The sequence below is a fragment of the Coregonus clupeaformis genome, chromosome 36, assembly GCF_020615455.1.
Source record: "Coregonus clupeaformis isolate EN_2021a chromosome 36, ASM2061545v1, whole genome shotgun sequence".
In the NCBI taxonomy this organism is placed as follows: Eukaryota; Metazoa; Chordata; class Actinopteri; order Salmoniformes; family Salmonidae; genus Coregonus; species Coregonus clupeaformis.
In genome coordinates, this window is record NC_059227.1 from 24347754 (window position 1) to 24491932 (window position 144179).

At 44.2% G+C, this 144179-nt stretch overlaps 6 protein-coding genes across 10 annotated transcripts in view; 2 read left to right on the plus strand and 4 right to left on the minus strand.

Annotated features, from left to right (window-relative positions):
* Window positions 1–1249: 1249 nt before the first annotated feature.
* On the minus strand, window positions 1250–22830 carry LOC121552720 (snake venom vascular endothelial growth factor toxin ICPP-like). 3 transcript variants are annotated; one of them, XM_041865734.2, is made up of 7 exons: window positions 22601–22830; window positions 8120–8153; window positions 7783–7979; window positions 3736–3815; window positions 3414–3440; window positions 3183–3245; window positions 1250–2105 (listed from the first exon to the last, which is right to left on the minus strand). In XM_041865734.2, the coding sequence occupies exons 1-7, from the start codon at window positions 22694–22696 to the stop codon at window positions 2084–2086; spliced, it is 519 nt and encodes a 172-aa protein (XP_041721668.2). In that variant the 5' UTR covers window positions 22697–22830; the 3' UTR covers window positions 1250–2083. The 3 variants fall into 3 exon arrangements, with proteins under 3 accessions (XP_041721668.2, XP_041721667.2, XP_041721669.2); XM_041865733.2 differs by having other exon boundaries at window positions 3183–3248; XM_041865735.2 differs by lacking the exon at window positions 1250–2105 and having other exon boundaries at window positions 3118–3245.
* Window positions 22831–27633: 4803 nt separating this feature from the next.
* On the minus strand, window positions 27634–34363 carry LOC121552368 (actin-related protein 10-like). Its single transcript, XM_041865251.1, has 12 exons — window positions 34186–34363; window positions 33636–33708; window positions 33441–33523; window positions 33150–33258; window positions 32682–32857; window positions 32349–32428; window positions 31357–31392; window positions 31050–31129; window positions 30809–30882; window positions 30256–30337; window positions 28917–29118; window positions 27634–28780 (listed from the first exon to the last, which is right to left on the minus strand). Exons 1-12 carry the CDS (start codon window positions 34260–34262, stop codon window positions 28599–28601), a joined length of 1254 nt encoding a protein of 417 aa, XP_041721185.1. The 5' UTR covers window positions 34263–34363; the 3' UTR covers window positions 27634–28598.
* A 985-nt stretch (window positions 34364–35348) lies between these two features.
* On the plus strand, window positions 35349–45257 carry LOC121552902 (armadillo-like helical domain-containing protein 4). Of its 2 annotated transcripts, none has more exons than XM_041865996.1 (8): window positions 35349–35583; window positions 39063–40275; window positions 41367–41756; window positions 42125–42280; window positions 42419–42568; window positions 42744–42775; window positions 43668–43817; window positions 44079–45257. In XM_041865996.1, the coding sequence occupies exons 2-8, from the start codon at window positions 39186–39188 to the stop codon at window positions 44151–44153; spliced, it is 2043 nt and encodes a 680-aa protein (XP_041721930.1). In that variant the 5' UTR covers window positions 35349–35583; window positions 39063–39185; the 3' UTR covers window positions 44154–45257. The 2 variants fall into 2 exon arrangements, with proteins under 2 accessions (XP_041721930.1, XP_041721931.1); XM_041865997.1 differs by having other exon boundaries at window positions 43668–43802.
* A 4496-nt stretch (window positions 45258–49753) lies between these two features.
* On the minus strand, window positions 49754–53840 carry LOC121552903 (N-alpha-acetyltransferase 30-like). The gene is made up of 4 exons (XM_041865999.2): window positions 52795–53840; window positions 51131–51254; window positions 50905–50960; window positions 49754–50229 (listed from the first exon to the last, which is right to left on the minus strand). Exons 1-4 carry the CDS (start codon window positions 53647–53649, stop codon window positions 50092–50094), a joined length of 1173 nt encoding a protein of 390 aa, XP_041721933.1. The 5' UTR covers window positions 53650–53840; the 3' UTR covers window positions 49754–50091.
* A 19482-nt stretch (window positions 53841–73322) lies between these two features.
* Window positions 73323–79177, plus strand: LOC121552430 (homeobox protein OTX2-like). Its single transcript, XM_041865362.2, has 4 exons — window positions 73323–73493; window positions 76490–76587; window positions 77226–77377; window positions 77662–79177. The coding sequence occupies exons 2-4, from the start codon at window positions 76491–76493 to the stop codon at window positions 78277–78279; spliced, it is 867 nt and encodes a 288-aa protein (XP_041721296.1). The 5' UTR covers window positions 73323–73493; window position 76490; the 3' UTR covers window positions 78280–79177.
* A 56631-nt stretch (window positions 79178–135808) lies between these two features.
* The window catches only part of LOC121552931 (E3 ubiquitin-protein ligase pellino homolog 2-like), a 17464-nt gene continuing 9093 nt past the window's right edge, over window positions 135809–144179 (minus strand). The window contains exons 2-7 of one of the 2 annotated variants that reach the window (XM_041866037.1): window positions 140927–141056; window positions 140577–140678; window positions 139452–139649; window positions 138976–139161; window positions 138556–138761; window positions 135809–138297 (exon numbers count right to left, since the gene is read on the minus strand). In XM_041866037.1, coding sequence (XP_041721971.1) covers window positions 137886–138297; window positions 138556–138761; window positions 138976–139161; window positions 139452–139649; window positions 140577–140678; window positions 140927–141056 — 1234 coding nt within the window. In that variant the 3' untranslated portion in view covers window positions 135809–137885. Of the gene's footprint in view, window positions 138316–138555; window positions 138762–138975; window positions 139162–139451; window positions 139650–140576; window positions 140679–140926; window positions 141057–144179 lie in introns of both variants that reach the window. The other variant, XM_041866036.1, reaches the window with a different exon arrangement.

The window sequence follows — 144179 nt, forward strand, 5'->3', positions numbered from 1 at the left end:
CACTGTCTGTAATTTATTTAGATTTCAAGGCACACTTAACCATTATGGCTACCACATCATTCTGCAGTGATACGCCATCCCATCTGGTTTGTACTTAAGTGGGACTATCATTTGTTTTTCAACAGGACAATGACCCAACACACCTGCAGGCAGTGTAAGGGCTATTTTACCAAGAAGGAGAGTGATGGAGTGCTGCATCAGATGACCTGGCCTCCACAATCACCTGAACTCAACCAAATTGAGATGGTTTGGGATGGGTCAGACCGCAGAGTGAAGGAAAAGCAGCCAACAAGTGCTCATCATATGTGGGAACTCCTTCAAGACTGTTGGAAAAGCATTCCAGGTGAAGCTGGTTGAGAGAATGCCAAGAGTGTGCAAAGCTGTCATCAAGGCAAAGGGTGGCTATTTGAAGAAACTCAAATATAAAATATATTTTGATTTCTTGAACACTTTTTTGGTTACTACGTGATTCCATATGTGTTATTTCATAGTTTTGATGTCTTCACTATTATTCTACAATGTAGAAAATAGTAAAAAAATTACGAAAAACCCTTGAATGAGTAGGTGTTCTAAAACTTTTGACCAGTAGCGTAGCCAATTTTGACTTTGTGTTTGTAGTAACGAGTGGAAACCTGGCATTTCGCCTGTATGAGGGAATCCGTGATGTGAGACCGTAGTGTGCTGTTACATTACATAATAGTTAATAATATAATAAGCCATTTAGCAGACGCTTTTATCCAAAGCGACTTACAGTCAGGCGTGCATACATTTTTTTTTTGTGCATGGGTGGTCCCGGGGATCGAACCCAATACCTTAGCGTTACAAGCGCCATGCTCTACCAGCTGAGCTACAGAGGACCACAAGCCTATTTCTAGGCTACACGTTTTCCCTGGTCATGCCATTATGTTATTATCATAACATTATTAACAGTAACATAATCATAACATATAATACAAATGTCATGATTGTAAGCCTACAGACCTTTAACTATAAAACAAACTGGGGAGTCCTTCAGGACACACACACATTCGAAACAACCCATGTGAGGAAAATCTTATATTTTCTCCTTTCCTAGAGACTCAGTCAGACACATCATGACACCCAGTACATTAACACAGTACATTCCCAAGACAAGGATGTCATTCTAACGTAAACAACTCAAAACGTAATTCGCAGATACAATGTCTGATACAGTGATAAATGAGACACACAATCTAATCGTTATCAACTCATTTACGTTTTAATATATTTCATTTTCATATATTATACAGTGGAATCCATATGGATTTGTTATTCTTTTCTGTCTGATGAAAGTTAGAGCCCTAAGCAGTTCTTTCATATTTCCAAATACAACACTGTCACTGTAACCAGCCTAGAGCATAAGCCTACATATTAACACGCTTGAAGAATGTAAATGTGTGTACAGCAGATGATATCCTCTTTTAGGGACTCTCCGGTCCTGTTGTTATCACAGATATAAACATAGGTCTTTATATAACCTCCCATAGGTCCATCCCTCCCTTTGATCATGCACTCTTCAGTTCAGAAAAAAACAAAGTTCTGACCATAATATGATAATCATAGGGAGAGGTGTACTGTGAAGGTGTCTGTTCTCTCCTTTGTTCAGTCCACACCCATTCTGCATCTGTTTCAGTCTTCTTCTTTGTTGTAACATACCAGATTGAAGCTAAATCCATTTATTGGCCCACTGCTTTTCAAGAACACTGCAGGTAAGGTGTGGCTTAATCCCTTGGCAACTGCTTATCTCCTGTCCTGCCATCCCTCTGGCCATCTCCTCTGTGTCCATGAGGTGGCGCTACTGTATCTGCTATTACAGTGGAATATCATCCACGTCAAAGTACTCGCAAGGCTGATTTGGGTATCCAGTATCAGAAAACTAACGTTGTTATTACTCTGGTATAAATTGCAGTTTGGGGTTAGTGTATTTTCATGGACAACGAGTTGAGGCATTTATGTATCTGGGGGGTAAATAAGTAGGTGTCTGGTTTCCCCTATGCATTCTTCATTCCATAGCTGAATGGTGATTGGACAGGACTGGAAAGAAGGGGATCCAAGTATCCAACTAGCTGTGTGGGTGCTGACACCTGCAAAGAAACATGCAGAGTAAATGCTCTCACTCCCACAATTCAAGGTTGCTTTATTGGCATGACATTCAGGCAGTATATATGGCCAAAGCATACAAAACATTTACAATACAAGACATACAGATGGAAAGAAAAACAACAAATGAATGGGAGTGTGTGTTGTCTTCGACAGTGGGGGGTCTGGGTCGCTGCGTAGTTCAGCTCCCACACTCGAACCCACCACCGCGGCGTGAGTATCAGTATTATGTGTAAGCAATTAAGTTTCTCTCTCTTCCTCGCTGTCTCTCTCTGGAAATTTGGCTTGGCACCAAAAACGCACAAACTTTTACAGATGCACAATTGAGAGCATCCTGTCAGGCTGTATCACCGCCTGGTACGGCAACTGCACCGCCCGCAACCGCAGGGCTCTCCAGAGGGTGGTGCAGTCTGTCCAACACATTACCGGGGGCAAACTACCCGCCCTCCAGGACACCTACAGCACCCGATGTCACAGGAAGGCCAAAAAGATCATCAAGGACATCAACCACCCGAGCCACTGCCTGTTCACCCGGCTATCATCCAGAAGGCGAGGTCAGTACAGGTGCATCAAAGGTGGGACCGAGAGACTGAAAAACAGCTTCTATCTCAAGGCCATCAGACTGTTAAACAGCCATCACTAGCACATTAGAGGCTGCTGCCTATAGACAGACTAGAAATCACTGGCCACTTTAAGAAATGGAACACTAGTCCCTTTAATAATGTTTACATATCTTGCATTACTCATCTCATATGTATATACTGTATTATATACTATTCCACTGTATCTTAGTCCATGCCGCTCGGTCATTGCTCGTTCATATACGTATATATTCTTAATTCCATACCTTACTTCGATTTTTGTGTATATGATGTGAAAATGTTAGATATTACTTCTTAGATATTACTGCATTGTCGGAGCTAGAAGCACAAGCATTTCACTACACATGCAATAACATCTGCTAAACATGTGTATGTGACAAATACAATTTGATTTGTGTGCATCTCTGTGTGCGTGTAAGACTTCCCATCACCAGCTGAGAGCAGTCTAGTGACACTTACTTGCCACAGTCTTTGGATCTCTTCTTGTGCTTCCTCCTCCTGGGATGGATCCTGACTCTGGGTCTGCTGAGAAGGAGGGAAAGGAGTGGTGCTTGAGTTAACAAATCCACAGAAACAAACATGTAATTCTTAGGTAGTTACTATGTGATTACCATTTCTGTACTGTAAAATAAAAAAATTGCTACCCAATTACAGATCTGTAACCATAGAAGTAATCATTCATTTACTCACCTCTCATTCAAATGCATCTTCCGGAGTCTAAAAACAAGAGGACAGGTGTTATGAGTCTCATCAGGGTCATTCATATTCATTAGTGCACACCACAGCAAAACGTTTGGGAACGGAAAATGAAAACAACCTTTTCTTATTCGATACGGTCAGGGTAGTCCCTTCCCGTTTCGGCCTGATTGCTTCCGTCTCATTCCCAGTGAATACAACACAGTTTTTAAAGAGAATGTGCCTAGGTGAAAGGGCTGTTTATATTTTGAATGACTTAGATTCAAACTTAAACTTAGATGATTACATGTCAGATGATATTAGGCTTTATTATTACCTGCACTCACAGGTCTGATGCTCCACAAACGTCAGCTCCACATACTGCCCTGTCCTCTCAGTCGGAGTTATCCTCATCAACTGACACACAAACACACATAGGAAAACACAAAACACATGCATTGAGGTGTCCATGCACTCAAAGATGTAGACTGGCATTGGATGTTTTACCGGAACATACATTACCGTTCAAAAGTTTGGGGTCACTTAGAAATGTCCTTGTTTTCGAAAGAAAACTCGTGGGGGCTCCCAGAGGAGTTCTCACGGGAGGAGGAGTGCAGACGACGGAGACCCGAGAGGCAACCCCAAGAACATTTTTTGGGGGGGCACACGGTGTGGACGACAAGGCAGCAGGAGGCCGTTAAAAGGCGGGTCTGCAGGTTAGGAGAGGAGGCCACCATGTTACGGGGGCTATTGGTTCAGAGGGAGCAGGAGTTATTCGGTCAGAGGGAGGCGCTACAGGAGGCTATAAGGGAGAAGGAGAGTGTAGAGGCACGGCGAGAGGAGCTGGTTAGGCAGCAGAAGGAGCGGGGGTTAATAAAGGAAACCAGTCCCGCTCCTCGCACCAAGCAAGTGGTGCATGTCGCCAGTCCGGTCCGGCCCGTTACTGCTTCCCGCACTAAGCCAGTGGTGCGTGTTCCCAGTACGGCCCGACCCGTTCCTGCCCCTCGCACCAAGCCAGTGGTGCGCGTCGCCAGCCCGGTCCGGCCTGTTCCTGCTTCCCGCACTAAGCCAGTGGTGCGTGTTCCCAGTACGGCCCGACCCGTTCCTGCCCCTCGCACCAAGCCAGTGGTGCGCGTCGCCAGCCCGGTCCGGCCTGTTCCTGTCCCTCGCACCAAGCCAGAGGTGCGCGTCGCCAGCACGGTCCGGCCTGTTCCTGTCCCTCGCACCAAGCCAGTGGTGTGCGTCGCCAGCTCGGCCTGGCCTGTTCCTGCCCCTCGCACCAAGCCAGTGGTGCGCGTCGCCAGCCCGGCCCGGCCTGTTCCTGCCCCTCGCACCAAGCCAGTGGTGCGCGTCGCCAGCCCGGCCCGGCCTGTTCCTGCCCCTCGCACCAAGCCAGTGGTGCGCGTCGCCAGCCCGGCCCGGCCTGTTCCTGCCCCTCGCACCAAGCCAGTGGTGCGCGTCACCAGCCCGGCCTGTTCCTGCCCCTCGCACCAAGCCAGTGGTGCGCGTCGCCAGCCCGGCCCGGCCTGTTCCTGCCCCTCGCACCAAGCCAGTGGTGCGCGTCGCCAGCCCGGCCCGGCCTGTTCCTGCCCCTCGCACCAAGCCAGTGGTGCGCGTCACCAGCCCGGCCCGGCCTGTTCCTGCCCCTCGCACCAAGCCAGTGATGCGCGTCACCAGCCCAGCCTGTTCCTGCCCCTCGCACCAAGCCAGTGGTGCGCGTCGCCAGCCCGGCCCGGCCTGTTCCTGCCCCTCGCACCAAGACAGTGGTGCGCGTCGCCAGCCCTGCCCGGCCTGTTCCTGCCCCTCGCACCAAGCCAGTGGTGCGCGTCGCCAGCCCGGCCCGGCCTGTTCCTGCCCCTCGCACCAAGCCAGTGGTGCACGTCGCCAGCCCGACCCGGCCTGTTCCTACCCCTCGCACCACTGGCTTGGTGCACGTCGCCAGCCCGGCCTGGCCCCTCGCACCAAGCCAGTGGTGCGCGTCGCCAGCCCGGCCCGGCCTGTTCCTGCCCCTCGCACCAAGCCAGTAGTAGGTGTGTCCAGTCCGGCACGGCACGGCCCGTGCCTGTTCCACCGGTGCCCAGTTCAGCTCCGGTTAGCTGCTCCACTCCGGAGCCAGAGCAATCCGCTCCACCGGGGTCCAGTCCAGCTCCGGTCAGCGGATCCACTCCGGAGCCAGAGTAGTCCGCTCCACCGGTTCCCAGTTCAGCTCCGGTCAGCTGCTCCACTCCGGAGCCAGAGCAATCCGCTCCACCGGGGTCCAGTCCAGCTCCGGTCAGCGGCTCCACTCCGGAGCCAGAGCAGTTCGCTCCACCGTCGTCGGGTCCAGCTCCAGTCAGCGGCTCCAGTCCAGACCCAGACGTCAGCCCCTCTCCAGGTTCGGGGTCTCCCACACCAGGGTCCAGACAGGGCTTGGTACTTCGTGGGAGGAAGGAGAGGGGAAGCAGCGCGCCGAGGTCCAGACCAGACCAGGGGCACAACAGGGAGGCGGAGAGTAAGTGGTCGTCACGCCCTGAGCCGGATCCGCCTCCGAGGCGGAATGCCCACCGGGCCCCTACCCTGCTATGTTTATGTTGTGCGGTCAGAGTCCGCACCTTTGGGGGGGTACTGTCACGCCCTGACTCTGGGGACTCGTATATGTTGAGTCAGGGTGTGTATGTTCTATGTGGTGTATTTCTAGGTTTAGATCTAGATCGTCTAGATCTATGTTGGCCGGTGTGGTTCCCAATCAGAGGCAGCTGTCGCTCGTTGTCTCTGATTGGGGACCATACTTAGGTAGCCTATTGGCACTAGTGGGTTGTGGGATCTTGTTCCGTGTTAGGTATGTTTGTTTTGTGTACCTTGGACTTCACGTTTCGTTTGTTGTTTTGTCATTGTGTTTATTCTGAAAAATAAACATGTACGCATATCACGCTGCGCCTTGGTCTGACCCGTCGATGAACGATCGTGACAACCGCAGATTTTTTTATGGAATATCTACATAGGCCCATTATCAGCAACCATCAGTCCTGTGTTCCAATGGTACTTTGTGTTTGCTAAAGTTGATCATTTTAAAAGGCTAATTGATCATTAGAAAACCCTTTTGCAATTATGTTAGCACAGCTGAAAACTGTTGTGCTGATTAAAGAAGCAATAAATCTGGCCTTCTTGAGACTAGTTGAGTATCTGGAGCATCAGCAATTGTGGGTTCAATTACAGGCTCAAAATGGCCAGAAACAAGGAACTTTCTTCTGAAACTCGTCAGTCTATTCTTGTTCTGAGAAATGAAGGCTATTCCATGTGAGAAATTGCCAAGAAACTGAAGAGCTCGCACAGCGCTGTGTACTACTCCCTTCACCGAACAGTGCAAACTGGCTCTAACCAGAATAGAAAGAGGAGTGGGAGGCCCCGGTGCACAACTGAGCAAGAGGACAAATACATTAGTGTCTAGTTTGAGAAACAGACACCTCACAGGTCCTCAACTGGCAGCTTCATTAAATAGTACCCGCAAAACACCAGTCTCATTGTCAACAGTGAAGAGGTGACTCAGGGATGCTGACCTTCTAGGCAGAGTTACAAAGAGAAAGCCATATCTCAGACTGGGCAATATAAAGGAAAGATTAAGATGGGCAGTCTGAGGTATGGCTTTTTCTTTGCAACTCTGCCTAGAAGGTCAGCATCCCTGAGTCACCTCTTCACTGTTGACATTGAGACTGGTGTTTTGCGGGTACTATTTAATGAAGCTGCCAGTTGAGGACCTGTTAGGTGCCTGTTTCTCAAACTAGACACTGTTCTGTAAAGGGAGTAGTACACAGCGTTGTACGAGATCTTCAGTTTCTTGGCAATTTCTCACATGGAATAGCCTTCATTTCTCAGAACAAGAATAGACTGACGAGTTTCAGAAGAAAGTTCCTTGTTTCTGGCCATTTTGAGCCTGTAATCGAACCCACAATTGCTGATGCTCCAGATACTCAACTAGTCTCAAGAAGGCCAGTTTTATTGCTTCTTTAATCAGCACAACAGTTTTCAGCTGTGCTAACATAATTGCAAAAGGGTTTTCTAATGATCAATTAGCCTTTTAAAATGATAAACTTGGATTAGCAAACACAACGTGCCATTGGAACACAGAACTGATGGTTGCTGATAAATGGGTCTCTATACGTCTATGTAGATATTCCATTAAAAATCAGCCATTTCCATCTACAATGGTCATTTACAACATTAACAATATCTACACTGTATTTTATCAATTTGATGTTATTTTAATGGACCAAAAAAATTGCTTTTCTTTCAAAAACAATGACATTTCTAAGTGACCCCAAACTTTTGAACGGTAGTGTATCTCTTTAAGGTTGGAAGGGGGTAGTGCAAGGAAATCTGTGGCCTCCTGACACAAAGTGACCTCCACCTGCATGGTGACGTTACGTGAGAGGGTGGGGTGGCACTCCAGGTTCTCGTCTCCACAGCAACCAGCGCATCGCCACAGGGGCACGCAGGCAGGGCTAAAAATATATTCCACCTCTCCAGGATACTCCTGCTCCACCTCCACCAATCGCTCCATCGAACGACACAAACTCCGCCCCAAAACCTCCCGGAACAGTATCACTGCAATGAGAGTTGACCAATGAACTATCACTGAGACTCAGGTTGATTGACAGCTGACCAATGTATTCACTGTCTAAGTAATCTAACAATGTTATATATTAATACAGTTATTTAATTTAAGGAACTAGATATGCACTTACCTCTAGAGTGCATTTCCACTGGGGAGTGAGAAGTCTGGAATAAAAATAAGAAAATAAATGCAATGTTATATTTCAGATAGAAGAAAATGATCACAAGTAGACATCACTGTGAACATAGCCAATAAATAGTGACAGTTGACAGTCAGTCACAGAAACTTTGACTATGAACATATTTATTGGGCTGCTGATGAGCATAATCTTGTGGTAGAAAGATAATACTACAGCTGTGAGCAAGCAAGGGTTCTATTATAGCCTATTTTCAGCTCAACGAATGCAGAGGGGGAAGAATGAAGTCAAACCCAACCAGAATATTTTCACGCAGGGCCTCAGACTACAGACCATAGACTTATAGTACCAGTCAAAAGTGGACACACCTACTCATTCCAGGGGTTTTCTATATTTTTACTATTTTCTACATTGTAAAATAATAGTGAAGACATCAAAACTATGAATTAACACACATGGAATCATGTAGTAACCAAAAAAGTGTTAAACAAATATTTTATATTTGAGATTCTTCAAAGTAGCCACACTTCGCCTTGATAACAGCTTTGCACACTCTTGGTATTCTCTTTTTTTATTTTTATTTTATTTCACCTTTATTTAACCAGGTAAGCCAGTTGAGAATAGGTTCTCATTTACAACTGCGACCTGGCCAAGATAAAGCAAAGTAGTGCAATAAAAACAACACAGAGTTACATATGGGGTAAAAAAAACATAAAGTCAGAAATACAACAGAAAATATATATACAGTGTGTGCAAATGTAGCAAGTTATGGAGGTAAGGCAATAAATAGGCTATAGTGCAGAATAATTACAATAGTATTAACACTGGAATGCTAGATGTGCAAGAGATGATGTGCAAATAGAGATACTGGGGTGCAAAAGAGCAAAATAAATAACAATATAGGGATGAGGTAGTTGGGTGGGCTAATTTCAGATGGGCTGTGTACAGGTGCAGTGATCGGTAAGGTGCTCTGACAACTGATGCTTAAAGTTATTGAGGGAGATAAGAGTCTCCAGCTTCAGAGATTTTTGCAATTCGTTCCAGTCATTGGCAGCAGAGAACTGGAAGGAATGGCGGCCAAAGGAGGTGTTGGCTTTGGGAATGACCAGTGAGATATACCTGCTGGAGCGCAGACTACGGGTGGGTGCTGCTATGGTGACCAATGAGCTAAGATAAGGCGGGGATTTGCCTAGCAGTGATTTATAGATGGCCTGGAGCCAGTGGGTTTGACGACGGACATGTAGTGAGAACCAGCCAACAAGAGCGTACAGGTCACAGTGGTGGGTAGTGTATGGGGCTTTGGAGACAAAACGGATGGCACTGTGATAGACTACATCCAATTTGCTGAGTAGAGTGTTGGAGGCTATTTTGTAAATGACATCGCCGAAGTCAAGGATCGGTAGGATAGTCAGTTTTACGAGGGCATGTTTGGCATCTCAACCAGCTTCATGAGGTAGTCACCTCAAATGCATTTAAATTAACAGATGTGACTTGTTAAAAGTTACATTTGTGGAATTTCTTTCCTTCTTAATGCGTTTGAGTCAATCAGTTGTGTTGTGACAAGGTAGGGGTGGTATACAGAAGATAGCCCTATTTGGTAAAAGACCAAGTCCATATTAGGGCAAGAACAGCTCCAAATAAGCAAAGAGAAATGACAGTGCATCATTACTTTAAGACATGAAGGTCCGTCAATCTGAAAATGTTAAAGAACTTTGAAAGTGTCTTCAAGTGCTTTCGCAAAAACCATCAAGCACTATGATGAAATTGGCTCCCATGAGGACAGCCACAGGAAAGGAAGACCCAGAGTTACCTCTGCTGCAGAGGATAAGTTCATTTCAGTTAACTGTACCTCAGATTGCAGCCCAAATATATGCTTCACAGAGTTCAAGTAACAGACATCTCAACAGCAACTGTTCAGAGGAGACTGCGTGGAACAGGCCTTCATGGTCGAATTGCTGCAAAGAAACCACTACTAAAGGACACTGTTACGAACCCTGTGGTTTTAAAAGTCTAGGGTGGATGGAAAAGAGACACGTAACATAATTCATGCTAATTAGAATATTGCCAACGAACAGTGAGAACAAATTCACCGACAACCAAAAAGCTACCATCAAACATAATTTTTTTATTATAAACACACGGTAAAGGTTTGGGGAAAAGGGGCTGAGCAGGACACAAGGAATGAAACAATGTCAAAATCCCCTAAACTGATCTTGCCTGCCTCAAGAACTGCTAAGCTTACTACTAACTACACAAAAATACAGTAGGTGGTCTGCTCAGATCTAACTAGTGTTTTTAGACTAAGTTTTCCTACGGGTAGTGTATGCCCAAGGGCGACTTGCTAAAAATCCCCTTTTCCCAGGAACAAACAAACATAGTTACCATATGGAGTAAACAGCAAATGAGTGAGTACACAAAAAAACAAGACACCACAGTATCCATACTCACAAACAAAACTCTCAGTCAAAAAACACAACTGACTGGCTTTTAAAACAAGGGAAGGTGTGATGTGATTGGGTAATGAAAACCAGAAACAGGTGGTGCAATCAGGAGAGGTGGCCACTGATTGGTCCACCTCAGCAATCAGCAGATTAACTGATGACTGACAGGTGGGACACACCAACGACCTCCAATCAGGAACAAAAAGGACACCTGTGATTAGGGCAGAAGGAGAGGAAAAACACAAAAACACAAACAGGATACCTGTATCCGTAACAGACACCAATAATAAGAAGAGACTTGCTTGGGCCAAGAAACACGAACAATGGACTTTAGACCTGTGGAAATCTGTCCTTTGGTCTGATGAGTCCAAATGTGAGATTTTTGGTTCCAATCGCTGTGTCTTTGTGAGACACAGAGTAGGTGAACGGATGATCTCTGCATGTGTGGTTCCCACCGTGAAGCATGGAGGAGGAGGTGTGATGTGTGGGGGTTCTTTGCTGGTGACACTGCCTGTGATTTATTTAGAATTCAGGCACACTTAACCAGCATGGCTACCACAGCATTCTGCAGCGATACGCCATCCCATCTGGTTTGCGCTTAGTGGGACTATCAATTGTTTTACAACAGGACAATGACCCAAAACACACCTCCAGGCTGTGTAAGGGCTATTTGACCAAGAAGGAGGGTGATGGAGTGCTGCATCAGATGACCTGGCTTCCACAATCACCCGACCTCAACCCAATTGAGATGGTTTGGGATGAGTTGGACCGCAGAGTGAAGGAAAAGCAGCCAACAGGTGCTCAGCATATGTGGGAACTCCTTCAAGACTGTTGGAAAAGCATTCCTCATGAAGCTGGTTGAGAAAATGCCAAGAGTGTGCAAAGCTGTCATCAAGGCAAAGGGTGGCTACTTCGAAGAATCTCAAATATAAAAAATATTTTGATTTGTTTAACACTTTTTTGGTTACTACATGATTCCATTGGTGTTATTTCATAGTTTTGATGTCTTCACTATTATTCTACAATGTATAAAATAGTAAAAATAAAGAAAAACCCTTGAATGAGTAGGTGTGTCCAAACCTTTGACTGGTACTGTAAATCCAGACTAAAGCAGTGCAGTGGGATACTGTAGGATAGCAGGGGCCTCCCCAGTAGTAGAGAAAGCGAGAGCGAGAGATCTTTCGCCTCAGGCCCAACGTTTTTCTTTCCTTATTTTCACTTACTGATTCCACCCACTCTGGGGCTTTCTGAGTTCCAATGAGAGTTAACAGTTCCAATGAAGCCATGGTTTGGATAAACCCAAAGTTCCTATGAAGAATGATACACCTGCTTTTTTAATAAACTGTTACATTATTTTAATAATCAAGCTTTTTTGTGAACTTGAATCCATGGAAGGATAGACTGGCTGACACCAGCTCATGTTGGTTGCGTCAGCCAGGCTGATGGAAGGAAGCCATGGTTTCAACAAACCTTAGGCCATGTGATGAGAATGTCTGTCTACAGTGTGGCAGAGGAGACACATTTTCCTCGATGTTACAGTGCTGCTGAATAATCTATTTCAGTACCAGCTACGTGTTGTCACTCAGAAGCAACAAGAGGCAGTGATGTGGCAAAACTGCAGCCATCCATCTCTGTCGCCATAGTGACGCCACAAAACCAACCATAACCAACAATACATGACCATTAGTCTCTTCCCACAGACCACTAATGCACAAGTACAAAAAGGCATCCCAGGACGTCTCTACTGTAAGTCTTTGTTTGGACACAGTGAGAGACATGTCTCGGGTCAGGAACTATGAACACAAACAAACACAAATACAAGCCCAGACAGTGGACAGGCAGCTCACAGAGACAATGGGAGAGACACAGTTCTGGAGTTCTCACAGTATTCTGCTAGCCATCCTTGACCTCAAGGGGTCTCTCTTTCCCTCTCTCTCCTCCTCCTCGCTCTATTTCTTCCTGTCCTTCTTTCTCTCTCTCTCTCTCTTCCCATCTCTTTCTCTCTCTCTCCTCGCTCTATTTCTTACTGTCCTTCTTTCTCTCTCTCTCTCTCTCGCTCTCTTCCCATCTCTTTCTCTCTCTCTCTCTCTCTCTGCTTCTCTCTCTCATAAGTTGTATTTTATAAATGTCAGTTTGTATCTCTGGATCCAGTGGTCCCATCTGGGCTGGTTTCAATGGCTCTAATAAATCTCACCATTAGCTCCTATTTAACTGGCCTCCATTACATGTATCCTGTTGACACTAAGAGTTAGTTTCTCTCTATGGGTTTCAGCTGGTTATTTTATCACACACAAACCCCTGTAGTGAGACGGAGGTGGTGGTCAGGTTTTGTAGTGATTTAGGTGGAACAGTGGAAAGTCCCGGGCCCGGTTTACGAGTGTTTTAAAGATTAATCTTTCCTACAACGGCCGAAGATGTAACATGCTTTTTCCAAAACACCACGCAGAGAGAACGGTCGCTAAGTGTGTCGTTGGAGCATGTGTCGACGGTACTGATAGGATCGACAGAAAGGGAGCACTGCTCTCAGATCAGCTTTCTCCATTCAAATCTAAATTCAAAATAAATTGCACACCCTAGAATTTACTCTAAATAATGTTTACGACCACAAATAACCATAACTGTAGCGACCCTGTGTTTATAAATGTGGATATCGACTTTGCCACTTCAGCATGCTTTTATGACACAGTCGATGCCACGTAGGGCTATGGGCCAGAAGGATAAGGGTTTGCCGACCACCACGGACGAGCTCACTCTCCCTGCCTGTTTCGTTGCAATACGATCAGAGCCGGCTGCAGACAATGATCAGCTAGGGGGAAATTAGATTTTCAACATTTTGATGCCATATTTCTAATTATATCAAATATATGCAACAAATGTTCCAACAACAGGTTTATGTGCCAATGCACCACACAACCAATAAACAAAGCATACCGACTTTGAGCTCTTCAGTATCATGTTTTGCGTTTTCAACACTACAATTAATAGACTATGTCAATCTAGACAAACAGAAAATACAACCCTCCCTACCTTGTTTAGTAACAGATGTCTCTTTCCATTCATCAAATGGCTGCTGCACAGTTTGGATTTATTTAATTATTGATTTTATTTGTCATACATAAACTGAACAAAAATATAAACTCAACATGTAAAGTGTTGGTCCCATTTTTCATGAGCTGAAATAAAAGATCCCAGAAATGTTCCATGTTGCGTTTAAATGGCGCCGGAGGGGATGGCTGCCGTTTTACGGGCTCCTAACCAACTGAGCATTGTTTGTAACTTATTTTGTACATGTTGCTGCTACCATCTCTTATGACCGAAAAGAGCTTCTGTACATCAGAACAGCGATTACTCAACTCAAACTGGACGACGATCTTTTCTTTAATGAGTCCGACGCGAAGGATATACTGCTTTCCCGAGACCAGGCCCAAATCCCCATCATTCGCGTGAAGAAAAGACAGAGAAACCGGGGACGGAGGTCGGGGTGCCTTGTGAGAATTCGTCGGCAAGTGGGTAAACCGCCACTACCATCAGTCCTATTAGCCAACGTGCAATCACTGGAAAATAAACAGGATGATCTACGATCAAGACTATCCTACCAACGGGACATTAAAAACTGTAATATCTTATGTTTCACCAAGTCCTGGCTGAACGATGACACGGACAATATAGAGCAGCTACGTCTGGTAAGACGAGGGGCGGGGGTGTGTGTCTATTTGTCAATAACAGCTGGATCTCTAATATTAAAGAAGTCTTGAGGTATTGCTCGCCTGAGGTAAAGTACCTTATGATAAGCTGTAGACCACACTATCTACCGAGAGAGTTCTCATCTATATTAGTCATAGCCGTCTATTTACCACCACAAACTGATGCTGGCACTAGGACCGCACTCAACAAGCTGTATAAGGCCATAAGCAAACAAGAAAATGCTCATCCAGAAGTGGCGCTCCTAGTGGCCGGGGACTTTAATGCAGGCAAATTTAAATCAGTTTTACCTAATTTCTACCAGCATATCACATGTGCAACCAGAGGAAAAAAAACTCTAGACCACCTTTACTCCACCCACAGAGACACATACAAAGCTCTCCCTCGCCCTCCATTTGGCAAATCTGACCATAATTCTATCCTCCTGATTCCTGCTTACAAGCAAAAACTAAAGCAGGAAGTAATAGTGTCTCGCTCAATACGGAAGTGGTCAGATGACGCGGATGCTACGCTAGAGGACTGTTTTGCTAGCACAGTCCCCACAGTGACCGTACGTACATATCCCAACCAGAAGCCATGGATTACAGGCAACATCCGCACCGAGCTAAAGGCTAGAGCTGCCGCTTTCAAGGAGCGGGACACTAATCCGGACGTTTAAAATAAATCCTGCTATGCCCTCTGACGAACCATCAAACAGGCAAAGCGTCAACACAGGACTAAGATTGAATCCTACTACACCGGCTCTGACGCTTGTCGGATGTGGCAGGGCTTGCAAACTATTACAGACTTCAAAAGGAAAACACAGCCGCGAGCTGCCCAGTGATGCAAGCCTACCAGACGAGCTAAATGCCTTTTATGCTCGCTTCGAGGCAAGCAACACTGAAGCATGCATGAGAGCACCAGTTGTTCTGGACGACTGTGTGACCATGCTCTCCGTAGCCGATGTGAGTAAGACTTTTAAACAGATCAACATTCACAAGGCCGCAGGGCCAGACAGATTACCAGAGCATGTACTCAGAGCATGCGTGGACCAACTGGCAATTGTCTTCACTGACATTTTCAACCTCTCCCTGACCGAGTCTGTAATACCTACATGTTTTAAGCAGACCACCATAGTCCCTGTTCCCAAATGACTACCGTCAGTAGCCATGAAGTGCTTTGAAAGGCTGGTCATGGCTCATATCAACACCATCATCCTGGAAACCCTAGACCCACTCCAATTCGCATACCGCCCCAACAGATCCACAGGTGACACAATCTCAATTGCACTCCACACTGCCCTTTCCCACCTGGACAAAAGGAACACCTATGTAAGAATGCTGTTCATCGACTACAGATCAGCATTCAACACCATAGTGCTCACAAAGCTCATCACTAAGCTAAGGATCCTGGGATTAAACACCTCCCTCTGCAACTGGATCCTGGACTTCATGACAGGCCGCCCCCAGGTGGTAAGGGTAGGCAACAACACATCTGCCACGCTGATCCTCAACACGTGGGCCCCTCAGGAGTGCGTGCTTATTCCCCTCCTGTACTCCCTGTTCACCCACGACTGCGTGGCCAAGCACGACTCCAACACCATCATTAAGTTTGCTGACGACACAACAGTGGTAGGTCTGATCACCGACAATGATGAGACAACCTATAGGGAGGAGGTCAGAGACCTGGCAGTGTGGTGCCAGGACAACAACCTCTCCCTCAACGCGAGCAAGACAAAGGAGCTGATCACGGGGCTGTATTGGAGCACGTCAAGAGTTTCAAGTTCCTTGGTGTCCACATCACCAACAAAATATCATGGTCCAAATACACCAAGACAGTTGTGAAGAGGGCACAACAACACCTTTTCCCCCTCAGGAGACTGAAAAGATTTGGCATGGGTCCCCAGATCCTCAAAAAGTTATACAGCTGCACCATCGAGAGCATTCTGACCAGTTGCATCACCACCTGGTATGGCTACTGCTCGGAGGGTAGTGCGTACGGCCCAGTACATCACGGGGGCCAAGCTTCCTGCCATCCAGGACCTATATACTAGGCGGTGTCAGAGGAAGGCCCAAAAAATTGTCAAAGACTCCAGTCACCCAAGTCATAGACTGTTCTCTCTGCTACCGCACAGCAAGCAGTACTGGAGCGCCAAGTCTAGGTCCAAAAGGCTCCTTAACAGCTTCAACCCCCAAGCCATAAGACTGCTGAACAATTAATGAAATGGCCACCCAGACTATTTACATTGACTGCTGCTACTCACTGTTTATTATCTATGCTGAGGAGTATTTCTGTCTGTAATAAATCCCTTTTGTGGGGAAAAACTCATTCTGATTGGTTGTGCCTGGCCCACCAGTGGGTGGAAATAGCTCCCAATTGGGTGGGCCTTTGCCCTCCCAGGCCCGCCCATGGCTGCGCCCCTGCCCAGTCATGTGAAATCCATAGATTAGGGCCTAATTCATTTATTTCAATTGACTGATTTCCATCTATGAACTGTAACTCAGTAAAATCTTTGAAATTGTTGCATGTTGGAAACTAATTCAATATACATTAAAATGACTAAAACCAAATCGAAACTGTGTAGAAATTATAATGGACTTACAGTGAGGGAAAAAAGTATTTGATCCCCTGCTGATTTTGTACGTTTGCCCACTGACAAAGAAATTATCAGTCTATAATTTTAATGGTATGTTTATTTGAACAGTGAGAGACAGAATAACAACAACAAAATCCAGAAAAACGCATGTCAAAAATGTTATAAATTGATTTGCATTTTAGTGAGGGAAATAAGTATTTGACCCCCTCTCAATCAGAAAGATTTCTGGCTCCCAGGTGTCTTTTATACAGGTAACGAGCTGAGATTAGGAGCACACTCTTAAAAGGAGTGCTCCTAATCTTAGTTTGTTACCTGTATAAAAGACACATGTCCACAGAAGCAATCAATCAATCAGATTCCAAACTCTCCACCATGGCCAAGACCAAAGAGCTCTCCAAGGATGTCAGGGACAAGATTGTAGACCTACACAAGGCTGGAATGGGCTACAAGACCATCGCCAAGCAGCTTGATGAGAAGGTGACAACAGTTGGTGCGATTATTCGCAAATGGAAGAAACACAAAATAACTGTAAATCTCCCTCGGCCTGGGGTTCCATGCAAGATCTCACCTCGTGGAGTTGCAATGATCATGAGAACGGTGAGGAATCAGCCCAGAACTACACGGGAGGATCTTGTCAAATATCTCAAGGCAGCTGGGACCATAGTCACCAAGAAAACAATTGGTAACACACTACGCCGTGAAGGACATAAATCCTGCAGCGCCCGCAAGGTCCCCCTGCTCAAGAAAGCACATATACATGCCCGTCTGAAGTTTGCCAATGAACATCTGAATGATTCAGAGGAGAACTGGGTGAAAGTGTTATGGTCAGATGAGACCAAATTCGAGCTCTTTGGCATCAACTCAACTCACCGTGTTTGGAGGAGGAGGAATGCTGCCTATGACCCCAAGAACACCATCCCCAAACATGGAGGTGGAAACATTATGCTTTGGGGGTGTTTTTCTGCTAAGGGGACAGGACAACTTCACCGCATCAAAGGGACGATGGACTGGGCCATGTACCGTCAAATCTTGGGTGAGAACCTCCTTCCCTCAGCCAGGGCATTGAAAATGGGTCGTGGATGGGTATTCCAGCATGACAATGACCCAAAACACACGGCCAAGGCAACAAAGGAGTGGCTCAAGAAGAAGCACATTAAGGTCCTGGAGTGGCCTAGCCAGTCTCCAGACCTTAATCCCATAGAAAATCTGTGGAGGGAGCTGAAGGTTCGAGTTGCCAAACGTCAGCCTCGAAACCTTAATGACTTGGAGAAGATCTGCAAAGAGGAGTGGGACAAAATCCCTCCTGAGATGTGTGCAAACCTGGTGGCCAACTACAAGAAACGTCTGGCCTCTGTGATTGCCAACAAGGGTTTTGCCACCAAGTAATAAGTAATGTTTTGCAGAGGGGTCAAATACTTATTTCCCTCATTAAAATGCAAATCAATTTATAACATTTTTGACATGCGTTTTCTGGATTTTTGTTTTGTTATTCTGTCTCTCACTGTTCAAATAAACCTACCATTAAAATTATAGACTGATCATGTCTTTGTCAGTGGGCAAACGTACAAAATCAGCAGGGGATCAAATACTTTTTTCCCTCACTGTATATTCTTGACAGTCCAGCTCGTTAATAATCACTAGACAGTCAGGGAGAATCGAAAATTTAAAAAACGATGGCTAGAGGACTATTTTTTGCACATTTTGACTGCAAGGAAATATAACACATTTTCATTGCAGCCCTCCAGACCTCAACCAAATGTGGCCCCCAGGGCAAAATGAGTTTGACACCCCTGCTTTAGGGTGTCTATAGCTAGGTTTCCATCCAATTGGTGACAGATTTTCATGCGAATATTCTAAAATCTGAATATGAACAACATGCACATTTTCCCATCAGAGTTGTGTTTCCATTAAATTGGCTAGTTGCGGATAAAAGTCTGTGCGTATACGTAGCGCACAAAAAAAATACTTTTGAGGTTACATTTCCATGTACCGAATAAAAAAATACTAGTAAAATGGGTTTCCATCTAATTTTCAACTCAAGGCCTACTGATTGTTTTGTCACAAAAATGTTGCATAGGTATAGCAAATGTACACACTGGTATTGGCGCGTGTGCTCTAGCCAAAAGTTTGCAGATACAGTGCAGGTATAGTTTACTACATGATGCGATTATTATGGACAAAAGTGTGATATTATTTTTATTTTTCAAATAGCATCCAAGCATTGATCATCATGTCACCAGAATAAGACCCTTGATATTTATTGAAAGGAGCATTAAGCTCATCACCGTGTACTTTCACCACCATGTGAAGTTCATCATAATTTGCTTCATCTGTAGGCTAATAAAATGCATGGTTTCCGGAGTGGGAGGAACACACACCATGTCATCACGCGTGACTCCAAGTTTAATTCAATATGATGGTTGTTATATCGATATTTTCGCATAAAGGCGTTTCTACCGCCATTTCTCGCATAATAACGTTTATCTACACAAAAATATCCCACCATGTCCAGCGATCAAATGATCTGAAGGCATTTATTAAATTGTCCCGAAACTTCCTGTTTCCATCACAGCTGTAATGATTTTATTTTATATTGTGTGACTTTACTCGTATTAAAACTGGATGTAAACGTGCCAAGTCAAGCCATTTTGAGGATGCTGGAATTATATTTTGGATGAACGTGCGCATGCCTACAATACACTTTTGATGTAGCCTAATCAGATTAAAACATTGTGACTGGTTGTGTTTATGCCACATAAATACATTAAAAAAGTTACATGATAAATATTTAGGCTATATTGAAGCGTTAGGTTCTAGGTGCGCGAGGAATAGCTGCTCGGATTGGAGAGGAGGCAGGGCGCGCTTTAAGCTTTCCTGAATAACTGGGCCTGCCAGAAGCATATGTGGCCACATTATTATAGGACGATTTAGGAGAATGATGATCTGCAACAGACAGTGCATCTCAGTATCAGAAGTAAAAATTACAGCCAGACTGGCCAGCTATCCAAATGGAATGAAACATTCAAATCACAGGTCTATTGCGCCATTTTTTTCAAATGGCATTTTCACTGCAGCCTAGAGTATAATTTTGTACTCCCTTGAAAACAATAATGCAATTTTTCATTGCATTGTGGGGTTGTAGGCTGGTAGGATAATTGTATTGTCCCTAAACAGATCAATGGGGGAGCTTTTTGAGCTGCGTGTCTCATGTCTTCACTGTTCTTTCATGCGCGATGATGCACATTGGCCTCGCTGCTGCCTATCAGCTATTCCTATTTGTTATTGTGGATTCATATTGAAAATTGATTAAGCTTCGAATGCTTTTATGTGTGGTATGATTGCTAGTTAACCTATTGCAGATCTGGACAAACGGTCCACCTACCACTACTGTCACTATGAATGGTGGATAGAGGCCAGGATAGGCAGTTAGACTGGTAGACTCTTGACCTGTGGTATAGTAAAAGTTCGAGGCGGAAAAGCGTTGTACAAAAGGTAAGTTACCAAAACACCTTGATACAGGGGAAGTGCATGTAAACAGGAAATTGGGCTAGGATGGAAGAAATAATATAGTAAAACCTGCAAAAGAGAGAATGTAAACCAGGGAAAAAACGCACTAGCCTCCCGTACCCAATGAAAAACCACACAACCCTCCCCAAAGCAAAACAAAAAGTTTGACAACCCTCCCCTATTTTGGCCCGTAGTACACTTCACATACAGGGAGTAGTTCCTCGCTTGAACAGTAGTGTGACAATGACACTGCACACCCTGCTGAGTGCATCGCAGTAATGTGGGTTCCTCATCTCCTCTCCTTTATCTTTACTCATCTGAAAACACTGGTTAGGTGAAAGTATCACCAGTCCTGCTGTTCCACAACGAGACGAGGAGAGGATGCCACTTTAGATTGTTGAGATACATCCCAAGTCTCAATAAGGGTCAGACTTTACTACAGGAAAAGGAAGCACCTGTGTAGTGAGACTATTAACGTTACACCCCTAAGAACCAACCCATGTCCCTCCATCTTTCCCTGCATGCAACATCATACTGCCTTCATTGTGTATGAGAGTTATACTTTACTGCAATAAAGAACACATTTTATGCTCTTATTTAGGACGTCCTCCTATTCCACCGTGTGATCGACGGGTCTCTATCTCTCCTCTGATCCCAGCTCCCTCCACCGAGAGTATCATGATCAGCTTTCACTATCGATCCCCAACACACTCATTATGTCTTACATTCCCTGCTGCAACATTAACTAATTATCACTACATTATTTGGTGCGCCCTGTCCATAGCTACTGTACGTTCGGTGCCACAAACATATTGCACCAAGAGGTGTGTACGTCCCCCACTTTCAGTATGTAGCGTTTAGAAATGTAAACATGATCCATCTTTTTTTGACAGATCTGCTCTGTCCCAGGTGGTCTAGCCAGCAGCTGCAGATGGATATCTGTTCCTGTGACTTCTGCTCCTGTACATATCTGCTCGCATGGCTAATTAGTATCACACTGCCACGATAAACAGCATAAAGCATCCTTGTATAAACTATTAAATCGTTATCAACTTTAAACTACATTTCCCAGAAAACCTAAACAGCCCCATGCAGGTGGTCGCCCCTCAGTGTCTGTTGAATGTGTTGCTAATGCATTTGTAGACTAACTGGTAGAAAAAGTACTCAATTGTCATAAGTCAAAGTTACCCAGTAAAATACTACTTGAGTAAAAGTCTAAAAGTGTCTGGTTTTAAATGTACTTAAGTACAGTGGTAGAAAAAATACTCAATTGTCATACTTGAGTAAAAGTACAAAGTAAAAGTAAATGCTATACATCAAATTCCTTATATTAAGCAAACCAGACGGCACGATTTTCGTATTCTTTTTAATTACGGACAGACAGGGGCACACTCCAACACTCAGACATAATTTACAAACACAATATTTGTGTTTCGTGAGTCCGCCAGATCAGAGGCAGTATGGATGACAAAGCGTTATATTGATAGGTGCCATAATTCTGTCCTGCTTGAGCATTCTAAATGTAACGAGTACTTGTAGGTGTCAGGGAAACTGTATGGAGTAAAAAGTACATTATTTTCTTTAGGAATGTAGTGGAGTGAAAGTAAAAGTTGTCAAAAATATAAATGGTAAAGTAAAGTACAGATACCCCAAAAAACTACTTTTTTAAGTACTTAAGTACTTTATACCACTGCTACTGTAATACCTTGATAGTTATCCCTGATTTCTCTTGAAGCCACTTCAGTATTAGGAGTCAATATACGCTAGGAGAGGATTAACTATATTTTACGATCTCCCTAATGTTGAACTCACTGTAAAAGTGAGGCGTGATGATAAAAGTGAGTTACAGTATTTGAAAAAATAGCTCTAAATGTGACTCTCATTACTTTTTCACGTGAAGTGGTAATGGGAGTCACATTTTGGGGCCGCAGAAGAAATTGGAGATACAGACTTGAAGCAGTTATGAACTTCACCCTTTACAGAGAGTCCAGTTTGGAACATTGCATACAATAAAGTAAAAAAAATAAAACATGTGTTACTTGCTATATTAAAACTAAAAGGATGATTAATAGCCTATCATTATTTCTTTCTGAGTACAGAGGTTTTCAAGGAGGCTGAACCATTGTTTATTAAGAACTAAAGCCGAATGACATCATCACAAAATGACAAAATATATTGACCATTTACACAACACATGTTCGCTGTTGTCCCTTAATAGTGACAGGCTATAAAACAGTCATACTACTTTACCTGAGCAGGTGGCAAGTGGAACATAAGAGTGGCCAAAATCTGCGAGACCCCGACGAGAAAGTGCATCTTGAAGGAAAAAGTTTTCATTTTTGGCATTCAAATTTTTCAACATATATGCTATTTCACAAAATCTGAGTGGCTGTCGGCATTGACAGTCCTCAGTCAAGGTACAGCGATGCGCGTATTATCGACCACTGTAGAAATGACGCGATTGAGAACAGATTGAGCGCCCCTTGGATGACCAACGCTGACGGTGAAGAGCAGTCAGAGGAGGACCGAGTTTTTGTAAGATACTAAATTGCAGCGCTTGGACATAGCCTAATCTAAAGGTGATTAGTGAAATTCAATTAGGTTACTTTTATCAAAGCGTTCCATTGTCCCCACTTATGGCATGTGCATCTAAATGGTTGTCGTTTACCAAAACGAATTGAGATTTTGGATTAACATTTTAACAGACAATTTGAGTAATGTGTTTTACTTATTATGCTTTTGTCTCCTGTTTATTATTTTTTTACTCTTTCACTCTGAATCCCTTTGCATGACGATTAATGAATACAGCAGATGTGTAATTATGAGTGATAGGATATGATACTTAGTGATTTTTGATGAGGGAACGAACATGACAGTTCATTATTGTGACATGTGCAGGAGAGATATGAGTACCGGCCAGTCCTCCCTCATGCTAAAGCCAGATTGATGACCTTCAGCATCTACAAATTCTCATCATCCATTTATTTTCCTAGATAATGAGTGAATTAGGATAATGAACCGGATATTGTGTTTTTTCAAGTGCTCAAAACACTTCATAAGGAAGGAAAGCATCATCATCCAGATCCAATATATGCAGTATTCTCAGAGCAAATTTTTACCACCCAAGTTAGAGTAGGTTAGAGTGAGTTGGTGCTTCTGACCCCATGGCAGCGGCTAGTCTTTACAGTGGGTGAGGGTGAGTAGATTAGAACCCTCCTCTGCAAGTAGACACAAACACACCTTATCTGTCTGGACGTGTGACAGTGATGGTGCGTTTACATGACTACAGGAATGAAGGAGGAGGATCCCTTTCAGACATTCTGCTCATATTTGGAGCGGTGGCATGATAACCTCATCATGTCTGGGGTAAGACCAGACAGGGACCACACTCTGCGGGCCAGTGTACATACACAATTCACTGTGCATGTGCAACTCATAGGCCATGCTACTCACACCTAGAGAGAAAGATTACCTTCCATTGTGGTCCTCTGTAGCTCAATTGGTAGAGCATGGCGCTTGTAACGCCAGGGTAGTGGGTTCGATCTCCGGGACCACCCATACGTAAAAATGTATGCACGCGTGAGTGTAAGTCGCTTTGGATAAAAGCGTCTGCTAAATGGCATATTATTATCTCCATCCATGATAATGGTACAGCTCTGTTATTAGTTACAAGAACAACTCTCACACCCAATGATGATGAATATACCTACTGGGCACAGAAGTCAGTTCAATGTCTATTTTTTATTTACATTTGGTTGAGTTGTCAACTAACGTGAATTCAATGTGAAATCAACAAACAAATTCACCATCACGTTAGATTTAGGTTAAAAGTTGGGTGAAAAAAAAAGAAATTCCCTCACATTGATTAGTTTTTGCAAATCCAATCAGTTTTCCACATTGATTCAACGTCATCACATTGCAATTTTTGGTTGAAATGACGTGGAAACAACATTGATTCAACCTGTTTTTGCACAGTGGGCAGTTACTGGTAGTGGACCTGTGGAATCATCATACATTTCTGTTGTTAAACCAGAGTGATAGACAATGAGCTAAATAGGTAGGTTTGTTTTGAATGTGTGTTTGGAGGAGAGATAACCAGGATAGATGATCCCCTCCCTCCTTTTCTCCCTCCCTTTCTCCCTCCTTTTCTCCCTCCCTCCCTCCCTCCCTCCCTCCCTCCCTCCCTCCCTCCCTCCCTCCCTCCCTCCCTCCCTCCCTCCCTCCCTCCCTCCCTCCCTCCCTCCTTTTCTCTACAGCCCCTCCCTTCCTCCTCCCTCCCTCCTCCCTCATTCCCTCCCCCCTCCCCCCTCCCTTCCTCCTCCCTTCCTCCTCCCTCCCTCCTCCCTCCCTCCTCCCTCATTCCCTCCCCCCTCCCCCCTCCCTCCCTCCTGTTCTCTATCCCTCCCTCCCTCCCGTCTCACACATCTCACTTGTCACTTACTCTGGGGTGTTTTGTGTGTATACAAGAGTGGTAGACACTGTTATCCTTCTGAGTGAAGTATACTGTATACAATGGTTTGCCTCTTTCACCACAGCCCTATAATTAATTGAATTGGGAGAAATCCACAATATGACTGAATAGAACAGTATAGGAGTCAGTCGGTCAGCTTCTTACTCCGGGAGGGTCCAATAGCGAGGTCAAAGTTAACAGCTGTGACTTTCTGTCCCTGGGAACTGAGTTGACGCCCAAGTCCCACTCCCAGCCCAGCCCCAGTGATTTGTGATTCCCCAGTCTCAGAGGAGGGAAACCGGGGAATGGAGACCAGGCTTTTGGGTGGAGGGGTTGGTGGAGTTTTCCCAAGATAGAGCAACAGCAGGTGGGACTAAGGAATTTCAATAAATTCCCTGGTTTTCCCGAAATCCCAGTTGGAGGATTCCTGGAATCAGGAGGGAATAAGCAGGTAACCCGGAACCAGGATTTCTGGAAAAGCAGGGAATTTTGGGAAAGTTTTGCAACCTTAGATGGGACTATTCTACATTTATATGAGTGTCTCCATGGGATACCCATCTCCATATCCCCAGATGTGTACAGAGACATTAAAGAGAGAGAGAGGGGGAGGGAGAGAGAGAGAGACTGAGAGAGAGAGACAGAGAGAGAGAGACAGAGAGAGAGAGAGAGAGAGAGAGAGAGAGAGAGAGAGAGAGAGAGAGAGAGAGAGAGAGAGAGAGAGAAGAAGGCACTCAACAAATTACGACGGATATGTGCCGGGGAATTGTGCACAATCTTTTCCCCAGCACATGTTGTAAATATCTATCTTAATTCATTGAGTGCCTTCTTGTATTATATTCTTGCTAAATAACCCCCCAAAAAAAAAAAACAACATATATATATATATATATATATATATATATACCTGCAAGTAAGCATTTCATTGCACTGTGTACTCCATGTAAAACGTTATGAACACCTGCTATTTCCATGACAGACTGACCAGGTGCATCCAGGTGAAAGCTATGATCCCTTATTGATGTCACTTGTTAAATCCACTTCAATCAGTGTAGATGAATGGGAGGAGACAGGTTAAATAATGATTTTTAAGCCTTGAGACAATTGAGACATGGATTGTGTGCCATTCAGAGAGTGAATGGGCAAGGCAAAATATTTAAGTATCTTTGAATGGGGTATGGTAGTAGGTGCCAGGCGCACCGGTTTATGTCAAGAACTGCAACGCTGCTGGGTTTTTCAAGCTCAACAGTTTCCTGTGTGTATCAAGAATGGTCCACCACCCAAAGGACATCCAGACAACTTGACACAACTGTGGGAAGCTTTGGAGTCAACATGGACCAGCATCCCTGTGGAACGCTTGACGCCTTGTAGAGTCCATGCCCCGACGAATTAAGGTGTTCCTAATGTTTGGTATAGTCAGTGTATATCATGTGTATATGACGAATAAACAAACTTGAACTTGAACTTGAGAATAGAGTTTGCCAAGAAGTGCTTAGTCAGATTTCTCCTAACATGGAGCGGAGGCTCAGGAGAACAGGAGTGTGACCCTTGGGTGGTCTGGGTCAGGAATGTCCTGTTGGGTTCAGTGTCACTAACATATAGTATAGGTGGTCGTGAAGGGTCACAGGGGAGACCCCCACAGAGATAGCTCCGGGGATGACTAAAGAGCGAGAGAGAGACATGTTGTGTGTGTGCGCGTGCGTGTGTGTGTGTGCGTGCGTACACTATTGCTGTGTGTATATCTGCAGAGATTAAGTCAAACTGGTGATTGGACTCTGAGTCTGAGCTGTAGCAGATTTCCCAGAGTCTCTGCCAGTCTTTTGGGTAATGACGCCACATCAGTTCCCAGACAGACACACAGTAGCCACCACCTAAACAGTTTATGATTTATTTGACCTCTGAGGCCAAACAACCACAACCTGACAGACACACACCTTGGTTCCACTATGGCGCCTCCTTGTGGGCGATACATGTTGTACTCAAAACCTGGACATTTTGGTGTTTGAGTTCATTTCCCCCAGACAATATATGGATCCCAATGCCCATATGGGATCTATAATCCACCAGATTGACCAAACCAGATCAGACAGGTTCATTCAGGGTTGATTTAATGATACAGTCAAACACAGGCACATGGACGCCAAAGGGATCTCAGCTATATGATTGCATGTCATTGTGGAACTCGGAGGTGTGTGTGTGTCTGTGTAAACTGATATGAATCCAGGAGGATAGAGGACCTGGAATAAAAAACAGTCACATTGCATGTATTGCACACGATCATACACTATGACTGTGCTATCCTTTATTCATGCCAAATGAATAGATACCCGCACAATGGTCTCAGTGAGTTGGTGCATTATGGTCCCATTGTTTTATTGCGCAACGTTTCGACCCGAAACGATGAAGACCATATCAACATTCTTTTTTTATCTCTCCGTCTTTATGACATAAAAAGAGAAGTCAAAGCCACTTGGTGCTTGCTTGCCAGACTCACTACTGTCACACAGTATTAAAAGTACCCAGCACTTTTATGATGATTACTTTGGCCTGGTGTTCATTACTTTGGAAGTAAAGGGGCTGGGATATACCCCTAAACTATCTTCAAACAATACCCCTGACTGCTGTCTCCTCACATCCTTAAAGAGTGAACATTATTCATGTTCTCCAGTAATGCTTTCTAACAGTGAAGCAAGCTGTGGGAATATCTGTGTGAAACATCACTTGAAGGCTCTGGAGAGTGAGAAAGAAGTCTCATGAAAGACTGAGGGGGCAGAGTGACATACACAGACAAGACAGGAAAGACAACATGAAGGAAAAGGAAACGGGCAACAGCGGGAACGTTTCAGGAATGTTTATTTAAAGCTATTTGAGTTGATGCATTACAGATATGAGCTCTTAGGAGATTGAAACTGATATTATATAATGGTTTACATGGCAAAGAAGAAACAATAAATAAATGGCAAATAAAACACTTAATATTTGCTGAAAAACAATGCCTGGGGGTAGCATTCACAATGACTACATAAAGAGCAACTTGACAAAGCCAAATTTGAATACTGAACTGCAACTGATCTGGTTCACCTACAGTACATTTTCTTACTGACAGTTTTTGAAATACAGCTCCACAGCATGTTTTAATATGAAAAGTGTCCGTTCAGCAAGGAAAACTGAGTCAAATCCACTGAGTCAACAAATGGCCACAAATCTGTTGAAGACCGCCTTGTGTACAAGGATCTGGGCCAGGAACGTCTCTCCCTGACCCCTGAATCCATGGCCACAACACAGTTCTCTCAATTAAAATGCTGACTACTGTATCAGTGAGCTGTAGTTTAGCAATAAGTGAGCAGAGTCTGGATGGCAGTGTGGCATACGTCAGTACGAGTCTTACAGAACAAGAACAGGCACATAAAGACTGACAGAACTAAAACTACAACCCCCATAATCCACAGCCGTCTGGGGGTTGAGATGCTGGCTGCATCTCCATAGTCTAAAGTGACTTTGTGGCCTTGTCTCCTTTGTCGCAGGATTTTGCCATACTGCTCTCACCACCACCAATTCTGTTTAGTACAGATGAGGGGAAGAGCATGAGGACAGGAAGCCACAATAGACTATTGAGACGCACCTATAACATCTGGTAGGTCTGACTTGTTACGTCTGGGATGAGTTTGTTGTGTCTAGTGTGGACTACTTCTGAAATGGCACTTTTTCCCCCAGGACCAGGGCCCAAAGTAGTGCACTATTTAGGGTATAGGATGACATAGCAGATGCAGACTAGGAGTAGACAGTGTCTGATCTGGTGGTTTATTTCTCGGTGGAGAAGGCTCGCTTCATGAGCGGTGGTGGGGTCTTCCCTGCATCATAGACTGATTCTGGGGGCGGGGAGCTGAGACAGCACCAATCTGGGATACGGCCTGTCTGGTTGTAGTAGTCACGGGACACGGAACGACTACCCAGGATGTCCTGCAGTGCTCCAAAGATTGCTCCTACACAGGGAGAGGAAAGCAGGAGACACAGGGTTATTCACAGCTTAGTTACTACTGTATTCCTACATCCATCGGACCCATACAGCTTTACAGTGTATAAGGACAAGGTTGGTTATCAGACTAATCTGTGTCTCACCTCCGAGCCATGCGGTGCAGTTGGGTTTGGCTGGAGGACTGTGCAGCCTGAAGCTCTTGGTGGCCAGGGCGTCGCGGTACTTGGGTTTCTCCACCAGGAGGCGTATCTCAGCCAGGAGCCGGTGCAGGAAGCCAGGCATCATGGCCGTGCCCCCGATGATCACCAGGTTCTCAGACAGAGCCTTACGAGTGTCGATGGGACACTAAGGGGGTTAATCAGATGATAACGTGTGGTTACAAATGTATCAATCAGTCATCTTTTCTCAAATGTACTGTTCACAAACTTAACAGCAAGCTGGACTTCAACTCCCAAGCTGGTTATTAATGTCTATGGGACAGAAATGGGTGTTTAATAAGATTTTTTTTAAACATATGATGAGAAGAAATGTATCAATTGTTTTTCATTTTTCGCCTAAATCAGTTGTGCTTGATAAGTGCTTCACAGCAACATGTGCCAAGCAGAGGCGACAGTGGCAAGGAAAAACTCCTTAGGGCCTGGGTGGGAAGAAACCTAGAGAGGAACCAGACTCTTCTGACTAACCAGGTAGAAGTAGTTCAGCATGCATGCAGTATGGCCGTAATGTATACATGTACTGAACTTACTGCATTAGAGAGGAAAATGGTCATGCACGTTTATAAATGCAGACATAGGCTCACATGGACATGAGCATGATAAACGAGGGCCAGGTTGCTGACTTCACTGCGGCCCTGTTACTCCTGAGCAGGACAGAAGTGCTGGTCTCTCAGGAGAGAAATCTCATTGACATTGTAAACTGTAGAGAAGTGGAGTGGACTGTTAACTAGCTTCATGCACTGCCTGTCACACTAGTCCACTGAGACCAATGAGTGCTTATGTTACTGTGCTTGACAGAGTGAGTGCAGCACAAGCAATAGGCCAGCAGCAAGAGTAATGGAGGCTGCTCTGCCTCTTGAGATTAATGGTCTGTCGTTGGTCTGATCTGGCTCCTCTCATAGGAACCAAGCCGATTTCACCTCAGCGAACCAGAGAGGCTGGAAGTGTTGCTATGGTAATAGGGTTAAAGTAAGTATCTCATACGTTTCGGTGGGAAGCGTTCTTCATCACAAAATGGAAGATGAGGAAGGAAGGAATTATGGAATGGCTGATTTTAATTAGAAGACGCAGATGTCTGATGAAAGGTCGTTGTGACCAAAGCAACATTGTCCAGTAATTACTGATGAAGAGTGTTGCAACTTACGAATTCAGTACCTACATATTTCGGCAGCATCTCATCTCTTGCTGTTTGAGCAGCAAGAAACCATTTTCCTTTCTAAGGCACAGATTAATATATGGTATTTTTCTAGATAAATACAAATGTTACCTTGACCAGAGCGTCAAGCACAAGCGACGCCACACTCTTCTCCTCGTTGTCCTGCTCAAACAGCATCTCCATCACAGAGTCCCTGCAAATCACAACAACCCACAAGTCACTCAGAGTCCCTACAATACATCATCTTAATTGTATTACGATTCCCTACAAAACAGAACCATCACGTCACTCAATAGACCCTGCACTAAAGTGTTTGCAAAAAGACAACCCTTATTTCCTTTAAATTCCAAGGGGAAATTGCAGCGTCTCATTAGCCGCCGTTGAGAAGAGCAGACAGACACTCATGGTGAATGACCTTGCAGAGACAACCCAGATTCAATAATAGAAGGTGACCCAGATATTAAAAGAGGAGACACAGAACCAAATATCTAGGTTTGAAATGTTCTGGACATTAATAAAATGGACAACCCATTTGCTGTGTCTTGTAATTGTATCATTACTTGTATCCAGTTGAGGATATGTTTCATCGTTTTCCACATTGCTAGTGTTAGTAAAGTGTAACAGCTATTCAGGGGGGTGGGGGGACCAGAGGACAAACAGCTACCTGATTGGTCCCTTAATATGCAGAATCTTCTCCCCATCCAATGGGTAATCAACATCAGGGGGTGGTGTTGGACGCTACAAGGGGAAGAACATGGATGTGAGGGTCTCAAATGCACTGGACTATAATACTCACCACACTAACTTTAATGAATGGCATTTATTGGAAGAACACAGCAATAACTACTCTTTGAAATACCGGACACAATCCAAACATAGACATGACATAGTCAAATATCACTGACCTTAGCCGTTCCCTCCAGGTTAAACTTGGCCTCCTGGATCTTCAGGCCTCTCTGTAGGTCACTGACGAAACAGGTCCTGACTGGATAACAAGACAACACAAACAGCATTTGAGGGTCTACGTGAATATACTAGCACCAACATACATGAATCAGGTGAAGATATGTTTGAAAATAAATTTGCTTTAGCTGCCCTTTGTAGCAAAATCCATTTAATTTAACTGCCAAACAGGAATCCCGTCCCAGCATTGTCTATTTTGTCTGTATGAAGGCAATAAAAACAAGTGGTTTCAGTCTCTTTTGAACATACCCTTGATATCCTCTACAACCTCCTCTGGGATGGAGCCTGGGAAAGAAATATAGGATAAAAAGAAAGTGACAGCCTCCCTAAAACACAAACCTCACATAGAGCCCTTCATTTCACGTCAATGCTCCTACTACTGTACTAAATGATTGTCTCATTGCAGTCGAATGGGGCACGCCATGGGGGGGTGCATCTGAGACAAGGAGAGGAAACCACATTCGACTACAGAGGTGCACTCATGAGTTTAGGAAGTATGGAGAACGTGAAGAGAGTGGATTATATCCACTCTTGATAAGTGCAAAGCAGTTCACAAGTCCCAATTTGATATATACTTTTTACATGCTCCAGATATGTTTGCTACAGTTTAATGTATGCATTCATAACAGTCGAGCCAATGCATAGTCTACATCAGTCATTTGACTGTAATACTCCATTCAGTCGTGCCGTGGTTCTGCAGTGGTGAGGTTCAGTAGTGCAGAGAGAGAGGTGGTCTATGCTATGCCTGTTTTAATTATTGATGCCTATCCGAACTGCCTAGCCCTGCGTCAGCTAGCTAGAGAGCTACTGCTGCTCTTCATAATGATTCACTCTCAGAACAGAACAGAACAGAACCCCCAGGATACAGTACAGAAGGAGAGAAAGGAGGCCATGTGTATATATATAATTCAAAAGAGAAGAGTCTCTCCTTCCTTTTACATCACGCTATAACAAGGACTTCTGAATACAAAATGTTGCATGATTGATTCACTCAGAGAGAGATTATAACTTTCTTCCTTTCTTTTACCAATGGAACACCAGCATCATTATGAAACTAATTTAAAAAAATTAATTAACAAGATTGTCAACAACAGCTATTCAAAATGCATGATATAGCCACAGAAAACAAGAGGATCCACGTAGCAAACTAACACCATTTATACAATGACAAAGCACTGCATCAGTTGTGAGGTAAGTTGCTGGTGTTATTGACTAGTATCTTTCTGATGTGGGGGTCTTACCAATGACTGTAGGTAGACTCTGTCCAGTACTGGAGTCTGAGTCTACTGTACACTGTTCCACCAGGAGCCCATCCAACTCCCTGAAGGATAGAACACACACAGCCACTTAGAACAAAGGGGGACAAGTACCTCTGAAAGCACATACCTTGATACACTTGATTCTGTCAAGGCAGGCAAACCAAGAAATTGCGGCTTGAAACACACAGTTCTCAAGAGGTGAACAACAGGTTGTTTCCCTGAAGTTCAGTACGTGAGACAAGCAAAGTAACACACACGCAAACAGCTTTGCATGATTACGCCATCTAAAAAAAAAAACACACGCACACTACTTACTTATGAATGGCCTTTCCACCCAAAGGCAGGGCTTCCCAGGCTGGCAGGATGGGGATGCACTCATACACTGGCAGCACCAATGTCTCTGTGTAGCCACAGTCCATCACCAGGCCTGAGTTGATGCCCAGAGACATGATGGACATGAGGTGGCTGGGGGCAAACAGCACCGAAGGCACCTGGGAAACACAGATGCATCATGGGTAAGAGACAAATCCAAAACATCCATCGCCTGATCTGAAAATAAAAAATTATTTTGTCTTCCACCTACTGTTAGGAGTAAGCAATATGGAGATGGCTCCATCTAGCTTCCCAATTGGCTTAGGGGAGCATTGCATTCACCATTTTGCTTACACCTATCTAGTCAGGGTGGATAGTTTTTTTTTTACCAGGTTCATTACATCAGCAACCACCTGCCTCCAACAAAGTGGTTCTAGACATAATAGAGTGGTCAGTGGTCTCAGACAGTACCTCAAACTGTTTGAAAAAGACCTTGGTGAGAGTTTCTCTGAAGTGGGAGGGGCAGAGGATGGACTCGATGATTACCACTCTCCTGTCACGAGGGTTCACCAGCAGATGTCTGGGCAGGGCAGGAGGGGAGTAGACACAGACATTTATTCTAGACTACACAGTCACTCAATCATCCATGTTATTATGACCTGGGATGCATCTCCAAAATGGCTTCCTCCCCATGGTTACTTTCAGGTTATCACAATTGATGTGTAAGTCATTACACACACTACTATGTCAAAAGAGCCTCACCTGAAGTAGAGCATGTGGATGAACTCCTTGAGGTTGGAGTAGAGCTCCTCTGTGTTGATGTTGTACTGAACTACTTTGATAGACTGTGATAGAAGACACACACCGTCAGAAATGGTTATAGGCGAGGCTGTCCATTTTAATATGGTCTGTCAATAAGTTAAATACCACCAGTCATTTGCTCAGTAACTAACTCACTTGTTGTTGTCCCGGCTTCTGGATCTCGCTGGGAATTATGAACCTGGGCCCCGTCTCTCCAGCAAAGCCACATCTGCATCATCATACAACCATTTAGTTTGATGGGTGAAATCATTGACACTTGTCAGACAGTGTCAATACTCATTGAGCCCACATTCATTGACAAAAGGCCTTAGTGTGTGTCAAGGTACAGTAGACAGACACAGAACACAGAAGCAGAGTTGTCACTGAGGGTCTCATCTGATTCTCATATGATCTGCCACAGGCGCCAGACTGCTGCTGTTCGCCAGATAGCTAACTAACGTTAAACATTGCTAGGTCTTTTTCAGCACAAAGCATATTACTAACACATTTTGGCTAACTAAATAACGTGCTTTAAACAGTGGACAGTCGGTCTATATTTACTTAAATCCATAAAACCTCTGATTGATGTTCATTACTTAGCAGTTATGAATGGCAGTGGCCAATGTTGCTAACAGTAGCTAACATAGTCAGCTAGCTAAAGTTAGCTATGCCAGCTAACAACATAGCTAGCTAGCTAAATACTCACTTTGTGTAGGCTGCTCCTAAATCAATGACTACTGCAGTTTTCTCCCCTCCACTCCCCAAACCTTCAAACAAGGGCATTTTAACGTGTATATGTATTTAATCGTTTCCAATATGGAGAATTTACTAAATATACGACATGCAAGTGCAATGACATTAATTCCTGTTGGGTTGGGCTGTGTCCTTTCAGCTTGAGGAATGACGTCCGTGAAACTCGCCTGATTAAAAATAGTTTGTCCCGCTGTAAATTAATTTATGGGATGATACTTTTATGTTATAAATGAAATCACACAAACATGTATAATACATAAAAAATATACCAGTCTATAGTCATATCCAAATACTTATAAAAGGCCCTTGTACAGCCTATATATCTCTATTTGCACATCATCTTCTGCACATCTATCACTCCAGTGTTAATACTACATTGTAATTATTTTGCACTATGGCCTATTTATTGCCTTACCTCCATAACTTACTACATTTGCACACACTGTATATAGATTTTCTATTGTGTTTTTGACTGTACATTTTGTTTATCCCATATGTAACTCTGTGTTGTTGTTTTTATCGCACTGCTTTGCTTTATCTTGGCCAGGTCGCAGTTGTAAATGAGAACTTGTTCTCAACTGGCCTACCTGGTTAAATAAAGGTGAAATAAAAAAATAAAAAAATAATATATATATGCACTGAGAATATGAACAATCTATAAAGAACATGAAATTCATTGCATAGCCTACCCCTATATTGTCCAAAGTATCTAGAAATGAAAGGATGAAAAGAGAGACATTCTGTGTTTTCTTTATTTGCCGAGGAAGTTATGCCTCGAGTAGAGAGACAGTTGGTCTGAAAATTAGTACGAAATTAGTAAATAAACTTTATTTTAGTCATTTCCTTACATTTGGGCTATTGTTTAGACTTCATATTTATCTTCAAGGAATGTATTAATTGCCATAAGGCAGGTAACGTTCTAAGAGACGTACAACACAGGTTTCAGAACCAAGGAGCTGCCATGAGGATCTACAAATAGAATTTGAAAACATTTTCCGCCACTAAAACAATTGCCTCTTATGCAACGCATTAAGCATGAAATATTACTGAACGTTCTTCATAAATCATATCTCTCCACGCGCTCAATCACAGAGCAGATCGAGGCACTCTGCCAGTTCAGCACCACAGGCGCGCGCATGCACACGCACTCCGAAGCGTACATTGTGTGATGCTGATTAGCACAATAATAAAGGCTATTCCTTCAGCTTGCTTCCGGAACGATATTGGCAACTTATTTATATTATATTGATGATGTTGTAACATACAACCCTTTGTTGAAAGGAAAGGCTGGTGGAAAACATACCGCCCTTTGCAATGAGGTAAACATAATTCCAGTCTACAACTCTGGCAGGTAAGGACCATGCATTATACTGTGTGCATCTTAGCCTGTCATTAGACTTTCATCTTACCTAACCTATTTTTATTTATGTATTTTAAATCAAAAAATGATCTACGGTAATGCTAGAACAATTGATAAGATGAGAAGCACTGTCTCTACTGTAGCCTATGTTGCATAGTCACAAACGCACATATGAATACACGGGTTTAAATGCACTAGAAGACTACTTAGATCTCTTGGCATTGGATATGTACACTAAATTTTCCCTGCGCCGCAGTGGCTTGGCGTGGGTCTGGATGATGATGTTTGTTTACCGGAGGTCTATTAGAATCCTCATAATTGGCTCATAACATGTATTCTGGGTATCAAGCAGCAGGCTGCTCTCTTGACTCTTGTTGAGTGCATTAATTAACATTATTGATTAGCGATGGACCGCTTTGTGGTAAGAGTTAGAAGGTGTGTGTCTGTTTGTGTGTGTGTGTCAGGGTTTGATGTTGATGTTGATGTCTGTGAGATATCTGTCTGACGTCTGACACACGCAGCAACACAGGGAGGCTGATGCAAGCAGGGTGTCTCCCAGGCAACCCAATGGGAACTAAAATAAATAAAAAAATGTCCCTTGCAGATGATCAAAGTATGGCACCACTTACACGTTTTAGTGCAGTGTCCTATTCTCTTCATTACTTCCTATTTGAATGTCTTCTTCCTGTTATTATAATGGTATTACCGTTTTTTTTTCAAACGCTTTGGCGCAATTTTCACAATGCTTAGTACAGCACTCAAAACAGATCATCAAAAAGATAGTTGTTTAAAACTCTAAGCACATTTTGATCAGTGTTTCATCTAGAAATACATGTTAAACATTGTAATACATGGTAATATAAAGTAATTGCCTTTCACAATGCAATACTCACATTACTTTTGATATTATTGTCTTCTCATTTGTTAAAATACATTTTACTATTACTTAATCTGACTACTCTTGATTGATAATTACTTAACCATTTGGTAAACCTATAGATTTTAAACTGGTTTGTCTACACCGGATTTTGAGAACTACATCATGTACATTAACAACACCTGCTCTTTCCATGACATAGACTGACCAGGTGAAACTATGTGAAAGCTATGATCCCTTATTAATGTCACTTGTTAAATCCACTTCAATCAGTGTAGATGAAGGGGAGGAGACAGGTTAAAGAAGGATTTTTAAGCCTTGAGACAATTGAGACATGGATTGTGTATGTGTGCCATTCAGAGGGTGAATGGGCAATACAAAATATTTAAGTGCCTTTGAACAGGGTACGGTAGTAGGTGTCAGGCTCACCGGTTTGTGTCAAGAACTGCAATGCTGCTGGGATTTTCTTTCTGAAGGCATTGTAAGTGCAATACAATACAGTAAAATACAATACATGGTTACAATACAGGTGAAAGATGTATGATTGACATCCCCATGAGTGTACCACCTTCCTTCAGGTCATGGATGAGGCATGCAATGACATCAATCCAGACCTACAGTACCAGTCAAAAGTTTGGACACACCTACTCATTCAAGGGTTTTTCTTTATTTGTAAAAAAAAATTACATTGTAGAATAATAGTGATGACATCAAAACTATGAAATAACACATATGGAATCATGTAGTAACCAAAAAAGTGTTAAACAAATTGTAAGGTTCTGTATTTATTTTCTTAGTCATCCTTGTGTTCTTGAACGTAGCCCTGTCTTTCATTTTTGTTCATTGATTTCACCTGTGTTAGTTACTCACCTGGTCTCATCAGCTCCTTATTTAGTTCAGTTTATTCTGTTTGTGCCTTGTGAGGTATTGTTCGTTTTGACTCTACTAAGCCTTTTCCTAGCTCGTTTGTGAGAACCAGTTATAGCCTTCAGTCCTAGTTTTTGATTCTCCTGCCTGTTTGCCTACCTGTGTATGACCATTGCCTGCCTGTGACCACGATTCCTGCCTTCTGTGAAGGCGTAATAAACACCTGCCGCGGTCTGTGCGTGAATCTACACCTTTTTCTCCCTGAGTATTCATTACACAAATGACAGCTTTGCACACTCTTGGCATTCTCTCAACCAGTTTCACCTGGAATGCTTTTCCAACAGTCTTGAAGGAGTTCCCACATATGCTGAGCACTTGTTGGGTGCTTTTCCTTCACTCTGCCCCCCGACTCATCCCAAACCATCTCAATTGGGTTGAGGTGGGGGGATTGTGGAGGCCAGGTCATCTGATGCAGCACTCCTTCACTCTCCTTCTTGGTAAAAATAGCCCTTACACAGCCTGGAGGTGTATTGGGTCATTGTCCTGTTGAAAAACAAATGATAGTCCCACTAAGCCCAAACCAGATGGGATGGTGTATCACTGCAGAATGCTGTCGTAGCCATGCCGTACTACCGCACGGCAAGCGGCAAGCGGTACCGGAGCGGCAAGCGGTACCGGAGCGTCAAGTCTAGGTCCAAAAGGCTTCTTAACAGCTTCTACTCCGAAGCCATAAGACTCCTGAACAGCTAATCATGGCTACCCAAACTATTTGCATTGTTCCCCCCACCCCACCCACCCCCTCATTTATGCTGCTGCTACTCTGTTTATTATCTATGCATAGTCACTTTAACTCTACCCACATGTACATATTACCTCAATTACCTCAACTAACTGGTGCCCGCACATCGACTCTGTACCGGTTCCCCCCTGTATATAGCCTCCCTACTGTTATTTTATTTGACTGCTGCTCTTTAATTATTTGCTATTTTTATTTTGTACTTATCTCTTTTTTACATAACACTTTTTTTTTTTTACTGCATTGTTGGTTAAGGGCTTGTAAGTAAGCATTTCACTGTAAGGTCTACACCTGTTGTGTTCAGCGCATGTGGAAAATAAAATTGGATTTGATTTGATTCGTTCTGGAGAGAAAACCTGCTATTTATAGTTCTTTTAAAAGTGCAGGGGTTTGCTGTGTCAGGCTGTACTGAATGTGTGTGTTTGTGTACGTTTGTGTGTAGTACATGAGTGTGTGTGTGTGTGTGTGTGTGTGTGTGTGTGTGTGTGTGTGTGTGTGTGTGTGTGTGTGTGTGTGTGTGTGTGTGTGTGTGTGTAGAGAAAGGCATGGACTAGAAGCACAATAGCCAGAGAGGGGGATAGAAAACAGCAAGGGGTAGAGAGATAGTCCAAATTTTCCACAAAGCTGTTTAAGAAACTGCCAGTCTGCAGCATCAAAGGAAAGGCTGACAGAAAAGCTCATATAATTCTCCGCCTCAATTATCTTAGGATAGGGTTCAGCAATAAATAAGGGGTGAAATTCTCAAACGAATTCTCTATTCCTATGAGTGCAGTGTGCCTCACAGTCCTAATTCGAACACATTATTTTATTAACCTGGCCTCAATATCTACACGCTCCAGTTTAATGCACATATTCACAGCAGTTCTAAGCCATTGCATTTATCTGGAGCTGAATATATCTCTTGGTTTTTAACCCCTTCTCTTTCCTCAGCTGAATCTCCAGACCATTTGGGTGTGACCTGCCCCCCCCCATAGGCTAGAAGGGAGGGCCGTTCTAGCCACTGCGACCACTCTCTCCCTCTTCATGTTTACTTTGTGGTGAGAGTTGGGAGAGATGCTCTTCTCTGTGACCCTTCATCACCTCCTTCTGGCAGGGGTTTGTCTCTGCGTCTACAGCACCCCAGTCCTGCCCCTCCACGACTATGCACCTTCCTCACAGGACAGTGGCTGTGATGGACAAGCTGGAGAGCTAATGGAGGGAGAGCCCTGTTTAACACCAGCAACTCCTGTCAGTGTCATATCAACAAGTGTCCAATCTGGGCCCTCTGATCCTGGCAGACTGTCCTATGGGATGGCAGAACACATGACTGGCAGCTGGACTGACCTATCAGAGAATGTAGGAGCAGGGGGAGGCACTGGCCCAGATGTGGGCGGAAGCGAACCAGGGGGGATAGAGCCAGTGACGCAGGTAGGAAACGGGGACAGTCATGGACGAGGAGTGGCTGGGGCTGAGAGCCAGGGGAGGGAGGCAAAGACGGGGGCTGCCTCTGAGAGCTTGTCTGAGGGGAAGGAGACTCACAGACAGCCTCAAGAAGCTCCAGAACTCTACACAGACAAAGAGGTGAGAGTAGGGCCCGAAGAGAAAACCATGGAGAGTGTACCTATTACCACCACTGGGGCCATGTTGGCTTCCATAGGAGAGAAGCAGGGGATGACAGTGGCCGTGAATACATCCAGAGCTGCTATACATGATGCCTCCACAGCAGCCAGAGCCCCAGAGCCAGACAGCCAGACAGGGACACACCCAGCTGGGGAGAGGAGAGACCTCATCCTAGAAGAGAGGCCAGACCTCCATGGTGGAGAGGAGGAGGAACTCAGACAGAGCTTGTCCAACCTCGGAGCTCCTCTTCTGGGCCAGGAGACAGAGACGAGCAGACCGAGCTCCTCATCTCCCCATAGCATCCTTACACACTCCCCTTTGACCTCCATCCCTCCGTCAGTATGGGGATCTAGAGGAGAAGCTTCATTGCTGCCCCCTAGTGGTCTAGAGGCCACCGCCCCTGCCACTCCGCGGCCCCAAGATGGAGAGACAGCGCCTGCTCTCCCAAACCCCCTCCTGACCAACCTTGGACCGGCCTTGACAGGATCCTCCAGACAGGATGACCCTGACAGCCTCTGGACTGAACCACTGCAGCGAAATGGGGGTGAGTATGCAGTATGCTATGGTCCAATTAGTACATACTGGATATTTTAGAGAGCCACTGGGGGCCACCTGGAGTTAATCTACTCTATAGTTGCACTTGAGGGCCACATTCTCTGTTGAGTTTTTGCACATTCACACACAAACAGACTTGCTCTGCCTCACAACAAGGTAAGGTGCTGCTCTGGCTGTTATTGTGTCACACCATAGAATTTCATTACACGGGTTCCGTGGCAGGGAACCGTATTTTTCTGCCTGTCTGCTTTGATGATAGGGGTGAAGGGGGAGAGGCGTCCGCTTGGTTTTCCACGCTTCACTTTGAACCCTAGCACGCAGGGACCCAGGGAAGCAGTCGAATTACTTTCTATTTCTGACTGTGGAAATGAACCCAAACGACTGCCAGCAGACAGCAGTGACAGGGACTGTAATACAAGTCTCTGGGGGATTCACTCACCCTCCATCTCTATCTCTCTCTCTCTCTCGCTCCCTCACAAAACATCCATATTTCTTCCTTTCCTTCCTTCTCTCTCTGTGCTTCTCCCTCACCCTCTTGCTCTATCCCTTTCTCTCTTTCCCTCCCTCCCTCAGAGAGGAACAGTAAACACCTAGGCAGGGCCAGCCAGGCAGGTTATTACTGTGTGATGCAGTAGACTAGAGGATTGGAGGAGTCTATCTGAGCCAATATGTACTGTACATGCCGGAAAGAGATTAACCTTCATCAGCTCTATAGAAAAGCAGGTGAGTAAAACGAAAGTTACTGTATAAGAATAACCTGTCCCAGAAAGCTGCACTGATCATAAACACTTGAACATCATATGGTGGATTCTATCCATGGTTATGTTATGTGATATGGGATTTATGCATTTTTCAATTTGTGGTAAGAGCAGTTAGAACCTACAGTAGTTGAGAACTGGAAGCAGAGTTGTGGGCCTAAAACTGATCTACAATCAACAGTACACATTCCACAATGTTTCTAGCCACAAGCTGATCTCTAGCAGTCACTAAACCAGGAGGAATTGCCTACGGACCATCAGTGAGTCCTGACCAAACATCTGTTGGTGTGTGTGTGTGTGTATGTGTGTATTTTACTAACAGCCATGGACGCCAGTGCTCCTCCCTTGCAGGACGCGGCCACAGAAGGCACAATGTCCTCGGAGGACCTCCCTCTCATCTTCGAGCCCTTTGATGATGTCACACCTGAAGGTGCGGGGGTAGCAGCGGCCACTCTCTCGCCCGGCAACTCACAGCTGTCTGTCGCCATGGTTACCACAGGGATGCTGCTGTCAGAGGCGGCGCTCGACCAGGTGGTCACTGTGGATACAGATGACACAGGGCCATCCTGTGTCCCGTCCCCGGTGCTACCAGATTGGACGTCGCCATGGCAGACATCCGGGGCTGAGATCTCTGAGCCTATCAGCCCCTCTTGTTCACCCATAGACCCGCCCCCTCCAGAGACTGAACAGCCAGTAGACCAGTCTGACACAGGTGAGACTTCTTCCATCTTTATATTCCTCTTCATTCTTTAATTAGTCTCTTCATCTTTTCACCGTTCAGATCTAGAAGTTCCTAGAATAGTGTCTAAAGCAGGGGTAGGCAACTAATAATTTGACCACAACTAAGCCCAAAAAGAGATTGTATTTGAAAATAACAATCATTTCATAACTTAATTACATTGAGACATGATCACGTCTATTCTTTTTGGGGGAATACTTGGAGACAGATTTCCTAAATGAAACAAAATTTTAGCTGAATTCCTGGTGTTCTTAGCCTTATATTTTTTTTACAGGGATAGGTGTTGATGTTAGACTTCACTATATCCACTAAAATGATCCAGTTGTGATGGTTATATTTAGATGGAGGTGAGACCATACAGAACCCAGAGGAAACCCTGCCAACATCCGAACCCAATCCTATGAGCACCACCGCCCAGCAGATCACCATGACAATGGTCACCAAGACAACCAACCTGCCTGCTGCCAAATCCGGTCTGGAGGAGCTGGAGTCTGCAGGTAGGAGAGTCACATTAATACACACACATAATACACACTAATACTCAAAGGTACACATTGTTTACACAGTGTAAGGGTTAAAGTTAAAAGTCCACATTTACAGAAAGTTGCATTGGTTGTTTTCCTTCCTTCCTGTAGAGGAGCCAGAGGAGGATGAGAACACGGAGGAGTCAGAGGAAGAGGACAGCGAAGAGGACCTGAATGAGAACCCCATCCCAGCCCCCACCCGACCTCCCTACAGCCTCATCCCCCCACCCCCTGTCTGGGTGCAGCGCAATCAGGGCCTGAGTGAGAGGAGACTCAAAAACACACATACACACATGTAAAACTGACTTTGGCTCTTTGTGGTCGATCAAATATGAGGTACATATTTTCAATTAGAAAAAGAAGTGTAATTGAAATAGTGGGTAAAAATCCCTGTGTGGATTCAATGTGCTTCAAAGCCACTCTTCCTCTTTTTCAGTGCGTAGCTGGGTGGAACTGATCAGAGAAAAGGTAAGACTGCCCCCTAATGGTATTTTCTTAATTAGGATCCTCATTAGCTAATGCTAAAGCAGCAGCTACTCTTCCTGGGGTCCACACAAAACATAAAACATGACATAATGCATAACATTAATAGACAAGTACAGCACAAGGACAGAACTATAGTACATACTGTACATTGAAAATAAGAATAGACTGCTTCATACATTTATGCCTTAGCATTCCATGCATCATTCACTCATAACGGCAATAATGAAGCCATTCATTTTCCCATAAATTGCGATCCTTTGCTCTACTGTTACAACTGCTTTGTCTAAGCAGGTTCTGATATCCTAATCTCACAGCATCCTTGAATCCTGATATCCTAATCTCAGAGCACTAGTTGTTCTGTAAACACCAGAGAGAATTTCACAACATCAGGAACCATCCCTGTTCTTGGTTCTTCCGTTTGACGTCAATACCATGCCTCATCATGTGATACATAGATGCCACTGAATGCAAGTGCAAAACACGAAAAACGAAAATGCAATAATCACGTGGTCATTAATTCCTGCTCAATTCCTGTGGTGTGAACAGAGCCACATATCATATCGTATGGAGTTGCACCGACAGTAAATGTCACACCTGCTATGTTCCTCTGACGTGAACGTAGCAACCTTGAACCGTATGGAGTTGCACCGCATTCAGCTAAATTCCCTGATGGAACCAGACTATCCTCATTATAAAAGAACTGTTAGAAAGTGTGGTCCTTCAGGCTGTTTGGCTATTTAGTTTAGTTAGTCAAAAAACATGTAAAACATCTACTGATAGAGTTGTCTCTAAGACACTACTCTTTGTCTGGTCTGTCTCTCCTGTGTGTGCCTCTCTTTCACCCTTCCCCCAATCACGTCTCCTCTCCCTCCAGGCAGGGTATGTGTCTGGGATGTTGGCCCCGGTGGGCATTGGCATCGCAGGGGCCCTGCTTATCGTTGGGGCCCTCTACAGCATCAGGATGATCCACCGTAAGAGGAACAGCTTCAAACACCAGAGCAGGAGGAAGGTCAGACACACTGAGGTTAATAGGAATACGCTTACTAGCGCTACACTTTTAATTAAGGATCCACACATCAGCTTACGGTAGAAATTGGCATTAACATGTAAAGTGGCTTCCTTACCTTCGTCTGCACTGATTGGAGTTTCTTTCACATCAGTGCAGATGAGGGAAAGGAGATGGAGAGGAAGAGACTTTGGACGTATTGAGCTGTATACAACCTTTAACTCCATGTAATGAATGTTCTGACTTTGGGGTTTTGACGTCTGTCTGTTTCATCTCCAGCAACCCAGGGAGCCAAGCAGCAACGGGCAGGACCAAGCCATGCTATTGGCTGACAGTTCTGAGGACGAGTTCTGATCCCGCCCACAGCCCTGTGCATCACATCTCCATGACTACCACATCTCCAATCACTATGGGCCGTCTGGCTATGAGACAATGGGGGAAGTGGGAGTCGTACCGACAGACTGATGGGTTTTTGACATGTAAAACAGGGTTGAATGTTTGCACACCTATGTAGTTACAGGTGCATAGAGGGAAAATTATAGAATATTTTAACAAGAGACTCCAGGCTATTGACATTCTTGTATGATCCACGTGTTGATCTCAACCCACACTGCATAAAATAATGTCAGTGTGCTGAAGCCTCTTTTTTAAATGACTTGCTATGTAATGAAAGGGCTTGAGGGGACACCTACATGGCATTCAATAGGCTCTCTGTTTATAAAACTTACGAGGGGTGCATTTCAATAGTCTAAAGTGGCTTCCTCGCCTTGTCTCCTTTCCTACATTTAGGAAGCCATTTTTAGAAAGGAAGCCACTTCAGACTATATAGATGTACTTACGGTTACTGGAGTAAGATTGCCACATACTATACTGTACATAGCACATCATAGACACCGAAAACAACATAAGCTCTCTGCAACAGTTGCATTAAGGAAATATGTATTGAAAATACTGACAGCCATTCTTCGATTCATACATGTCGATTGTTGAAAGCCAAAGGCATGTCATCATCCTACTTCAAAAGCATGCAGCAGGAACCAACTCTGTGTGTGTGTACAGTATACTTATATTTTTCCTCTTGTTGCTCCTGACAATGTTATGTTTTTCCTCCAGTGCATGGCAAGCAACTTCTTTCATAACCGTATATACAAGGCTAATACTTATTTAATCATCTCTATATCATGTACCATTTCATAGTCCATTTCTGTACAGAAAGCCCAAGTCATTTGGAGTCATTACTAATCATTACAACCATATCCATGCTGAGGGATTTGTAAAGTGAGACCACTTCTATTTTTCACTCAACTTCTCTATCCTGTACTGTTGTTTCTCCTAACAGTGTAGCAATATAATGTTCTTAATTTGCACAGGTACCTGAAAGGACTGCAGGTTGACGTTTATTTTCATGTAACAGTCACCTGTAGCTCAGTTGGTAGAGCATGGCGCTTGCAACGCCAGGGTTGTGGGTTCGTTTCCCATGGGGGCCCAGTATGAAAATGTATGCACTCACTAACTGTAAGTCGCTCTGGATAAGAGCATCTGCTAAATGACTAAAATGTAAAATAATCTTGCCCTTGAGGCAGAACTGAGCGATTTCCGCTAGATGGGCCAGCTGCAAAGTCAAAATTGGCTATTGTAAAAATGTATGAAAAAACAAAAATGTGCTTTTGGGAGTTAGGGTTAGGCATTAATGTTAGCAGTGTGGTTAAGGTTAGGTTTAAAATCCAATTTTAGGACTTTGTGGCTGTACCAGCTAGTGACCACTCTGTAGAGCTGCCTCCAGAACAAGATTCATGAACTCTCGGCGGAAACTCTGGGATGCTGAGCCTATCAGCCCCTCTGACACTTGCTGTGTTGATGCCATTGGGATCCGAATTCATATCTTTATTTAGTTCTATGGTTGATGCATCTAAACGGTCAGCATTTTAGCACTAAATATCAAAGGTGTTTTCAAAAATCAAATTCAATGTAATTAAGTAATCTTGCATTGTATAGTAGTCATTCTTTCAAGTTTGAAATGTGTCATTTTGTGTGACCATCTCCTGTTAGGTTGCTTGAGATAAGCCTGTGAATATGCAATAATACTGTATCATATCGGTTCTGTAAAATGATGTCCACATTTTGGTCTTTCTTCAGATACCAAATGTGAAGTATTTACCAATAATGCTCTCTGCTTGGGAAGGGCTCATTATTTTGTTTCTATTGCTTAACACTATTGACGATGAAAATTAAGTTGGAAGACAACAATGTCTAATCATGAATGAAACACATGATACATTATAAAACAGTGCATTATTTTACAACGTTTCAAATGTGTTGTTTGCATGCTATGGAAGAAAAATAACCATCAGACAACCAAGAGTCAACCATGACAATCCACCTTACAGCATTAAAAAAATCAAATAATTTATTTCTGTGTTCTTTTTCCACATTAAATAAAAGATATCGTCGGACACTTTCAGAAAAAAAAAAAAGAGGCGACAGGGGAAGAGGGGCGGGGGAACAGAACTCTGAAATGCAACAAAAAACCTTCTCTCTTCCCTTAGCACACCTTACAGATCGGAGGGGTCCAGGGCTGGTCACCCCAAAAAACAAATATAGCCCCCCTTTAGCTGGTCCTGGGGGGGGGGGGCACAGTGTGTGGGGTGCCTAGAATAGATGCCCACTGAGCTAAGGTCAGTTTGCATCCCCCGTCCCTAATGGTGAAGGTTATGATTTGGACAGGGTAAGCTGATCCTAGATCGGTGTGCCTAAAGGGAAATTCTAGTAAGAGGAGCAGCTCAACTCCAGTCCTACGTGGCCTATCTTATCAACAGGCCGGTTGCTGTGGATATAAACAGTGGAACATCCAATAAAAAGCTTGACAACTCTCTCTCTTGTCCAATGAGATGGGAGAGGAGTGGGTGGGCTCTGGGGTAATGGTAGCTAGGCAACCAGTGGGACGGTGGCCCTCCAGGACCAGTTAAGGGGCCTTGTCAAATCCTTAGACCCTAAACTGGTTTGACAACTTCATTTCTCTGGAGTGAAAACCCTTAATTGATTTAATATGAAGCCATAAGGGATGGGACGGTATCAGCTAGTCTGGATGCCAGTCTGTTTCTGCTTTAGACCACTCCTTTGTCGAAACAGATCAGAGCATTAGATATTCATTAAATAGATATCAAGGACTCTAGAAATTACCACAGACTCTGGCCACAAACAGACTGCTGAGGAAGCCCTTCAACTGGAGTTCATTCAATGAGATGCAACATTCAGAACGTTGCAGCTAGAGATGTAATGAATAGAGCCGACACGATTCCCAATTCTACAAGACCGAGAATCAGATTGGTTCTAGACAATACATTTATATATGTGCGTTCTGTTAAAAGGGCACCCTCCTGAACAGACCTCTGGTGTTGATGGTCAAAGTGGAGCTGTCTGGTCTATCATGGCAGGCTATAATGCCCATTTTTCCTACTGGCAGTGACAGGGGTTAACACTTAAAAACTAGGGGAGAAATAAAATACCCGTTCTATGAGAATGAGGAGCGAGGGTCGGACCAAATTAAAAAGACCCATTTCATTTGAAAACGGGACAGGAGCGAGCCTCACACCTCTAGAATAAAACAGGATCTGAATGATGTCAGAAAGAGTCAAGATTCTACACAGGGAGCCAAACAGAAGTCTGCCCAGTGAATGGAACAGAGCGCCATGGGAACAGTTCAGAGCAGTATAGCTCTGGAACAATTAACCTAGCTCCCATCTGTGCTTCTGGATCTCTAATGACATCATCACTGTCCAATATACACCTCTGGATCAGTTACAATAAACGAGTAGAGAAAATAAACAGAAAACCCAGTCAATCAATCCCCCAAAAAACACAATTCACTAAAAGATGCCCTCAAATGTCAAATCAATAGAGAACCAACACTCATATACAAATCTGCAATTTAAATTTTTTAAAAGTAATCTAATCCTTATTTTCAAACACACACAGGCTGCTGTGTGGGCGGTTAGTCTGTCGGTTCACATCCTTTTCTTACTTCCCATTCTGCAATCGTAGCCAGTTGAATAGCAGACCTGCCTATTTTAACAAAGACCTTGGGTAAGAGTTCCTAACTGTTTGCATGTTTTTAGAACAGATGTAAAATAGCAGGTGCTATAACAACTTAACAGATGCAAACACTGAGTAAACCTGGCCCAAAACGACTTGTGTATGTCAATGTATACCATATAACGCATTATGGGTAGATACTAGATAGCTGCTCCTTCTTGGCCCTTGTGACACCATCCCAGCTCAGCAGTACAGTAGTGTCTCTGCTAGGACATGATTCAGTTCTTCAGTTACTACTACTGCTCAGTACTAGCTCCCGGTGTCCGTGGCTTCACCATACTGTAGGGCTATCTAGAGGGATTACATGAGAATGGGGAATGTGGGAGTCTGAACAGAACCGATTCCAGACCAATCTGTTAAAACACACGTACCTCTTCACACTTACATGCTCACTGCAGCAATAGCCAAACGAAGTGCATCTGACCTTTGTTCATTTACTTTTTTTAAAGCAGCCACAAATGCATATTTTCTTCGCCATTATTCGTGTGGATAGGAAATGCCTGGTGTGTTAGTCTTTCCCAGGAGGACAGTGGAGATCTAAAATGTTACTGGGGTGTGATCTGCATCAGAGTAGGGTCCCTGGGAAGTGCACACAAGGCTCGGACACTGAGGGAAGTGAGCGAGTGTATAGTAAGCGATCTAAATAAACTCTGAGAGAAAATTGGAAATAGGAAAACTGCTAACAATACTTCTGCCCTCTTTTACTACAGGTGAACCAAAGATGAGCATACTCAAACACACAGTGAAACCAACAGGAATCGAGCATATTTAATATTACTATTCCAGCCTGACACTTTGCCATGCTGAAACAGGACTCTAGTGCTCTGGATGGGGTTCATTCAGACAGACAACTGTGATGACGATTGATTGAAAGACAGAGTGGTACTTGGAACAAGAGTCTACCAGTTAGGAGGAATCTGAATGAACAAACTGCAGTATGGGAATAGTTTCCCTGCCCACACCTAAACTACTCCTTTGTCAATAATAATTTTGAATTAAACTGAATTCTCTCTTTCTAGTTATTTTTTTAAAGCAGTGTTCCAGTGGCTGGAAGTGCATTTGGGGGAAATTTGCTTTGATCTGCAAAAAGGCCCAATCTCAATTTGGCCCCTCGCCCCTACCCCCCTAAGCACTTTATTTAGGTCTAAAATGATTGGATAGGAATTACTCAAATGGTTATAGCTCCACCTTGCCCTCTGATAGGCCAGGAAGAATGTGCACCATATTGCTTACACCTATCAGATCTACAAGTGCCTAGGAGTTAGGACTATGGGTCTGTTTGGAACTGGGCAATGTTCAGTGTTAATCAACACCCACTCATCCCACCACCTGTGTTAAAATAAATGCATGCATGTCTTTACAGGCTCCAGCTCTTCGTCTGGGGGTGAAAACTGAACAGCAAGCAACCGGCGTGTTCATCTTACAATGTAGGGGCAACAAAAACACAGAAAGGGGGAAAAACACACACCAACACGCATTACTCATGATTCCCACCAAGCACTACACAATTTCACATACACTCACACCCAGTCACACCAACCACATCCCTTACACATGCATACAAGAAATAGCCTAAACACTCACTTTTCCAAAACCACTAGGCAAAACAAACACACACACTCACACTATAGCTTTTCCAACCCCCTGTTGACTCATAAGATTAAAAAAGAAACGCAAAAAGAAACTCCACAAATATTTCTTTCTAGTCTGCCCCCCCTCCCACCACCACCACCACCACCACCACTTCCTTATTTTCACCCTCCGTTTATTCTTTTTTCTCAGTTCTTCCTCTTCTTCTTTCCTTCGTACTGCTGGATGACTCAACGTGATGCATTGCGGTTTGTGGGTTCTCCGTTGGGGGGGTCAAAGTTCAGAGGCTATATGTCATGAGACCACATCATCACACACCCCTCCCCCCTCTCACAGGGTCCTACAGCTAACAAGGCAGGGGCCTCTTCATAAAAACATTTGGTGGGATTTCTGTCTGTCCTTTCAGTTAGTTCAGCCTTGACCAAAGAGCCATTATCCAAGATGTCAAGGATCGAAAAGGGAGGGCTGTATGTCTGTATGAGTAGTGTGCGTGTGTCTATGTGTATGCATATGTATGGGAATATACGTTGGTGTGCATAAGGGTGTATGTGTGTGACTGAGGCTGTGGAGTTGGTTCAGTAAGTGGGCAGCACCTGTCATCCTCCTCTCTCTAGCGGAGCCACAGTTTGAGCCTCAGCGCGTCCACGCCGTTCAGGTAATATCTGAAGAGCCGCTTGTCTCTGACAAAACCCAGGTTCTCATACAGCTTCAAAGCTGATTTGTTAGTGATCTCAGTCTCAAGAACCACCTGAGAGAGAGAGAGAGAGAGAGAGAGAGGGCAAGGGAGAAAGAGAGAGATAAGGGAAGCGAGAGAGAGAGCGAGAGAAAGCGCGAGATAAGGGAAGAGAGAGAGAGAGAGAGAGAGAGAGAGAGAGAGAGAGAGAGAGAGAGAGAGAGAGAGCTTGTCAGAGCTGAAGCAATACAAGTAGTGGTTGGATCATTTTGCTTTGTTTGTTTTTGGTCACAAGAGAAGAGAAACAGCATTAACCATAATAAAATGGGATGAGTCATTCTGTGTGCATTTTATAAGCAAGAGGTGCACAAGTTATTTTTCTATTCTATCAATTTTATTCACTAGAGCTGTTGAGCACCTTTTTTTTGGTCTGCATACACAATATCAGGTTAAATGGGTAATCAGGTATTTCTACATACATTTTTGGACTTAAAAATGAATGCATAGCTATAGTAATTGATTATTGAAGAATATAAATTATAAATGCCTAATAAGCTTTGTTAAACTCCCCCCCCCCCAGCTGTTTACGAAAAAAGTGGCAGGTGGCCGCTTTGTTGTGGTTTGAATCCAAGTTTGTGCCTTTAATCCATCAGTACCAGTGCAGTCAGGGCCACTAGCTGAGTGTAGGAACCAGACGGACAACAGGGCCTTGGGACATCACCATCAGACAGACAGTACCAATCCTCTTACCTCATCACAGTCCCCCTCTACCATGGCATAGATGGCCTTCTTCACTAGGTTAGTACCTGAAAACACACAGACAATCAATTCAGTGGGATTGCACATATAGAAGTTTGCAGAGAGAAAATGGAATTGATATAGCACTTTTAGATCAAATCTTTTTGCGAAAAGGGCTAGGTTAATAAAGTGTGATAGGTCGCCATGAGAAAATGACAAAGAGCGCGCCGGTTCTCACCAATGCTTTTCCTCCGGTGTTTGGAGTCCACAGCCAGCATGGCGATGTAGCCACGACGAAACATCTTCTTGTGCATGTCCAGCTTACACACAATGCCCCCCACACACTCCTGCTCCACCATGGCCTGGAAATGAACCAACATGTTTGTGCTGTGTCTAACCTAAAGTTTTTAAAGCTTTCTTTTGACCCAACAAAACCAAAAGGTAAACAAAACCAATGCTTCTAGCCAATGAGCATCCAGAACACATCTACCCTGATCTCTAGTTTGATTACACTGCACATGGCGCTTCCTCCTTCCTAGAGGTCACTAAATGGCAGTAGACAGAAATCATATTGAATATAAATAATCATGGTTACAATGATGACAATGGCTAAGTCCTCTATGGAGAGGGAGACAGATCAACAGCAAATTTCTGAATTTGTGTACCTAAAATGGTTTCATATTAGCCTAGAGTTCACCTCAAAATACCAAATGAAAACGTCAAGACTAGAAAAGTGAATGACTTGAAAGAGACTTGCAAGTGTTTCACAGTCAGCAAGCGTCTGAGGCTGCAACACTATATAGAAGGAGTCCCAAGGCTGTCCAAGGGGATGTGTGTGTGCGCGCACGTACATGCCACATCATGTTCAACTGTTGCCGTGTGACACACCTCAAGGTTATTAAATATAGTGCACGCCTACACTAGAAGTCACACCCTAACCAACCCTAGGCCTAGCCCACCAGCCCTTTTAGTCCAACCTAAAAACAAACAGTTTCACTGTCAGACAACACAACAGGGAGGAAGAAGGGAGGGTGGAAGGGCTACTCTTCTCATTTAGCCTATATGACACTTGTCTGGATCCACCTAAAGAGAAGCCTACAATTTAACTGGAACTTTAGGAATGTCAAAAGACCAGGATTAGATTACAGACTGACAGGATAATAACACAATAGAAGCCGACACAGTAACAATAGGCCTACATCAAAACTGTGCTAAGGGACACTAGTTGGCCTGTTTATTTTGCTAATTTTCCCCAACCACACCTAAGTCAAGTCATGAAGGTGTTTTAATATAGATCAAGGGAATTCAACTCTTACCCTACGAGGTCCGGAGCCTGCTGGTTTTCTGTTCTACCTGATAATGATTTGCACACACCTGGTGTCCCAGGTCTTAAATCAGTCCCTGATTAGAGGGGAACAATGAAAACATGCAGTGGTCCAGAGATGAGTTTGAGGGCTATAGATAGTGTCATGTCAGCAGCATACCACCCTGCATACCACTGCTGGCTTGCCTCTGAAGCAAAGCAGGGTCGGTCCCTGGAAGGGAGACCAGATGCTGCTGGAAGTGGTGTTGGAGGGCCAGCAGGGGTTACTCTTCCCTCTGGTCTAAGGAGATCCCAATGCCTCAGGGCAGTGAAGGGGACATTGCCCTCGGTAGGGTGCTGTCTTTCAGATGGGACGTTATACAGGTGTCCTGACTCTGTGGTCATAAAAATTCCCATGGCACATATCATGTGGTGAGCGTTCGGGCACAAAAATGGTCGTAGTGCATCACCCAGGTGGTTGCTGCACATTGGTGGTGGATGAGGTGAGTTCCCCCCTTACTATGTAAAGCGGTTTGAGTACCTCAGTTGCTAGAAAAGCGCTATATAAATCCAATCAATTATTATAATGTCATACTCACCAGAAAGCAGAGCTGCGGCCAGTTATGGATGAAGTACCTATAGGTATAAATGGAATAGGGCTCAGACAAGTCCTTGGTGATCAACCTCATGATTCCTGGCATCTGTAACTCGGACTCGTAGCGGACATAATGAATCCCCTGGCTCTCTTCCTCTCCTCGGCCAGGCGAGCAGTTCAGATCCAGTCTCGCTAGTTCTGACACCGGCGGCTGGTATGTGGCGTCGGGTTCACTCTCTACTCCAGCCCGGGGCTCGCCGGGGCCTTCACAGTCTGGAGGCTGCTGCCTCGGTGGACGAGGGGCTTCCTTGGGGTCGCATTCCCCTTTCCTAACGTTACCACCGGGGCGGTCTCCCGTTACAGGGTGGCTTTGGATAGCCTCAGTTCTTGTGATAGTCAGCATACCGTTCATGCTATTGTTGTTCAAGTGAGGGTGGCTGCCTTTCGAACACGGACTGTGGTCCTCATGTTGGCAGCAATGGTCGCTATTGTTTTTGTCGCACGGGTCGTCTCCAAAACTGCTGTTGTCACAGTACTCCGTGGACGGTCTCGGATTTTTGGGTCGGTTTTCCGACGGACTGACCAAGCCGTTCATTTGCTGTTCCTGCAGGGCTTGCGTTTTGAGGTGTAGCGCAGCCGGGTTACCATGCGATAGCATGTTTTTCTGTTTTTTCTTACTTGCCCGTTTGTCCTCGCTGACCTGCTGCTCCTGTCCTGCCCCCGAGGCTACAGAGCCCTCCCGACCGCAGCCGAGCTGCTCCCCTTCCCCAGGTTCGAAACTCCCATCCCCGGGGAAGGGAATAATTTCAGCCGGGGATGCTGGCAATGCGCTGCTAGGCCCAGTCGGCACTGCAGCCATCCCACTTCATCAAGGGGGCGATACACGTTTGAAAAAACGCTAAATAAAGTTTAATCCACAAGTTGAAATGGTTTATAAACGAAGTTCACTTCCCTTATGCGATAATTGTGCAAATCCGAGGGTTTCAGAAAGAATCTCAGCTTTACTTCCGACGCCTTTCGTTGCTTCTCCTCGGTTTCCCCGCTGCCGGAAAGTACTGTCGCAGCAAAAGCCATTGCAGCTGAACCAGGGTGGCGCTTTACGACAGTCATGGGAATCATGATGGTTAGTGATATTTGGGATGCTTGTGACGTTCCTACCCTAAATCCTAACCTTAACCCTAACCTTAACCATTTTAAACGTCAATTTCAATGGGGGTAACGTCAGAGGACAGTGCTGCCTCAGGGAGAAGATGGCGGAAACTAAGGTTTTGTTTGAAACTGCTAGTGAGTCGGGTGAATCTAATAGTACAGAAAGTGAGAATAAGTGGGTTACAGTGGCGAAGAAAAAAGGAAATAAGAGAAGTATAGCTGTGGTGGAAAATAGGAAACCACTAGACTCCTTTTTAGTGGGAGTGAGGGTTTTGGATCAATTCTACTTGGGAAATCTGTTTAACGTCTTGAGTTAAATCTGGAATGTGTTGGAGGAAAGTGTGGAGTCGGTGAGAGTCACAAGAAGTGGTCTTATTTTGCTTTTTGTGTGTCTACGGAGAAGAAGAAGCGTGTTTTAATACTTAAAAATGTTTCCTGTATGGATTTTCGTAGTAGGGCGCCTATCAAAGGGGCTATTTCTTGGGTGGCGCAAGAAATAAAGGCAGAGGATATTACTGAAGACATCTATGGAGTGGTTGGTACACGTCGACTGACCTGTAATGGGGTCTCTCCCCTTCTCATATAAAGTTAGGATTCATGAGAGACCCTGTAAGAGCTTTTGTTCACAAGCCCCTTCAGTGTCATGAATGTAAAAGATTTGGCCATGTGTCAAGTGTGTGCAGAAGGGAAGAGTATCATATGCCAGATGAAGTTAAATGCTGCAACTGTGGAGGTGAACATGCGCCTGAATTCCTGGAGTGCCCTGTTAGGGTGAAGGAGAATGAGGTGGCAAGGGTAAGGAGTGTCCAGCATGTCTCCTATCTGGAGGCGGTGAGAAGACTGGAAGGAACGAGTGGAGGGGAAGAAACAATGGTAGTAGAGCCACCACGACCAGTGAAGGTTTCTCATCAACCGAGGGATAGTGAAATGCTACATGTTAAAAAGGTGGACTTTGTATTATTTATTGCAATGGTCATAAACTGTACAGCACAAGTCTAAGAAAATTGGAATCATTGTGAATGCAGCTCAACGTTTTTGGGGTCTTCGTGATTTCACAGCCGAGGTCGTGCAAGAAATCCTGTCGGTGAATGTTCCACCATCACAGGCCCCTGAGCCTGTGTAGGGATATATTTAGGAGTGGACTGTGATTGAAGAAGTGGGATGTGTTTTGTTAGTTGAAGTGTTTCATTTTGTATGATGTCGTTTTCCCATTTTCCCGCAACGGTTTTTTAGTTTCTTATTCATTACCCCGTCCAGTTGGTGGCGGTAATGCACCGTTAACATTGGATGCCAACCGCCGATAAACCCCATCGACAACGAAGAAGAAGAAGAAGAAGAAGAAGAAGAAGAAGAAGAAGAAGAAGAAGAAGAAGAAGAAGAAGAAGCAGAAGAAGAAGAAGAAGAAGAAGCAGAAGAAGAAGAAGAAGGTAACGTCAGTTGGGACGTCCCGAGGATAGCATGGACCAAATCATAACGTAGAGGAAGAGGCGAAGCGAGAGGATTCCGCCGAATTCAAACCTCTGCAAAGCTATGGAAGTTATTAGGTGGACTGGCCATTCTTCATAAATGACAAAATAACAAATTAAATAGTGACAAGATAAATAACCAATCATTTTGAGGTATTTATTATCAAATGTATTCCCTTTCACACCTTCAAGTCAAGTTCCATGAACGTAAACAGACCTACTTCCAGATCCCATATACTCTCTTGCCAGCAGAGGGTACTACTGTTATGTGCATTGAAATATGGTGCGATTGTTTCGTTTCTCCCAAAGTATTATGCAGTGCTAATGATGAAGTAATGTCAAGTGTGTGTGTGTGTAATGGAGAGAGAGCAATACTCTGCCTCATTGGCCAGGTCTCTCTTGAAAAATACGCATTTTACCTCAATGGGACGTCATGGATTTGATAAAGGTTTAAAAACAAAAAACAACAACAACAACTGATATCTCTGAAAATACGTTAACCCTTATAACAACTGCTTGCAATATTATTTTAATGGAGACATGGACAGACAGTGATTGTATATACACACACTGCCTGACCCCTAACACTGGGGAAGCCCTTGGCAATGCTAGGCAGCAGACGGGGCACAGAGGGGAGGTAGTAAACAGTAGGGGGTGGGGGGCAGCGATGCAGGAGGGTACAGGGCAGGGGGTACACACTCCAGCTGGAGCACAGTGAGGGATGGCAGCGCCCAACTGGGCATCAGAGGGAGGTGGAGCTCTCCCAGCCGAGGGCGATAAGGGGGAAGCTGGGAGGCGAGACTCCACCCAGAGGGGGGTGTGTGTGTGTGTTTGGGGTGGAGTGGGGGTGGGTTGGGTCGGGACTGTTTGGGTGTTTGAGCAGGTGGAAGGGATTAGATGCACTGGAGAGGCTGGATAAGGGTTCACCAGATTATGATGTAAACACACACACACACACACACACACTCTCTCCCCAGAGTTCCACCCCATTCAGTTGAATTCCTGTCAGATGAATTGGACATGGAATTCTCCACATGAAAGCAATTCAACTCCAGAATTGACTGGAAATTTGATTGAGTTGATCCCAACTCTGACACACACACACACATTTCATGCATGCACTAACTGGGTTGTGTACTGCTCTCTTAAAGACAGGTGGCAGTGTTGCCCTATAACTTTGTAACGTCCTAACTGAAGCGCTCTCCAGTTTCCAAATACAGTGGTCATGTATCAGGCTCAGAGTTTCTCTCAGTGTGTGGGGATGGATGGCACTATGATGCCCAGCCAATATCTCCAGATCCCCAGTCACAATGGACAGCCATGATAAACAATGAGCAGCCAGGAGAGTTTGTGGTATCTCAGCACATTTCTCATCATAGTTGAAGAGCTCTCACAACAAGTGATGAAGGTAAACACAGATTGGATTTGACACTCTGGCGCTGATGGATGTGTTTAAAAGTGTTGACATGATGAAGCTGTGATGCGGTTTGACGAATGCCACCCCCCCCCCCTTCTCTTTCTCTCAACCACACTTTATTTTTATTTGCCCCTGTAAATTGATTTCATTACAAGAGGCCATTGCGTTAAAGAGGAATATAAGTGTCTCTGTGGCCCGCGGTCATATTTCCTATCTCACCAACCCTCACATTTCAGGGTGTGTGTGTGCACGTGCATGCGTGCGTGTGTGTGTCGTGCTTGTAGTGTAATGAGTATGAATAAAGTGTGTTTGATTTGGCCAGAAAACAGAAAGAGAGGGAGAGAAAGAACCTACCCTTTGAAAGCTATACGCCTTGGGGCTGAGAACTCTCTGAAGAGCTGGAATCAGACATGCACAATCAGTTCCCCTCTTTAAATCACCTTTCCAGGCCTATCTACTTCAACAGCCTGCTCTTAATTACCTTCTCTATCACTTAGCAGACCGGGACTGGGCTAAAAGAGCAGGGCCACAGATAGTATTACTAAACACCATCTCTATCTATTTCCCTGTGTCACTCCATCACTCCATCTTTCCCACTATGTCGTCCTGTCTCTCTCACTCATTCCGTCTCTTCCTGTCTAGCAAATGCTGCATCATATTCTGACTGTATAGTGTTGAGGTTAGATTGGTGGAGTGAATGCAGTATGTCTCCCCCTTTCAAACAAAACAATCATCTGCTCTAAAGAGGCCAATCGTGTACGGCTGCATGCTGAATGGGCTGGCCAAAATTAGCCTCTCCACACACCGCTCCTTGAGCAACTGTGTTTTCAGAACACAGTAACTAAAAAAACAATGAGTTTCACACAAAGCCTCCAGAGAGAGTCTGCCTCCTCCGCCTAGAGACGCCAGCCACTGCCAAGTGCATTAACTCCTCTCCTCCTCTCTTCTTTACTCACTTCCCCACTCCTACCCTCCTCCTACTTCACCTCGCCTCTCGCAAAGGAAACAAAATGTCTCCTCCCAAACTCTGAACCAATCTCTCTGTCACTCCCTCTCTTCCACTCTCCTTCTCTGACTTTTCCTCCCCTCGCTCTCCGTCTCTGTCCCTCTATCCCTCATTTCAGTCATCCATCATTTCAGTCATCCTTCATTTCAGTCGTCCCTCATTTCAGTCATTTCAGGCCAATCATGTAACAGCCTGCACCTTTCCCCAGAAAACAATACATTACAGCTATCTCTTTCTTTCCCTCTCTCTCTCCTCTCCTTTTCTCTCACTCCTCCCCTCTCTCTCTCTCTCTCTCTTTCTCGCTCTCTCTCTCGCTCTCTCTGTCTCTCTCTCTCTCTCTCTCCCTCCTCCAGTCTGTCTCATTGGCCAGGGCCCGGGGTACGAGGGCCTCAATGTGGACCACTGTTACTGTTTTTCCACTCCTGACTGTCCGTTTGGCTCGCACCCCTCTCTTTCTCTCCCTCTGTCCACTCCCATCCCTCCTTCCTTCTCTCCCTTTGTTTGGCGCCTGGTCCAGGAGAGCCGGGTTTAATTAGTTTCTGTTGGGTTAATTAAGGGGGAAAAGTTAGGGGGTTGGACCGGAACAAAAGCGGGTCAGACTGGCTGGACGGACGCAGGTGCTCGGGAACGGTTGCCAGATTCCAGCGTTCAGATTAAAAATGGCCTCTCAGCGCCTGGAGTGGAGAGAGCTGTCAGACTACCAGAAACTCACTGTCTGGGGAAGGATTTCACCGCACATGTAACGGCAACCGAATGTAGGAATGTTAGAATAGATTTGGGGATTTACTTTTAGACTGCAGTGTATGGAATACATTATTATGATAAAGAGTTCTTTTTAGAAACTTGAAATGTTAAAAAAAACTAGAATGTCTCTACAACTAGCTTTATAAACAACATATAACACAGAGGCATTGGAGCTGGCTAATTCGGAGGCAGGTAGGCTGGAATCAAATGTATCTTTCCTGTGGTGTTGTTTTATGTTTTATTTTCTTCTGATGCTGCATTAGTTAGTGATGAGCCAGTTGTGCTGCCTTTGCCCGGTTGCCAGTCCCCTTCAGCTTTAGCCAACTCTTCTGTCTTTTGCTCTCTTGCCCGACAAGGTGCTGTGTTCTCCTATATCGCCCCCAGTCCTCCAACCGCCCCTTTCATGCCCAAGTGCTGCTGTAGACTGAAGAAGGACAGTGATTCCTCTTCCCATTCTGCAGGAGGTGTGATACACACATCAAATGATTAAAGCGTCAATCTGCGATTGCTACATCATTTCTTTGACTTTTAAATGAATGATATGTGCCAGTTGATTCTTGAATAATATAACTTATAAATGCCTCATGAGCTTAGCTCAACTGTTCTTTACTCCATTGTTTCTAAATGGTTAAAATTCTCATTTTGATATCATGGGGGGGGGGGTCAGTCCTTGCATCCATAGCATTGTCTATGAATTTGAGAGTGGTTACATTTCTTCAGCCCCATCCCTCAGCTTTTTACCAAAACAGAGGTGGGGAGGACATTTAGTTATTGTTTCAACTGCTGATTGGCCCTCATTTAGTTATTGTTTCAACTGCTGATTGGCCCTCTAAGATTAGGACTGCTAACTGTATTTATCAGTGTATTTATTCTAAAAGGACTGCAGGATATCCTCACAACATCCCATTCTCTGAAATACAAAGCAGCCGTTGCAGTCTTCATCTCCTTCCTGGTGTTCAAGGTCATGGATGGCTAACACTAGGAAGGAGATGAAGACGCTGCAAAGGCTGGAAATAGAGAGAGATACAGTGGGACCTTTTGACACATCTTGTGGAGTCAAGCTTTGACTGAGAGGAGGAAGTAGAGGGGTTGGATATCACCGAGTATTGAAGTGGAGAGAAAGGGATTGGCATGATATGGGGGTGACAAAGAGAGGAATGAGAGGAGAGGAGAGGAGAGGAGAGGAGAGGAGAGGAGAGGAGAGGAGAGGAGAGGAGAGGAGAGGAGAGGAGAGGAGAGGAGAGGAGAGGGAGAGGAGAGGAGAGGAGAGGAGAGGAGAGGAGAGGAGAGGAGAGGAGAGGAGAGGGTGATTGGTGTAATATAGAGATAGAAAAAATATAGAGATGGATAAGAGAGAGAAGTAAAGGAGAGAAGATAAAGGGTGATATGGAGATGAAAAAGAGGAGGTTGGAGGAGAGGAGAGGAGTGCAGTGGGCAGCTCTGGCAGCGTAGGGGCCCCTCACGGTGAGACAGTCCCGGGGCTCTTTAGACGGGCGCCAACACAGCAGGGAGGAGAGACAATCACTCAGCACCAGACTCCACGCACGCACAGAGGTGGAGGGATGGATGGAGGGATGATGGGGAGAAAGTATGGAGGGAGAGAAGGAACACAGCAAGATGGGGTGGAAGAGAAAGAGAGTAAGGGAGGTGAGAGGGAAGGGGGGAGTAAATGGGAAAGAAGGGTGAGATTGAAAAAGAAAAGGAAGGGAAGGTATGAGTGAGAGAAAGATGGAATGCTGAAAGACATAGAAAGAGAGGGGCAGAGAGAGAGAGAGGGTGAACTCCCTCTATAGCAGCTAGTCTTTATCAGCACTCCAGATCGTGGCGTATGAACAGTGATCCAAGTCAACCATCTGCTGAGGACAGATAAGCCTGGGAGAGACGACCATTGAGCTGTCACTCAGGGAGGAGGAGAGAGAAAGAAAAAAAGACAGAAAGAGTGGAGAGAGAGAGAGCGAGAAAGAGGGATGGAAAGAGAAAGAGAGGGGAGGGGATAGAAATAGAGAGAAAGGAACACATTTGTGAGAAAATCAGCAAAAGTTAGACAATGAGAGACAGAGGGGGTGAGAAAACAGAGACAGTCATGGAGGACCATTTATAACGAGGAAGCTGGAAGAACCATGGCATGATGATTGTTTTCATTGTCAGAGATCTGAATGTCAGTAAGTCAGATGAAGTCTTCTTTCTCCCTTTGTCTCACCTCTTCATTATCTTATGATCCATACGTTATCCATATGTCATCTATACGTTATCCCAAACTGGTACTCTACTGGTCCCAGTCTGCAGAGCCAACAGAGGAGATGTGTTGATACACTCAGTAAGCATGTCATAATCTGTGTTCCGACCCACTGACCTTAACCCTGATTTATCGCAGTGTAATACCCTCTCTCTACACACAAACACACACATCCAAGCCCCATACACTCTTCTTTGTGACAGGATGGTGGCAGGTTGATCTCAGCCGAGGGGAGTAGAACTAGTGTTAAGATAACCAGGGCTCCCTTGAAAAAAAAGATGAATATCTCAACGGGACTGACCTGTCTAAAAAGAGGATACATAAGATCAGTCATATCTAAGCTGCAGGTAAACAAGACACACTTCGCCTGGGAGATATGGTGTGTGTCCCAAATGGCACCCTATTCCCTATATATACAGGGCTCTGGTCAAAAGTAGTGCAGTATGTAGGGTATAGGGTGCCATTTGGTACGCAGACTGGGGTCTAAGGATAAATAACCCTGGTGTGTTGGCCTTAGAATTAGCTCAGATGATTACCTTAAACCACCTAAATATACACCACTAAACCATTCATATCCTCATCACACCTACCTAATAGGGTGAGCTGTGTGTTTGTGTGAGTGTGTGAGAGGCCTATTTCTGTTAGAGGCCTATTCTTATTGTGTAGGTCTCGCTCTCTCTCTATGTGAGTGTGCATCTAAGCGATTTGGTGGTACCATGGGACTAGGGCTAGGACTGGGACTTGTGCTTGGGTTGATGCTTGGGCTGGAGTATAGGGCTGGGGTGGGGATGGGTTATAGGGCTGGGGCTGGGGCTGGGGGGTTCAGACCTTGGGGGTGGGGGGTTAGGGGGAGGATTATCCAGGGCCAGTTGGATCATTTTACAGCCGGTGAACCCCCCAGTCTCCTGGACAATGAGGATTAAACTTCTCTTGTTCTTCAACTATTCCTCCTGGGTCTCTGGCTGGGAGCTGGGAGAGACAGGAGGGAGGGAGGGAGGGAGGACGGAAGGATGGGAGGATGGGGGAGGGATGGAGCAGGGGGTCCATCACAAAATTAATCCCTTCACAATTTCCTCTGGGTTGCTAAAGTGAGATATGAGTCAGACGTGGCTAATGAAACGCTGCAGTCATCTAAAGAGGAGGACGATAAAAGCAGACATTAAACTAATGGAGCTCGTCATTAGCTGTTCCATTAAAGGGGATCGGGAGTCCGTGTGCTCCTGTGGCGATTGGAGAGGGAGATTAATCGATGAATTACATTCCAATAACACTCCTCCCACACCCACGCACGAGTCCTCTTGTTCTTATCCAACGAACAACCTTTAGGCTCAAGTACTTCCTGATGTGGGCTGTAAGTGTAGGCTACCACTCAGTTTTCGCAGGCCCTCCCAGGTCACTCTCCTCTTTCGTGCCACTTTAGGTGTGACAATAACGGCAAGAAGAGATAAATGCATAGGTGACAAATCAAAAATAGTAATATTGTCACTGATACGTACAGTATGAAGGAATCAGAAAACATCACCTTCTTAGGACAAAAACAGTCCTCACTTTCCCACTTTGACAGTTTCCCTTTCTCACTAGGATTTATAAATGACATGACAGTCTGTTGCATCTCCTTGCAGCCCCCTGTAAACAATAGGTATTATAAGATTAATAGATCCAGGATTATTAATGGATCAGGGATTGGTACTGAGATGAAATATTGAGTGTGGTCATAGCCTGAGGGGTGGTGAATAGGGCTCACTATGTGGCAGGGTGTCAGCCTCAGGAGCAGCTAATGGGCTCAGTATGTTACAGGGTCTTATTGCCTTCTTCTTCTTCTACTCATCGCCTTGTGCTTCAGTTGCGTAAATGCTTCTTTGTCTATCGACTTGAATTTGATTTAAAATTAGGGATAGAAAGAGAGGGGGAGAAAAGAGAAGGACTGTCTCTAGGGATTCCATATCCATCTTGGCTCCTGTCCTGTTTCTCTGTGAGGAGAGGAGGGTGAGAGGCAAGGAGAGGAGGGTGAGACTGAGGACCAGTTCAGGGTTGGAATAGGAGAAGGAGAAAAGGGAGGGGCCTGTCTACAAAAAGGCCTTTTTACTTTTCAGGGGGCGAGTAAAAGAAAAGAGTCTCCTGGCCTCCTGGATGCGGTGTCAACCCGCATCAGTGTCTGGTCTGGCAGCTCTGCTCATACTGCAGGCACCAGCTTACAATGGAGGGCAGCAATGGCCACCACACCTCTCACATCCTATCAATGTCCTCCTGGACAGGAGTAATGGAGGGGTGGTTAGCAGCAGGCTAGGGGTGCTCGAGGTTCAGGGCACATTTTTGAGTGGGCTTGAATTATTGATCAGTGAGCTATAGGAATTATTTGACTTTATTGAAATATTGATATTTCAGCACAGTGCCAGGTAGTGGTAGGCTACTTATGGTATTTTACGAGGTTATGGGTTTACGCAAGTTGCTTTTTAGAAGGTGGTAATAAGGGGGACTAACAGTTGGGGGATATAGAGGAATAATATTGTAGAAAAACACACATAAACCGCTCAACGAACGTGAGCAACAAGCCGTGATCCTCCGAGTCCCTCACTAACAACCGTGAGCAACAAGGCTTGATCCTTAAAGACCCCGCCAGTCCACAAAAAATCCAGACTCTGAATAGACACCCCCTAAATCGCATTGTTGAACAAATCCTGTATTAAAAGGGAAGAGTTAGTCTAAGTTTATTCTTTCTCTTGAAGACTTTAGTTAAGCTAGTGCCTCTGCCACTTTGGAGGCTCCGACTTCATCTATGTCTGAGTAAATCCTTTTCTCGATGCCGATTGGCTGAAGCCAAGGGGGCCATCTTTTTCACACGCTTCCTTATGGAATCCCCCCCCCCTCCCCCCCCCAAGCCAGTGTTTACCCGTCACCAGACAATGGCCGGCTACTGGCAATTAAACAGCATTTTCAGAGGAATCCGTGGCACTGGCCTAATGGCATTACTGTTGGATGATTCAATCCCTGAATAGTCAACAGGATTTTGCCTCTCACCGGGAAAATACTGCTTCATCGAATTACCCGTATTACATAGCTTTACCCAGGCTTATGATTCAAGGTTCACAGATTACTGCTCCTCAAAAGATGGCGGGAGAAGAGAGTGATAGGCCGGAGGAGTGGTGTGTGAGTGTGTGTGTGTATAAGTCTGTGTTTGTGTGTGTGTGTTTGGGGATGTCTACTAGGCCTAGGCCAAGTAAGCAAGCCTGGTTTCTTAGAACCAAAATGTCAGCATTTTAAGACTGTTGAACAATGCATAAACACAGACAGACATTCAATTTTCTTGCCCACTGGTCCATCTCATTCTTATTAGTTCTGGGTTTGGTTTGTTCACTGTTTTGGAGGAAATTCTTAAACAGTTATGAACACGAATGATGTGATGAGGTTTAAACAGCTACCCACTTCACTCCCACTCGTTCTACATACAAACCTTTGCAACACCATGCCAGCTCAACTATACCAAGTTTGCTTTGCAGAGAATTGGACAGCCTCGATAGGACATGCACACGCACACACACTCACACCGCACATACAGACGAGGCAAACCCCACACGGTGACCTCTGACCTTTGGTGGGTCAGGTCGGCCGGGCCGGGCAGCTCGTAGAACCGGGAGAACTGGCCAAGTGTATTATCTCACAACGAAGGACTAATTAGTGTGTTAGCAAGCCTCAAATCACACAGCAACAGACTTGCTGCCTGTCTCTGTCCTCCTCTCTCTCCTCTCACCCAACATTTTAATTACTCTTTTATTCTCCCTCTGTTTCTCTTCGTCCGTTTCACTCTTCCTCTCTCATTGTCGTTCATAACTATCTCGTTCTCTGCCACGGCCCATTTCGCACATAAAAGCTGGATGGTAATTGCCTGCTATGGAAATATTGGGCACGTGATTAACAGTGTGCCTAGACTGTGTTTGGCTGGTCTGGTTTGGGTCTTGCTGACTGTACAGGGTGGTGTGGAGTCAGCAGAGTCAATGGACCAACGAGGAGCAAACAGTCGCTGTGGTTGACACTGTTGCTGTTGTTTCATTCATATCCGAGGCAATATTCAGGGTAGTCATACTGGCAAGTCTATACTGGCAAGTCTGGCATTTCATCAAACTATTTTGCTCAAAATACTTGCCATTAGCAGAAGTGTGTGTGTATTATGTTATTTAGGATGATAGAATACAAATGCATATGCCCCATATACTGTACATTATTTTCGAAATTAAAACAAAAATTGGCAGCCTATTAGTAAAACCTTATTGAACATAGACCATAAAATATTAGACAAAGACTTGGTTTTGTAATGGCTTTCGGTAGTATTTATTGTAGCATGGGTGTTAAATGCTTACTGAATATCTTCTTGTGGCCTCTATCCAAAATTAGCACTTTTTTGTTCTAATTACTGTGAAGAACTAAAAATAAATACGAAAATGTATGCACTCACTACTGTAAGTCGCTCTGCATAAGAAAGTCTGCTAAATGACTACATTGTAAAATGTAAAATGTAAGAATAATAATCTACATGAAATTTCGGGCGAGCAATTGTCAGTTCCGCATTATGACAAAATAGCAGGAAGTCAGGCTATTTATTGAAAGCATTGTGGATAAATGAGGTCATGATTGCCTAATAACATACGTTTATGAAATGGATTTATAGTCGTGTTATCAGTAGTGTAGTAGGGAGACTTTTAACCGACCCTTTTACTTCTCTCCAACCCCCTTTTTTCAATCTGACATTCATTAAAAAGTAATGACAGGACATTATTATCTACTAACTAGGCATTTAACAACAAGGGTCAACATTAATAGACTTCTGGGATCACAATAAAATATGTTAATAGAATGTAAATGAGGCCTGAGTTGGACTGGGAGAATTTCCATCTTTTCTAACTCCATTGCATTTCTCTACATCGCTTGCCGTCTAACCCTTTTCTATTTTCCTATTAAAACAACAAAAGGCCTGCTTGGTCAGTTTTTATTTTTCATCAATTCACAGTTTCTTCTTCTTTCTTTCTGTCAAATCAAATCAAATTGTATTTGTCACATGCGCCGAATACAACAGGTGTAGACCTTACAGTGAAATGCTTACTTACAAGCCCTTAACCAACAATGCAGTTTTAAGTAAAATAAGTGTTAAGAAAGTATTTACTAAAATAAACTGAAGTAAAAATAAAAATATCAAAGCAATATATAGAAAATAACAAATAAATATATAGAACAATAATAAATAAATAATAATAAATAAAATATGGAACAAATAATACAATACAACAAAATTATTTGAAGAATTACACATAATTAAAGGGAGACAATAAAATAACAGTAACAAGGCTATATACAAGGGGTACAAGGCTATATACAGGGGGTTCAAGGCTATATACAAGGGGTTCAAGGCTATATACAAGGGGTACAAGGCTATATACAGGGGGTTCAAGGCTATATTTTTTTACATTACATTTTAGTCATTTAGCAGACGCTCTTATCCAGAGCGACTTACAGTTAGTGAATACATTTTTTTTTTTATACTGGCCCCCCGTGGGAAACGAACCCACAACCCCATGCTCTATCAACTGAGTTACATCCCTGCCGGCCATTCCCTCCCCTACCCTGGGCCAATTGTGCACCGCCCTTGAGTCTCCCGGTCGCGGCCGGCGGCGACAGAGCCTGGATTCGAACCAGGATCTCTAGTGGCACAGTTAGCACTGCGATGCAGTGCCTTAGACCACTGCGCCACTCAGGAGTACATACAGGGGGTACAAGGCTATATACAGGGGGTACAAGGCTATATACAGGGGGTACAAGGCTATATACAGGGGGTTCAAGGCTGTATACAGGGGGTACAAGGCTATATACAGGGGGTACAAGGCTATATACAGGGGGTACAAGGCTATATACAGGGGGTTCAAGGCTATATACAGGGGGTACCGGTACAGAGTCAATGTGCGGGGTTAACCCCTCATTTACTTCCTTTATTTCGCTAGCCCTATATCTTTGCTGTAAACACAGGTTATGTTTGATCGTTTTCAGATTACATTTCACTATAGAGCTATGCTGAATGTTGAGTACTCTCTTGGTAGTTACAGAAAGCTAAACATATTCCCAGTGAAGAAACTCGATATGAAAGTGTCTAAATTCTTGGAAACAGTTTTCATCCATAAATTATCCAGTTCTGACCTTCTGCCTTGCTCTTGGATTGATCCAACCAACTCTTGGCAGATCTCGCAATAAACTCATATCTTTCAGAGACTTTCAGTTTGCACTGGGTCTCCTCTTCTCTTTGTCCAAAAAGTTGGAAAAAGTTGGAAAAAGAGGCAATGTCTGGTTTTCCCAATGGTGGGAGCCTTGGAGTACTTGGGTAGTGTTTGGAGTGGTGGGGGGTGCAGGGGCAGGGGGTGCAGGGGATGCAGGTCGGCTGTTCAAAGGCTGCCTTTTTGCATTGTTGGTCAGTAGGGGATTAGGGCCTTCAATGCTGCAGAATAGCCCCTCTAATTAAAAAGGATAAGGAGGCTGAAAAATAGCGAGAGGCACAGGAGGAAGAGAAAAGAGAGGGAGAGGGGAGAGCAAATTTGGACGGAAAAGAAAGAAAAGAACGAAACTGTTTTCAGTGTCACTCCTGATGCCGGACCCAACGATTCAGCCTGGATTAATTTGACACTCCTTCTCTTCCAACCCTCTCCATCTTTGTTTTGCACCCCTGCTCTTTTTCCAACTTTGTTCATCTGTTTATATATTTTTTCTCTTTCCCTCTGTTTTCTATCCTAAGTGAAAACACAAAGGATACTGTATTAGCCAAATTATAAAGCTGTTTATTTGGATTCAATGCTTTAGCTGATAGCTCACAAGCCATTTCTGAATAGAATTAAACTAAGATTCAAGCCTTTTCCATGACCTGTGAACACATCATAGACTAATTTAACTTCATATAACTTAATATCATTTTCACAGACACTTGAGCTATATGCAACTCTAAGTTAGTGTTTTAATCAATACAACCTGTTGAGTGTGTGTGTGTGTGTGTGTGTGTGTGTGTGTGTGTGTGTGTGTGTGTGTGTGTGTGTGTGTGTGTGTGTGTGTGTGTGTGTGTGTGTGTGTGTGTGTGTGTGTGTGTGTGTGTGTGTGTGTGTGTGTGTGTGTGTGTGTGTGTGTGTGTGTGCGTGCGTGCGTGCGTGTGTGTGTTAGTGTTTGTGTGTAGTCCCGTGTAGCTCAGTTGGTAGAGCATGGCGTTTGCAACGCCAGGGTTGTGGGTTCGATTCCCACGGGGGGCCAGTATGAAAACGTATGAAAATGTATGCACTCACTAACTGTAAGTTGCTCTGGATAAGAGCGTCTGCTAAATGACTCAAATGTCAAATGTAATTGGCAGTTGTACTTTAAATGTCTATGTGAATGGGTGTGTGTGTATATCAGTTTGTGAACCTGTTTGTTTGTGTGGCTGGTCAGTGACATCAGAATGTGTATGTGTGTCTGTCATTGCCTCCAGATGCTGAGCGTCAGTAGGTGGGCTGTTTGCTGTCGGGATCCCAGGGTGTGTTATTGTTTGGCCCTCCTCCATCCCTCCCCCCTCCATACCTCTCCCTGTGGGGGTCTGGGCCCTCCAGGGACCAGAGCTTCAAAAGTACTGCCCAGGTTGGAGGCCTCTCGTTGGCATAACATTATCCACAGGCCCTGGGAGGTTCAGCCAGGTCACCCGTGATACAAGTCAGTATTCAACGTCCATCCATGTCTGAGGATGTCAGGAGATGACGTGAAACCGGCCACTAGGGGCAACAGTGAGCACTGTTACCTTCAAATAGATTTTGGTTTTGCTAAGGCATTGTGGACGGGGATGGCGCATGGGTGTAACAATCGGCCCCTGACTCCAAAAGTTGCAAATTGAAATCCAGAGATAGAAAGGTTGTTTTTTTTAGAACGTTTGTTTTAAGCCTACCCCAAACCTTAACCCTTACCTTAACCATTCAGAGTTAATGCCTAAACTTAACCTTAAACACTTTGAAATTTGACGTTTGCAACAATTTCAAAATTGGATGTTTGAGAAACATGGATGAAGGTCTAAATCTGAAGTGAAACTGTGAGAGCTAGATGGGAGGTGAACAAGGTACCAGCAGGGATGAGGCATTCCAACCTCCCACAGACACTCATTTATGTACACTTTAAAAAGTAACTGCCTAACTCATTAAATAAATTGAGTAGTGGCTACTCAAACATCTCCAACGGTCAGTACAACTCAAATCCTAAAAGTGGTACTAACTCATATATCAATGATATTTCTTATCACTTAATGTTTTTGAGTACTGTTAACAAATATTAGGTTATTGAGTAAATATAACTTTATTTATTTGTGTTCTGCTAATCTAAAGTAATTTAGTTTTTATAAGTTATGGTTATTTCATATTTTAAAGTTAATCTAACATTTATTAAATAAGTTGTTCTTACTTGATTCTATTATATTTTATGTCTTTACTTAAAATGAGAAAGTAGTAGTCAGACACATTGATATATGAGTAAACAACACTTGATTTATCTGTGTTGTGCTAATATAGAGTTATTAGGTTTTTACAAGTTATGAATACTTAATAGTGCCATGTGGCTCTGTTTTAAGAGGATTGTGGGTAATTCCAAATGTTTTGACTTTATGATACTTTTACGCTGTTGTATGCATGTTTGAAGAAAGAAAAGTATATTTCTAAAATAGTATTAAGCAGTATGTTGTGCTATGAGTTGTAACTGATCATGATGAACAGATATCAAAGCCGTCGGGCAAATTGATGTTCAATATAAGACAAGCCATTCCCACCATCTACAAGGTCATGTGCACCATTCTTAATAACAGAGGCTAATGCAGCATCCTGTTATGCGTACAGCTCTACCTCCAGTTACTGCTAGAGGAATTACCACTGTGCTCAACAATGACTGGTATTGCTCTACCTCCAGTTACTGCTAGAGGAATGAGCACTGTGCTCAACAATACCTGCTAAGGTGGGTTAAAATGACAAATCATCAAACACATAAAACAATGTTAAACATTAAGACATGACCACTGAAAATTACTAATCAGAACAACATACTACTTACCCTTGAAAAAAATTAGCAACAAAGGTAAGTAGAAGGGATCCTACATTGATATGTTCACTACAACAAATATGAATGTTCAAGTAACTTCAGTCATTATAGCTCAGAAAACATAATGCAAAAAGTTCATAAAACACAAAACAGTTCAGTATTTACAACTTTAAATGATAATGGTTATGTCACTTTATTACTTTAAGTATTGAACACTGACATACTATGAGTTGGGTTACTCAAATGGTTCTAGGCAACAGGTTTCTAAACAAAACAAAATTGTTAGCAGAACTAATTACTTTTAATTACTTTTACAGTGTATGTGTGTTTATCTATATTCCTTTTGTTCAGATGCCTGTATATGTATATACAGTAGTTATTGTATGAATATATGTATGTTTCTGTGTATTGAGGGTAGTGGCTTTAGGATCTCATATCTTGCCATCCCCCAACTAATCACCTAATAATAGTAGAAGTAATTGCTAGTAGTTTAAATTAGTCCTTTGGGCCCATCTGTCAATCATATGACTCAGCCCCTGTAGTTAGGTAGACTGCAAGGAGGGGAAAGATGGACGACTTTTCTACTTTTACCAGGTAAGTTGACAATGTAAGAACAGTCTCATTGGTAGGAATGAGGTACGAACACATTCTCACCTGAGGTTACCTGAGTTGCAGTGAAGAGGACAATCGTAGAATGAGGCAACCAGAAATGGGATGAGTGACAGATAGCTTCATAACTACTGCTTTTGAATGTAACCACCTGCTGTATTGTCAAGTTGTAATGATGGCTCAATATTGATGCCTTCCTCAATACTTATATGTCGCCAACATGCTCATCGATAAATTCATATCACTGTAGATGTATGGTGCAGATGGTGTGTGTGTGTGTGTGTGTGTGTGTGTGTGTGTGTGTGTGTGTGTGTGACAGATGGGGGTGAATGAGCAGGCCAAGACATTGATCTGACCTTGGGATGGACAGCTTAATGCCATTGAACTTAACTATGACATCATTGATTTGGATTTAGTATACAATATACTGAGTGTGTTCAAACCACTATAAGACAACAATAATTTGATTAATTTATTAATAGTAATGGGTAATAACACTGTTATCATAATTATTGTTATTATTATCATTATCTTTAGTATTATTGATATTACGATTATTGCTGTTGTTATTATTATTATTGTTATTACTATTATTATTAATATTATTATAGCTGTAATGCATTACAAACCGTTGACTGCACATTTAGAAAGGGACCCTATCATGCATGTATGGAGCTTTACTGTGAGCCTATCCCAGTCCCACGATTCTTAAAGTCTCCAATTCGTCTCCCTAGCAGCAGGAGAAACCATGACTCCTTCAATTGGCCCGGAGTCAGAGGGAGGGCATATTGTCACAGACGTTAACAAGCACGTTCACCTTTTACAATCAGAGCCCCGTTTAGCACGAGCGCTCCCCGGGGCTACGCGATATTTACCGATGAATTATGTATCAGAGCTCGAGATGAAAGGCGACAGCACGAGCCAGGAGCATTAGGGCTTCACGCTTCTGAGAGACATGGGAAACGAAATATTAGAGATATTGGTTGTTTATTTAATCATTTAGGGTTCTCTTGAAAATATGATGAAGGCGAAAGACTTATCACTGTGGGCTATTTTATATTAAATTAAATAGCATTCCATATTTCATTTGAATTTGAAAGCGTTTGAAAGCTTCAATTTTGAGGCCTGTTTGGTTTCTATAGGCCAAACTCTTGCAAAGTAGGCTTGGTTCAGGGGCCTGACCTTTAGGCCATTTAGTCATATAGCAGATGATCATAAGCACAAGCTAAACGTTATAAGAACACTGCTTTTTGCTAAACGTTATAAGAACACTGCTTTTTAACACGAACCTTTTGAGGGTTCCTTTTTTAAATCACAATTAAATTGCCACATTTAAAAGAGAAGGCATATAGGCGCATAAAAAGAAAGCAAGAGAGAAATTACGAGTACAAGGCTATTATTTTGCAGAACATTTTGCACATACACCAGTGAGTAGGGTTCTACTAGACAACTAGACAGTGAAAAGAGCACTGGTAACAATTAGCTTGCTGGCTAATCAAATTCAGACGCTAATCCCAAAAACGCAACCTGTCCCCAAGGACAGAAATGGTAGCGGAAGGAGGGGAGGGGAGGGGGTCGTGGGTGAAGGAAACAAAAAGTAGCGGTTGCATTCACAGACAAGCTGGGTGAATTCGTTTTTGAAAAAGCATTTCAAATATCCTAAAATAGTTTTTTTCTCTCGAAATTCTAAAAGCTCAAAATTACAGAAATACATACAAAAATATATTTTGACAGCCCCCTCCAAAAAAAACTTCAAATGCTATAGTCATATTTCGGCTGAAAATTGAAACACCTAGACATTTTTTCAGTAAAATAAAGTAGGATGAAGGATATTATTTCTGAGGGAATAGCAGCATGATATGAATAGCCTATAGATGTGTGAGAAGGGGATTGTTTGAGAGAGAGAGAGAGAGACAGAGAGAGAGAGAGAGAGAGAGACAGAGAGAGAGCGAGAGAGAGAGAGAGAGAGAGAGAGAGAGAGAGAGAGAGAGAGAGAGAGAGAGAGAGAGAGAGAGAGAGAGAGAGAGAGAGAGAGAGAGAGAGAGAGAGAGAGAGAGATGAGGGGTGCTGCATGTGCCAGGGTTTTTAAATCTCTCTGAGAGGGTTACATTTACCAAACCGTGACAGTCAGGTCCCCAAGAATGTATATTCCCAATCCCCTTCCTCACGACGAGGCCTAGCTAGAACTTCGCCACTTATAAATCAGTGCAGTCGACCAACAAACATGTATTCTCGCTTAGGCATAATCATTTTGCAAACATTATTTACAGAATAATTAAAATATGTTTGATATTTTATGGTGGTGAAATATAACCTGTGATTTTGATTTTTGGTTCAAACTGAGTTGAAATAAAACTGAACAAAAACAACTAAACTGGTTAAAGCACGAACGACCGTAGCCTATACCTCGTTTACTGCTCTTAACCCTAATAAACCACGGAGCCATGGTTAATGTGTGTGAAACGCTTATTGGCGTTTGATTGCTCTTCGCGCGTCATGGTCACCTTTGCCACGAATCACAGCGCAGCCGTGCGCTCGCGGGGGACACGTCAATGGATCACTTATCCAGGGCGCGAGTTCTTCTCAGGAGATCTAGGTGGTCTTTTTAATGACACTGATAGCAGTGATAGGAGCTACAATATTGTATATGATATGTGCTGCAGTGACGACAGTCACAACAAATCCAAAACACATTTAATCAGCCCATTCGCATTTCAGTAGGCCTAAGTCGCGTGGAAACGTTCAACATCACTCCACATCATTTTCCTCGCTTTATTCCATTGGCTGTCAAGGTTATTTAGCAAATCTCCCTCTGGATAAAATGAGCAACACTCGCTCACGTTTTCTCAAAACACGAAGACACGCAATCACGACGTTGTCATATAATTGGTTTAAACTTTAATTTCTTAACAAGTGACTCGGATGTCGCCTTAGCTTTGCCTATCGCTCATATTATTTTCTCCGACGTTTAGTTAAGGAGCACTGAAGACGGACGAATCCTTCATACCAGGCAAGTGTAAAGTCTGTATAATAGGTTAGAAATACTGAGAAATATATTGCTCAATGAAAGATTAATAAGGACATATTCTGCTTGCCAGAGTAACATTCTATACAGTTAGGCTATTTCGATTTCATCCATCCACAGAACTGCAGGTTTATAATTGTTTTGTAATCCTTTCCTCTTTTGCATTCTTTAGCCAAACTTTGTGCTAATAACAGTGCTAGTAATTTCCAAGCATCTCATCTCTATCGTGTATTTACCTCCTTTTCAATAGCATCAAGTGCTCTTTGTGATGGAAATACCTCTGCATGGAGCGATAATTGGGCAGGCGTGTTTTAAAAAATCGTTTTTCACCCCTCACCTCTCTGGCCATGCAGGCTGCACTGGAGGCTATACAGCCACTAGCATAATTGGCTGTGGACGGAGCCAAACACATGCTGTAACCCTATATTCAACAAGAGGAGGAAATATGGATGTTGATCGTGAATAATGTGCACTCTGTCTTGGTTTTATAGTTTGTTGCCTACCGACGTGAACTATAGAAAGGTCTTGAATTTGCAGTTAAAACATCACAGAAAATTGTCTGAACAGAATTTCTAAATAAATTATAAAGATAACACATTTTTCACGCTGCTTCAATAGACTATAGCCATAATGATAAAGCCCTTATTCATTAGGCTATATAGCCTATCTCGTTGTTATTATTATTAGCCTACTATTATTATTATTGTTATTATTATTATGCGGCCTGTATCAGTTTGGGAAAGTGAGTGAGGGTGGGGGCAGGTTGTCTGGTAGTCAGCTGGCTCAATAAACACAATGCCAGCCTTTGTTTTATTTTCGTGACGCAGAAAATTAATCAGCCCGAATGCGGAGCGCGCGGGAGTCGCGGCTAGCGTCCTAATCAGGGCAGCGCGTGCCGTCCGGATTATCTCGTTAATTTCTTATAAAAAACACTTGTGGGCAATAATAATTAATTATTGGACAGGGTAATTATTATTGAACGGATGTGGAGCAACCGGTAGACGGGGTCTGGGTGAAAAAAGTGACAGATTGAGCACGGTGGCCGTTACATAGGCCATAAACATTTATGAAGTCTCCTAGTTTGACTACGTGCACGAGAGGAGGGAACTCACAGTTTTAACTTCGATTCTACAGATAGGTGCATAATGATTCCAATATAATGTAGGAAGGAGCCCATGGGCTACAACGAACATTTCCACCAACTTAAATGTAACAACTTATGATTTGCTAAATGTAGGCTATTTGATTTGCCACACTTTGTATAGGCCTATTCGTTCATAAATAAACATTAAATGTATCCTTAGTTGTTACGTTGTAATACACTAGACCCTGTGATCCTGTGTTTGCATTTTTGTATTTGTAGTTTTCTATAGGCCAAAGTCAAAATAGAATTCCAATGGGGTGGCAGGTATTTTAGCGGTTAAGTGCGTCGGGCCAGTAACCGAAAGGTCCGAATCCATGCGACTAGGTAAAAAACATATCGATGTGCCCTTGAGCAAGGCACTTAACCCTAATTGCTACTGTAAAACGCTCTGGCTAAGAGCCTCTGCTAAATGACAAAACATTTAAATGTAGGCCTATTTGGAATTTTGAATGAAAGTGCTAAAGCTCAAGATGAAATGTAGGCCTAGTTCTATGAGTGGTATAAATATGTTTCCACACGACTTCAGGTGGATGCAGCGGGCAAGGACATTGTTTCCTATCTGGATTATGGGCGATTGATGGCTAGATTGTTGTTTGGTTCCTATTCATTACAAACAAACTCACCTAATGATTCCTGTATTAGACCTTACACTGTAGGCTACATTTAGTATGGAATTCTATTTAGTAGCGTTTATGTAGAGAAAAATGTCATTTAGTGTAGAATAGTTTTAATGCCAAAGGAAATAGCTCTCTCTAAAAAGGAGACTCCACCGAATGAGGGAAATATGATCGGTTCTTATATTGCGGGGCAAGTGCTTGTTTGTTTGGATTAAGATTAAGTGGTCTTTGCTAATCAACACTCTTCCATAGTCTCACCACCTAAATCTAATTACCGGGAGCTATTAATTAGGTGGATATCGCCCAGGGAGTGTCAATAATGTCCGATGGAATTACAATAATGGAAGAGTTCCCCCAAGTTTCTAGTTATTTTGCTAAATTGCCGTTCACATTTTAATGTTTACCCAATTTTAATTTTCACCACAAGAGATTAAACCGTTTTAGCAAAGGCCGTATGGATAGAATTAAAGATGCTGTGCTAGTTTCATTGCCTTAAAATGGAGAGCTTTGGGTTTACAGTATTATCTCTTTTGTTTGTCGCCAAAGGCTCTTTTGTTAACAGCATTATTTATCTGGTCAACAGCGGGCTTTGTCTTTGCAAATGGCCCCCAATCATGCCGTCTATACATGTGGGTACTATGCTAATGGTGCGTCTTGCCTTGTTTGGCCCAATGTGTGTGCGCATTTTAACGAGAATGTTTTGTTCTCCGAGAAGGCATGATGAAATTATGGGATGTTTTAGGTGCTGGTTAAGGTTGTGGTAGTGTTAGTGTTAGTGGTGATGTGTGTGTTTGTGTGTGTGTGTGAGAGAGAGAGAGAGAGAGAGAGAGAGAGAGAGAGAGAGAGAGAGAGAGAGAGCGAGAGAGAGAGAGAGAGAGAGAGGGTTGAGTGGGTAGTATGGTGGCGCAAACGTTTGTCAGACAGACAGAGCATCCTCAGTCCTGAAGGACAGCTGGGGGTCTCCGGTCTGCTTTAAGAGCGCTGCGCGTACAGGGCGACGCTCATTTCTAAAATTCACCTCGCTGCTTAAAGAGTGCGTAAACGACTCCAACGAAAAAACAAGGACTTATCGTGTAACCAAAACAACCTTCTCTCTTTCCTGTCGTGCTCTGTTCAGGTATCGGACAGAAGAATTCTTGAGGACTAAACTAAAAGGTTATTTTTCAACGACTTTCTGTTTTCAAAATTCTCTCCAACTTTGCCCTTCGATCGGAGGCTAGAATGATGTCTTATCTGAAGCAGCCGCCTTACACGGTCAACGGCCTGAGTTTGTCTGCCTCCGGGATGGACCTACTCCATCCGTCTGTCGGCTATCCAGGTGAGGGCATGGAATACTTCATATTTCTTACACAAATAACCATGAAATAGTAAAATAACCTGCAATGGCTCATTGCATAGCTTTTCTTTGTGGCATATCTTGTCTATTTCGAAATGATGATCATACGCTAAAAACTGGCTAAATAAAATAAACCAATGTATAATTATAATTGTAATTTATTCCCAAAATTTAGTTTTTCGGTATCATTGACCTTAAATCAATCATTTCGACTGGCTTTATAAACATTCTCATTTTGCTTAGACCTATAGTGAATGATCTAAACTATCAGGGGATCATAACTAATATTCAGCTGGTCTTTGTGGCGTGTAAATGTAAATTATTAATGGTAATGGTCCTAAACAAACAAGAGTCATGTCTTGTACAATTTATGCAAATTAAGATCTCAGCAAAGGACAAATATTCCCTGTCTTGAAATATCAACCGAAATACTAGGCTATTTATCCATCTAAATATAGCCTAATTGCTCATGATCAAAGCAGCAACTTTAGTCCTATTGGATACAGTTGACAAGCCACATTGATTAGCTTATGTAGGATAAAACAATGTATTTATTCTAAAGCCATAACATGTTTGTATTTGTAAAGTCTTATAATGAATGTTTATTTTTCCTCATACAGCCACCCCTCGTAAACAGAGGCGCGAGAGGACGACCTTTACACGTGCTCAGCTGGACATTCTGGAGAACCTGTTCGCCAAGACGCGCTACCCAGACATCTTCATGCGCGAGGAGGTGGCCCTGAAGATCAACCTACCTGAGTCTCGTGTTCAGGTAAGTCCCTGGGCCTTTGTGTAAACACGTGTCCATCCAGATTGTGAGTGAAGGCCACTCACACAGCTCATTAATTTGGGCTTGAGAAGTCAAGCACCCAGAAGCCACTTCAGAGAGTGAGTGTCTTCTCCACTCTATTAATTTGATGGAGTGTTCATCCCCCAGTGAATAGGCCTACCAGTCTTTTCTTTTGCATCCACTGTATAGATAGATGACTGTATTGCAATAAAACATCAAGGAAACGCTAACACATTGTTTTATTTTCATATTTATCCATCTTTCAGGTATGGTTTAAAAACCGAAGGGCGAAGTGTCGCCAGCAGGCACAGCAGTCACAGAGCGGCACGCAGAGCAAGACCAGACCCGTTAAGAAGAAAAGTTCCCCCATCAGAGAAGCCAGCTCTGAGAGCGGTGCCAGCGGCCAGTTCACACCGCCCCCCAGCACCTCAATCCCGGCCGTGAGCAGCAGCAGTGTCCCGGTGTCCATCTGGAGCCCGGCCTCTATCTCTCCTCTCTCTGACCCACTCTCTACCTCCTCCTCCTCATGTATGCAACGGTCGTACCCGATGACCTACACCCAGGCGTCCGGATACAGCCAAGGCTACACCGGATCGTCATCGTATTTCAGCGGGATGGACTGCGGGTCTTACTTGGCGCCTATGCACCACCAGCTCTCCACGGCGGGCTCCACAATGAGCCCCATGGGCAGCAACGGGGTCTCCAGCCACCTGAGCCCGGCTTCTTCCCTCTCCGCGCAGGGGTATGGGGCAGCGGGACTGGGCTTCAGTGGTCCCACAGACTGCCTGGATTACAAAGACCAGGCTGCGGCCTGGAAACTCAACTTCAACGCGGATTGTTTGGATTACAAAGACCAGTCATCGTGGAAATTTCAGGTGTTGTGAGAAGAAAGAGTGAATTACATTATATTTTCACAATGTGGTGAAATAAACGTCAGTAAATCCGGTGGGCCCAGGTTGGCAGTGAATGAGTCGCCGAAAGGGAAAGTTTTCCAACCGCTGGGCCTTAGTGTCTGTCAAACTATTACCCGAACAGCAGCAGTGGGAGAGGAGAAGAGCTGCCGCTCTGTCTGTCTGACAGCGTCACACCTGTTGGGTTAACTTATTGAAAATTCAGAGTGAACTCTGTTTAACTTTGATCAAGGACATGGAACAAAATTGTTACTCAAGAAGAACATGATCAAGAGAAGTTCCAACCCTTGGTTAAGCGCGTGGAATTGGTCAGCTTTCCATAAGCTTCTTACGACTCCCCGACCCTCTCCTCTTGGATGGCAAGCTAAAGGGGCCCTTTGATCAAAGCATTGTGCGTGCGAGTGTATGTGTGTGTGTGTGTGTGTACGCGCACATCTCTGTGCGTGCGCCTCTGAGGCGAACCTGGATGCACTATTTAATTTATGAAAAATGCTTATAAGACACTAGTTCTAAGAGACAATCAACCAGTATTCGTGTGCTCATACATGTCCCCCTAAGTGTTTTTAATTTTCTCTATCTTTGTTAGCTTTTTGAGACTGAGATTCCTTGTATGCAATTCTGAGTTTCGCATCTGCGATCACCTAGCTGTGAATTTTAATTTTTTTTTAATGTCCAAGTGTTTCAAATGATAAATTATTATGATGAAATATTAGTTGAAATAGAGAGTTCTCAAACGTGTGAGTGGCCGAGTCAATGAGCAGCAACGTTGCCTGAAACATCAGTGTCCATCAATGACCAAATACAGCTCAAGGTTGTTATGCCAAACTGCTATGAAAACGCCAAGCACACAAATAAAGAACGTTTGAACTGATCCCCAGTGTTGCCTGTTTAACTTCATAAAAACATTTCTTCAGCCTCAATATTGTTACTTTTTTGTCAACGCAACATTTGAGTTTTAGTGAAAATAATGCATATTACATAAAAAATGATGCATATTTCTTAACAATAATGTTATTTTAATTCAAACCAAGCATACTTTCGGTGCATACACGCACGCACGCACGCACGAACACACACACACACACACACACAATTTCAAGTGTCAGTAGCAGGAATGTGCAGTATGGGAAAGCTATGTTAATCCCGTTTGCCGGGAGGATAATCCAACATTTCACTGACGGGACTAGTTCGGTTCAGAGGGAAGCTAACCACTGTCCAGTTCACACGGAGCAGCTTTCCAAGAAGCCCCAAGTCACTAACCAACATTCACGTTCCCCACTAAATTGTTTGTTAAAAACGACTACGTTTTTTAAGTTTTGCTAAAGTCTCCCCTTGGATGTCAGCAAATCAGGCGAGGAAAATGCACATTCTCCCAACAGAAAATAGGCCTTATGTGTTTATCAGAATTGTAGCTATTCACCACAATAATAATAATACAGTATAAAAAAAACTTGAGGCTATTAGGCATACATTTTTATATTAGACACATCCTGTTAAAATCAAACTCAGACGGGCTTTTTGTTATTGGTAATAAAAACGAAAGGAAAGTGTCCACTTGGCTCAGGTCTTTCAGAAAGTAGAGGAGAAAACGCAGTACAAGCCATGCATTCAGGAGTTGTATGACCCATGTCAAAGTCACTCTTTGCTGTTGCTGGTTTGAAATGTTTTGTTGTCAGTTTGAACTTGAATTGGCACCAATTGAGCTTAGTGGTTAAGAGCGTTGTGCCAGTAACCGAAAGGTCGCTGGTTCTAATCCCCGAGCCGACTAGGTGAAAAATCTGTCGATGTACCCTTGAGCAAGGCACTTAACCCTAATTGCTCCTGTAAGTCGTTCTGGATAAGAGCGTCTGCTAAATGACAAAGTAATAATAATAATAATTTGACAGGGGCAATTATATTTTCCACGAAGAGAAAGGCCTAATTGGTGGCTTTAGCGGCTTGAGAAAAAACAAGACAGAGAAAAGATGAGAACATAATATTTTCTGCTGCAATTTTTTTTTTGTAATTTAGAAGAGGGAAATAGACATTTTTTACATTATTTTTGCAGATAACTATAGAATCTCAATGTAGGCCTACAACGGGGACCAATGTGTTATTGGTTCAAGTCCATAAATGGACAGAAAAAAAAACGAATTAGTCTATAATCATGGCATGCACTGGTCGAGTAAAAAGGCAACACCAACCAGGGTATCGATTTCACAGCAGTATTCCTGCGTGAACACGCTATGATGATATAGCAATACATTGTATAATTAACAATACTTGGTATATCTATTAATATATTGGGTGCATGCAAATATAGTTAATCAATATCCAAATAATTAACATCAAAATTAGTATATGCCTATCAAACGGGAAATAGTCATTGAAATGCATTTAAATTCAATCCAAAACATCAGATGTATTGCACATCCAGGACATACGGTGCCTTGCAAAAGTATTCATCCCCCTTGCCGTTTTTCCTATTTTGTTGCATTACAACCTGTAATTTAAATGTATTTTTATTTGGATTTCATGTAACAGACATACACAAAATAGTACAAATTGGTGAAGTGAAATGAAAAAAAGAACTTGTTTCTAAAAATTCAAAAAAATAAATAACGGAAAAGTGGTGCGTGCATATGTATTCACCCCCTTTGCTATGAAGCCCCTAAATAAGATCTGGTGCAAACAATTACCTTCAGAAGTCACATAATTAGTTAAATAAAGTCCACCTGTGTGCAATCTAAGTGTCACATGATCTCAGTATATATACACCTGTTCTGAAAGGCCCCAGAGTCTGCAACACCACTAAGCAAGGGGCACCACCAAACAAGCGGCACCATGAAGACCAGGGATCTCTCCAAACAGGTCAGGGACAAAGTTGTGGAGAAGTACAGATCAGGGTTGGGTTATAAAAAAATATCAGAAACTTAGAATATCCCACGGAGCACCATTAAATCATTTTTTAAAAAAATGGAAAGAATATGGCACCACAACAAACCTGCCAAGAGAGGGCCTCCCACCAAAACTCACGGACCAGGCAAGGAGGGCATTAATCAGAAAGGCAAGAAAGAGACCAAAGATAACCCTGAAGGAGCTGCAAAGCTCCACAGCGGAGATTGGAGTATCTGTCCATAGGACCACTTTAAGCCGTACACTCCACAGAGCTGGGCTTTACGGAAGAGTGGCCAGAAAAAAGCCATTGCTTAAAGAAAAAAATAAGCAAACACGTTTGGTGTTCGCCAAAACGCATGTGGTAGACTCCCCAAACATATGGAAGAAGGTACTCTGGTCAGATGAGACAAAAATTTTGCTTTTTGTCCATCAAGGAAAACGCTATGTCTGGGGGAAACCCAACATCTCTCATCACCCCGAGAACATCATCCCCACAGTGAAGCATGGTGGTGGCAGCATCATGCTGTGGGGATGTTTTTCATCGGCAGGGACTGGGAAACTGGTCAGAATTGAAGGAATGATGGATGGCGCTAAATACAGGGAAATTCTTGAGGGAAACCTGTTTCAGTGTTCCAGTGATTTGAGACTGGGACGGAGGTTCACCTTCCAGCAGGACAATGACCCTAAGCATACTGCTAAAGCAACACTCGAGTGGTTTAAGGGGAAACATTTAAATGTCTTGGAATGGCCTAGTCTAAGCCCAAACCTCAATCCAATTGAGAATCTGTGGTATGACTTAAAGATTGCTGTACACCTGGGGGTGAATAGTTATGAACATGCAAGTTTTCGGTTTTTTTGTGTCTTATTTCTTCTTTGTTTCACCCCAAAAAATATTTTGCATCTTCAAAGTGGTAGGCATGTTGTGTAAATCAAATAATACAAACCCCCCCAAAAATCCATTTTAATTCCAAGTTGTAAGGCAACAAAATAGGAAAAATGCCAAGGGAGGTGAATACTTTCGCAAGCCACTGTATGTGCGTGTACGTTTACACAGGTAGCCCAATTCTCAGTCAACATCAATCAATAACAGTAGGCCTAATCAATGGCCTAAGTCTGTTGATCAAATTGTCGACACTGCGTCTATAAAATTCCATACTAATTTGGTATTGTAGAAGGTGTCGGGATGGCAGGTGGATTGTGTATGTGGAAGATTGGTCATCTGAGAAATATCACAAAATGATTAATATTGTCAGGTGCCGCTGAGATAATGAAATGTTAGGCTAACACCTATTTCTAAATTACTCATCAGGAAATGTAGGCTATCCAAACGATTTGAAAGATGTTTAGTCCAGCACGTTTGAATTTCAACTGAATGTTGAACTTTGTTGAGACTACTGTCATGATTAGTGGACAGCAGAATGAACAGCTTTGATTATAATGAAAAAGGATAAAACTAATTGTCAATGCTATAATTCATAATTATTATTATTGTAGAATTATTCTAATATAATTATCAATATATATTCTTTGTCATGTTACCACGCCATGTGTCTTTGCAGCAATACATTTGGCTAGGCCTACTATATCCGAAAAATATTAAAAACCATATGTCAACAATGAAACTATCAACAGGTAACAATACATCTCAGAAATAACATAATCGGATTTATTTGATGTTTTAAAAGCGTATAGCTAAGCTAGCAAGTCACTTCCTTTGAGCAGGCAGGAGATCGAGGGACCTATTCCTGCAAGATTCCATTCCTAGTCTTTCGGTTTTAATTAAGCGCCACGCGGCATGAAGGGACATATGGGTCCGGCAGACGCTTCCTTAATCCCCTCATCGCATTTGTGGATGGTAATAAAGGGCCTTGCACTCAGATTTTTAAAACCCTGCCTTGGCCCTGGTCACTGCTGCGGAGTAAGGACCTGGGCCTCGTTTCCCAGAGCCTTCGTACCGTTAAGATGTTAGAACCATATTACAATGTATCTTTTGTAGCCGAGCAACGTTAGCCTTTTTACTAACGTTGCTCTGAAAAACCTTTGCATATCTACGAGTGATCCACAGCCAAATTGCATTGTTAGATATTTTGCCCTTCCGCGTCACTTTATTCACAGAAGATTTCTTCTAAACATAGAATCAATATTTTTAGGCTAGGTATCTGTCTCTGACTGTGACTGCAGATAAATTCAGAACGAAGTTGATTACAAATACAAAGTTGCGAAAGTATTTGCAATTGTTACACATAAGTGAAAGATAAAACGATGCTTCAAATTAAAACCAAGATGACTACATTAAAAGATAAATAGGCTACATGGGCCTATACACTAAGTGTACAAAACATTAGGAACACCTGCTCTTTCCATGACAGACTGACCAGGTGAATCCGGGTGAAAGCTATGATCCCTAATTAAATCCACTTCAATCAGTGCAGATGAAGTGGAGGCAACCTGGTCTCAGAGCATTTTATTATTATTCTGTAGGCTATGTAAATCCGAGACACTCCATTTAGTATGATATGTTACGTTTCGTATGGTACAGTTGAAGTCGGAAGTTTACATACACTTAGGTTGGAGTCATTAAAACTCGTTTTTCAACCACTCCACACATTTGTTGTTAACAAACTATAGTTTTGGCAAGTTCGTTAGGACATCTACTTTGTGCATGACACAAGTAATTTTTCCAACAATTGTTTACAGACAGATTATTTCACTTATAATTCACTGTATCACAATTCCAGTGGGTCAGAAGTTTACATACACTAAGTTGACTGTGCCTTTAAACAGCTTGGAAAATTCCAGAAAATGATGTCATGGCTTTAGAAGGTTCTGATAGGCTAATTGACATCATTTTAGTCAGTTGGAGGTGTACCTGTGGATGAATTTCAAGGCCTACCTTCAAACTCAGTGCCTCTTTGCTTGACATCATGGGAAAATCAAAATAAATCAGCCAAGACCTCAGAAAAAAATGGTAGACCTCCACAAGTCTGATTCATCCTTGGGAGCAATTTCCAAACACCTGAAGGTATCACGTTCATCTGTACAAACAATAGTACGCAAGTATAAAAACCATGGGACCATGCAGCCGTCAGCAAGGAAGAAGCCACTGCTCCAAAACAGCCATAAAATAGCCAGACTACGGTTTGCAACTGTACATGGGGACAAATATTGTACTTTTTGGAGAAATGTCCTCTGGTCTGATGAAACAAAAATATAACTGTTTGGCCATAATGACCATCATTATGTTTGGAGGAAAAGGGGGGTACTTGCAAGCCGAAGAACACAATCTCAACCGTAGAGCACAGGGCTGGCAGCATCATGCTGTGGAGGTGCTTTGCTGCAGGAGGGACTGGTGCACTTCACAAAATAGATGGCATCATGAGGAAGGAAAATTATGTGGATATATTGAAGCAACATCTCAAGACATCAGTCAGGAAGTTAAAGCTTGGTCGCAAATGGGTCTTCCAAATGGACAATGACCCCAAGCATACTTCCAAAGTTGTGTCAAAATGGCTTAAGGACAACAAAGTCAAGGTATTGGAGTGGCCATCACAAAGCCCTGACCTCAATCCTATAGAAAATGTGTGGGCAGAACTGAAAAAGCGTGTGCGAGCAAGGAGGCCTACAAACTTTTACACCATCTCAGTTACAGTTACACCAGCTCTGTCAGGAGGAATGGGCCAAAATTCACCCAACTTATTGTGGGAAGCTTGTAGAAGGCTTCCCGAAACGTTTGACCCAAGTAAAACAATTTAAAGGCAATGCTACCATATACTAATTGAGTGTATGTAAACTTCTGACCCACTGGGAATGTGATGAAAGAAATGAAAGCTGAAATAAATCATTCTTTCTACTATTATTCTGACATTTCACATTCTTAAAACAAAGTGGTGATCCTAACTGACCTAAGACAGGGACTTTTTACTAGGATTAAATGTCAGGAATTGTGAAAAACGTAGTTTAAATGTATTTGGCTAAGATGTATGGAAGTTTACATCCACCTTAGCCAAATACACAATTATGATGGCTGCCGGACCCATATGTCCCTTCATGCCGCGTGGCGCTTAATTAAAACCGAAAGACTAGGAATGGAATCTTGCAGGAATAGGTCCCTCGATCTCCTGCCTGCTCAAAGGAAGTGACTTGTTAGCTTAGCTATACGCTTTTAAAACATCAAATAAATCCGATTATGTTATTTCTGAGATGTATTGTTACCTGTTGATAGTTTCATTGTTGACATATGGTTTTTAATATTTTTCGGATATAGTAGGCCTAGCCAAATGTATTGCTGCAAAGACACATGGCATGCCAAAACTATAGTTTGTTAACAATAAATTTGTGGAGTGGTTGAAAAACGAGTTTTAATGACACCAACCTAAGTGTATGTAAACTTCCGACTTCAACTGTATTCATTTGTGAATGTCCAACACCCATTTTGTATGATATGTTACGAATTACAATTCTTATTATATGTTACCTATTTGCAAAACGTACAATATGTTAAGAATTTGCTAAACGTATATAATATGTTATGTATTATAGCTAGGTGGCTAACGTTAGCTAGCTTGCTAACATTAGCTAGGCTAGGGGTTGGGTTTAGGATTAGGGGTAAGGGTTAAGGTTAGGGTTAAGTTTAAATTTAGGAGTTAGGTTAAAGGGTTAAGGTTAGGGTTAGGGGAAGGGTTAGCTAAAATTGTTACGGTTAGGGTTAGGAAAAGGGTTAGCTGGAAGGGTTAAGGTTAGGGTTAACTAACATGCTAAGTAGTTGCAAATTAGCTAAAAAGTAATAAGTAGTTGAAAAGTTGCTAATTAGCTAAAATGCTTAAGTTTTTTGTGATGAGATTCAAACTCACAACCTTTGGGTTGCTAGACGTGCGTGTTATACGACAACCCATCCACCCTGACAAAACACCCTCCTTTAGTTTTTGCCTTAAGTAACCATCTGTCTTATATAACCATACCAAACATAACATATCCTACTGCACTGAACAAAAATATAAACGCAACATGTAAAGTGTTGGTCCTGTGTCATGAGCTAAAATAAATAAATCCCAGAAATGTCCATACACACACAAAGCTTATTTCTTTCAAATGTTTCGCACACATTTGTTTACATCCCTGTTAGTGAGCATTTCTCCTTTGCCAAGATAATCCATCCACCTGACAGTTGTGTCATATCAAGAAGCTGATTAAACAGCATGATCATTACACAGGTGCACCTTGTGCTGGGGACAATAAAGGGCCACTTTAAATAATGCACAACTATAAACATAACTCAATGCCTCAGATGTCTTAAATTTTGAGGGAGCGTGCAATTGGCATGCTCACTGCAGGAATGTCCATCAGAGCTGTTGCCAGAGAATGTAATGTTAATTTCTCCACCATAAACTGCCTCCAACGTCACCAGCCCAAGACTTTCACATCTGGCTTCTTCACCTGCGGGATCGTCTGAGGGGTGGTGGGAGGGGGTGCCTGTCCATAATAAAGCCCTTTTGTTGGGAAAAACTCATTCTGATTGGCTGGGCCTGGCTCCCCAGTGGGTTGGCCTATGCCCTCCCAGGCCCACCCATGGCGGCACCCCTGCCCAGTCATTTGAAATCCATAGATTAGGGCCTGATTTATTTATTTCAAGAACTACAACACTGCTGGGGTTTTCATGCTCAACAGTTTCCCATGTGTATCAAGAATGGTCCACCACCCAAAGGACATCCAACCAATTTGACACAACTATGGGAAGCATTGGAGTCAACATTGGCCAGCATCCCTGTGGAAAGCTTTTAACACCTTGTAGTGGCCATGCCCCGACAAATTGAGGCTGTTCAGAGGGCAAAAGAGGGTGCAACTCAATAATTGGAAAGTGTTACTCATGTTTTGTACTCAGTATATATTGAGTTTTATTTTGTCACTAGGCTACTGTCTGTAATTTTTGCTTCAATATGTTTCATGATGTGTGACAAGATGTGCGCAATGATGTGCCCAATCTGTGATTCAGTGCATTATTATATGGTAGGCATAATAAGCCGCCTCAATATTTGCAGCCATATGTGGTAATACAGTATCTCTCTAGGAGTGATCCGTCGTCAGTATTGTGGAATAATTCTAACGTTAAGATTTCAATGGAGAAGGCTGATCCGAGAGCAGCGTTGCATTTCTTTCGATCCTGTTAGTATCGATACATGGTCTAAGGACGCACTTAGCTAACGTTCTCTCTATGTGCTTGTTTGGGAAACACTCAGAAATAACGATGCAACTGGTACAATGCTTAAGTTACATCGCAACTGGGAAACGAGGCCCAGCTCTCTTGGCTGGCCGAACCGCCCTCGAGGCAAAATAGGGCTTTCCCAAGCCACACCAGGCAGACCAGCACTTCGCCGCGCGCCCAGGGAATTTTACACGCATTGCAATGAACGAAAATAGGCTATGATAGGAAGCAAAAGTGCCTCCAGGCCAGGAAATGTCAACACTTTTATGGGTTTTGTGACTTTTTGCATCTTTTCATGGTTTCACACTAAAGATGTGAAAAAATCTATAAGTTCTTATATTTTTCGATTATCTGCTGCAGTGATATTCATCCATACAATAAAAAAAGGCTACTATGGTTTAGGAATATTCTGACATTTGATATCAGAATTGGGAAAAGTAGTCTAGTTTCTCCCATGTGAGCTATCAATATTAGATAAATCAATGATATAATACTGCTATAATACTGTAACATCATTTGTAATTCAAAATGTAATTCAAAATGTACCAGTTCCCATGCATGCAGCAAACGCAGGTGTCTACAAGAACACCGTTAATACATATATGCAAGTGTTATTTTATAAAGAATGGAACCTCTTTATAAAATAAACGAACAGCCTTGTTGTTTGTGAGAACTAAACTAAATACTATCGTAGTCCCCTGTAGCTCAGTTGGTAGAGCATAGCGCTTGCAACGCCAGGGTTGTGGGTTCGTTTCCCACGGGGAGCCGGTATGACAAATGTGTGCACTCACTAACTGTAAGTCGCTCTGGATAAGAGCGTCTGCTAAATGACTAAAATGTAAATGTGTATTGTTATGCAGAAGCATGTTGTCCTACATTCCCAGGGATACAGGAAGTGACATCATGTGTCTCTATCACATCTACATCAACAAACATCGAATCTCATTTGACTTCATGAAACAATAGTGTTTTTGTGTTGCATAAGGGACGTACTATTTGACGGTTGGGGAATATGGTAAATGGTTAAAAATCATGATACAGGCAACATGCACACACACACACACACACACACACACACACAAACACACACAGACACACACACACACCCCCCTATATTTGTCGAACCGTTTAGTGTGATTTCATCACACTTATGCGATTAAATGCACACTTTAATATGGTGCTTTAATGTGACAGAATGTGACATTATGTTTTAATTAGACAAAGTGCAATATAGGGAAAATGAGGACAAAAACAGCAACTGCACAAAACAGTGCAGAATGAATGGTTGGTTAGGTTGGTTATAATTAATGGTGAAGGAAATACATTTTACATTACACATTCATCAATGAAGTATCTTAATATGTGTGACATAACAAGGTACTATACATTATCTATAGTATAAGAGACTGATTGATTGTCATATTATAGTGTGACATGAATGAAACTACAATTCCATGGCCACATAACGATGTTCAACCAACAGGTGCAATAGGCTATACACACAAAACCCACTCATAGTTTGGTTTGATTGGCATTACAGGGTAGTTCCTCAGTGACGTTTTTTTCCCCTTGACTGTGACTTGGTTCTGATCCATTACTATACATGGAATATTGCTGCACATTCTATAAGGTTCTCAGAGTTCCAAAATGCACTTCCTCAGTGCAGTTCCAATTATAGCAGTGTACACCTTCTGTTGGTGCTATTTCTGACAGGCAACCTAGAGCCAACCACACTCAGGGTTGTCCAAGGATGCAGGTGTGACCCTTCTCATGTCATACTTATTGTTGGGTGTAAAAAATAAAACAATCTTTCATGTCAAACTGATGCTTGTTTTCAATAAGCCTTTGTGTTTGTCTGTGGTGATTTTGGTCACACTTTACATGAGAGAAGGAATATTCTAACCTTAGTGAATAGATTTTCTTGGAAATATAATAGTGTATACTCAAGTATGGCATATCTCTCTCTCAATTCTTAGAAAACGTTATGGTTTATACCGTAATCTGTACACAAATCTCCCCAATAACGATTACTTTTAAATAAGTCAATAGTGCATAAGTATAGAGAATTATGACTGTAAATTGTAATGACGTTTTAGTTGTTTGAGTTTAGGATTTGGTTTGCATGGCTTTTTTAACCATATGGATGGGGTTACAATTGTGAGCCAAATATATCAACATTGTCTTCTTTATTCCAGAGATTTAAAATAAAACGCAAAGCTGAAAGCAGATTACAGGTTTTTAACAGTCTGACATATGTAAAAAAACAAAAACACATTTGAGTATCGGAAGGGCTTTCTGCATGTTAATGCCTAGTTATTTTTCCTCATGCAGTGTCCATTTAGCTTGGAGACCTTTCAACCTGGATTATACAGACAGACTACAGGACAGCCAGCCATAAAAACACTCCAGTCTTTATACCAATGCACCATTAGTATAAAAAAACACAAATCTCCTTAAGAGCAAAATGGAGATGCTCTAATAACAGATTACATGCATCTAATGGCACAATTTGCAAGCTTTTATAAGCTTTTTGTGAGGCTAAAAGCATTTGGAATGGAATTTGAAAAGGCTGGTAGACTGGTGGTGTGTTGTAGAAGGGTGGAACATCTCTCTATGGTGACTGGGACATGTGATGGAACCTCTTTGGCCCACCGGTCAGGTGTTTGAGTGTTATTATGTCACTTATAATACAACAGGATCTCACCTGACTCAGTTGAGAGTGGGCTGTGTCTCAAATGGCATCATATTCTCTTTAGGGCCCTGGATAAAAGTAGTTCACTATATCAGGAATAGGTTGCCATCTGGGTCAGAGAGAAAGAGACAGCAAGAGATGGAACAATGGAGTAAGTTGTAAACAGTTTATTTGTTCACACAGCAGTTTCTTTGTTCACACAACTACAATGAGAGACAGAGACAGAGAGAGAAGACAGAAGTCAGGAGGCCCTTGACTCTAACTAGTGTTTGTATCATTATGGGTACACTGTAAAAGGGTTGCCGTGAATTTTACAGTAACTTACAGGCAGCTCAGTGGCAAGTAAAATTCGGAATTTCATTTTACAGTATACCTACTGTAATATAAATACTGTATCAAAGCATGTACTGTGTAATGACACAAAGTACCATACCGTAGAATTGACTGTATTATACTGTAAACAAGTAAATGCTACCGTAATCGGAATGAATGAATTAAATTAATTTAGGAGAGGGGTTTGTATTTCACAGTATTTTACTGTAATTACAAGGGATTGGTGCAAGCTGGTTGGCTGCTAAGTAAAGTATTTACACATTACAGCATATTAATGCATATTTGGTGTTTTATATTACTTGCACTTCTAGAGGCCTTAACAGAATCCTTGGTAAATACTCAACTTAAATCCTTTTTAACTATGAAATGTATTCTAAACGTACACCAGTCAGGTTTCAGAGTAGGTAATAGCACCATCTTTGCTACTTCTTTGGTTTTAAATTATGTTCTTAATTGTTTGGATAAAAAGAAACAATGTGCAGCCCTTCTTTTTGACCTGTCTAAAGCCTTCGACACTGTGGATCACATTACTTATTAAGAGGCTTTCATCATTTGGCCTGGACCAGGCTGCATGTAGCTGGTTTGACAATTATTTAAAGGACAGAACACAGTGTCTATTTACTGATGAGGTTAAATCAGGTTTTCTGGACATAACAATGGGTGTCCCACAGGGATCAATTCTTGGTCCGTTTTTCCCCACTATTTACATTAACAGTATTGGTTTATCTGTACAAAAAAATGACTTTCAACTGTATACAGATGACACTTTGGTATAGGCTATTGTCCCACAGCTGACTGAGCTCTGTCAGAGATTCAATCTGCGTTTATTGCCCTGCAGAAAGCCTTTGTTGAACTTAAATTGGTACTTAATGCAGGTAAAACCATGTATATGTTATTTTCCAAGTCACATAAAAATGTATCTGATTATTTATGCATACGTACTATGGATGGTGCCCTCATTGATCGTGTCCCCGCCTATAAATATCTGGGCATCTGGCTTGTTGCATATTGATGAGTTTGTTAAGAAATTTAGAATTGAAATAGGCTTCTTCTACAGGAACAAGTCCTGTCTTTCATTAAATAGCAGAAAACAAATCAATCTGTCAACACTCATTCTGGTTATTGACTATGACCATACTGTCTATATGAATGCAGCTGCCAATGTATTGAAGCCATTGGACATAGTTTATCATAGCGCATTGCGCTTTATTACGGGAAATAGGTTTATTACACATCATTTCATTTTGTATCAGAATGTGGGCTGGTTCTCCTTGAAGTCTTGTAGATCGTTGCATTCTTTCCCCGCCCACAACATTTTCCCACAATGCACCATTATTTACAGTACGCTGCAGTAAAACGTTTCAGAGTATTTTACTGTTGACTACACAAAATATTACTGTATTGTTGATTGAAGTTTTCCATTACTGTGTAGATGCCATTTAGATCAGTGTCTACGGGCAAAAGGACGTGGTTTTAATCATTCTCCAGAGTGAGGGTCAGAGGTCAGGGGGCCACCCCAGCTGTCAGCTACCACTCGTCTCCTGGCGTCCCAGCTAACTACTGTAAGACTGAATCAGACAGCGCAGGGACTTGGGGTATCATCCACCTCAACACTGTAATGTCCCCCATCCACTAGATATGGTCCAATCAACCTCTGTTTTACATAGCATCCCTTTCTATACGGGACAACTGGGACCATCTCACCCTAAGTCCACAAAGAGACAAAAAGGGACATCTCATTCCAAACCTAGCTGGTCAAAATGATGACCTGTACACCATCTCTCAGCTTGCATCAAGGATTCTAGATTATTGAACACTCTACCAGAGCACTATAGCTTTCATCAGTCAAGGGCACCTGACCAGTCTGGTTCATATAGGCTGTATGAAGAGCAGATGGAGAGGTAGTATGGATGGTAGTTTGTTGACAGATGCCCCTCGCCCCCTCCCTCCCTCCCCCACCCTGTCCCCAGTCCTGGGCCTGGCTCTCATGTTTAGGCCAGCAGATAGGCCCTGGAAGCATGCGTGGCTGTGTGGATACACACAAGGAGATGGGAATGGGGTGGGGGTATAGAAATGCTGGCACATGCGTGTCTTTGGAATAGTGTGTATATCTGTTTGTGTGTGTTTGTATGTATGTGTGTTTTTGTGACCAGTCCCTCTCTCAAGTCTAGGGCACCAAGTGAAGCATTTGTGTTTGTGTGAGTGTGTGTGTGTGTTAGGGGAGGCAGGAGGAGCCCCGCAGACGCCACACGCCTGGCCACCTGCTCGTGGATTAGGGAGCATGCGGATTACACGCGTCACAATGGAGATACACTAACACAAATACACCACACACCACCCACACAATAAAGGACACACAACACCGCCTGTCAACATGACCCCACAACAACTATAGCTTTTAGTATTTTCATTAGTTTTAAATAAGGAGACAATTCACTGGTCTATTGTATTGAACTGGAGAGAAGATTCTTGATAAATACAATAATAGCGTATACTGCCAATGTTTGACATTAGATACTGTAGGGGAGAGTGGGGTAAGTTGAGCCAAAGGGGTAAGTTGAGACTCCCTTGTTTCTAGGAAACCGTACACAAAATTAATCATTTGACCAAATATTTAGGAAGAGGTCATCTTTTCATGGAGTCTGTGAAGGAAGAAACCACTTGGAAAAAGTGGTAAGCAAGTTTACCAAGTCAAAAATATGTTTTTGTGTTAGTGGTTTCATGATGCTTGTATCTAAACCAAAGTAGATCCTTTTAAGATTGTTATATACATCAGTTGGGGTCTCTGTAAGCTTCAATATGAGGTCCTAAACCTAGCATGAAAGTGCATCCTTGTTGCTGTGTGGGCTAATATAGTACAAATGTTTGCCTTGAGCCAATGGCCATGTGGTAAGTTGAGCCAATGGCAAGTTGAGCAAATTTAAATGTTTTCTTCCCAGGCGTAATGCAAGGCATTATCACTGGGATATGAGGTAACAACAGTGCCTGGCCTATGTTCACAGTGTTAAAAAAAAGTACAAAGCGTTTGTTAGGTGTTAAGCCTGGGTTAAAAGATGCTTAAAGGTAGACTCAGCGATATGACGTACATGCAGAAAGCATAGTGGGTCAATTTTCGCAACAAGTAAGTGTGTTGAAGCGTGAGGCCCAACTTCTCTGCTGTTTTGGTGCCCTGGCTACCACAACATGAACAGCGTAAAGTGAACTTGTGCACATGCACAGATACTGTGTGTGACTGTGTGAGAGCGAAGTCTTGCATCTCGCTCGTCTCAATATCTGCGGTGTTGCTCGTGGCAATGTCATTTCGCTGAGTCTACCATTAAAATGATTAAAAGACAAAAAAGTGATTGTGATTGTGTTGAATTGTGTTTGGGAAATAAAGATAGACATGGTTTTAAAAAGGTAGTGGTAATATTTAATTAACTACAGAAATTTGCAGATGGCATAACTTACCCTGTCCCGTGGCACAACTTACCCCATACCCAGGGTAAGTTGTGCCAAGAGACCACTTTTTTTGGACAAGCTATGTTTTCAAAACTGTAATGTTTACATGAATTCTGATTATTTCCACAACATCCTGAAATATATATAGATATCTTGTTAGAAAGAATACTATATTTCCCTTGACAGAGTATTGCTGAATGTAACAATTCTCAACTTACCCCACTCTCCCCTATGTATGTGTTGACCCAATGTCTTTGTGTAAGGATAGTACTTGTGGATTGTATTCAATATCATGAAGGTGTATCTATTTCGACTATAATATACAGTTCATAGTAACCATGTGAGATGTGGCTAACATGAGTGTGTATGTTTTGATTGTATTGTGTGTGTGTTTAGTGTTTGTGTATTCCTGTGTTTGCACTTGTGTCATGTTTTTATCCTATATGATCTGGTATGTTATCTGCGAGAGAGTGGGATTGTGTTTGTGGGAGTGTGTTTGTGTTCCAGGGAGCGTGTTTTGCCACGTGAGGAGGGAGGAGAGGACGCACTCTGACCCACTACAACTCCGCTGCCTCCGCTGGCCTAGTTTAACCAACAACAACACACTGTGACGTCACCATCCTGGAACCAGCAGGCTAGCGGGACCCAGGAAAAGAGGGTCAAGTGAAGAAATAAACTCAACAACAATAATAAAAAGACAACAACAACCATGCAGTAAGCAGCAATGACCGTTCACAATATTCACAACAACAGAAAGTGATTTGAACAACACCTTTGAGTTGCCATGTACAGTATGTCGATCCTACAGAGCACTTGTTATGGACAATAAGTAGGCCTAGCTAGCCTACTGTGATGTGGGGTCCCTCATGCTCCACTACCATGTAATGACAAGGGTCATCCCAACCTCATCCCAAGCCCACCCAGGATCTCCTCCATGGGCCTCTCTGTTGAGATGAGAGGTCTGCAGTGACGCATGTGGCTCTTCACTCAGTAGACAGACATTATCTGTTTATAAAAAAACAATTATGTTTTATGTGAGAATAGGCCTGAAGCCGAAAAAGAAGAAAAAATGCATTCGCACCACAATGCCTATTCCACCCATGCTCTACCAAGGTTTTCCATCACACAGCTTTGACATACTACAGTAGCTATGTTGGTTTTATACGTCACACTATGTGTAGGCAGGTTGCTTAGGATTCAAATATTTTCAAACAGCCTAATTCATACACTTAGAGGAGGTGCTTCCACAATAATGTGATATGTACCGCATACAAGGTAAAGTATTGGATTCTTCACACACCACAGTAAGACATTATGCCATTACGCTACCTTTCCAAGCTTTTTTTTATTAAATGAAAGCAAGCTTTGCTTTTATACTTACCAGAACATCAGGCTTGATTGAGCTGTTTTGTCTTGTAGTAATGTGGTGCATGCCTGTATTTCCTTAAACCTTTAGTTTAGCAATACACATCAGTAGGTGCCCAACATAACAGCAGGTGGTGGTGTGTTGGACACAGTAGCTCAGATAGAGCATGTCTGCATTACTGATTTCTGTAACTGTTAGCTTACCTGTGTAATATTGAATTAAGCTCAGTACCTATTGTGTTTCAAACATAGTCCTATTTTATCAATTGCTGTGCTGATCAATGGACAGTTCATTACCTCTGTCAAAATAATATGTAGCTTAAAGTTATGTTTGTACTTGTATTTCTTTTTGCAATAAAGATGGTGACGCAACAATAATACACATTTACAGTAGGCCTAATATATAAAATACATACAGCCAAATTACACTCAGTGTACAAAACATTAAGGTTCATAGCTTTCACCTGGATTCACTTGGTCAGTCTATGTCATAGAAAGAGTAGGTGTCCTTAATGTTTTGTACACTCAATATATATATATATATATATATATATATATATATGTATATACCGGTATACATAATTTTAATAGCAGGACACTGTAAAGTTAATTAACCCTATGAAGAGTATGAATTAGGCTGTTTGAGAAGGTTTGAATCCTGAACAACCTGCCTACACATACTTTGAAGGACAATACCTACAGAGCTACTGTAGTAGGTCAAAGCTGTGTACTGGAAAACCTTGGTAGAGCATGGGCAGAATAGGCATTGTGGTGCTCATGTGAATTTCCTTTCTTTTTCAGCATCAGAACAATGCCTATTCTCGCTTAAAACAACGTTTTTTGTTTTTAATTTCCATGGTTTTTACACCGGAAGGTGATTATGCAATATTATTATACAACATTATAATACAGCAAAATACAGAAATAAAAGTGAAGTAAAAGTACACAATGATGACAAATGGCAACTGAAATAATGTAGTTGTTGGTATTTATTTAATATTAACAGCTGATTTTCCAGAGGGAAGCGAAAAACCAGAAACCCATTTAAGTCAATATGGAGTAAACTGGAAATGTTTTCCCTGATCTCTCTTAAAACAATCGAGCAAGCTCCTGAAAAAACTCAAATATTAATAATTTACGCATTAACTATTTACATGAAAATATACCTTGTAGTTTACTGAAGAAAGGCCTACTACATTACCCGTAAACAAAAGTGAGTTATCACTAAATATAACATTTACAACCAAATGTACATTCATCGTATAGTCAACTTTGTAAATACAATTCAGGGATGGCCATAATTGCTTTTGACAAGCTACAGGTTTATGCAGGGTTTTTTGTTCAAGCCCAGTTCTACAACACCTGATTCTACTATTCATGGTCTCGATGAACAGCTGAGGTCTTGATGAACAGCTGAGTAGTAGAATCAGGTGTGGTAGCACTGGGCTCGAACAGAGAAGCCTCCATAACGCTGTGGATCGTCAAGAGTAATTTTGATAACTCCTGACACAAACACTGCAACAAATTACAAACTGCTGAGAAACACCCTTAAAATACAGTCATTAGACAAGTACAACATTTTAAAGAAAATTTATAGACATATTTACAAATCTGAAATTGGATAGGTGCTCTAAATCCTTGAATGCAAAACTTCAGCTACAAATGTCCTAAGTGATGCTGTACACAGCTGTCCAACTCCACTAAAAGAGCACACATGTCCTAATCTATTAATATGAAAACAGGTGGGACTGGGAGAACTCACAGATTTGGAACAGAACATACATCTTAAGTATTGATAGTGTGCGAAGTGCCATGTGTACTGCGTGCATTTTAATTGGCATAAGTCATTTGTCAGTTCCACACGGGCTAGCTTGCATTTCTCTGTGACAGGCGTATGCCCACAATCCGCCACTAAGGCACTGTGTCCCTAGGCAGTATAGTAGGTATGGCGTGCATAATAATAATAATAATATGCCATTTAGCAGACGCTTTTATCCAAAGCGACTTACAGTCATGCGTGCATACATTTTTTTTTTTGTGTATGGGTGGTCCCGGGGATCGAACCCACTACCTTGGCGTTACAAGCGCCGTGCTCTACCAGCTGAGCTACAGAGGCAACGACCTCTTTCTTCCTTGAGAGTCTGAGAGCTGGTCTCTCTTCTGTTATAGCAAGACACACACAGTAGTACACAGTAGTACACACCACCACACTCACTGTCACTTGCTTGCCATTCCACAAACCCAAAGGCTCTTTTAAGAGCCACTTAATAAATTATAGACTTAGCTCTATCCAAGTTATCAGGGATGGCGTTTTCTTTTGACTGCACACAGGTTCGGTTGCGCTAGCAAGCAATGATGTTGTTGTTTTAACTGTGTGCATGTGCTACTTATGTGGATGGCAAATTCTGATTTTTGGGAACACACTGAAAAGTAACTTGACACTGTATTGATCAGTCAGCGCAAATTTGGATTGTAATGACACGAAGACAATTGCACTGAGAGAGGAGGGAGCGTACTGAATTAATGCATAAGGTAAGGGCTGTAACATTAGCTAACGTTAAATTGCTTCGCTTTGGATGATCGAAAAGCAAAGTGTCTGTCTGGTGTGCTAGCTAGCTAACTTTTTCTTAGCAAGGCAATTTTATCAGCTACAGTTTGGGTTGTGAGAGGCGTGGCTGATCTTGGTCAAGGCTAGCTAGCTAGCTAGCAGCTTTTATGTTATGAGCTGAAATCTGGTTGCACACGTAACGTTAGCAAGCAAGACAATTTGACTGTATGGAGTAGCTAACATTAGTTGAGCAATGCCCATTGCATGATATATTATAAATTAGCAGCGTGGCAGTTTCCCAAAGTTTGGTATTGAGTGTTGACTATGCAATTTACTTAGCTAAATTATTGTCAACATTGAGTTGTTACTGGCTGACATTGAATTGTTAGTTGGCTAGCTAACTGGCTATAGCGGGCAAGGACATTCGCTAGCTTATTTGTTTGTTTACACAGATGACTTCAGCCTTACATAAAAAATCTTCCATGGCAAAATATATGTAGCTAGCTTTCCTCGCTTGTTCGTTAGCTAGCTAGCCAACGTTAGCTCTAATCTGACTGGTAAATTATTATATCTGTGGTATAACATTACGTTAGCTAGTTAGCTAACGTTACAGATGCTGGCCAGCTAGCTACCTAACGTTAGCTAATCAAAACAAAACCACATTCTCACTTACAACAACCAATCCATTTTTCATGTTGGACAATTATCTGTATGCATTTATTGATTCACCTCAGCTTGTTTACCAACATATAGCTATCTATGGTAGCCTTGGTTTGTCCTCAACCACTTCTTCTTGGTGCAGGCAGTGAGCTGTTTGTGTTGCTGGCCCGGTTTGATAGAACTCTGAGATTCGGCTGGAAAAAGAAATGGTACAAAAAGGTAGCACATTGTTGTTTGTTAATGAATGGAAATGTGCATTTGAGAGTGATAAATTAGAAATGTAATAACAACTGTTGCACATACAAAAAATGAGCTCTTGCCACAGCTGCATAGTGCTGATCCCAGCCTATGGAATGAAAGTGGGCTTTTATTGCTCAATCTAATTCATGCTGATAAAATAAATAAATCCATAGGCCTAATGGACACATGCTCAAACTCGCACACTTTTGCTAGACTTAAAGGGGCAATCTGTAGTTGCTACAGTGGGGGAAAAAAGTATTTAGTCAGCCACCAATTGTGCCAGTTCTCCCACTTAAAAAGATGAGAGAGGCCTGTAATTTTCATCATAGGTACACGTCAACTATGACAGACAAATTAAGATTTTTTTTCTCCAGAAAATCACATTGTAGGATTTTTAATGAAATTATTTGCAAATTATGGTGGAAAATAAGTATTTGGTCACCTACAAATAAGCAATATTTCTGGCTCTCACAGACCTGTAACTTCTTCTTTAAGAGGCTCCTCTGTCCTCCACTCGTTACCTGTATTAATGGCACCTGTTTGAACTTGTTATCAGTATAAAAGACACCTGTCCACAACCTCAAACAGTCACACTCCAAACTCCACTATGGCCAAGACCAAAGAGCTGTCAAAGGACACCAGAAACAAAATTGTAGACCTGCACCAGGCTGGGAAGACTGAATCTGCAATAGGTAAGCAGCTTGGTTTGAAGAAATCAACTGTGGGAGCAATTATTAGGAAATGGCAGACATACAAGACCACTGATAATCTCCCTCGATCTGGGGCTCCACGCAAGATCTCACCCCGTGGGGTCAAAATGATCACAAGAACGGTGAGCAAAAATCCCAGAACCACACGGGGGGACCTAGTGAATAACCTGCAGAGAGCTGGGACCAAAGTAACAAAGCCTACCATCAGTAACACACTACGCAGCCAGGGACTCAAATCCTGCAGTGCCAGACGTGTCCCCCTGCTTAAGCCAGTACATGTCCAGGCCCGTCTGAAGTTTGCTAGAGTGCATTTGGATGATCCAGAAGAGGATTGGGAGAATGTCATATGGTCAGATGAAACCAAAATAGAACTTTTTGGTAAAAACTCAACTCGTCGTGTTTGGAGGACAAAGAATGCTGAGTTGCATCCAAAGAACACCATACCTACTGTGAAGCATGGGGGTGGAAACATCATGCTTTGGGGCTGTTTTTCTGCAAAGGGACCAGGACGACTGATCCGTGTAAAGGAAAGAATGAATGGGGCCATGTATCGTGAGATTTTGAGTGAAAACCTCCTTCCATCAGCAAGGGCATTGAAGATTAAACGTGGCTGGGTCTTTCAGCATGACAATGATCCCAAACACACCGCCCGGGCAACGAAGGAGTGGCTTCGTAAGACGCATTTCAAGGTCCTGGAGTGGCCTAGCCAGTCTCCAGATCTCAACCCCATAGAAAATCTTTGGAGGGAGTTGAAAGTCCGTGTTGCCCAGCGACAGCCCCAAAACATCACTGCTCTAGAGGAGATCTGCATGGAGGAATGGGCCAAAATACCAGCAACAGTGTGTGAAAACCTTGTGAAGACTTACAGAAAACGTTTGACCTGTGTCATTGCCAACAAAGGGTATATAACAAAGTACCGTAATTTTCGGACTATAAGCCGCGCCTTTTTTCCAATTTTTCGACCCTGCGGTTTATATAACGGTGCGGCTAATCTATGGATTTTTACAGCTAACGGCCACTAGAAGACCTCCTAAATCTATGGATTTTACAGGTTACAGTCCCCCAACTTTAACTCTATGGGCTCTATGACCGGTCCGCGCCCCCCACCTTTAAGCGGCGGGCTCCAGCAGGAAAAGCTGGAGGCCGGAAAAGAGTGAGACAGGTAGCGCGCAAAAGTAAAAGTGGAACCGAGAGTGGTACGAGAGACAGAACGAGAGCAAGACAGACAGACATTACGAGAGCGAGACAGTTTGTCTCTTTCCCGACAATCCCCTCTGTGCACGAACCCTTACATATGGTAATTGTACATTAAAACACCTGCGGCTTATAGTCCAGTGCGGCTTATATATGTACACATCATTCAATTTAGCTGCTGCGGCTTATACTCCGGTGCGCCTTATAGTGCGGAAAATACGGTATTGAGAAACTTTTGTTATTGACCAAATACTTATTTTCCACCATAATTTGCAAATAAATTCATTAAAAATCTTACAATGTGATTTTCTTGATTTTTTTTCTCATTTTGTCTGTCATAGATGACGTGTACCTATGATGAAAATTACAGGCCTCTCTCATCTTTTTAAGTGGGAGAACTTGCACAATTGGTGGCTGACTAAATACTTTTTTTCCCCCACTGTACATCCATTATTATATAGTATATATATTGGGGCAGACCAGGGGGTATAATCAAGACGTTTACACAGATCAGACACGGACACAAGTGTGATACCTCAGTTTCAATGGTGTTTATTTAAAACAATAAAGAAAAAGAAAAGAAACCGGTCTCCTCCAGGAGACCTCTTCTGGGTTACCGCCTTCTGGGCTGTGGGGAATGCTGTCTCCTCTGGGGTAGAACACAGAGCCCCTCGAATCTATCAGTCCGTGAAGACGTCTGTCCGGTAACAATCTCTCACTACCTCCAACCCTCCCGTGTGCTTTCCTCCTGACAGCTTTATGGGCCCTGTACGACTGGTGAGCAATCAGCGCCTTGATTACTCACCAGCGACAATCAGCCTCAATTAGCCCTGGCCGGATGACCCGTCGAGACCTGGCACGTCCAGCAGAGGGATCCACCGCCGCGTGATGTAGACTCCGTCTGTCACCAGGCCTCGACGAGTCTCCCCTTGGTGGCTTGTCCACGGTACGCCCCCCCCCCCCTCCCTTTAGCCCTGTCGGGGAGGGGGTGGTCATCAGTGCGATCTACTGCTTCGCCCCTGACCTGTGCACAACAGTAAAAGAGAAGCGTTGAAGGGACAAGAACCACCTGGTGACTCGATCGTTCGTGTCCTTTCCCCTGGGGAGCATGGTCTGTGACCAGGGTGAAGTGGGTGCCCAACAGGTAATACTTAAGAGTGTCTAGCGCCCACTTCACCGCTAGACACTCTTTCTCGACAATCAAGTACTTATTTTCTCGGGGTATCAACTTCCGGCTTACGTACATGATGGGGTGTTCCTCCCCGTGTACCTGGGACAGGACGGCCCTTAGTACCGTGTCGCAGCCATCGGTCTGCACCAGCATAGGTACCTGGAAATCGGGCGTCACGAGAATCGGATGGGAGCACAGGGCTTCCTTCAGGCGCCTGAATGCTGCCTCGGCCTCATCCGACCACTTCACTGCTTTTGGGAAGCGGGCCCTGGTCAGATCGGTAAGGGGGGAGGCTATAGCCGCAAGGTTGGGGATAAACCGGCTATAGTATCCCACCAGCCCCAGGAAGGACTTGACCTGTGTCTTGGTGCAGGGAAAGGGCCAGTCACGAACCGGCTGGACCTTCCTCTCCTGGGGCTTGACGTTCCCCCGTCCGATCAAATAACCCAGGTACTCCACCTCCTCAAACACCAGCTTGCATTTCTTGGGATTCGCTGTCAATCCGGCCTACCGGTATTGGCATAAGCCGTCCGTTGTCGAGAATGCTGTCTTCTCCCGGGAGGAGGCTGCCAAGGGTACCTGCCAATATCCCTTGGTCAGGTCCAGGGTGCTGATGTACCGGGCCTTTCCCAACCGGTCGATGAGCTCGTCCACCCTCGGCATGGTGTAGGCGTCGAACAAACTGATGTCGTTCATCTCCCGGAAGTCATTGCAGAAACGCAAACTACCGTCTGGTTTGGGCACCAACATGATGGGGCTGCACCATGCGCTGTGGGACTCCTCTATGACTCCCAGCCTCAGCATACCCTCCACCTCCTGCTTCACGGCCTTCCTTCTGGCGTCAGGGATCCGGTATGGCCTATTTCATACCGTTTCTCCGGGCCGGGTGCGGACGTGGTGTTCAATGAGGGTCGTTCGGCTTGGCTTCTCGGAAAACACGGCGGTGTTCCGATCGATGAGCTCCTGGAGCGCTTGCTTCTGGGCCGGTCCAAGGTCCTCATTGCTCGGGACCACCACTGTTCCCGTCAACGTTCCAAGTTTTGACGACAACACGGCCAAGGCTGTCCTCACGTGCCACCTTTTCAATAGGTTCACGTGGTAAATCTGTTGGGGTTTCTGTCTCCCCGGCTGCCGTACGCGGTAAGTTATGGGTCCCAACTTCTCTGTCACCTCGTACAGCCCGTGCCATGTGGCCAGGAATTTACTTTCCGCGGTGGGTATCAAAACTAGCACCTTGTCACCCACATGGAACTCTCGAGGCTGGGTACCCCGATTGTAGACCTTGGCTTGGGCGCGCTGAGCCTTCTCCATATGTTCCCTTACCACTGGCCATATGGCTGTCATCCGCTCCCTCATCGTCTCTACATGTTCCACCACGCTGCGTAAGGGGGTTGACTGGGATTCTCACACCTCCTTGGTGAGATCCACTAGGCCGCGGGGTCTCCTCCCATAGAGAAGTTCAAAAGGGGAAAACCCAGTGGAGGCCTTGGGCACTTCTCAGATCGAGAACATTAGGTGGGGTAGTAGCTGATGCAAGTTCTTCCCGTCCCACTCAATGACCTTCCGCAGCATTTGTTTGAGCGTTTTATTGAACCGTTCGACAAGCCCATCCGTCTGCGGGTGAAAGAGGGAGGTCTGGATCTGCTTTATCTGTAGGAGACCACACAAATCTTTCATTAGTTGGGACATGAATTCGGTACCTTGGTCGATCAGGATCTCGTTCGAGATGCCCACCCGGCTGAAGAGGTGGAACAGCTCCCGGGCAATTCCCTTGGAGACTGCCGCCCGTAGGGGAATGGCCTCGGGATATCGGGTTGCATAATCTACTATTACCAGGATGAACCGGTGTCCTCAAGCCGTTTTTACCAGGGGGCCCACTATGTCCATGGCGATGCACTCAAACGGCACTCCGATGATCGGTAGGGGAACCAGCGGGTCCTGGAATTGTGCTTTTGGGGCGATGATTTGACACTCCGGGCAGCTGCAGCAATAGTCTTCTACGGCCCGCCTCATCCCGGACCAGTGGAACCGGGCGGCGATCCGTTCCCGGGTCTTCTCCATTCCCAGGTGCGCCCCCCAACAAATGGGTGTGGGCTAGCTGAAGAATGGTTCCGACGTACCAGCGAGGGAGCAACAGCACCTCTCGAAGTTCCCCCTGTTCGTGCGACACCTAATACAACAGGTTATTTTTTATTTGGAAATGGGGATATCGCCAGTCACTCACCCCCGGAGGAAGCTGACCATCCACCGCTATCACTTGGGCCGTGGCGGCTTTCAAGTTCGGATCCTCCCACTGGGCTGTTCCGAACTGTCCCTTCAGGGGGCTCAGGGCCGGTGTCTCAGAGGGTCCCTCAAAATCGAGAAGGGGGAGCATGGGCTCCTCCTCCGGTTGTTCACCAGGTGAAGTTAGTTCCAGCGCCCCCTCGGACCCCGACTCCGGGCCCGTAGACACTGGGTTGGCAACCGCTTGCTTCCGGGCCGCGCAGGCGACAGTCCGTCCCCGCTCTCGTCGGTTGCCGGCTCGTACTCTTTTCCCCAGCTCGTGCCTCCACAGTGCTGCGAACAGCGGACAATCTCGTCCCACGAGGAGGGGTACCAGCAACTCAGGTACGCCACCCACCCTCATCTGGCAGCTCCCTTGTGGCGTCACGATGGTGGCCTGCCCGGTCGAATTCTGCTTGGTGTCGCTGTGGACACAGGAGACGGACATCTCCTCACCACGGTCGGTCAGATGGGCCAGCAGGCATGCTTGTACGAGCGTTACCACACTCCCGGAATCCAACAGAGCTTGGGTGTCGTGGTCGTCGACTTTCACCGGGACCATGGGTGCTGGTGGTTCGCTGTGGGCCCAACAGGATGTGACCTAGATTGGCTCGGCTCGTCTCCGGGGCCCGCTGATGGCAGACTCCTCTCGACCTGGGCAATTCCATGCGAGGTGTCCCCGGGCGCCATACTCAAAACACCTCCTTTGGTCTTCATCCACCTGGGGTCGGCGGCGGTGGGTCGACTCTCCCCCGGCTGTCTTTCCGCGGGTCTGCAGTCCTTTAGCCCTGCTGACTGTCGGATTGGGGAGTACGGTGGTGGGATCGTCCTTCCGTCCCCTCCAACGGCTCCCGGACTAGGCCTGCGTCCCCTTCAGCAGGGCCTCAGTATTCTGGTGCGTCTCCACGGCCCTCAAGAGGTCCTCCAAGGTCTGAGGCGCGCCTAGGCTCGCCGCCCTCTTCATGTCGTGTGGTAGAGCCTGTAAGAAGGGATCTATGACCACTTTGTCGATAATGGGGAGGGTGGCTACGTCGGTTAGGAGCCATGCCCTGGTGATGTGCAATAGGTCACTCATCTGGGCTCGAGGGGAAGCTTCGGCCGCAAACCTCCAGTTGTGGACCAGTTGGGCCCGACGGGCCAGGCTGTACACGTAGCGGCTGAATACCTCCCTCTTGAGACAGTCGTAGTCAGCCGCCTGTTCGGTGTTGAGGTCATAATACGCCTTTTGGGCGTCTCCGGACAGGTATGGGGCCAGCAGACTCGCCCACTTCGCCTTGGGCCATCCTTCCTGGAGTGCTGTCCGTTCGAATGTGCAGAGGTAGGTCTCGATGTCGTCATCCTCCGTTAGCTTGATTAAAAACTGATTGCGATGCGATTCGGTCTGCGTTTCTCCTCGCAGCTTCCTGACTTCCTCCAGCAGGCGGACATTCTGTAGACGCTGTTCTTCCAGCGTTCATTCCTGAATGTCATGTTGCACTTGTTGGGCCAAAACGAACTGAGCTATCAACTCGTCCATGCTGATACTACGTAAACGTCAACCATGGTCTGACCACATTGTCAGACTTGCCTGCATTTTCCACCACTTGTGGCAGACCAGGGGGTTTGATCAAGACATTTACACAGATCAGACACGGACACAAGTGTGATACCTCAGTTTCAAGGGTGTTTATTTAAAACAATAAAGAAAAAGAAAAGAAACCAGTCTCCTCCAGGAGACCTCTTCCGTGTTACCGCCTTCTGGGCTACGGGGAATGCTGTCTCCTCTGGGGTAGAACACCGAGCCCCTCGGTTCTATCAGACCGTGAGGACGTCTGTCCAGTAGCAACCTCTCACTACCTCCAACCCTCATATGTGCTGCCCTCCTGGCAGCTTTATGGGCCCCATATGGCTGGTGAGCAATCAGCCCCTTGATTACTCACCAGCCTCAAACAGCCCCAATTAGTCCTGGCCGGATGACCCGTCGAGACCTGGCACGTCCAGCAGAGGGAGCCACCGCCGCGTGATGTAGACTCCGTCTGTCACCAGGCCCTGGTGGCTTGTCCATGGTACCCCACAATATATATATATATATATATATATAGTACCAGTCAAAAGTTTGGACACACCTACTCATTCAAGGGCTCGTGTTTCTTGGCCCAAGCAGGTCTCTTCTTCTTATTGGTGTCACGCCCTGACTCTGCGGACTCTTATTTGTTGAGTCAGGTTGTGATTTTCTATGTTGTGTAGTTCTATGTTTTCTATCTAGTATGTCTAGATCTATGTTTGGCCGGGTGTGTTTCCCAATCAGAGGCAGCTGTCGCTCGTTGTCTCTGATTGGGGAGCATACTTAGGCAGCCTATTGGCAATTAGGTGTTGTGGGATCTTGTTCCGTGTGAGGTTTGTTGTGTGTACCTTAGGACGTCACGTATCGTTGGTTTATTGTTTTGTCGTTGTGTTTATTCGTTAAATAAACATGTATGCATATCACGCTGCACCTTGGTTCGACCAGTCCTTCAACGAACGTGACAGAAGATCCCACCAAACGAGGACCAAGCAGCGTGCCCAGGCGGAGAGAGTAGCCATGTCACAGGTGGGCAATTGGTGGTCATGGGAGGAGATATTTGCGGGAAAAGGACCCTGGGCGAAGAAGGAAGCCCAGGCAGGAGAGGAGCAACGGCAACACGGAAGCCGGCCGAGGAGGAAGCCCGAGAAGCAGGCCCAGCCTGTTCCTGCTCCTCGCACCAAGCCAGTGGTGTGCGTCGCCAGCCCGGCCCGGCCTGTTCCTGCTCCTCGCACCAAGCCAGTGGTGCGCGTCGCCAGCCCGGCCCGGCCTGTTCCTGCTCCTCGCACCAAACCAGTGGTGCGTGTTCCCAGCCCGGCCCGGCCTGTTCCTGCTCCTCGCACCAAGCCAGTGGTGTGCGTCGCCAGCCCGGCCCGGCCTATTCCTGCTCCTCGCACCAAGCCAGTGGTGCGCGTCGCCAGTCCGGCCCGGCCTGTTCCTGCTCCTCGCACCAAGCCAGTGGTGCATGTTCCTAGTCCGGTTCGGCCCGTGCCTGCTCCTCGCACCAGACCAGTGGTGAGTGTGTCCAGTCCGGCATGGCCCGTGCCCGTTCCACCAGTGCCTGGTCTGGCACCAGTCAGCAGCTCCAGTCCGGAGCCAGAGCAGTCTGCTCCACCGGTGCCTGATCCAGCTCCAGTCAGCTGCTCCACTCCGGAGCCAGAGCAGTCCACTCCACCGGGGTCCAGTCCAGCTCCGGTCAGCGGCTCCACTCCGGAGCCAGAGCAGTCCGCTCCACCGGTGCCTGATCCAGCTCCGGTCAGCGGCTTCACTCCGGAGCCAGAGCAGTCCGCTCCACCGGGATCCAGTCCAGATCCGGTCAGCGGCTCCACTCCGGAGCCAGAGCAGTCCGCTCCACCGGTGCCCAGTCCAGCTCCGGTCAGCGGCTCCAGTCCGGAGCCTGAGCAGTCCGCTCCACCGGTGGCCGGTCCAGCTCCGGTCAGCGGCTCCAGTCCAGACCCAGACGTCAGCCCCTCTCCAGGTTCGGGGTCTCCCACACCAGGGTCCAGACAGGGCTTGGAGTATAGTGGGAGGAAGGAGAGGGGAAGCAGCGCGCCGAGGACCAGACCAGACCAGGGGCGCAACAGGGAGGCGGAGAATAGGTGGTTGTCACGCACGGAGCCGAATCCGCCTCCGAGGCGGAATGCCCACCCGGCCCCTACCCTGTTAAGTAAAGGTTGTGCGGTCGGAGTCCGCACCTTTGGGGGGGGGGAGTACTGTCATGCCCTGACTCTGGGGACTCTTATTTGTTGTGTCAGGGTGTGATTTTCTATGTTGTGTAGTTCTATGTTTTCTATCTAGTATGTCTAGATCTATGTTTGGCCGGGTGTGTTTCCCAATCAGAGGCAGCTGTCGCTCGTTGTCTCTGATTGGGGAGCATACTTAGGCAGCCTATTGGCAATTAGGGCGGCAGGTAGCTTAGTGGGTAAGAGCGTTGTGCCAGTAACCGAAAGGTCGCTGGTTCTAATCCCCGAGCCGACTAGGTGAAAAATCTGTCGTGTGCCCTTGAGCAAGGCACTTAACCCTAATTGCTCCTGTAAGTCGCTCTGGATAAGAGCGTCTGCTAAATGACTAAAAAAAAATAAAAAATAAAAATAATAATAATTAGGTGTTGTGGGATCTTGTTCCGTGTGAGGTTTGTTGTGTGTACCTTAGGACGTCACATATCGTTGGTTTATTGTTTTGTCGTTGTGTTTATTCGTTAAATAAACATGTATGCATATCATGCTGCGCCTTGGTTCGACCAGTCCTTCAATGAACGTGACAATTGGTGTCCTTTAGTAGTGGTTTCTTTGCAGCAATTCGACCATGAATGCCTGATTCACACAGTCCCCTCTGAACAGTTAATGTTGATATGTGTCTGTGACTTGAACTCAGTGAAGCATTTATTAAGGGCTGCAATTTCTGAGGCTGGTAACTCTAATGAACTTACCCTCTGCAGCAGAGGTAACTCTGGGTCTTCCATTCCTGTGGCAGTCCTCATGAGAGCCAGTTTCATCATAGCGCTTGATGGTTTTTGCGACTGCAATTGAAGAAACTTTCAAAGTTCTTGAAATTTTCCGGATTGACTGACCTGAAAATAATGATGAACTGTAATTTCTCTTTGCTTATCTGAGCTGTTCTTTCCATAATATGGACTTGGTCTTTTACCAAATAGGGCTATCTTCTGTATACCCCCCCCCCCCTACCTTGTAAGAAGGAAATAAATTCCACAAATTAACTTTTAAGAGGGCACACCTGTTACTTGAAATGCATTCCTGGTGACTACCTCATGAAGCTGGTTGAGAGACTGCCAAGAGTGTACAAAGCTGTCATCAAGGCAAAGGGTGGCTATTTGAAGAATCTCAAATATAAAATAAATGTTGATTTGTTTAACACTTTTTTGGTTACTACATGATTCCATATGTGTTATTTCATAGTTTTGATGTCTTCACTATTATTCTACAATGTAAAAAATAGTAAAAAATAAAGAAAAACCCTTGAATGAGTAGGTGTGGCCAGACCTTTGACTGGTACTATATATATATCCATTGATTCTTGAATAATATAACTTATAAATGCCTCATGAGCTTAGTTCAACTGTCCCACTCCCTGAGAACCCAAAATGTAAGCTTGTTTTTCTCCAATGTTTGTAAACATTGTAAATGTAAACAAACACTGTATAGCCTCATAACATGGTTAAAACAATAATTTTCATATTATGGATGGTCAGTCATTGCACCCATAGCTCTGTCTATTAATCTGAGAGTGGTTGCATTTCTCCAGGCCCATCCCTCAGGTTTTTACCAAAACAGAGGTGGGGCTACATTTTGTTATTATTTCATCTGTGGATTTGCCCTTAAAACAGCTGTATATTGTCAAGATATCAAAGTGTCACCAACAAAAAGGTAAACAATAGGCCTATAGCGAATGCCGCATATGGCATTCATTTTTCACATGTAAATAGGACTTTTCAATAGTGCTCAAAGCATCAAATCAGTCCTCCATGACAACAAAATCATAAAAAACAAAGTAGGTTTGGCTAATAAGTCCTTAGTTTTGGGGTTATGGTCAGGGAAAACAATTTAGCTAATCCGTACATCCATATTTCCAAGTCCTATTCTTGAAGATCAAGGGGTATAACATTTATTGGAATTACTGGAATTCTGATAGACTTCAGTTTTTAATGTAAAGATGTAATTTAATAGTATTATTATATGTATTAGAAAGCAAATGTAACATCCATATATGGCCAGCTATGTAAACTTTAACATTTATTTATCCTGCAATGGATGTCGTTCAATTGGTAACATACATTTTTGTCTTCTTCTAATGCCTCTTAAGGGCAAAGTTATCTAAAAGTAACTGAACGTATCCCAACTCTGTGGACGCTATAGTCTCGTTTTAATCCAGCATCTAGACTTTAAGCTAGGTATCTGCAAGAATGACTCTTAAAAATCAATTGCTAATGACCCTGTTAAAAAATCTGGTATGTTGTTCTCGGTAACGGACTGACGGTTCATGACGAGAGCATAGCTGGGCGAAGTAGGGGGAAAAACCACCCCTGTCACGGCCGTCTACGGAAGGAGTGGACCAAAGCGCAGCGTTTGTAGCGAACATGACTTTATTAAAGTTAAAGTGCACGAACGAGAAAACAATAAACAATGACGGATAGTGAAGTCCTCAGTACACAGACTGAAACATGGAACAAAAACCCACAACCCTAAGGTGAACACTGACAGTTTAAATATGGCTCCCAATCAGAGATAACGAGCCGACAGCTGACACTCGTTACCTCCGATTGGGAGTCACATGACGAGACAAGACACTACAACCAAAACCAAACACAACCAAATGAACACACCCTATACCCAACACAACCAAATGAATACACCCTGGCTCAAACTACACAGTCCCGGAGCCAGAGCGTGACAGTACCCCCCCCTAAAGGCGCGGGACTCCGACCGCGCCTACACCCCAAAATAGGGGAGGGCTGGGTGGGTGTTGCTCCTCGGAGGCGGCTCCGGCTCGGGGCTTGACCACCACCCCACTTCACTCCCCCGTAGTGCTCCCGGTCCGATCTGACCCAGCTTGCTGGATCAGGACCTCCGACGCGCACCCCCTGGCTTGGCGCGTGAGGTAGGAATGGACCGGAACTGGCAGACGATACGCACCCTTTGCCTGGTGCGTGAGCCGAACAGGCCTCACCAGGCTGAAGACTCGCATCCCTGGCTTGGTGCGAGTAGCAGGAATGGGCTGGATCAGGCTGACGGCTCGCACCCTTGGCTTGGTGCGAGTAGCAGGGACGAGCTGAACCAGGCTGACGACTCGCACCCTTGGCTTGGTGCGAGTAGCAGGAACGGGCTGGACCAGGCCGACGACTCGTACCCCTGGCTTGGTGCGAGTTGCAGGAACAGGCCGGGTCGGGCTGGCGACGCGCACCGTAGACTTGGTGCGGGTGGCAGGAACAGGCCGGACCGGGCTGGCGACGCGCACCGTAGGTTTGGTGCGAGTGGCAGGAACAGGCCGGGTCGGGCTGGCGACGCGCACCGTAGACTTTGTCCGTGGAGCAGGAACAGGCCGGGCTGGGCTGACGACGCACACCGTAGGTCTTGTACGTGGAACAGGAACAGGCCGGGCTGGGCTGACGACGCACACCGTAGGTTTTGTCCGTGGAGCAGGAACAGGCCGGGCTGGGCTGACGACGCACACCGTAGGTTTTGTCCGTGGAGCAGGAACAGGCCGGGCTGGGCTGACGACGCACACCGTAGGTTTTGTACGTGGAGCAGGAACAGGCCGGGCTGGGCTGGCGACGCACACCGTAGGTTTTGTGCGTGGAGCAGGAACAGGCCGGGCTGGGCTGGCGACGCACCCCGTAGGCTTTGTGCGTGGAGCAGGAACAGGCCGGGCTGGGCTGGCGACGCACACCGTAGGTTTGATGCGAGAAGCAGGAACAGGCCGGGCTGGGCTGGCGACGTACACCGTAGGCTTAGTACGTGGAGCAGGAACCGGCCGGGCTGGACTGGCGACGCACACCGTGGGCTTGGTGCGTGGAGTAGGAACAGGCCGGTCCGTACTGGGAACACACACCACTGGCCTTAACCGGGGATCAGGAACGGGCCGGACCGGACTGGTAACACACCTCAGTCTCTCATGCCGTGCCTCAACTACTTCCCTCCCTCTACTCGCCAATGGCTCCCGTAATCCGGTAGCCTTCTCTCCACGTCTCCCTGTGGCAGCCTCCTGCTGCCCAGCCGCCCAAGCCATGTGCCCCCCCCAAAAAACTTTTTGGGGTTGCCTCTCGTCCATCCGACGATGGCCCTGCTGACGCCGTTGCTCCTCTCCTGCCAGGTTCTCCCCCTTCATCGCCCTCCGGTACCGGACGGCCTCCTCCTGCGTAATATGTCCCCAGCCGAGGAGGACATCCACCAGCGTTCTCTCCTGCGGGTGTTCCTGTATACGCTGCTTGGTCCTTTTGTGGTGGGTTTTTCTGTCACGGCCGTCTACGGAAGGAGTGGACCAAAGCGCAGCGTTTGTAGCGAACATGACTTTATTAAAGTTAAAGTGCACGAACGAGAAAACAATAAACAATGACGGATAGTGAAGTCCTCAGTACACAGACTGAAACATGGAACAAAAACCCACAACCCTAAGGTGAACACTGACAGTTTAAATATGGCTCCCAATCAGAGATAACGAGCCGACAGCTGACACTCGTTACCTCCGATTGGGAGTCACATGACGAGACAAGACACTACAACCAAAACCAAACACAACCAAATGAACACACCCTATACCCAACACAACCAAATGAATACACCCTGGCTCAAACTACACAGTCCCGGAGCCAGAGCGTGACAACCCCCAAAAATATATATATATATTTTTTTAAATATTTAAGTCCTGTATATCTAGATATATCCGTCTGCAGCGCCAGCGCGGGAGGGGGTGTTGTGTACCTCCAATCAAGTTGATTACTTTAGAAACTATCTTAGAAATGTTGGAGAAGGGCCTCCTTTATATAAGTGATGCCACACATTTCTACCATACTAATTAGATGGTTAATCTCACTCAGTAGTGAGTATCTCACCCCCCTTTTGGGGCCTGTTGCATTGGGTTGGTGTCGGCACGGAAAATGTTTGGGGGAGTGGGGAAGGGTGTGAGTGAGGGGGAATGAGAGGTAACTCTACTGTCCACTCGTCACCCCTACCCCCCTCCTCCTCCGGGATTAGTGGTTTTGTTTTGCTAATGATCTAACTGATCATGCATGACACTGTCCCCATAGCAACTATATCAACATCATCAGCGCTTTTAAGAAATATTAGATGTCGATGATGATGATGGAGATGATGATGACGATGACAACGCTGATGATGCTGATGATGCTGATGACGATGACAACGACGACGATGATGATGGAGATGACGATGACGATGACAACGATGATGATGCTGATGATGCTGATGACGATGACAACGACGATGATGATGATGGAGATGATGATGAAGTAGAATGCCAAACAACAAATGATGTATGTACAATAGAAGGATGATAGGTCTACTTCTGGGACAATCCATATAATAATTGTCTATTATATGCATACATTGTCTATTATATGCATACATTGTCTATTATATGCATACATTGTCTATTATATACATACATTGTCTATATTCATTCCTTCCATACAACCTATAATATAAGGTAGGATAAAGGAGAATGATGAAACTTCTCTGAATGGAGCGTAGCTATATCATCTAATGTGGCACAAAATTACCCTCCTGAGGTGTTGAGAGGAACTCCACCTTGACCGAGAGAAACATCCACTCTGGCAACCCGGAACATTTACAGAATATGGCAACCCGTAACACTCCCCCTGCAGCCCATCTTCTTCTGAAATAAATATTATTGTGTGTTTATGGACCATGCTGTAGTGTGTGTGTGTGTGTGTGCAACCCCTGTTAGAAACGGCCGTGGCCGTCCATGGTGATGCCTAATGTGTCTGTTTACACTCCATTATTCAAATGAATCTAGGCTGTGTGTGTGCGACAGAGAGCGAGAGAGAGAGGGAGAGATAGTGTAGTGAATGTAGTGTGTGTGTGTGTGTGTGTGTTGTGTGTGTGCGCATGTCAGGAAATGTGCTGCCCATGACTTCAGAGAGGAAGTCACGCTGTGGTTATCACCGATCAGAAAGTGTGTGTTTGTGCACACGTGCATTGACTAGCCTTTTCACACACATTCAATCGAGATGCTCATGCAGTGGTGATCCACACAACATGTGAGATTTGATCACAATGCTGTAGATAGATCCAAGTGTGTGCATTAGGAGCAAGACCACAAATGTTCAAGCGCATCATAATGTGTCATATAGTGTTGTAACCTCCCGAGTGGCGCAGTGGTCTAAGGCACTGCATCGCAGTGCTAGCTGTGCCACTAGAGATCCTGGTTCGAATCCAGGCTCTGTCGTAGCCGGCCGCGACCGGGAGACCCATGGGGTGGCTCACAATTGGCCCAGGGTAGGGGAGGGAATGGCCGGCAGGGATGTAGCTCAGTTGGTAGAGCATGGCGTTTACAACGCCAGGGTTGTGGGTTCGATTCCCACGGGGGGCCGGTATGAAAAAAAAAAAAAAAAATGTATGCACTCATTAACTGTAAGTCGCTCTGGATAAGAGCGTCTACTTAAATGTTGTTGGAAGGTGAGCAGATGCTTTTCCCATTGTAGAATTAGAGCAGGAGGATGAAGAGGAGGCGAGAGGAAGAGGAAAACATTTGATGGAAGGAGAGGTAAGAGGTAATTTGGCTTTGTGCATCCAGGTTTAAAGGTTTCAAAGTCCTGATCTTGAGTTGTGGCACTGCCTCACCGTAGGTGAAATACTTTCAGGTACAAGTCTTCCTGGTACATGTGAGGGTTTTCTCAGCTAAACAGATGCCCCTATGGTGTTAACTTACAAATACTCCATGCATGAAGGTTAGCACCACTGGGACCCAAGACAGGTAAGAGGATTTTAGAAATGAGTCAAGTTCATTCACTTTCCCTCTCACTTACACACACTCACACTTACAGAGGCAAGCTCACACACACACACTCACACCCTTTCACACTCGGCGGGTAGCAACAAAAGTCATATTTGCAGCGCCCTCTCTTCCTCCCCGTCTCCTCCCTTCTTCCATCCCTCCCTCATCTCCTGCCTCTATCACAACGGCCAGGGTCTACTTATAGCAGTGCGCCAGCATGGAGAGAATGGGTAGAGAATGGGTATTATGACAGTGGGGAGAGAGAGAAAAGAAAGGCAGACAGGGTATTATGAGCAAGAGGGATGAGAGCAGTGAAGGCATTTGGAGTCTTTATTCCCATTCCTAAGCCGCGGGCTCTGCTCTGCAATCCGATTGGCCGATACGGCCAGGCATGTAAATGAAATGCAAAGCAGTGAGGCTGACTTTTCCTTCGCCAATTTGTGGCCCCCTTTTTCTCTCTCTCCATTTTCTGTATATCGCTCTTTTTCTCTCTGTTTATCTCTCTGTCTGTCTCCCCATCCGTCATTTTATTTTTTTATTTTTCTCACCCTCTGTATCCTTCTATGGCTTCCTCAAACTCTGTCGCTCTCTCCCTCGTTCACTTGCTCTCTAACACTGTCTCTCTCGCTCGCTCTCTCTCTCCCTCTCTCCCTCTCTGAGGAAAGATAATCATTTGCCTTTTCAGTGGGAGCTGAACTGTGCACTTCTCTAATGTTCTGCTCTGAGGGTTTTAATCCACAGAGGCTTTTTGAGTTCCTGGGAGACTCCAGTGGTGATTAAGCACATGCACTAGATTTCTCGCTCTAGCCCTGTCTCACTCTTTCTCTCGGTTGATGTGTGTGTGTGCATGCGTGTGTAAATATGAGCCCTTCGTTTTGACTGTACTTCTACTTCTGTGTATGTGACAGTGAAGTCTCACTCACCAGCACTAGGAAATCCTATAGGGGCCTATAAACCTGCTCTGCTAGACTAGTCTGTCTGTCTGCATGATTGTCTGTCTAAGCATCCCAATGTGGCCAACTGTGTTTGGGTATCACCATCCAAAAACAGATACGTAGATACGATGTAGTATGCTATATTACATAGATGGCCTATGGTTTTGGCTACAGTCTGAACACTACCCAGGGGGTAGAGTGGTGTTAATGGGGTGTCTGGCTGACCATAAAGCCCTTAATATGAGCTTTGGGCCCAGTTAAAAAGAGCCTAATCAGCCCTAGCAGTGTTTAGTGCACTAACACGATGGGATGAGGCTGGGGTGGGGCAGGGCACAAAAACAACACACACACACACACACACACACACACACACAAACACACACACACACAAACACACACACAGGGGGTAGTCAGTTGGGCTGTTTTAAGTGCAGACACACACAGTCAGGGACAGTCTGTCCCAGATTAAATACTAGCACCACTGTAATCCCTGGCCTGTCCCTCAGCCAAAATATAGGCTTTCCTTTACCCCTCAATCTGAACAGAGAGAGAGGGGAGGGAGAGAGAGAAATAGAGAGAAGGAGAAAGAGAGAGAGAGAGCTAAAGAGAGGAAAATCAAAGAAAGAGACATGCAGATATACAGACATAAACGAGAGGTAGAGGGGGATTAGACCGAAAATAAAGAGAGAGAGAGAGCGAGAGAGAGCGAGAGAGAGCGAGAGAGAGAGAGAGAGAGAGAGAGAGAGAGAGAGAGAGACAGAGAGAAGCGATGCATTGTCTTAATCTGTTACTTTCCATTCAATTCCCATGTTCATTCTCAACCAACCCCTCAACCCCTCCAGGTCATAATTCACACCCACATGCATGCACCCCAAACTGTATTCCCTGTGTGGTAGTGTGGTTGTCTGGGGTCAGTGTGGTCCTCTGGTTGCAGTGCATAGTTCTCCAAGCAGATACTGCCATCTGCAGGACACTGGTATAAGGCCTACAGCAGAGATCATTAACTACAGTGAGGGAAAGTAGTATTTGATCCCCTGCTGATTTTGTACATTTGCCCACTGACAAAGACATGATCAGTCTATAATTTTAATGGTAGGTTTATTTGAACAGTGAGAGACAGAATAACAACAACAAAATCAAGAAAAACGCATGTCAAAAATGTTATAAATTGATTTGCATTTTAATGAGGGAAATAAGTATTTGACCCCTCTGCAAAACATGATTTAGTACTTGGTGGCAAAACCCTTGTTGGCAATCACAGAGGTCAGACGTTTCTTGTAGTTGGCCACCAGGTTTGCACACATCTCAGGAGGGATTTTGTCCCACTCCTCTTTGCAGATCTTCTCCAAGTCATTAAGGTTTTGAGGCTGACGTTTGGCAACTCGAACCTTCAGCTCCCTGCACAGACTTTCTATGGGATTAAGGTCTGGAGACTGGCTAGGCCAATCCAGGACCTTAATGTGCTTCTTCTTAAGCCACTCCTTTGTTGCCTTGGCCATGTGTTTTGGGTCATTGTCATGCTGGAATACCCATCCACGACCCATTTTCAATGCCCTGGCTGACGGAATGAGGTTCTCACCCAAGATTTGACGGTACATGGCCCTGTCCATCGTCCCTTTGATGCGGTGAAGTTGTCCTGTCCCCTTAGCAGAAAAACACCCCCAAAGCATAATGTTTCCACCTCCATGTTTGACGGTGAGGATGGTGTTCTTGGGGTCATAGGCAGCATTCCTCCTCCTCCAAACACGGCGAGATGAGTTGATGCCAAAGAGCTCGATTTTGGTCTCATCTGACCACAACACTTTCACCCAGTTCTCCTCTGAATCATTCAGATGTTCATTGGCAAACTTCAGACGGGCCTGTATATGTGCTTTCTTGAGCAGGGGGACCTTGCGGGCGCTGCAGAATTTCAGTCCTTCACGGCATAGTGTGTTACCAATTGTTTTCTTGGTGACTATGGTCACAACTGCCTTGAGATCATTGACAAGATCCTCCCGTGTAGTTCTGGGCTGATTCCTCACCGTTCTCATGATCATTGCAACTCCACGAGGTGAGATCTTGCATGGAGCCCCAGGCCGAGGGAGATTGACAGTTATTTTGTGTTTCTTCCATTTGCGAATAATCACACCAACTGTTGTCACCTTCTCACCAAGCTGCTTGGCGATGGTCTTGTAGCCCATTCCAGCCTTGTGTAGGTCTACAATCTTGTCCCTGACATCCTTGGAGAGCTCTTTGGTCTTGGCCATGGTGGAGAGTTTGGAATCTGATTGATTGATTGCTTCTGTGGACAGGTGTCTTTTATACAGGTAACAAACTGAGATTAGGAGCACTCCCTTTAAGAGTGTGCTCCTAATCTCAGCTCGTTACCTGTATAAAAGAGCTGGGCTGATTTCAAGGTTTTACTGTTAACCTATAAAGCGTTACATGGGCTTGCTCCTACCTATCTTTCCGAGTTGGTCCTGCCGTACATACCAATACGTACGCTACGGTCACAAGACGCAGGCCTCCTAATTGTCCCTAGAATTTCTAAGCAAACAGCGGGAGGCAGGGCTTTCTCCTATAGATCTCCATTTTTATGGAACAGTCTGCCTACCCATGTGAGAGACGCAGACTCGGTCTCAACCTTTAAGTCTTTACTGAAGACTTATCTCTTCAGTAGGTCATATGATTGAGTGTAGTCTGGCCCAGGAGTGTGAAGGTGAACGGAAAGGCTCTGGAGCAACGAACAGCCCTTGCTGTCTCTGCCAGGCCGGTTCCCCTCTCCACTGGGGTTCTCTGCCTCTAACCCTGTTGCAGGGGCTGAGTCACTGGCTTGCTGGTGCTCTTTCATGCCGTCCCTGGGAGGGGTGCGTCACTTGAGTGGGTTGAGTTACTGACGTGATCTTCCTGTCTGGGTTGGCGCCCCCCTTGGTTTGTGCTGTGGTGGAGACCTCTGTGGGCTATACTCGGCCTTGTCTCAGGATTGTAAGTTGGTGGTTGAGGATATCCCTCTAGTGGTGCGGGGGCTGTGCTTTGGCAGAGTGGGTGGGGTTATATCCTTCCTGTTTGGCCCTGTCCGGGGGTTTCTTCGGATGGGGCCACAGTGTCTCCGGACCGCTCCTGTCTCAGCCTCCAGTATTTATGCTGCAGTAGTTTATGTGTCGGGGGGCTGGGGTTAGTTGGTTATACCTGGAGTACTTCTCCTGTCTTATCCAGTGTCCTGTGTGAATTTAAGTATGCTCTCTCTAATTCTCTCGTTCTCTCTTTCTCTCTGAGAACCTGAGCCCTAGGACCATACGTCAGGACTACCGGGCATGATGACACCTTGCTGTCCCCAGTCCGCCTGGCCTTGCTGCTATTCCAGTTTCAACTGTTCTGCCTGCGGTTACGAAACCCCTACCTGTCCCAGACCTGCTGTTTTCAACTCTTAATGATCGGCTATGAAAAGCCAACTGAGAGACCTGAGCCCTAGGACCATACGTCGGGACTACCGGCCGTGGTGACTCCTTGCTGTCCCCAGTCCGCCTGGCCTTGCTGCTATTCCAGTTTCAACTGTTCTGCCTGCGGTTATGGAACCCCTACCTGTCCCAGACCTGCTGTTTTCAACTCTTAATGATCGGCTATGAAAAGCCAACTGAGATTTATTCCTGATTATTATTTGACCATTATTATTTGAACATTTTTGAACATCTTGGCATGGTTCTGTTATAATCTTCACCCGGCACAGCCAGAAGAGGACTGGCCACCCCTCATAGCCTGGTTCCTCTCTAGGTTTCTTCCTAGGTTTTCGCCTTTCTAGGGAGTTTTTCCTAGCCACCGTGCTTCTACACCTGCATTACTAGCTGTTTGGGGTTTTAGGCTGGGTTTCTGTACAGCACTTCGAGATATTAGCTGATGTAAGAAGGGCTATATAAAATAAAATTGATTGAAATTGATTGATTGAGATCTGGAGACTGGCTAGGCCACTCCAGGACCTTGAACTGCTTCTTACGAAGCCACTCCTTCGTTGCCCGGGCGGTGTGTTTGGGATCATTGTCATGCTGAAAGACCCAGCCACGTTTCATCTTCAATGCCCTTGCTGATGGAAGGAGGTTTTCACTCAAAATCTCACGATACATGGCCCCATTCATTCTTTCCTTTACACGGATCAGTCGTCCTGGTCCCTTTGCAGAAAAACAGCCCCAAAGCATGATGTTTCCACCCCCATGCTTCACAGTAGGTATGGTGTTCTTTGGATGCAACTCAGCATTCTTTGTCCTCCAAACACGACGAGTTGAGTTTTTACCAAAAAAGTTATATTTTGGTTTCATCTGACCACATGACATTCTCCCAATCCTCTTCTGGATCATCCAAATGCACTCTAGCAAACTTCAGACGGGCCTGGACATGTACTGGCTTAAGCAGGGGGACATGTCTGGCACTGCAGGATTTGAGTCCCTGGCGGCGTAGTGTGTTACTGATGGTAGGCTTTGTTACTTTGGTCCCAGCTCTCTGCAGGTCATTCACTAGGTCCCCCTGTGTGGTTCTGGGATTTTTGCTCACCGTTCTTGTGATCATTTTGACCCCATGGGGTGAGATCTTGCGTGGAGCCCCAGATCGAGGGAGATTATCAGTGGTCTTGTATGTCTTCCATTTCCTAATAATTGCTCCCATAGTTGATTTCTTCAAACCAAGCTGCTTACCTATTGCAGATTCAGTCTTCCCAGCCTGTTGCAGGTCTACAATTTTGTTTCTGGTGTCCTTTGACAGCTCTTTGGTCTTGGCCATAGTGGAGTTTGGAGTGTGACTGTTTGAGGTTGTGGACAGGTGTCGTTTATACTGATAACAAGTTCAAACAGGTGCCATTAATACAGGTAACGAGTGGAGGACAGAGGAGCCTCTTAAAGAAGAAGTTACAGGTCTGTGAGAGCCAGAAATCTTGCTTGTTTGTAGGTGACCAAATACTTATTTTCCACCATAATTTGCAAATAAATTCATAAAAAATCCTACAATGTGATTTTCTGGAAAAAAAATTCTCCATTTGTCTGTCATAGTTGACGTGTACCTATGATGAAAATTACAGGCCTCTCTCATCTTTTTAAGTGGGAGAACTTGCACAATTGGTGGCTGACTAAATACTTGTTTCCCCCACTGTATATATATTTTTTCTTCAGAAAACTTTGGGGGCCGAAAGTATGTACCTGTTTCTTTATTTACTCTTCTCATGTGACCAGACAGGGTGAGTTTCCCAAAGCCTTTATTGTTTGGTTTGCGTGGCTGCATGCATAAGTGTGTGAGTGTGTGTTTGAATGGTGTGTCTATGCAGTGTGTGCCGAGGCAGAGAGCTCTCTCTATTGTGTGATGAAGCTTAGAGAGTGCTCTGCAGACTATCAGTTCACTGACAGGCAGGGAGGAGAGGAGAGAAGGCCTGGTCTATTCACACACTCCTGATACACACTACGGGCCAAAACAACACTAGTGCCAGCTCCCCCCTGACCCTGCAATACACAACCAACCCCCCTCCACACACTCATCTCCTCTTCTTCTTTCTTCAACCCCTCTCCCTCTCCTCCTCAGTCCTCATCTACCCCCATCTCCTAGCTTTCTTTCCTTCTCCTTTTCCTCTCTTCTCGCCCCCCACAGCCCGCCAAGCTGACAACTCCAAGCTCCGTGGCAAATGAGTCTCGCTCGCATTACAATCGCGCGGGACAGATTCCATTAGTGTTATCTGAAATTGAGTGCGAGGAGCAGCGAGCGGCAGGCAGGAGGCAGCGCGCAGGGCTGATATCAGAGACGGAGCGGGAGAGAGAGAAAGAGAGAGAAAGAGAGAGAGAGAGAGAGTCGTAACCGATGACGTCATTAATCTGGCGGGTGGGATGGAAGAACGCACACACCAAAATCGTTTCCCGCCCTGGTTGCCACAAAAGGAGCTGTGTTGAGACGGAGACATTCAGGGAGAGAAAAAGTAGAGAACAAACGCTGGTAACACTTTATTTGGATAGTCCATCTGTAGATGCTTTACAGACTATGTACAGACTATCAGTAACATTTCAAATAACTATCAACTAACCCTAACCCTAACCTTAACCCTTATCCTAACCCTAAATTTAACCCTTACCCTAATTCTAGCCCTAACACTAACCCTAACCTTAACTCTTACCCTAACCCTTATTCTAAACCTAACCCTAACTGTAACCTTAGCAAGCAGATAGTATGACTATCTGTAGAGCATCTACAGTTGGACTGTTCGGACTATCCAAATAAAGTGTGACCCAAATGCCATATGAAGGAAAAAGTGATGAAACTGGAGGGAAAGAAGGAAGAGATCAACCCTTTCTCTCTTTCACACACACACACACACACACACACACACACACACACACACACACACACACACACACACACACACACACACACACACACACACACACACACACACACACTCACGCACACGCACACACACACACACACACTTTCCTATTTCCTTTAACCGTCTTCTTTTCTCTCCCCATTCACCAACCTTGGCTTTTCACTCTGGCAGTTGGGACAGTGATATGGGATTGTCAGGGGATTTGTAATGTGTCAGTCGAGAGGTTGGAGTCTCTCCTCTCTCTCTATCCATCTTTCTCCCTCTTTCTAGTCTCTCTCATTATCTCTCTCTCTCACACACACACCAATTGACCCCCCCTCCCCCCATTATCCTCATCCGTATAGTTATTAACCCTTGACACGTAATCCAAGGGTATGCAGTATGTGATATTAGGTATGGGGGGTGGGGTGGGGGGGGGGGGGGGCTAATCTTTTATGTAGGGAGTTCTTTCACAAAAGATCAGTCAATTTAAATAGACCACCACTTTGATGTCTCTTCCCCCTCTGTCTCTCTTTCTAACACACTTTCATTTCCCTCTTGTAGCCCTCCAGTGCTGCTATGATAAGGTGTAATGAGAAATGTTTTCAAATGACTCATAGGCCTAGGATGCCGACCTGTCTAATATGTTCATTGAGTCTGTAGCTGATGCCTCACCTCACTGCAGAGTGCCAATGTCTGCTCTGGGGACGACACTATCTTTGACATATTCTGAAACAGGGGTCAACAAGAAAGGAGAGTCAAAAAGAAAGGGAGGAGAGATTAAACATTTAACACGTGGAGAGAATCTTGGCCCACGGCCAAGTTAAGTTTGTGGTGGGTGCGGCATGCGCACATACACTCGCACCCACAAGTGCTCGGCATATGCACGCATGGCACACACGCACGACACACACACACGGCACACACACACATACACACACACCAATGACGAAAATGTTAATTAGGCGTCATTTACAGTGTATTATGGTGAGGTCCCTGAGGGCTGAATCGGTCATGCTAGACCGACGCTGTACTGTGGAGATGGTGGGGAAGAAAAGATGGCTGTTACTACGCTTGTATGGTCCACCATCTTAATTTGTCCTCTATTTTGAATATAATCTCTCATACCGGCCGTTTAAATTACATAAGCAAAGTGCGGGCACCTTGACTAAACTACGTCGGCGAGTATATAAACCGCCTCTACCCTCCGTTCTATTGGTGAACGTACAATGACTGGAGAACAAACTGGACGAGCTCAGTTCGAGACCATCCTATCAACGGGACCTGAAGAACTGTAATATCCTGTGTTTCTCGGAGTCGTGGCTGATCAAGGACATGGAGAATATACAATGAGTGTATAAAACATTAGGAAACACTTTCCACCTCTTTTTGCCCTCAGAACAGCCTCAATTCGTTGGGGCATGGACTCTACAAGGTGTCGAAAACGTTCCACAGGGATTCTGGCCCATGTTGACTCCAATGCTTCTCACAGTTGTGTCAAGTTGGCTGGATGTCCTTTGGGTGGTTGACCATTCTTGATACACACAAGAAACTGTTGAGCGTGAAAAACCCAGCAGCGTTGCAGTTCTTGACACACTCAAACCGGTGCGCCTGGCGCCTACTACCATACCCCATTCAAAGTCACTTCTATCTTTTTGTCTTGCCAATTCACCCTCCGAATGGCACACATGCACAATCCATGTCTCAATTGTCTCAAGGCTTGAAAATCCTCCTCCCTTTCATCTACACTGATTGAAGTGGATTTAACAAGTGACATCAATAAGGGATCATATCTTTCACCTGGATTCACCTGGTCAGTCTATGTCATGGAAAGAGCAGGTGTTCCTAATGTTTTGTACACTCAGTGTACATTAAGCTGGTTTTTCTATGCATCGGCAGGACAGAACGGCAGTGTCGGGTAAACTCAAGGGGGAAGGCGTGCGTCTCTTTGTTAACAACAACTGGTGCGCAAGCTCTAATATTAAGGAAGTCTCGAGGTTCTGTTCGCCTGAGTTAGAATACCTCACAATAAACTGTAGACCATACTATTTACCAAGAGAGTTTTCGTCTGTATTTTTCGTAGCTGTCTATTTCCCACCACAAACTGATGCTGGCACTAAGACCGCGCTCAATGAGCTTTATAGGGCCATAAGCAAACAAGAAAGTGTTCACCCAGAAGCGGCGCTCCTAGTGGCTAGTGATTTTAATGCAGGAAAACTGAAATCCGTTTTACCTAATTTCTACCAGCATGTCACCTGTGTGACTCTGTACACACAGAAACGCCTACAAAGCTCTCCCTCACCCTCCACTTGGCAAATCTAACCAAATCTCTATCCTCCTGATTCCTGCTTACAAGCAAAAACTCAAACAGGAAGTGGTCTGATGAAGCGGACGTTGAGCTACAGAACTGTTTTGCTAGCACAGACTAGAATATGTTCCGGGATTCATCTGATGGCATTGAGGAGTTCAACTTTCCCCAACTTTAGTCCCGCCCTGTTCAGCTCCCTTGCCCATACTTGCATCGCTCAATGGTCCCGCTGCCTCAATGGTCCCCCGCTTCTCTCGCTTTCCTTTCATTGAAAGTGAGTGGCTTCCGATGTTTCACTGCGCAATGCCGCTTCCTAGTGTAAACGCAGAGTTAGTCTTATAGGCTAACTGTTACCAAGCTTGAGAGAGCTGTGTTCAAGTGGTTGTCTATACTAATGTCAAGTGTCAATTCTGTATTGTTGAAAGTAATATGTGGACCACAGTTTAGTCCTACTGTAGTCATAATATGAAAATCAACAAAAACGGACTTGTGCCCAGTTAGACCTGACCAGTCACATACGTAGGCCTAGAGTCAGTTAGGTCTACAGAGGACAGGACACAGATCTTTTCCGAAAAGGGAAAGCACACTGGAACAGGGTGGGTGTAAAAGAGACCACTCAGAGAGATGAGAGACTCAGGATTACCAATAAAGTGCCACAACACCACCTCCCTAACAGGATAACACAGCATAATAAACTCTTTTCAATAACCAAACTTATTATAACTGCTAACCCTATTTAATACATTATTCTCCGGCTTACACATACACACACTGGCTGTTCTACCCACAAAAGAGGATAGTATTATAGCTAAGACTATGCATGGGACAGCTTGTGAAGCCTTAATATTGACTTTAATTGGATTTGTAAATTGTGTGGCTAAATTAGTGCATTCTGTAGCTTCCCTGACTTAGTAAAAGAAGTGTACGGGAAAGAAAAGAGGAAGTAGTCTCAAAGTTAATTAATCTTGGCAGGCCCCATGCTTAATTAAAGTTTCCTAATGTTGTGAGTTAATGAGTGAATTGATTGAACAATAGAGTGGATGCCCTCCGCTGCTCTGATCATCTCACCATAGGGACACACAGAGAGGAAGAGATGATTATAGAACCCAGTGATTACCACTGAGACACACACACACACACAAAGACGAACGAACACACATGCTGACGCGCACACACACACACATACAAATACACACACACAAGAGTCCCCTTCAAACTTCCCTGTCACAAATACCCAGTCGTCCCATCGAGGGCTCCACGTTAATTAGCCAGGATCAAAACCTGCAAATCCCTCCTCAGAGTTTAAACTGTTTCACTAAGCCCTTCCTCCATCATCTACTCCTGCTCCCCTGACACACACACATATATTTTCACACACATTTCAGTCATTTAGCAGACGCTCTTATCCAGAGCGACTTACAGTTAGTGAGTGCATACATTTTCATACTGGCCCCCCGTGGGAATCGAACCCACAACCCTGGCGTTGCAAACGCCATGCTCTACCAACTGAGCTACACAGGGACACACATGCACAGAATTACTGACAAAAAACACACACATAATCGCACGTAACCTGTCTGGCAATGCCTCACCATCGGTACTTTTCATGAAATATTAAGGTAATTACTGTGAAATTCTATATTGTTCCTGTTATACTTATATTACAGTCTTAATAAAAGGTTAGGCCCTACTGCTCTCTGAGCTCAGTTCAGTTAAACAATGCTTACGGACACAGTGACAAGGGAAGAGGGCCCTCTCCTAGAAGGTTTTGGCTGGAGTTCATATTGGGAATTTACAGTCATTGCTTTATATACAGTGGCTTGCGAAAGTATTCACCCCCCTTGGCATTTTTCCTATTTTGTTGCCTTACAACCTGGAATTAAACTGGATTTTTTGGGGGGGTTTGTATCATTTAATTTACACAACATGCCTACCACTTCGAAGATGCAAAATATATATTTTTTGTGAAACAAGAAATAAGACCAAAAAAACAGAAAACTTGAGCGTGCATAGCTATTCACCCCCCCCCAAAGTCAATACTTTGTAGAGCCACCTTTGCAGCAATTACAGCTGCAAGTCTCTTGGGTTATGTCTCTATAAGCTTGGCACATCTAGCCACTGGGATTTTGCCCATTCTTCAAGGCAAAACTGCTCCAGGTCCTTCAAGTTGGATGGGTTCCGATGGTGTACAGCAATCTTTAAGTCATACCATAGATTCTCAATTGGATTGAGGTCTGGACTTTGACTAGGCTATTCCAAGACATTTAAATGTTTCCCCTTAAACCATTCAAGTATTGCTTTAGCAGTATGCTTAGGATCATTGTCCTGCTGGAAGGTGAACCTCCGTCCCAGTCTCAAATCTCTGGAAGACTGAAACAGGTTTCCCTCAAGAATTTCCCTGTATTTAGTGCCATCCATCATTCCTTCAATTCTGACCAGTTTCCCAGTCCCTGCCGATGAAAAACATCCCCACAGCATGATGCTGCCACCACCATGCTTCACTGTGGGGATGGTGTTCTCGGGGTAATGAGAGGTGTTGGGTTTGCGCCAGACATAGCGTTTTCCTTGATGGCCCAAAAGCTCAATTTTAGTCTCATCTGACCAGAATACCTTCTTCCATATGTTTGGGGAGTCTCCCACATGCATTTTGGCGAACACCAAACGTGTTGGCTCATTCTTTTCTTTAAGCAATGGATTTTTTTCTGGTCACTCTTCCGTAAAGCCTAGCTCTGTGGAGTTTACGGCTTAAAGTGGTCCTACGGACAGATACTCCAATCTCCGCTGTAGAGTTTTGGTGGGCGGCCCTCTCTTGGCAGGTTTGTTGTGGTGTCATATTCTTTCAATTTCTTAATAATGGATTTAATGGTGCTCCGTGGGATGTTCAAAGTTTCTTTAATTTTTTTTATAGCCCAACCCTGATCTGTACTTCTCCACAACTTTGTCCCTGACCTGTTAGGAGAGCTTCTTGGTCTTCATGGTGCCGCTTGCTTGGTGGTGCCCCTTGCTTAGTGGTGTTGCAGACTCTGGGGCCTTTCAGAACAGGTGTATATATACTGAGATCACGTGACACTTAGATTGCGCACAGGTGGACTTTATTTAACTAATTATGTGACTTCTGAAGGTAATTGGTTGCACCAGATCTTATTTAGGGGCTTCATAGCAAAGTGGGTGAATACATATGCATGCACCACTTTTCTGTTATTTATTTATTTGCATTTTTTGAAACAATATTTTTTTCATTTCACTTCATCAATTTGGACTATTTTGTGTATGTCCATTACATGAAATCCAAATAAAAATCCATTTAAATTACAGGTTGTAATGCAACAAAATAGGAAAAACGCCAAGGGGGATGAATACTTTTGCAAGGCACTGTACATTGTTTGATACTCACAAATACTGTCCCATTTATCTGAATTTCAGGCAGTTGGTGCGGCTGTGCACAAGTGTCTTTGTGCCAATTTTCTCTATGGCCTAATAGACTATAGTCAGTATTAGTGTGTACTCATGCTGCTTCTATCATTTCCCACTGAATGACTCACCAACAAACTCTGAACAGCTCTTTGGGTCTCACAGATACTGCCTCTTTCTCTCTCTTCCTCTCACTCTCTCTCTCTCTCTGGAGGAAGAGATTAAATACTCTGTGTCACTAAGATATCCATTAAATAGGCTTCATAATCTTTTCAAGAAAAAAAACTGCCTCTCTTCTTCAGTTGTAGAGTGAAATAATTTCTGAACAAACTTTTAAATAACACTGCAGTCAGCAGGTTTTCTTTCTGAGTCTTCTGACATCTTGAGCACTTTGCAGAGAAGCAACCGTCTCAACTCTTCCCAAACCCTTATCTTTTTCTCGGGTAGTTCTATTATTACGATAAGAGTATCGTAGCGTCTTATCTTGGTTTGGGTTGCATACTTTCAAGGCAGCCAGAATGACTCATTCTAATCAGTGAAATTAGTTGAAGAGGTGATGCAACACGAGAGCAACCCCTGTTATGATAGAGATGATGAGGTGCTCACCTTAGTCTGAATTAGCAGTGGCTGCCCCCTGGTGGGCTGGGAGGAAACCACACTCTAGGGCCACCATTTGATGTGTATGTATCAGGCACATACTTGATTCAAATCATCAAATATTTTCTTAATAGTCAACTCACATGTACATATGTCTATTCTCGACATCTCATTCCGTTTCCCTAATCAATATAATCAGTGCAGACAAAGACAGTAAAATTATATTTTAAAAGAGGAAGCTAAATATTTTTAGCAGATGTTTTCTTTTCCCTCATCCTCACCCTCTGAATGACGATTACTGTTAGGAATTCTTTCCAAATAATACACAAAATGGAAAATTAACAAAATGTACAAAAAGATCAGTGCGATGGCCAAATTACAGAGGAATAGCTTTTTGAGACTATTAAATCCTTTCAGTGTGGAAAATCCCCAGGGCTTGATGGCATACCGTTAGAGGTATATCAAACCTTTTTTGATATACTCAAAGCTCCATTATTAGCTTGTTTTAACTACTCCTATAGAAATGGTAGTCTGTCAGGTACTCAGCAGGAAGGTCTGATTTCACTATTATTAAAACAAGACCCAGATGGCAAATATGAAGATCCATCTAAAAAACTGGAGGCCTCTTACACTTCAATGTTGTGATGCAAAAATACTAGCGAAATGCATAGCACTCAGAATTAAAAACGTTTTACCAGGTATTGTTTATCCTGACCAGACAGGTTTTTTACATGTACGATACATTGGAGATAATATGCTGCTAGAAATAATAGAACAACATGAAACGTCTAAGAAGCCAGGCTTGGTATTTATAGAGGCTTTTGAAAAGGCCTTTGATAAAGTAAGACTGGATTTTATTTATAAATGCCTGGAGTCTCTTATAAAATGGGTACAAGTAATGTATAGCAACCCCAGGTGTAAAATAGTAAATAGCGGCTACTTCTCAGAGAGTTTTGAATTGTCCAGAGGAGTTAAACAAGGGTGTCCGCTGTCACGATATTTATTCGTTATGGCCATTGACATGCTAGCTATTAAAATCAGATCAAATAACAACATTAGAGGATTAGAAATCCAAGGCTTAAAAACAAAGGTGTCCATGTATGCCGATCACTCAAGTTTTATATTAAGTCCGCAAGCTACAGTTGAAGTCGGAAGTTTACATACACTTAGGTTTTTCAACCACTCCACAAATTTCTTGTTAACAAACTATAGTTTTGGCAAGTCGGTAAGGATATCTACTTTGTGCATGACACAAGTAATTTTTCCAACAATTGTTTACAGACAGATTATTTCACTTATAATTCACTGTATCACAATTCCAGTGGGTCAGAAGTTTACACACACGCAGTTGACTGTGCCTTTAAACAGCTTGGAAAATGCCAGAAAATGATGTCATGGCTTTAGAAGCTTCTGATAGGCTAATTTACATTTACATTACATTTACGTCATTTAGCAGACGCTCTTATCCAGAGCGACTTACAAATAGGAATTGACATCATTTGAGTCAATTGGAGGTGTACCTGTGGATGTATTTCAAGGCCTACCTTCAAACTCAGTGCCTCTTTGCTTGACATCATGGGAAAATCAAAATAAATCAGCCAAGACCTCAGAAAAAAAATTGTAGACCTCCACAAGTCTGGTTAATCCTTGGGAGCAATTTCCAAATGCCTGAAGGTACCACGTTCATCAACACCATGAGACCACGCAGCCGTCATACCGCTCAGGAAGGAGACGCGTTCTGTCTCCTAGAGATGAACGTACTTTGGTGCGAAAAGTGCAAAACAATCCCAGAACAACAGCAAAGGACCTTGTGAAGATGCTGGAGGAAACAGGTACAAAAGTATCTATATCCACAGTAAAACAAGTCCTATATTGACATAACCTGAAAGGCCGCTCAGCAAGGAAGAATCCACTGCTCCAAAACTGCCATAAAAAAGCCAGACTACGGTTTGCAACTGTACATGGGGACAAAGATCGTACTTTTTGGAGAAATGTCCTCTGGTCTGATGAAACAAAAATAGAACTGTTTGGCCATAATGACCATCGTTATGTTTGGAGGAAAAAGGGGGTTGATTGCAAGCTGAAGAACACCATCCCAACCTTCAAGCACGGGGGTGGCAGCATCATGCTGTGGGGGTGCTTTGCTGCAGGAGGGACTGGTGCACTTCACAAAATAGATGGCATCATGAGGAAGGAAAATTATGTGGATATATTGAAGCAACATCTCAAGACATCAGTCAGGAAGTTAAAGCTTGGTCACAAATGGGTCTTCCAAATGGACAATGACCCCAAGCATACTTCCAAAGTTGTGGCAAAATGGCTTAAGGACAACAAAGTCAAGGTATTGGAGTGGCCATCACAAAGCCTTGACCTCAATCCTATAGAACATTTGTGGGCAGAACTGAAAAAGCGTGTGCGAGCAAGGAGGCCTACAAACCTGACTCAGTTACACCAGCTCTGTCAACTTATTGTGGGAAGCTTGTGGAAGGCAATGCTACCAAATACTAATTGAGTGTATGTAAACTTCTGACCCACTGGGAATGTGATGAAAGAAATAAAAGCTGAAATAAATAATTCTCTCTACTATTATTCTGACATTTCACATTCTTAAAATAAAATTGTGATCCTAACTGACCTAAGACAGGGAATTTTTTTACTAGGATTAAATGTCAGGAATTGTGAAAAACTGAGTTTAAATGTATTTGGCTAAGGTGTATGTAAACTTCCGACTTCAACTGTAGATCCCTGCAATGTTGTAGATCCCTGCAATGTCTCATTGAAGATCTAGATAACTTTTCTCGACCTAATTATGATAAGTGTACAATATTACGTATTGGATCTTTAAAAAAGAAAACTTTTACATTACCCTGCAGTTTACCTATAAAATGGGCTGACAGTGAAGTAGACATACTTAGTATTCATATCACAAAATATATAAATGAGCTCTCCACAATTAATTTCAATAGAAAACTTGTAAAAATAGACAAGATCCTGCAACCATGGAGCGGTAAATACCTGTCTATTTATGGAAGAATTACACTGATTAACTCTGTCATATCTCAGTTTACTCACTTACTTATAGTGCTGCCTACTCCTGATGATTCGTTTTTCAAATCATATGAGCAAAAAATATTTTTGCTTTATCTGGGATGCTAAACCAGACAAGATAAAGTGTGCCTATCTATATAATGAATATGAACTGGGTGGGTTGAGATCATGAAATATAAAAGCAGTAAACCTCTCTCTAAAAGCTTCACTTATACAAAAGTTTTACTTTACCTAAATGGTTCTCAAGTAGATTACTAAGAAAAGCTCATCCATTGTTTAAAAATGGCCTTTTTGCCTTTGTGCAGATTGCCATGTCTCATTTTCGATGAAGTGAAAATTAAACATTTTTCAAAGTAACTCTCTTTTTCAAACAAGCATTGCAGAGCTGGTTACAATTATAATTTCATCCTCCTGAAAAGATAGAACAAATATTACAACAAAAATGATGGTTGAACTCAAATGTGCTGGTTGATATGTGCTCAGCATTCAACACCATAGTGCCCTCTAAGGTCATCACTAAGCTAAGGATCCTGGGACTAAACACCTCCCTCTGCAACTGGATCCTGGACTTCCTGACGGGCCGCCCCCAGGTGGTAAGGGTAGGTAACAACACATCTGCCACACTGATCCTCAACACGGGGGCCCCTCAGGGGTGCGTGCTCAGTCCCCTCCTGTACTCTCTGTTCACCCATGACTGCATGGCCAGGCACGACTCCAACACCATCATTAAGTTTGCCGACGACACAACAGTGGTAGGCCTGACACCGACAACGATGAGACAGCCTATAGGGAGGAGGTCAGAGATCTGGCCGTGTGGTGCCAGGACAACAACCTCTCCCTCAACGTGACCAAGACAAAGGAGATGATTGTGGACTACAGGAAAAAAAAGAGGACTGAGCACGCCCCCATTCTCATCGACGGGGCTGTAGTGGAACAGGTTGAGAGCTTCAAGCTCCTTGGTGTCCACATCACCAACGAACTATCATGGTCCAAACACACCAAGACAGTCGTGAAGAGGGCACAACAAAGCCTATTCCCCCTCAGGAGACTAAAAAGGTTTGGCATGGGTCCTCAGATCCTCAAAAAATTCTACAGCTGCACCATCGAGAGCATCCTGACTGGTTGCATCACCGCCTGGTATGGCAACTGCTTGGCCTCCGACCGCAAGGCACTACAGAGGGTAGTGCGTACGGCCCAGTACATCACTGGGGCAAAGCTTCCTGCCATCCAGGACCTCTATACCAGGCGGTGTCAGAGGAAGGCCCTCAAAATTGTCAAAGACTCCAGCCACCCTATCATAGACTGTTCTCTCTGCTACCGCACGGCAAGCGGTACCGGAGTGCCAAGTCTAGGTCCAAAAGACTTCTCAACAGCTTCTACCCCCAAGCCATAAGACTCCTGAACAGCTAATCATGGCTACCCGGACTATTTGCACTGCCCCCCACCCCATCCTTTTTACGCTGCTGCTACTCTGTTAAGTATTTATGCATAGTCACTTTAACTCTACCCACATGTACATATTACCTCAACTACCTCAACTAGTCGGTGCCCCCGCACATTGACTCTGCAACGGTACCCCCTGTATATATAGCCTCCCTACTGTCACTTTATTTTACTTCTGCTCTTTTTTTTCTCAACACTTTTTTTGTTGTTGTTTTATTTTTACTTTTTTTGTTTAAAATAAATGCACTGTTGGTTAAGGGCTGTAAGTAAGCATTTCACTGTAATGTCTGCACCTGTTGTATTCGGCGCATGTGACCAATAAAATTTGATTTGATTTGATAAAATACCTTTATTTATGGAAAAGATGCTTGAAAAGGGTATTTTGTATTTAAATTATATTGTAAATTGGAATGGTAGAGTTATGTCTTTCATTGAGTTATCAGAATTGTATGGTAAGGTCTTCTCAATCCAAGATTACAACCAATTCATTAAAGCATTACCCCAAAAATCGAGGAGGCAGGTGGCACCGGGAGGAGGTAGGGAACTGGTCTGTCTGCCCAATATAAAGGATCAAAACTGGCGGAGGAATAAAAATTGCATAAATAGGAAAGTATACCAGTTTCATTTGAGGACCAGGATGTTGACAGCTGTGCCATACGGATTGCAAAATAGCTGGGAAGAGATTTTTGATGTACCGATTCCATGACACAGGGTGTATGAGTTGATATATAAAATGACGCAAGATTCAAGACTTCGTGCTTTCCAGCTGAAATTATTTTACAGAATTCTTGCCACCAACAAAATGTTGAATATTTGGGGCATACCATCATCGCAGCTCTGCAGATTTTGTTGTGAGGATACAGAATCAATAGACCATTTGTTTTGGTATTGCCCTCAGGTAGCCTGTTTCTGGTCTCAGGTTCAGGAATGGCTGAAAAAGCATAACATTAATCTGAGGGGCAGCTTTCGGGGTACTGTGGTGGGGATCTTGGAGAGCTGGTGGCCTGACGGTTGGGAGCTTGGGCCGGTGGCTGATAGGTCGCAGGTTCGGGTCCCAGTTTTGACCTTGTGGGAGATCTGTCGACGTGCCCTTGGGCAGGGCGTTGACCCTGGTTGCTTCTTTGGGTCGCTCTGGATGGGAGTCTGTTAGATGACAATGTAATGTAAATGTTGAGCGGCTTCACCTCAAGTAGATTGTATGTTTTAATATTCAATAAAACCTTTTTTTTAATAAAGACAGTCTCGCTCCACCCCATGTGAGAAGAGACTAAAACAAAGAATGTTTTTCAAATGTGCGAAATAACTCAAACGTAAATGAGAAGTAGGCAAAAACAGCTATTTCCAAACCTTCATCCAATCCCATCCCCTTCCAGCCAGTGAACAGACAGAGAGGCTAGTTTTAAAAACAGGTTTATTGATGTGTGTACAGTGATTGTCTGTGCACTCAAGGATTACAGAAAGGTGAGAGACAATCAGTGTTTAGCGTTTTGGTCACTCCAGAGGCATGTGATAGCTGTGAGGTTATCAGGACCTTTACAAATCAGAGGTCAGCTGTGATGTGGGGGTCAACCGGATAAAATAATGGTTTAAGTAGAAGTTCCTCTTAACCACAGATATATAGTAGGATCAGATTACGCTCCCCCAATTCTAACCTTAGCCATTAGAGGGAATGAAACAATATCTGACTCTGAATCAGTGGTTAGGGGCAACTTCTACCGACTCAATGGGAGAATAAAGCACAGGAAAAAAACGAAACAGATAAAAGGTCCAAAACAACAAAGTATATAAAACATCTAAATGAGCCATAGATTTTGGCAAACATAATTTCATTTCACCTGCTATATCATAATAATACATTTTATAATTGGCATGTTCAATAGCAGAATATCCCATGGACTGGGCAAGTGGGGATTTTGGCTATTGTAATGGGGTAGGTAACAGAAATGTAACAGAAATTTTTCAAAAACCCTGTACTGTGTTTGAACCTGACTAGTTCTACCCCAACCCCTGAGGGACTTGGCAACTGTATTACTACCCGTATATGGAGGAGAGCGTCATCAGACTGATCTCAGACCTGTTCTGAGCTAACCTGGCCTGAGGTACTGAGGACTTGCGGAATACTGAAAGGTACAGTAACTGTCCAGCTAGCACATTTGGTTCCTTGGAAGTTGTGGGAACGTATGTTCTTGGTTTTACATTGGTTGTGGGAATGAAGCCATACATTTCCTGACTGGTAAAACATGTTTTAAACGTTCTGAGAACAGAAGTGAACATTTCGCTTGTTATGGGAACATTTATCATTAGGTTGCAGGGAGGAGCTGAGAACGTTTTATTCTGGTTCCTTGAAAGTTTTCCTGGGAGGTTTTATTAATGCTCCGAAAACTAAAATGATAGGTTATTTGGAGGTTTTTATATAACTTCCTTAAAACCTTCACTGAACGTTTCAATAAGACTTTTAATAACACTGCTATTACTATTATTTTGGGTAAACTTTTTTTGAACTTAAAGCACAGCTAGGACACATGGAAATTAATTTCCTTAGGATTAATCATGCAAACTCTTTTTTTATTGTGACACAATATTATTGAGATTCAAACCTATAATTTTCTGTTGTGTATCCATTGAATTAGTCCACTGCGCAACCAGCATGGCGCTAGCATGCCATGTTTTTTTTTTACGCATACAAAGCTGTTCATTTTAATCTATTCAAACAGACCCCATTTAAAAGGAAACAAGCACTCATTAAGATCAGGTGTGGCCAATTAGTGGGCGCGGCCAACACACCTGAACACACTTAACAAGATAGAGGATAGAGTTTTGTTGACGCTGAAACAGAATGTAAATGTTTCAAAATCACATTCTTTAAGTTCTTGTGGTTTTCATGGAACATTTTCTTAACATTCTTGGAACAATTTGAGAACATTACTTTAAATAGAACCATTAGGAAACATTATGCTGAAGCACTGCATTTCCCACAGAAGAACTTTGTTTCTTAACATTCTCTGAACTATTTGAGAACATTCTCAATGTCAAACAAGTTGGAGAACATTCCTAGAGCATTACCAAAATTGAAATTAAATGTAACCATGTTTGAACTATTAGGAAATAGTTTATTTTCTTAGCATTTCATTACATTAACAAAGTTTTTTTGTCAACTTCCTTAAATGTGCTGAGAATGTTCCAAAGCCAAGCAACTATCCTGCACCATCCCCAGAAAGTTGTATGCAAAATAACAATAGGACAACCACGCTCTCACCAAGCTCTAAGAAACATATGGTCCTCAGAACATTATGTGCTAGCTGGGTGGAGCCTATTAAAAGAGGTAACAATGTTACAGTATGTTGCAGATAGAAATTGACTTTAGAGCTGACATGACTCAATATTCTCCATGAGAGAAAATCATGTCGGTTCTAAAAAACACATTCTTATCCGAATGTTATGTAACGTTGCAACTCCTTCAATGCGGCCATAAAATGAATGACCATCTAAAATCTTTTACTACGAGCTTACTGTAGCTCAGTGTCCTGTGCTGCCCTCGGGGCAAACTCTGGGTATTCTAAACCTGAGCTAATAGACAATTGGTTTGGTGAAAACACTGGTACTGAGAAAGAGAAGGTTGCTCTTCTAACAACTGAACTGGGGATTTGGAAGACGTCCTGAAGTGGTTCTATCTTTACCCATTATACAGTATATGAAATACAGCATGGCACTGTGTAGAGGCCTGACGGCTGTAAACCTGAAGTACTTAATGCATCTGGAGCATAGAAATGTAAAATAGAGAGACACGATTCTCTATATTCTACATAACAGAGAATCATGTCGGTTCTACTCCATACATTTCTATCTGAACGTTCTGTAATGTTGCACCCTCCAGAATAAGAAATCTGCTCTCTCTGGCCCCTGAGTAGCAGCTTGAGTAGGCGTGTACATATCTTATATGGGAAATAACATGTTTACATTTTAGATTTGTGTTGGACTGCTCATTTCGCTAACATTTATTTTCATTTGAGGCATTTCGGGCTGTATAATTCACATGTCACACTGCGCACAATTAAGCATAAATTCAAGGTTTGGCAATCCACAGTGCAAGACGTGAGTGTGTGTTCATGCAAGATAGAAGAGCTCTCGTGTGGGTGTAACGTGTTCAACTTCTTGTAACAATCAGACATTTTCAAGCTATATCACAACGTTCAGATAAAAAAATAGTAGTAGCATAATATAGAGGAATTCAATACGAGCACCTGGGCAGGCTAAGCTAGTATAGCCTGAGTATTTGGCTACATTCATTGTCTGGGCAATTTTTTATGGTCGTGTAATGTGTGTGACACAGTGTTGGCAATTTTATCTCACTTACTTTCATCGAACACACATAATAAGTCATACACTTCCAGAAAACGCTTACATTGAGAAATCACATTTAACTAAAAACAATACTCAAGATAGAAAAATAGTTGTATCTTACTTTACACTCAACACATAAATGAAATCCCAACCCATCCCAAACACCCCCCCATTTTAATAAAATAGTTATATTTTCATTGAAAAGATGTCTTCTGAGGTTACTTTAGGTCACACTTTTTGACCTTTCTGCTATAATGTCTCATGACACGGACCCTGTCTGTCTGTTTGGTCATAAACCTGAGGTGTGGTCAAACTGCAGAATGTTCACCAACATCACTTATATTTGCAAATGTAGAGTAAGTTATTGGTACTTTGGGGTTGAACCGCTTCGCAAAATATTACAACTTTTTATTTTCAGGATAATTCATATTTGTCAAAAGGAATATTCACTCAAAAACTGCAGAAGCATCATTACATTATTGGTTCAAAATTGGGCTGAGAGGAATTTGTCAGGAAACCAGCAATCATGAACATCCAGTGACTTCAACACACCTTAGGTTTAGCCCTTGAGCTGCAGACAACATTCAGCCATGTCTGAAGAGAGACAGAATTGGAGACATGGATGACTAGCCAAAAAACTAGCTTATCTACGGGTTTAATGCTTTGCTATAGTGGTGTTCTTATTGCTTTTGAAGGGAGGATCTGTTATGGCCAAATCTTACCTTGAGAGAAATGTGTGTCTAATGCAAACTACCGCACAGATCCTAAACTGACATCAATGCATGATTTACACAAATGTTTGAGGTACACACACTTGTCTAACAGCTAACAGATGTAGTGTACATTTGAGAAATATTCACATTTGTTGCACACTATTATCTCAAGTTAGGATTGGGCCTTTGGCTTAGTGACTTGGTTGGTTCCACTGTTGCGTAGTAGTTGTGGAATGCATCCGTGGGGCCCAGGCTAGTCGATGGGGCCCTGGAAGATGAGGCGTGTCCAGCCCTGTGGAGTGCTGCTAAGAGGGGCAGAGCAGAAGGGACAGGTGGGCCGGAAGGCGTGGGTCCCATGGGGCAGCGGGGTATCCGCCCAGTACTTGGCTGTCCTCTCTGAACACACGTGGCCGCAGGGTACAAACGCGTACGTAGGCGCTCCAGCATCCACGTACACGGCAGGCTCACACCCCAGCCACAGGGGCACGTAGGGCCCCACGCTCCTGCATAGAGGGCACTCCCGGCGGACTGTGGAGATCCTTCCTTCCCCCTCTCCCTCTCCTCCTCCTCCTCTCGCCTCCTGGCGCTCGGGGCGCTGGCCCCAGTCGTGGCGGCCATGCACGTGTCCGCAGGTGAGGTAAACCCAGGGCTGGCGCTCCTCCAGACTAGGGAGAAAAGGAAAACTACTAGGTTTAAGTTTTTCCTCAAACTCAAAGCATCATTTATTTTATTGGTAGTAGTTGTATCGTAAAATAGCTATAAATAGACTACAAGGGATAAAAACGTAGTTGTAATCGAGAAATGTTGTGTAGTTCTCAAGGTTGAATTTGCCCCGACCACTGTACCAGTAGATAGGGTCAACTCATGAATACTACCTCCTTGTGGTGTAGCTCCTTGTCTGTCACTGTGTAGTAGCTACCCACCTGTGGCTGCGTGGCAGGCTGGGGAATGCCAGGGTACTGAGGCCTACAGGACACTGTGGCCGGGCAGCGTTGAGCTCCTGTCGCAGCGCCTCCAGGTGGCGGAGGGTGGGAGCGTGGAGCAGGCCCTCTCCAGTACGCCACAGCAGAGTGGCTCCACACAGGTCCACCAGAGAACCATCACGCAGGGCACTGCTCTCTCCCTCCGCCTGCAGGCCAGGAGACACACACACACACACAGGGAGGACATCAGACTACTACTGCTAAACACTAGTACATATGCACACAAAGAACAAATCAGAGAAAATTATATGTTCACAGATACATACAGGTGTCTATTCCCTATATAGTGCACTACTTTTGACCAGGGCCCATAGGTAATAGGGTGCCCTGGTTGTACCTCTTGTAGCCTACGGTACTGACCAGTTTGCCTCGGCTGGGTCCAGAGCGTGTCTCTCGGAGGGCGTAGACGTCCCCACAAACAGAGATCTCCCTCCACAGGCCCTGTCTGCTGTCCTCAGGGAAGCCCTCAGGGTGCATCACCAGCACCCCGTTTGTGGTCAAACCATCCATGTGGCCGTCCGGGTTCTTCCACTTAGTGGCTTTCTCCTGGAAGAGGAGGAGGTGATGAAGAAGATGAAATAGAATAAGAAAACGGAGAAAGAACAGAAGCTTGGTTATTCGCATCTAGGATGGGTTGTGTTCAGTAGCCACCCAATTTGAGAAAACGTAGGAAGGTACTACCTGAACCTGTCCTATAAGAACACACTGTTGTCTCCCGTTTGTACCTAATGAACGTGGCCCTAATGAAGTGTGATTCTACTCCAACTCATTTTCAACTGACATCCATTTAGAGCTCTCCATTTGGTTTCTCTACCGAGCCCGTGCTACACACTCACCCCTAGAAATATGTTTTTGGAGGAGTCAAAGCCAGCGGCATAGATGCGTGCGGTGTAGGGGGGGCTGCGTTCACACACCACCCTGCAGGCGAAGCGGGAGATGGTGCTGGGGGCCACCGAGGGGTCCTCGCCCTCCTTCCCCTCTCCTGATGTGTCCGTCACAACAAAGTCTATGGGACACTCTGTGGAGCGCCCAATCTACAGGGGAAACGAGAGAGAGAGAGAAGCATTACATGGGATCTTTATTGTGTTCAGAACAGGGTTCGTTGGGAAAGCAATTTTAAAAGGTCCTTTGCTCCACTTAAAGTAATATTTATGTCAAGTCGTGATTTTGATGATTTGAGCTTTTCTTTAACTTGTTAATTAGGCCAGGACTTGAAGGATCCTGCTGTGCTTATTACTTGCCACGATTTGAATAATCTTTCACACAAAAATAGCAATAACATCTACATTTAATTTCAAGCTGTGTGCAGTTACTCACGGTAAATTAACCACCTGTGATAACCCACTTAAGATACATTTCTTCATAGTTCTACGACGCTCTCCGTGCTTTGAATGTATCTGGGCCCCTGTTCTAAGCTGGCCACCAGACATTACATTTTACATTTTAGTAATTTAGCAGACGCTCTTATCCAGAGCGACTTACAGTTAGTGAGTGCATACATTTTCATACTGGCCCCCCGTGGGATCTATTTCAGAACTGATTGAATATTCATCCCGTTCCCCTGCTGTTGTGGAAGGCTGCTGGTGTGGTTCTTACTCATACAATACAGTAGGGGTTTGGTGTGGGATTGGCTGATTCCATTCTTCTTTATTTCAGTGTGTCACACACACGCCAAGCCCATATGTGGTGGAGAGTATTCCCAGCATGTGACCCAAAATAAAGCATCCGATACACAAACTCTGGAGGAGGTTGTATACACACAGCAAAAGCGAAAATAACAACCAAATTCTTTGTCTTCCAAAAAGGGAAAAAGTGGTAGCAACACCTGGGTGTTCGGTAGCTATCCTCTTTCTGTTCTTCCTGTTTTTGGAAGACAAAGAACTGAGTATTACCTAGATAAGCAGGCAAGCATTATTTTCGTATTTAGCCAACAACAAAAAAAGTTTTGTTGTGGTGTTTACCTGGAACATGTCAGTGTCGTTGTCGTGGCAGTACTCCACCACCACTGTCTGGTTGCGGGACAGAGTGAAGGAGATGCTGTGCTGCCCCCTGCTGTGGACTGCCTGCAATCACAACACCACCACAGGAGAGGAGAGTTTAGGGTAGACTTCAACATCCTCATATTGCTGAGATATCCTCTCTCTTTCACACACACACACACACACACACACACACACACACTCTCTGTCCACCGTTACTGTCGGCCTACCATGAGGACAGCATTTCCCACCATAGGAAGACTATGGTAACATCACATTCTCACACACACACACACACACACACACACACACACACACACACACACACACACCTTGCTGCCTTGTGGTGTGTTGAGGATGTGAACAGTGCTGGGTTTGACTCCGTTGGCCTTGGTCCTCCGGTACAGAGCGAAGCGGCTCTTCCTCCTCCCCCGGTCTCCACTGGGCAGAGAGCCATTGTACCTACAGAGAACACAAACACATACAGAGATTCTACATGATTAAATAAATCATTCCTTTACATGCTAAATGTTTTGTTACTAAACTAAACTATGTAATATGATCATTCCTTTGTATCTATGCATATTTTCTTTCTTTTTCTGAGTGGCAGCCCACAGGTATGACAGAAATATACACTCAGTGGCCAGTTTATTTGGTACACCCATCTAGTACCGGGTCAGACACCCCTCCAGAACAGCCTAAATTGTTCGGGGCATGGAAACCTTGCTCAGTTGGTATCAAGGGATCTAACATGTGCCAGGAAAACATTCCCCACACGATTACACCACTGCCACCAGCCTGTACCGTTGACACCAGGCAGGATGGGTCCATGGACTCATGTTGCTTACGTCAAATCCTGACTCAGCCATCAGCATGACGCAACAGGAACCGGGATTCGTCGAACCAGGCAATGTTTTTCCACTCAATTGTCCAGAGTTGGTGATCGTGTGCCCACTGGAGCCACTTCTTCTTGTTTTTAGCTGATAGGAGTGGTCCTTTGCTGCAATAGCCCATCTGTGACAAGGACTGATCAGTTGTGCGTTCCGAGATGACATTCTGCACACCACTGTTGTACTGCGCCGTTATTTGCCTGTTTGTGGCTCGCCTGTTTGCTTGCCATTCTCCTTCGACCTCTCATAAACAAACAGTTTTCGTCCATAGGACTGCCGCTGACTGGATGTTTTTTTGTTTGTCGCATCATTCTCGGTAAACCCTAGACACTGTCGTGCGTGAAAAGCCCAGGAGGCCGGCCGTTTCTGAGATACTGGAACCAGCGCGCCTGGCACTGACGATCATACCACGCTCAAAGTCGCTTAGGTCACTAATTTTGCCCATTTGTTCAATCTAACAGTAACTGAATGCCACGATGCCTGTCTGCCTGCTTTATATAAAATATGATATGAACCGAATATATTAAATTATATGAATATTGTGCCTGTAACCCCACCAACTAACAAAAAAAATCTGGAAAAATGTTTAAATGTGGTCACCAATAGAAATGAAGTAAGAGAATATGCCATGTAGCCTTTTCACCTCTTGATCATTGGAGATGTGATATTGCAAATCCCTATCACCTCCACCACTCATTCCTCACAGACAACCAATGTACAACTACTCGCTCATATACGGATAAGTATCACTTGAGCCCGATTCACTGACACGCCACTTGAAACCTCAGAATAGCATGCTTACTGGGCGAACACTCCTTACACTGAAACACCAATTAAACTGTATTCAGCAAATGCCTGAATAACAATGGTTGAATGAATATGGTGCTCTGAATACTTGTAGGTTCAACTCCTTCTTAACCTCACTTCTGGGCACTTTTCTGTGTGTGTGCATGCGTTTGTTAGTGTGTGTCAGCACCGAAAGAGACAGCGAGAGACACGGAAGAGAGAAAGAGAGAGAATGAGCAAGCGTTAGCCTAAGTGGAACTGTGCTGTCACCTCTGCTGATTGTTCAAATCTAAACTCTTTCGTGTCTCGTCTCTAGCTTTCTGGGCAACTGAGTAGAGCTGCGCCGTCACGCTAAGAGTTCACGGTGAGGGCCGCTTTCAGCTAATCAGCGGGGCATGGTACCTATTAAACACTATTCAGATGATGCCCAGTGGACACAGAGCCCTTTGTGAGGGGACATCAATCCTGCTTTCAAATCAAATCACTCCTCTCGCTCGCTCTCTTAGTCTTGCAATCCTCTCTCGCTCTTGGCCACCCTCGCTCTTTTCTTCTCTCTTTCTCACTCCCTCTTTCTAGGTCTCTTGCCAGCCCTCCCTCTCTCCTCTTTAACAAAGCTATGCCTCTCTATGCCAAGCTGCAGCTGCTCTTCCTGGACGATCAGAATCATTCCACAGTTCTAAACCAGACCTAAGCCAAGATCTTTCCCTTTCACAATGTTAGTCCAGACCAGACTAGACAAGCCAAGACATTTCCCTTTCCACAGTGTTAGAACAGAGTGCAGTAGAGATGCCCGGTCATGAGATCTAAGGAGAGGAGATCTGAAGGGAACCCACTGCTACCTGTACAATGATCCTGTGTCACATCAGGACAGAGCTGAACAGGCAGGAGGAGGGGGGGTAAGGAGAAAGAGGGAAAAGAGGAGAGGTAGACCAGAGAGAAAGAGACAGGGCAGGGAAAGAGGGCAGAGAAATACAGGGAGAGAGGGCAGAGAGAAAGGGGGTAAACATGAGGGAGAGCGTGAGAGAGAGCAGGAAGAGAGCAGGGCAGAGGTCAGGAAGCGAGGGATACAGAAAGAGATGAGAGAAGGCCGAGATGCAATGTGATGCGGGAAGCAGATGGACCAGAACTGGCCAGGCAAAACACAGTAGGGTTTGCCGATATTATGATAGTATTGTCTATCAACGATAACTGACAGCCATCGTCGATGGTGACGACATCGTGATGTGACAGACGATGGTTTAGCCTATTTGTGTCATGAGCACTCTCTCTCCCTGGTAGCAACATTAATTGCATTCAATTATCTTCCACTCTGCTCACCTCCCTCTCTCTCTACTCAGCCTAACTAGCTCCACCTGCCCTGCTCTGCTCTTGTTACCTGGCCAGCTGCACTGCATTTCCCACTCACCATCCTCACCTTGCCTCACTCTGTTCTAATTACTCTGCCAGCTGAACTGCATTTCCCCACTACCTCTCCCAGTATATCAAGCCCTGTTTTTCAGCCAAGCCCTGTCAGATCGTCTTCAAACCCGGACCAGTAACCTGCCTGTCTGCGCTCTGACTCCTGTTTGTGATACCGATCCTTTCTTGACTGCCTCCTTGTTCTACTGCCCCGTCTATCCCAACCTGCCTTCTGGACCTCGACTACTCTCCGATCTTCAGCCCCTCCGGTAACTCGTTTCTGCCTTCTGTCTCTCACCACGATATTTGCCCAGCCCTGATCTGTACTTCTGCCTGCCATTCATATTGCTGTTGTGTGTGTGTGTTCCCCCAGGTCTCCGACCACCAGATGAGCGTGCCCAGACGTTTCACCACCCTCAGCCCGATACGCCGCTCCATCACTGGGGAACACACACACTAAGTACTTGGACTGGACACCCCCCGGACATTTGGTGACCCCCGGAGCACAGGT

Excerpts from the sequence above, each read along its gene's own strand:
- LOC121552720 (XM_041865733.2), bottom strand. The coding sequence starts at position 22,696 with ATGCCAAAAATGAAAACTTTTTCCTTCAAGATGCACTTTCTCGTCGGG. Across the intron at positions 3,816-7,782 it reads CACGTAACGTCACCATGCAG|TTGATGAGGATAACTCCGAC; the intron begins GTGGAGGTCACT and ends TTTGTGTGTCAG. Across the intron at positions 2,106-3,182 it reads AGATCCAAAGACTGTGGCAA|GTGTCAGCACCCACACAGCT; the intron begins GTAAGTGTCACT and ends GTTTCTTTGCAG.
- LOC121552430 (XM_041865362.2), top strand. The coding sequence starts at position 76,491 with ATGATGTCTTATCTGAAGCAGCCGCCTTACACGGTCAACGGCCTGAGT. Across the intron at positions 76,588-77,225 it reads TCCGTCTGTCGGCTATCCAG|CCACCCCTCGTAAACAGAGG; the intron begins GTGAGGGCATGG and ends TTCCTCATACAG. Across the intron at positions 77,378-77,661 it reads TACCTGAGTCTCGTGTTCAG|GTATGGTTTAAAAACCGAAG; the intron begins GTAAGTCCCTGG and ends TCCATCTTTCAG.
- LOC121552368 (XM_041865251.1), bottom strand. The coding sequence starts at position 34,262 with ATGCCCTTGTTTGAAGGTTTGGGGAGTGGAGGGGAGAAAACTGCAGTA. Across the intron at positions 33,524-33,635 it reads AGAAGCCGGGACAACAACAA|TCTATCAAAGTAGTTCAGTA; the intron begins GTGAGTTAGTTA and ends CTTCTATCACAG. Across the intron at positions 32,858-33,149 it reads TCTTTTTCAAACAGTTTGAG|GTGCCTTCGGTGCTGTTTGC; the intron begins GTACTGTCTGAG and ends TGTGTTTCCCAG.
- LOC121552902 (XM_041865996.1), top strand. The coding sequence starts at position 39,186 with ATGCTCTTCTCTGTGACCCTTCATCACCTCCTTCTGGCAGGGGTTTGT. Across the intron at positions 41,757-42,124 it reads AGTAGACCAGTCTGACACAG|ATGGAGGTGAGACCATACAG; the intron begins GTGAGACTTCTT and ends GGTTATATTTAG. Across the intron at positions 42,569-42,743 it reads GCAGCGCAATCAGGGCCTGA|TGCGTAGCTGGGTGGAACTG; the intron begins GTGAGAGGAGAC and ends CCTCTTTTTCAG.
- LOC121552903 (XM_041865999.2), bottom strand. The coding sequence starts at position 53,649 with ATGGCTGCAGTGCCGACTGGGCCTAGCAGCGCATTGCCAGCATCCCCG. Across the intron at positions 50,961-51,130 it reads ACACCGGAGGAAAAGCATTG|GTACTAACCTAGTGAAGAAG; the intron begins GTGAGAACCGGC and ends GTGTGTTTTCAG. Across the intron at positions 50,230-50,904 it reads TAGAGGGGGACTGTGATGAG|GTGGTTCTTGAGACTGAGAT; the intron begins GTAAGAGGATTG and ends TCTCTCTCTCAG.